General features: G+C 51.0%; 11 protein-coding genes across 22 annotated transcripts in view; 5 read left to right on the top strand and 6 right to left on the bottom strand.

Moving 5' to 3' along the window:
- LOC114017074 (collagen alpha-1(I) chain-like) overlaps positions 1-4059 on the bottom strand; it is an 8728-nt gene extending 4669 nt beyond the window's left edge. Inside the window, exons 1-6 of one of the 2 annotated variants that reach the window (XM_055710509.1) lie at positions 3795-4059; positions 2861-2980; positions 771-2717; positions 522-634; positions 385-443; positions 102-259 (exon numbers count right to left, since the gene is read on the bottom strand). In XM_055710509.1, coding sequence (XP_055566484.1) covers positions 102-259; positions 385-443; positions 522-634; positions 771-2717; positions 2861-2980; positions 3795-4011 — 2614 coding nt within the window. In that variant the 5' untranslated portion in view covers positions 4012-4059. The remainder of the gene's footprint in view (positions 1-101; positions 260-384; positions 444-521; positions 635-770; positions 2718-2860; positions 2981-3794) is intronic. The other variant, XM_055710511.1, reaches the window with a different exon arrangement.
- A 1323-nt stretch (positions 4060-5382) lies between these two features.
- On the bottom strand, positions 5383-8184 carry NDUFAB1 (NADH:ubiquinone oxidoreductase subunit AB1). The gene is made up of 5 exons (XM_055707098.1): positions 8011-8184; positions 7791-7913; positions 7599-7686; positions 6263-6380; positions 5383-5559 (listed from the first exon to the last, which is right to left on the bottom strand). Exons 1-4 carry the CDS (start codon positions 8137-8139, stop codon positions 6289-6291), a joined length of 432 nt encoding a protein of 143 aa, XP_055563073.1. The 5' UTR covers positions 8140-8184; the 3' UTR covers positions 5383-5559; positions 6263-6288.
- Positions 8185-8288: 104 nt separating this feature from the next.
- PALB2 (partner and localizer of BRCA2) lies at positions 8289-18699 on the bottom strand. The gene is made up of 13 exons (XM_055707090.1): positions 18549-18699; positions 18402-18461; positions 18235-18316; positions 15909-17828; positions 14419-15215; positions 13689-13772; positions 12373-12534; positions 11811-11896; positions 11372-11533; positions 11084-11200; positions 10656-10743; positions 9472-9620; positions 8289-8642 (listed from the first exon to the last, which is right to left on the bottom strand). Exons 1-13 carry the CDS (start codon positions 18654-18656, stop codon positions 8411-8413), a joined length of 4047 nt encoding a protein of 1348 aa, XP_055563065.1. The 5' UTR covers positions 18657-18699; the 3' UTR covers positions 8289-8410.
- Positions 18677-24890, top strand: DCTN5 (dynactin subunit 5). Its single transcript, XM_055707097.1, has 7 exons — positions 18677-18790; positions 18964-19032; positions 19524-19642; positions 20099-20210; positions 20848-20950; positions 21671-21762; positions 24525-24890. Exons 1-7 carry the CDS (start codon positions 18743-18745, stop codon positions 24543-24545), a joined length of 564 nt encoding a protein of 187 aa, XP_055563072.1. The 5' UTR covers positions 18677-18742; the 3' UTR covers positions 24546-24890.
- A 1465-nt stretch (positions 24891-26355) lies between these two features.
- PLK1 (polo like kinase 1) lies at positions 26356-31964 on the top strand. Its single transcript, XM_055707096.1, has 10 exons — positions 26356-26885; positions 26963-27131; positions 27233-27377; positions 27832-27925; positions 28507-28726; positions 29049-29207; positions 29432-29509; positions 30001-30155; positions 30591-30773; positions 31207-31964. The coding sequence occupies exons 1-10, from the start codon at positions 26505-26507 to the stop codon at positions 31411-31413; spliced, it is 1791 nt and encodes a 596-aa protein (XP_055563071.1). The 5' UTR covers positions 26356-26504; the 3' UTR covers positions 31414-31964.
- ERN2 (endoplasmic reticulum to nucleus signaling 2) lies at positions 31802-45251 on the bottom strand. Of its 5 annotated transcripts, XM_055707092.1 has the most exons (22): positions 45090-45251; positions 42677-42794; positions 42311-42344; positions 41632-41704; positions 41208-41280; positions 40939-41061; positions 40751-40852; positions 40214-40475; positions 40038-40116; positions 39798-39948; positions 39074-39195; positions 38708-38884; positions 38171-38420; positions 37810-37900; positions 36983-37172; positions 36119-36218; positions 35796-35995; positions 34919-35066; positions 34683-34810; positions 34315-34438; positions 33941-34008; positions 31802-33855 (listed from the first exon to the last, which is right to left on the bottom strand). In XM_055707092.1, the coding sequence occupies exons 1-22, from the start codon at positions 45162-45164 to the stop codon at positions 33664-33666; spliced, it is 2880 nt and encodes a 959-aa protein (XP_055563067.1). In that variant the 5' UTR covers positions 45165-45251; the 3' UTR covers positions 31802-33663. The 5 variants fall into 5 exon arrangements, 4 of the variants coding, with proteins under 4 accessions (XP_055563067.1, XP_055563068.1, XP_055563069.1 ...); XM_055707093.1 differs by lacking the exon at positions 45090-45251 and having other exon boundaries at positions 41833-42794; XM_055707094.1 differs by lacking the exon at positions 45090-45251 and having other exon boundaries at positions 42234-42794.
- Positions 45252-46120: 869 nt separating this feature from the next.
- UBFD1 (ubiquitin family domain containing 1) lies at positions 46121-57101 on the bottom strand. Of its 2 annotated transcripts, none has more exons than XM_055709057.1 (7): positions 56980-57101; positions 56544-56810; positions 56259-56467; positions 55003-55068; positions 54689-54794; positions 52183-52265; positions 46121-50923 (listed from the first exon to the last, which is right to left on the bottom strand). In XM_055709057.1, the coding sequence occupies exons 1-7, from the start codon at positions 57008-57010 to the stop codon at positions 50813-50815; spliced, it is 873 nt and encodes a 290-aa protein (XP_055565032.1). In that variant the 5' UTR covers positions 57011-57101; the 3' UTR covers positions 46121-50812. The 2 variants fall into 2 exon arrangements, with proteins under 2 accessions (XP_055565032.1, XP_055565031.1); XM_055709056.1 differs by lacking the exon at positions 46121-50923 and adding an exon at positions 50933-51236.
- Positions 57009-66322, top strand: EARS2 (glutamyl-tRNA synthetase 2, mitochondrial). Of its 4 annotated transcripts, none has more exons than XM_055709052.1 (9): positions 57009-57454; positions 57869-58024; positions 59025-59135; positions 59424-59896; positions 60736-60844; positions 61998-62151; positions 63373-63503; positions 64866-64997; positions 65564-66322. In XM_055709052.1, the coding sequence occupies exons 1-9, from the start codon at positions 57009-57011 to the stop codon at positions 65586-65588; spliced, it is 1737 nt and encodes a 578-aa protein (XP_055565027.1). In that variant the 3' UTR covers positions 65589-66322. The 4 variants fall into 4 exon arrangements, with proteins under 4 accessions (XP_055565027.1, XP_055565026.1, XP_055565028.1 ...); XM_055709051.1 differs by having other exon boundaries at positions 64866-65001; XM_055709053.1 differs by having other exon boundaries at positions 57329-57454; positions 58946-59135; positions 64866-65001.
- Positions 66323-66387: 65 nt separating this feature from the next.
- Positions 66388-80887, top strand: GGA2 (golgi associated, gamma adaptin ear containing, ARF binding protein 2). Of its 3 annotated transcripts, none has more exons than XM_055709048.1 (17): positions 66398-66585; positions 67256-67340; positions 68199-68274; positions 68795-68893; positions 70692-70815; positions 72045-72148; positions 72618-72698; positions 73521-73658; positions 74789-74870; positions 75822-75941; positions 76197-76361; positions 76613-76668; positions 76956-77107; positions 77925-78094; positions 78537-78706; positions 79129-79239; positions 79853-80886. In XM_055709048.1, the coding sequence occupies exons 1-17, from the start codon at positions 66552-66554 to the stop codon at positions 79961-79963; spliced, it is 1878 nt and encodes a 625-aa protein (XP_055565023.1). In that variant the 5' UTR covers positions 66398-66551; the 3' UTR covers positions 79964-80886. The 3 variants fall into 3 exon arrangements, with proteins under 3 accessions (XP_055565025.1, XP_055565023.1, XP_055565024.1); XM_055709049.1 differs by having other exon boundaries at positions 66554-66585; positions 68123-68274; positions 79853-80885; XM_055709050.1 differs by lacking the exons at positions 67256-67340; positions 68199-68274; positions 68795-68893 and having other exon boundaries at positions 66388-66585; positions 79853-80887.
- Positions 80888-81672: 785 nt separating this feature from the next.
- On the top strand, positions 81673-102621 carry COG7 (component of oligomeric golgi complex 7). Its single transcript, XM_055709047.1, has 17 exons — positions 81673-81936; positions 82495-82643; positions 83160-83276; positions 83463-83631; positions 85528-85610; positions 86390-86512; positions 88386-88584; positions 90545-90672; positions 91253-91407; positions 92564-92680; positions 93209-93274; positions 94018-94204; positions 95188-95328; positions 95786-95869; positions 97818-97932; positions 100209-100352; positions 101814-102621. The coding sequence occupies exons 1-17, from the start codon at positions 81771-81773 to the stop codon at positions 101978-101980; spliced, it is 2310 nt and encodes a 769-aa protein (XP_055565022.1). The 5' UTR covers positions 81673-81770; the 3' UTR covers positions 101981-102621.
- Positions 102622-107085: 4464 nt separating this feature from the next.
- On the bottom strand, positions 107086-125160 carry SCNN1B (sodium channel epithelial 1 subunit beta). The gene is made up of 14 exons (XM_055710147.1): positions 125105-125160; positions 122557-122789; positions 119264-119582; positions 118005-118389; positions 116565-116758; positions 115617-115720; positions 114974-115137; positions 114407-114514; positions 110633-110750; positions 110032-110107; positions 109800-109857; positions 109001-109062; positions 108057-108132; positions 107086-107632 (listed from the first exon to the last, which is right to left on the bottom strand). Exons 3-14 carry the CDS (start codon positions 119572-119574, stop codon positions 107267-107269), a joined length of 2022 nt encoding a protein of 673 aa, XP_055566122.1. The 5' UTR covers positions 119575-119582; positions 122557-122789; positions 125105-125160; the 3' UTR covers positions 107086-107266.
- Between the last annotated feature and the right edge of the window lie 8775 nt (positions 125161-133935).

Below are 133935 nucleotides of genomic sequence, written 5' to 3'. Positions count from 1 at the left end.
GGCGCGTGCCCACACCACAACCAGCCCCTGGCCAGGCACCAGAGCCCGGGGGGCACAGGAGGGCTTGTGACGGCGCAGCCCCATGCATGCCCCACACTCACCCAGAGCCACGTTGCGCAGGACGGGGGCAGCCCCCACCACCAGCCCTGGCCGGGCACTGCTGGAGCCCAGCACGGCGTTGAGGAGCGCGCCCAGCCCCGGCGCCTGCACCCGCTCCGCCGCAAACAGCGCGTCGTACTGCAGCACCACGCTGCCCTCCCTGCGGGGACACCCCACGGCAAGTCCAGCCGGGCCCGGCCCCACGCGCCCAGCACCGCAGCCCGGCAGTGCCACGGCCGCGCAGCGTGGGACACTGCCCAGGGCAGGAGCGGTGCGAGCACCCACCTGATCCCCGTCACCTCCAGCCGCAGGAACCCGGGCAGCGACATGAAGAGGGGCGAGACCTGTGCGGGAGGAGGCTGAGCGCAATGCAGGGCGGCCCCCAGCCGCAGTCCCCCGGTTCAGCCCCGTCCTGCACTCACCGTCCGGTTGAAGCTGTGCAGCAGACCCCGGTGCTCGCGGGATGTGGGGTCCTGCAGGGCGGGGACGAACCCCATGTCCAGCACCAGCTCGCAGGGGATGCGGAGGAGCGATGCTGCAGGGGAGACGGGGATCAGCACAGCAGGGACCTGCAATGCCCGCCCGCGGGGGCCACCACCACCGCCCCCCCATGCTGACGGCTCCTGAGGCCTCTCCTCCTCCAGCCGTGCCCAACCCCCCCCCAGACCCACCTCTCAGGAGGGGTGGCTGATCCTCCACGATGAACACGCGCGGGGCCCTGCCTGCCGCAGCCGGTGTCACCAGGGGGGTGTCAGCATCCGGCTGCTCTCTGGGGCTGCTCGGCAGCCGGACCAGGCCTGTGTCACCAGCAGCTGGGGGGGACCCGGGGCTCCCACGATGGCCCAGGGTGCCGGGGGGGTCGGTGGGCTGCTGGGGGGACCCTGACATCACAGTGGGCAGAGGAGTTGGGGGCCCCCCCGTCAGCCCCGTCACATCCCTCTGCAGTACAGTGGCACCAGGCTCCGGTGTGACTGTTCCCACATCCCTGAGCAGTGCTGGGCTGGTGGTGGTGGCTGTGATGGTGGTGGCAGTGGTGACAGCAGTGGCAGCTGTGATGGTGGTGGCGGCAGTGACAGCGATGCCAAAAGCAGTGGTCAGCCCCGGGGAAGACGCAGGCTGGGACGCAGCTGGCTGCTGGGGGGGCCCAGGGGCTGAGGGGGGGTCCAGGCTGCCTGGCTGCCAGCTCGGCGGGGCAGTGGCTGCCAAGGGCCCAGCATTGCTCACCCCCATGGGGGTCCCCCCCAGGATCTGGGGGCTCTCAGCAGCATCCCCCCCAGAGCCAGCGTGGGGCAGCCCAGTCCCTGGGGATGGGCCTGCTGGGGGGGCGCCCGCAGTGGGGCTGAGCCCCAGCACAACCCACCTGGTCCCTGGGGAGGGCCGTGGGGTTGGCAGCGTAGGCACTGCAGGGGTGGGGGATGCGGGAGAACCCCGGGGGGACCCCTGACTGGTGTACGACCCCCAGCTCTGTGTCACAGCGGTGCTGCCTGGGGCCATGGTGGTGGGGGGCTGCCCCGGCACAGCTGGTGGATGCCAGGTCTGCTCCAGGGGGACGTGGCTGTGTTCAGGGGGACCCTCCATGTTGGGTGGCCCCAAGATCCCTGTGGCTGGGTCCAGGGCTCCCCCCACGCCAGGGGATGTCATCCCTGGGGCACCAGCCGTGGTGGTGGGGACAGGCAGACCCGACCCCTTGCCTGCGGCAGGCAGGGAAGTTGGGCCGGTCCCCACAGCTGGCCAGGCTGCGCTGGCCACAGGGCCCCCACGGCCACCAGCTCCAAGGGACAGTGGAGAGGAGCGAGGGGCAGAGTGGGGACCCTGCCAGGCAATGTCCGTCCCATGCCACAGGCGGGAGTCAGAGCCCCGTCCTCCTGCCAGCCCCAGCCCTGGCAGCCCCTGGCGTGTCCCCCCCAGCGTCCCCATAGGAGTCAGCAGCCTCTGCAGCCCCCCACCAAAGGGTGATGTCCCAGTCGCCCCTGGCACTGGGCTGTCTGTGGCCAGTGTGATGCTCGGGGGGGTCCCTGGGCTGCTGTCACCCAGTGGGACAGTGGCACCTGGGCCCTCCCCAGTCCACAGCTCTGAGGACAAGGGGCTGTGCGAGCCCCTCTGGCTCTGCACAAGTGCTGTCCCCATGGGGCTCCATCCCTGCAGGGTACTGAGGGGCCCCCACTGCCCCCCAGCAGAGCCAGGCACCATCACAGAGGACGGTGGATGCAACAGGGTCCCTTGCGGGGTCGTGGCACTTTCTGCCATTGCATTTTCTACAGGGTTAGTCTGGGGGGGGGATCTGGTGGTGGGCGCTGTGTCTGGCTCCGCAGGGGCTGGGGTCCCCACACTGGTCACACCCAGGCTGGCAGGAGATGGCCACTCGCTTCCTGCAGCTGCCTGCTCCGCGATGCCGGCAGGGAGCAGGGGCCCCGGGTGCTCAGTGGCTCTTCCATCCCGCCCTGTGGGCCGCATCCCCTCTCTGCCTGCCCGGGGGCCTCCGGGGGTCCCCTGGGGGCTGGGGGGCTCAGCAGTCCCGGTGGGGGTCTCAGGGAAGAGCAACAGCTCAGCTTCTGTCCGCAGCGGCCCCACGGCCTCCGGTGCTGATGCCCACCCTGTGCCAGCTCCTCGCTCCGGATCTACGAGCAGAGGCAGAAGTGGGGGACAACTGAGGGGGGCTGACCCCTACCAGCCCCCAGCCGCAGCAGCACTGACACACGTGGCCAGCACGCGGTGCCACGGGTGGCAGGTCCTGAGCAGGACGGTGCCAGCCGCACGGTACCTGTCCGGCAGCGCTGCCCTGTCGCTGTCCCCGGGTGGGTGCAGGGGACCGCGGTGGCCGGTGTGGGGCCCGTCCCGCTGCCCAGGCCGGGGCAGAGCCGCGCGCAGCACTCCACGATCACTGGGGAGAGAGCGGAGAGCGGCGGCATCGGGCACCGGGATCACGCACGGGCACCGGGGTCACGCACCGGCACCGGGGAGCTGCCGGCGTGGAGCTCCAGACCTCCCCGCCGGTGCCGGTGCCCGGCGCCGGCCCTGCCGAAGCGAGCGCTCAGGGACCACTCAACCACGGCGGCGGACCCGAGCCGAGCCGAGCCCGGCCGCACGCGGCCCCGGCCGGGAAAAAGCCCGTTTTGCCCCGAACCGAACCATCGCCCGCAACCGCCGGGTGCCAGCGCCGGCACCGCCGGGTCCGCGGCCAGCACCGTGCCAGACCCCGCCACCGCCCTGGGCAGGACTCGGGGTCACCGCTGCGGCAGCGGCTGCTCCACGGAGGGGCCGGGCAGCCCCCAGGCATCGGAGCCGGCGCTCGCCCGTTTGGCGGAGCCGGGGCCACGACGACCCGGGTGGCCGCTCCCCGCCAGCGCCCCGCCGGGCTCCCGCTCCCCCGCCGCACCCGCTGCCTTCGCCGCCCGGGCCGGCGCACGGCACGTGGCCCCGCTCCCGCCGCTGCCGCCCACCCGCCCCGTGCCGGGACCCCGCGGCCGAACCCCCGCGGCGGGTCCCCAGCGCCCCCCGCCCTCGCGCGACCGGGGAGCCCGGAGCCCCCTCCCGCGCCCGCTGCCGGCCCCGCCACCGCCACCGCCCAGCGCCGAGCCCACCGGGCATCCCCCGCCCAGGGACCCGGGACCCTGCCCGGGCCGTGCCCCCCCTGCCCGCCCCCCGCCCGGCCGGACCCCCGTCCCCGGGAGGCGGCGGCGGGCCCCGGCGCTCACCTGCGGCGGCCAGGAGCCGCGGGAGCCGCAGCCGGAGCCGCTCCATGGCGCGGCGGCTCTGCCCAGGCGGCGGCGGCAGGAAGCCCCCGCCCGCCCCCGCTGCGGCGGGGCGGAGGCACCGGGGAGCCGCAGCCCCCGGCCCGGTCCCGCCCCACCGGCTCCGGCCCCGCCGCTCCACCCCGGCGGGACCCCGCCTCTGCCCCGGGGCTGGCGGCATGGTCGGGCCCGCGGGGACCCGCCGGACACCGAGGTTCGGGCTGCGGGACCCGCCCGGGGAGGGGGGGGGGGAATCGCCCCCCCATCAGCCCCCCCATCCGCCGAGGACTTTCCCGCCGGGCCCGCGCCGGGGGGGGGGGGGGGGCCCGGCCGCTCCCCCACCGGCTCCGGGATCTCCCCCCGCAACGGGCGATTCCCGAGAAGCCGCGTCGAGGGCTGCCAGGGCGCTGCCCCCCGGCCGCTCCGGCCCTGCCCGGCTCCGGCTCGGGGCAAAGGCTCCCTGCGGGCACCGGCGGCTGCCTCTGCCCGCGGCTCCTCGCCCAAGGGCTCAGGGCCACCCCCAGTAAGACCAGCAAAACCAGCAGCCGCCCCGGCACGCCCAGCTCGCCGGGGACACCACCACGGGCGCAGCGGCCGCGGCAGCCGGTTCCCACCCCCGTCCTGCCGGGCGCCCGTCCGGAAAACGTGCCCGATGGCGTCTGGGTGAAGCAGCGCCCCGGGGCGGGGGCCGAGCGAAAGGAACCCGGGGCCCGCAGGCAGCGGGTCACCAGCCGGGCCGGGGCTCGGCGCAGGGCGACTTTAGAAGCAAAATGCAGCTTTAGAGGAAGCGCCGAGAACACCCACCTCATGCCTGGGCACCACACAGCGCCGAGACTCGCCGCCCCGATTGCCAGAGGGGATACATAATCGAGCAACGCTTTCTTGGCTCACAGCCTGGCAGTGCCTCTTTGACATATGAAAGTGTTTCTTGGCTGGGAGGAAAAACTGTGTAGTGTCCAGAAATAACTTGTCTCTGTCTTGGGAGAGATTTAAAGCAAGCCTCCTGTGCTGAGATTATTTGGGCTTACAGAAACACTGATGCAACATTATGGCTTTTTTGGAGGCAGGAAAGTCGTTCCTTTATTTTCCATGAGGAAAGCAGAAGCCTTTCAAACAGAAGCAGCTGGCTTTTACCAGCACTGATGAAAGGAACAGCAAAGGCAGCAGGAGGGCGGTTTATTGGGAAGAGCAGACAACACCAGCAGTGAGATCACAGGAAGCGCCATCACACCAGCAGCACAGGGCACGGAGCTTTGTGCACAGCGGCACAAGCCACACAGGCGCTGCTCACGCTTTCACTCACAGAGGGAAGACAAACAGCAAAACACTCTGAACAAGACACACTCAGAGCCCGACCGACCCACAACCCTTCTGCACTTGGCAGATGGCACCCTAGGGGATAGGAGGCCCCAGCTGAGCAAAGGAAAGCCTGGGCTGGAAAAGGGCGTTTCTAGTAAGGTGGGTCACTCGTCCCTCATGTGTCCTTTGCACACCAAGCACTGACACAGTGAGCCACCCACAGTGCCAAATGGAAAAGCCATCCATGCAACAATGGTCTTAGATCTTTATTCCTTTTTTTTTCTTTCTTGTTTTTAAAGGACAACATATTCAGACAGCTTTAAATACAATGTCCAAGTACAACTTTCCAATGAAAGCAGCAACGGTACAGCATGTGCGCTTATATTCATACCCGCTGACACCAGCCCTGTCGTGGTGGTAGAGACATCTCCTGTTAAAAAAACATCCACAAAATCCACATATTTAATGTTTCATCAAGCAAGAACTAGTATTTTAAGGCAGAAAAGAAGTGGGTCAGTGGCTGCCCCCTGACCCAGGAGGGGAGTGTGGGGGGAGGCCAGAAGCCACACAGGAACAAACAAGAAGTAGTGATCTGCTGCACACTGGCCTTGGGCCACCAGCTCATTTCCCCTGCAGCCCCAGCGCACCTCAGGGCAGTCGCTCCCATAACCCTTTCCTGCCTGTTTCCTTCCCTGCTGCAGCCTCTGGCGGCGGCGGGTGAGGAGGAAACACGGCAGTGGGGAGTGGGCTATCACATCCCCCGGGAGGCACCTCCCCACAGCAGCCAAGGAGCACTGCCCAGAGGGACTTCCATGACTAAAGCCAACGTGCCATCTACTTACTTAGAAAGACACGTGGATACTGTGAGCGCATGAAGTGCCAGGCAGGGTGAGATGAAAGGTCACTGAGCCCCACATCCTACCTCCAGCAGCAGATGCCTCAGGGAAACATGCTTTATCCTCCCCGCTCCTCAGAGCGGGCAGCTGCTGCCAGCTCCCTCCCAGACTTGCCAGACTCCTGCCTGCCATTCAGCTGTAAGGTGCTGTCACCTCTGCAGGCACCAAGCACACGCACCGGCACCCTGTGCATGCCATTGTTACCCGAGACACTCCCAGAAGCACGTTTCTACTTACTCAGCTTTGAAGAACTCTTTTTTTTTTTATTCATAAACATCCTTCTTATCTGCAATGTAATCTACAATCTCTTGTGGACACATTAACTTTTCTGCATCTCCATCAGGAATTTCAAATCCTGGAAGAAAGTGCACATAATTAGCCCAAACCAACGGAAACAGGAGCAAGGCTAAAGGAAGTAATTGCTGCTGGCTCAGATGCCTGCAGCTTGGCAGAGGACAAACAGGCAGCGGCTGCTGTGTCAGCCAGAGCCAGCATTTCGGTACTACACCAAGTTTCCAGCTGCATTCTGCCTTACGCGACACAGCTTCCGTGTAAGGGAGAAGGCAGATGCAGGGAGCGGGGCTGCCAAGCCAGCCAGCATGTGTCCCCTGCGCCTCGTTACAGTCACTAACGCCTTCCCTGCCGGTGCGTGACAGAAGGGGGATGTTCATGGTAACTCCAGGCAAGCCAAAGCCTGAAGCCCTTCAGGATCAGAGTCTGCCGCTCAGGGCTTGTACCACCAACAGCTCCTACAGAGCTGGGGGTGGGGAACATGAGGGCTCTCAGCTGTGGAACTGGTCAGAAATACATCCCAGAAAATTCATATTCCTTTTTTCTAGTCCTTACAGACAGACACTAACACTTCACTCACAGTATACAGTAAGTGGATTACATATATAAACTCTTAGTAAATACTCTGAAAGGGAAACATCTGCCTAGGCTTCGAGAACGACCAAACCCCAGGGCCACTTATGACCCAGTGTGACAGATGAGGTGCGTGCTCCAGAATTTATGAGCTTCAAATGAAAGCATGAAAAAGTCCAAAATGAAGTAAAACCCAAAACTTGGAATATAAAGTAATAAGGAAAAGACACCTTTTTTTCTTTTTCCCTAGTAGCATCAAGTATTGAGGATTTAAAAAAATCTGGTAAGGAAAAAATCTGGGATATCTGTGATTTCACAAACAGGAGCCAAGATCAGCTCCAGATGCAGCCTTCGTGGTAAATGTAGTATCTGCCGTCCTCAGTCACACACTGCTGTCCCCCACCCTGCCCCTCCCCAGCAATACCGCAGGGACTGCCCAGGAGGGGCGTGGGGAGAAAAGCTGTCAATGCTCCCAGAGGGACCGACCTCAGGAGCAGACGGACAGACACCTTCTCCTGACTCCCACCGGTGCCACCAGAGCATGTTCTCACTGACTGAGAACTACATAATTTTCTTTGAATTACATCAGAGAAAAGTCAACGTCACTGTCCACAGAAAAGAACTAATTCCTGTTTGCTACAGCTGTGCTTAAGGATTAACCAGAAAACAAAGGCAGCGATGAACCCGAGCACACACAGCTATGAATTACCAAATTCATCTTCCATGGCCATGATGATTTCCACTTGGTCCAAACTGTCCAAACCCAGGTCCTTCATGAAGTGGGACTCGGCTGTGAGCTGCGGGAAGAGAGCCAGAAGGTCAGGTGGCCGCGGCCATTTCAGCGGGCCGCAGCACGACCCCCGGGGCCCCGCCGCACCCCCCCCGGCCCGGCCCCGCTCGCCTTCTCCGGGTCGATCTTGTCGTACAGCTTGAGGACGTAGAGGACGCGCTCCTTGATGTCGGCCAGGGTGAGGGGCGGCAGCTCGGAGAAGCGGCGGCAGGCCGGCCAGGCCACCCGCGGCACCTGCAACACACCGGGCAGCAGCGGGCAGCGCCGGGCCGGCCGCCTCGCCCCCCCCCCCCCCCCCCCGCCCCCTGCCCCCGCCCACCGTGGCCCTTACCTGTACCAGCGGCAGCGCCCGCGGCGGGGCCGGCAGGCGGCAGAGGGTGCCGAGCGCGGCGGGCCGCGGGGCGGGCGGCGGGCGCGGCAGCAGCCGGCGGACGCAGGCCGAGAGGACACGGGCCGCCATGGTGACCTGCTCCCAGCGGGCACCGCGCCACTCCCGGCAGTCCCCGCGCGGCGTAGGGCCGGCAGGCGCGGCGATGAGCGCGCCCCCTGGCGGCCGGCGGCCGCGCCCCGCCCCACCCCGCCCCGGCGCGGCAGCAGGCACGGACGGAGTCGTTCCCAAGGCGACAGGTTTAATGGCATCTCACACACGCGGCCGCGCCCCGCACCCCGTCACCGGCGGCCCCGGCCCCGTCAGGTTCCGCTGCTGGTGGCGGTCCCCGCCCCCCTGCCCCTCAGGCCGCTCCTGTCTGGGGCTGCCGGTACCGGTACAGGCAGACGGTCCCGTCCCACTGCCCGGCCAGCAGGCAGGCACCGGCGGTGGCCCAGCGAGCCAGCGCCCAGCTCCCCGCCGGGTCCGGGGGCAGCAGGGCCGTGCACTGCCCCAGGAGCAGGTCCCACACCGCGATGGCTCCCGACGTCAGCACGGCGGCAGCCGAGGCACCATTCACATCACCCTCCAGGTACCTACGGCCAAGCACAGACGGGTCACAATGCTGCAGTTCAGTGGGGGAAAATGCTACCGCGGCATTTTTCACGTACAAAACTGATAAGCCAATTGAAGCCAACCATAGGAAGCCAGGCTACATTACATGCCATACCCCCTGTGCACCTGAGAACGAAGGACGTCAAGACAATGCTCCCTCAGCCTCAGAATATACTAGAAAACCATTCAGTAAGCCAAGATCTCAATCTGCTTATATTCGTGCACATCCATCGTAACATTTCCTACGTAAGTGCGCTGCCAGACTGAGTCTTAAACAGCTTGCTCTTCAAAACACAAGACAGCGGAAGGAAAAGGTCATCTGACTGCAAAGAGCTGCCTAACACAAATTAACTGAGCCAAGTGCTCTTTAGCGGCACAAGGGCTCTGACCGCCTCATTTGCGGACGTTTTCTCAGGGGGTGTTGCCTGGGGAAATCACCTGATGAACCTGGTTACAGCATTTCCACAGTCAGCGTGGGGGAAGAACGACAAAAGTGTGAGCAGGCAGGAGATGGGCGCTGCCGTTTGCCCGCAGCACTCCAGCGAGCGAGCCCCTCGCACAGTGCCGCCAGGAGCTGGGAGGTCAGCACACAGACTGGCGCAGGAAGCGGGCAGGAAATGGCCCACACCCTCACCCCATTCCAGCCTCCACATGGGACAAACGGCAGCAACGGATGCAGCCTCCTTATCACTGGCAAGATGGCAAAAGGATCCCTGCCAGCAGTGCCGCTCAGCTCGTTAAGCAGTTCTCCCCCCAAAATCACCCCAAAGGAGTTGTGAAGCCAGCAGGCAGAGTCCCCGAGGTACTTGCCTTCCAGTGTGCCCGGGTGGGAGAGAGGAGAACATCACTCCTGTGCTCCTGGATGTTTTGGGGTTGAAGGCTATCACGCGGAATGCGGGGTTTCCACAGGACTCACTCTCTTTGGCATGTGGATGACTTAAAACAACAAACAGAAGGCCCTGATGGACAGAGGGAAAATACATCACTAAAAACAACAGCAAGAGGGGAAAAACCTCACAGAATTTTCCAAAAATTAATTGCTACATGCTCTCTATAATCAAAGCCCCATGGACAGTGATGCATTATTTTTACTGAATAAAACAGACATGGTTTACTTTCCTTATCAAATTAGATAAAAACCAAAGCAGTGGCTGACTGATAAGGGCTGATGCAATACAGCAGAATGACAGCTCAGTGACCCAATGGATTTATGCATTTATCTTTCTGCCTGAAAAAGCTGAACTTGCTGTAGGATGAAGTGATATTTAAAGTAAAATTTCTGGGCCTCATTTTAAACCCTAGGAGCTTAAAATTTAATAAGAATTCCACACAAACCTGCACAGCTGAAAACAGCAGCTCTCAGAACAGCCACAGGCCAGCATAAAACACCTCGGGGATAGAAATTCTGAGGATGCCTCCAAAGAGCCTAACTCAAGCCATCATTATCAGACAAGACATTCTTGTCCCAAAAGGTTAAATGCTCACTGAAAACAATCAGACCCTCGACAAACCACAAAAATCCATCAGGAATCACAGCACAGGTGGAAGCAAGTGGGAAAGAATCATTAGTACTAATCTTGGTTTTAAATAGCTCATACCCTTGGGGGTACCTGTAAATAATAACAACTTCACATCCGTTTTCCGACAGTGGCAGTGTGCCATCACCACGCTGGCAGCTACCCACTTGTGCAATGGAGGAGACTTACCAAGCACCAGTACTGCACAACAGTACTGCTTCCCACATGCAAGATGCTGCTGCTCTGGAATACACTTTGATGCATCACTCTCATTTTATTAGTACATTGCAGGAAGCCAAGAACTGAAAGTAGCCAGTGTGGCTTATTTCTCCTGTATTTGCCTTTGAAATATCTTCAGTATATCTAAATAGAACTGTTATCTCAATCCACTCTAGAAACTCTAATCCTTTAAGTCCCCCCGCCCCGTGAGTCTGTGCAGCCCACACATAAGCTGTATGCCATATCTCGTGTACGTACAGAGTCGGAATATACTCGATGGCAGATGGAAGCTGGGTAGGAATAACCAACGTGCATCTTCTTCAGAAGCTGGCCTGTTTTCAAATTCCTGCAGTTGGTGAAAACACAAATTATGACTTTTTTCCATCCTCTACCTGTTATTTTCTAATCATAGTTACACCACTATGCAAGATGGACACAGTCTTGGTTGTACATAAATGAAACTAAGACAAGAGGCCACAGGAAGAGATGGCAATGAGTATGATGCAAAAGCAAGTGGAATTACAGCAGCATAGCTCATTCACTATCTACCTGACTGTATAGAAATTCAAGTGCCAGGGTATAGGCCCTCTGACAATTTTCATTTCACAGGCAAACCAGCAGATAGCTGTTACAGCCACCACATACACCCACAAACTAAAGCATTTAATTGCAAAAGGAACACTGACCAAACAACAATGCTGTTCACTGCAGTGGTGCCAACCAAGGCATCTCTCATTCCTTCCACTTCAGCAAAAGCTAAAACACTTTCTTCAGGGGGCATCAAAGTCTGTCCGTCCTTGCTCCTGAACAGCAGATTAGCAAGTGAGGAAAAGGAGTCAACATAGTAAGTATGTGTTCTGTACTCAGCACACCTCCAGAAAGAAGAGGAACCCAACACTTTTCCACCCTTGAGATGTTTCCTAACTTTTCTTCCACCTGCCACCCCGAGACCACCCCAAAACCAGCAGACTCACCTTCCTGTTTCCGAAAGTGATACTATTTCCACCTGCTGCTCTTGTAGAGTCCTGCTGCTGCTGACCAGCCTCCTATCCTTTAGCCCAAGAACAGCTTTTATATTTCCAGTTTTTACTAGAGATTGCTTGAATGAGTCATTCTCAGAAGAATAAAGCAAGAGCCTAAATTAAGAGAAAAGTACGCCTAATGACAGAAGGAAGCATAACTCAAACATGCCTTGGCATATAAAATAAGCACAGGTTTAAACAGTCTACCACCTCTAGAGGCGAATAAGCAAGTCTTTATACTTGATTTTTTAGAAATCCCTTCCATATTTTCTAACTGTTAAAGCAACAAAGAAAGTGACATATTAGTAAGAGATAATTTCAACTGTTACACAGGAGAGTTAATCTGCAGGTATTCAGGGTGCAAAGTGCTAGTAAGAAATAAATGTAAAACCTTATTTCTCCAATCTCCAAATCTCCCAATGCTATACACACGAGATTACAGGTGTCCGGCAGAGGAACGAGCTGTATTACAGGAATCTAGGACAGCAAAACAAGAATTCAGTGTCACCCACAGCGTCCCTTTGACTTTATTCTCATTTTTGTAAATTGATACAGGAGAGAATTAATTCTCAGATCCCTCTGAAGAAGCACACTTAGATTAACAGCTGAACTCTCTGCTGTATGCCTAATTAAACAATTCCTGTTGATACAAGAGACAAAAAGTGTCTCCAGAGAGCATAAGAGGAAAGTGCATAAGCCAGTGGCTGAAGCGCAGCCACATTCAGTACATGAGGTATCATGTTGCCACAGATAACAATCCACCATACAAGCTACTGGCCTTCTCCATCAGCACTGCGAATCATTCTCCTCTGTTGCCTGAGGATAATAAAAAAATCTATGCCACCTAAAGAATTCGCCTTGCACCCAAGATCACAAGCTCCTTACATCTTGGGAACTAACACATGGGACAAGACAGTTGCCCTAAATGTTGGAAATAAGGATTGCGTTCACACCTCTCTGAGCTGCCAAGTATAGACCTTTCCCCAGCGGTCAGACGCCAGAGGTTTCCACAGGGAGACAGAACTCTCACAGGCGGTCACCACACACAGCTCTCTGCAGCCAGCTGCCTCCCACCACACCGTACTCACATCCACGGCGCAGGAAGTTGAAGAATCCTGTCCAAAACAAAACAGCGCTGGTTTTCCTCTGATAGACGTGGTTATCTAATCTGGAGGTTCAGCCTTAGAAAAATGCTTGACATTCAGTGTGATGAGAATTTGATGCTAAAACTTAACGCTTACGATGTTTAATTTTGAGTAAAGTGCCAGTAAGGCACTAAGGAAAACAGGCCTGGTGGGTTTCACCCTCAGAGCAGCAAGTATATTGGCTCACTTCACAAAAATCACTTGTCATTTGAAATGACGGGGACACAGCAGAGCCCAGAGCTGGACAGGACTGTGGGCATCATGGCACAGCCACAACAAAGCCTGTGTGCCACGCTTGGTTCCCTCATTGCACAAACAGGAGACAGGACTTGCAATAGCACAGACCAAGTTTAAATCTGAACAAAGTAATGGCCTTTTCTTCTCCCTTGTAAAACAATTTTCAGCTTCAGCCATATTATTGTTGGCTGGTTACACTAACTCCCCAGGCTCGCTTCCTTGAGCAAAACTTTGCACTTTGATTTGGAAAAGTTAGAAGTGACACAGACCCTAGCAATTTCAATGCGCCTTCCCACAGATGGTGCTTCCATGCCTGCCAGACCTTCTCTACCCACTAAGGGATAGTGGATAGTGAAAGGACATCGCTGCAGGAAGGAGAGCCCATGGCTCAGCTGCACAGACAGTCCTGGGCAAGGTTTGCCTCGGCCTTGGCATGTGCAATCAAGGCTCCGTTCTAGATGGGTGTGAACATCAACACTTTCTGACAGTGCTGTAGTCCCCCACAAAATCTGCTCCTTACTGGGTTAGTTAGCACCTGAAATGGTGACAGGAGGCCACAGAAGCCACAGGGCAGGCAACAAGGGTACAAAGGCTGAGATCATTTTATCTGGGGCTGAATCAAAATGCAGCAGTTCTGATTGTTAAGACATTTGCACATGTTCATAGACATTCATTATTCAGAAACAAACACTGAAATCGCCAGTCAAAAGGAGACAGACAGCAATCTAACCTTTCAGCATGCTCTACCACAAGTGAAGACAGAATCGATCCAATTAGACAGCAATCTATTGTCTTCAACTAGCCATTTGCATTTTTTAATTGCATTTTTGTTAAACTTGGTATTAAAGAGCTGCTACTGACTCAGTAAACATCCAATGTTATCCCACCTTTAGCTTTGATACAAGCTGCAAGTTCTCTTCTGTCAGGCCATCAAGCAGTAGTGGAGTCAACTGTACTGCTACATCTACTTTCTGCAAAAACAGGTAAAAAATGAAGATAATTTGACTTTGAAATGACATTCAGCACCTGTAAGAGTGAGGCAGGAGTGTGAATTCACTCTGCATGCTGTTGCTGGAGAGCTATGGTAGGAGCACCTCTCTTCATACTTGCATGTCTTCGAAAAATGGAAATCCCAGACAGGTTATTCCTGGTTTCACCTGAAAATTGTCTTTTACCACCACTTTGCATCTCTCAGCCTTCAGAGACAAGTCACTCTGTCAGTACTTATCCTGCATGCGAGGCATTTAATCTCCATTACCAAATCCTAGCTGAAAATTTTCCTTAAAGTAGACCAACACTATGTGGGTACTAGAAACTTTGTGTTCATATACATATGTGCATATATATACACACACACTTCAAACACACATCCTGTAATAAGCATTGAAACCCACATCTCCAGTTTCATCAAGCAGGATTTTAAAGAATTTCCTCTTGAGGTCAAAAGACCTTAGGCAACAGATGAAAACCAAACATTTACCAAGTCAGCTTAAAGACAGCATGCAGGGCTAGGATGTAATGAGGTCTTTCTCCTGACATCAGGTGAGACTCTGGAAAAGGGGATTTGCCCACAAAACCACTGGCTTGGTACCCCTGGCAAAGAGGTCAGCTTGTTACCTGTTCAGAAGTTCTCTGCTCTTTGCTTTCTGACTGCTGATGCTTCTCCAAGGTCACAGCATCATCAGATTTATTACCAGCACCTCTTTCAGCTTCTAAAGGAAATGCTGTACCTTCTTCCTCCTTTCTAGCAGATCCTGCACCACAGCTGTGCAAATGCAGTGGGACAGCAGAGTCTTTGCATTCCCCATCATCCACGACCTGGGCAGGTGCTCCTTTGGAGGAATGCAAGCTCGTTTGTGAAGGAGGTACAGAAGGTGCGCTGGGGAAGACCTTATCGAGTACTGGTGGTAAAACAGCTGGGGTTGCACCCACAACAGGGAAAACAGATGAGGAAATCTGAGACTCAGGCTGAGTGGGAGCACCAGCTAGGACAGCCCCCATGGGAGTAAGTAACAATTCATGGGTGGAAATAGCCTTCTTAGAATCTGGCCTTTCTATGTGAGGTAACTCGGGCAATCCATTTTTGAATGTCAAAATCAAATTACTTTTGAGACATTTTCCTTCTGGATTCGTCTGTGCATCTTGTGTGTCCTCTGAAGCCACACCATCTCCAAACACACTAGGAACAAAAACTTCCAAGTCGTTCATAGGGGAAGATTCTAATTTCTCAAGTTTTAGTAGCCCAAATTCCTCATCTGGTAAGTCAAAGTCTCTGACACCCAGCTGAGGGGCCAGCCACTGGAGACTGCGGAAGGAGAAGAGAGAGCCGCAAGTGTCGGAGTCTGTAGCAGGCAAGCCAAGAGAAGCAGGACTCTCAGAACCTGTTGGATACCTACGTCCTCTTTTGTTCGCATCTAGACAAACACAAGAGTACAAGAGAGAACATCACATCATAAAATAATCAGCAACTAGACTTTTCAGAATGTCTCATACAGTTTCACTCTATTACAAAAAAAAACCAACCAAACACTTTCCTGTAAAGACATTACACTCTGCAATTGCTCTGCATCAAGCCTTCAGCTAAAATACCATTGCCAGAGTGTCAGAACTGACTGAGTCTTTAGTCTGTTTTGTTTGGTTTTCTCCCAGCACTTTCTCTGTCCACAACATTCACAGACCCTCAGACTGCAATGCTACTCTTTGGGTTTCACGCTTGTCAGCACTGAAAAAAAAAGTCATTAATATGCAGACTTAGTTGGAGAAACAGGTTTGCATCCATTTGCTGGAAAATTGGGTCCACTGTGCACAACATTTGCTCCAACAGCTTAAAAAGTTCTCAGCCCTGCTCCTCACCCGTGCACTTCTGTTCACCCCCCCTCACTGTGCTGAAGCAGAAGTTTTGGAATTGTTCAAGGCACATGGGCACCACAATGAACTAAGTTTAAAAAAAAAAAATATCTCTTACTTAAAAAAAGTAATAGTTAACCCGTATCAGATTTTCCTGAAATATGGCAGGGTGTGAACAGCAGTGCATGTGTTCACCAGGATGTTTCCCTGCCTCACTCTCAGGCTGTAGTTTTAGGGCGTGTTTACATTTCATGAAGTACCTTTTGAGACTTGACTGGTGCTCTGTCCGGCAGAGGAACGCAGGCAGCGGCACGGAGGGACATTAATCGCTAGGAGCTGCTCAGCCTTGCAGGCTCCTTGCATGTGCGGATTCTTAACATGCTCCAGTGCCTGTCTGTCAGCCTGACACACAGTTAAATTGACTTCCACATCTCCTATACGGCTGGCAAACGTTTCAATCCCTGGGTTCAGAGAATCACTGTTCTGAAGCGGATTTTGAACCTGTTCCAACAGAGCCTTACGGCATTTGCCAAGCACTTGGCTTCCTGCAGGAGGAGGATCGGCACTCGTTGGCTGTATAGCAGCACTCGCTTCTGGCTCTCCCAACGCCAGAGCTGCAGCAGCAGACAACCTTCCCTCGTCTGACGATTTTTCAAGATTAGCATCAGAGTTTATGTTTTCACTCTGACACTCATTTGATAGCAGACAACCTTCCTTCGTTGTTACAAGATCCAAACTCTCTGTAAGTTCCTGTGACACGTGATGGACAAGGGGTTTGCAGGTAGACTTTCTTCTTCCCTTTTTCTCTTTTTCTTTCCTCTGTGTTTGTCTCTGATCTTGCTTTGTGCTGGTGATACTGCTTTGAGAAATTGATCCAAGTGAAGTGCTGCTACCACTGGACGCAGGAAGAGATTTCTGAGGACTACTTGAATTTGCTGAATCATTTTCTGCACCAAGAAAAGGGAACAGCATGATCCCCGACTCCAAATGATTTTCAGCTCTTTCTTGGGAGGACTGACCGGAATTTGCATCTTTCTGCTTGCACTTCCTTCGCTGACCCTTCTTGCTTCTGCCCAGCTGGCTGAGAATTACAGCATCAAGGTCCACTTTCCTCTGGCAATTAGACATGCGTCGAGTTGTCCTGACATAGTATTCAACCGGAAAGAGAAGCCCTTCAACCACTGTGCACGAGTTCAGTGCACTTTCAGGAGCTGTCACCTTTTCTAGATGAGAAAGTCTTGACTGAATTTCAACCTGTTGATTCTCCAACAATTCTTCAACATTGCTCAGAGTAAGATCTGTAGGAAAGGGATTTAAACTATTTGCATGACTTTGATTTCCTTCACAGCTTTTGCTGTCATTAGTTATACTATTATTTCCATCAGCAGGCAATACTTCATTTTCTGACATTAAATCCAAGAGCCTATGTAATTCTCCCTGGTCTTCACACATACTTGCACTGTCCGTTTGTTTCATTATACTGGAGGATTCTTTTCCTCCATCACCACTAGTGTCAAGTGAAAAAGAGTCACTGTTCTCTGAACATAGCCGTGCAGGCTCATGGTTGTCAGATGTGGCCACAGCACACAGGGACTCAGGCTGCCAGACATTGCTGCTGTCCCTCAGTGCACAAGGGAACAGCTCAGGTTCTCCTGGAGGGACACCGTCTTCAAGCATGTCTTGTACAACTCCAAACACTGCATTGGGAGGAGTGAAACTGCTTTCTTCTCCCTGTGCTGGCCTGGATGCTCTTTGATCGTTTTCCTCAGTGTTTGAGAGACTGCTTCGCCTGAAGACAGGTGACCGGAGCTCCTCTGGACTGGCAATTTGATTTTTTGCTGTTTCATCAGCATTGCTGAGATGCACGTCACGCACCGATTCCCTTTCCTCTGATACCGGAGCCTTCGTCCGTCTCCTCAGCTTCATCAAGTGTCTGGAGGTTTGGGTTTTTTTCTCCTCAGGGGCAGTCCTAATGATTCCACAACACAGGTTTTCCTGGCTAGCCCGTATGCTTTCTGCCTGCAAGCTGTCCTGCTGGCTAACCTCATTGTTGGAGAACTCTGGAACATGTTTAGATGTGACAGATGTTTTCTCCTCTGTGACAAGATCAAAGCAGGCATTAGTCTGTAACTGGGGGGTTTCATGTTCGTCAGCACTAGGAGATACCTTATCTCTAGAACCTGTGAAGAAAAAATGTCAGATGTGTGAAGTACTCCCAGCAAAGTCCCACCCAAGAAAAACATCGTATAGTAAAACTAAGGAGACTTTGTTAAGAGTGGAAGACGAGCATTTTAGTCAGGATCAGAGAGCATGCAGACCTGCTGAGGAGGGAAGGAGCGGAGGTGTTACCGTAGGTCGGTTTAGCAGGCCCCGGAAGGCCGCCCGCGGGTACAAGGCCGCACGTGGGTGCGGGGACATAGCGCCAGCATCCAGGCAGTCAGCAGAGAAGGGCGGGAGCGGGTGGGCAGGGCTGGCCCTCCGCCCCCGCCGCCCCGGTAGACCGAGGGGCAGCACACGGCAGCCACGGGGCCCTGCGGCCGCTCCCGCCGCCCCGCCCCGGCCCGGAGGCCGCCCGCCGGTTCCTACCTGCAGGGCTCCGCTCCCGCCGGCCTCCTTCCTCCTCCGCGCCCCGGCCGCCACTCCTGGCTCGCTCGGCTCGCCGCGCCCGCTGCGGACACAACACCGGCAGGGGGCTGGGACCGGCCTCCCGGCCCCCGCCACCGCCCCCGGCCGGCCCGAGCCCCGCCGCTCACCCGCAGCCGGCGGACGGTCTCGCTGTACTCCCGCCTCAGCAGCGCCAGCTTCTCCCGCAGCTGCAAGACACAAGGCACCGGGTTAGCACCACCGCGCCCGCCCGCCCGCCCCGGGCCGGGCCCAGCTCGGCGCCCCCGACCCCGCACCTTCTCCTTCTCGGCGGCGCTGAGGGCGCCCCCGGCCACCGCCGGCCCCTCCATGGCGGCCTCCCGCGGGCGGCGGGCGCTGCGTGCCCATAGCAACCGGGCCGCCATAGGCCACGCCCGCAGCAGAAGCGCTGCCTGGCGGGAGGAAGTGACGTACCGGAAGTCGGGCGTGTCTGTGCGGAAGTGGAGCCGTGATGGAGCTGAGCGAGATGCTTTACAACAAGTCCGAGTACATCGAGACGGTGCGCGGCGGCCGATCCGGGTTCGCTGGGCTGTTGCAGCGGCGTCGGGGCCCGGGGAAGGCAGGGCGAGGCGTCGGGGCCCGGGGGAGGCAGAGCGAGGCGTCGGGGCCCGGGCGAGGGGAGGCGGCCGCAGGCTCCGAGCCGCCGCAGTGACCCGCCCTTTCTCCCCACAGGCGTCCGGCAATAAGGTGAGCCGGCAGTCGGTGCTGTGCGGCAGCCAGAACATCGTTCTCAACGGCAAGGTAGGCGACAGGGAGGGGGCTGTGGTATCCCCGCGGCCTGGTGCCTCTCTCAGCCCAGCAGCCCGGCTGGGTGGGAGGGGAGTGTGGTCAAGCCGCGGGGTCCCTCTCACCACTGCAGCAGAACCCGCGCTGCTCTGCTGTCTGCTGCCAGCTGCTATTGGCCCCATCATGCCGAAGCTCTGCTCTCGGAGAACACGGAGCTTCCTCTGCCCATGAGCAGATCATGATGCTTTTATCTATGGAACAACATATTTCTGTTTGTGCTTAAGCCTCGCTTCGTGTATTGGCTCACTTTGTGCAGCTAACTGGCATGACGGGAGCACAACTGGTGGTTCCAGGCTCCTGTGTATTTGTATTGTTCTCTCTTTTGACTGAAAAACTCATCTGTAAGGTAACGTAATTTTGGTGGAGTGGCCTGACCTCTGCACGAGTCTGTATAATAACTGGCAGTATGGGTAGAAATTGCAGCTCGTTTCTCTTTTCTTCTCCAGACAATAGTTATGAATGACTGCATCATCCGCGGTGACCTGGCAAACGTACGGGTTGGACGACACTGCGTGGTGAAAAGCCGCAGTGTCATTAGGCCACCCTTCAAGAAGTTTAGTAAAGGGTAAGAAGCCCCCTTCCTGTAGGGAGATTAAAGTTAAAATCTGTATGCGTAAAAAAATACATTGGCTTGGCTACAATCTGTATTCAGGGGGCTGTGTAGCAATTTGCAGCAATACATCCCTCTAAACCTGCCTTTTTCTCAAACTTTCAACTTTGCTTTGAGGGTTAGTGATCCCTTCAGCCTGTAATGTGGGAAGGCTGGGATATATTGAAGTGGCAAAATGAAGAACTGTTTCACTTGTTCCTGGTTTATTCACAACGTCTTCCTGTTGCTCATTTGGGCCATCCTGTAGAAAGAGATGAGAAAGCCCAGTTACTGTTCCGTCTTCCTTAGCATCAAATCCACCTCGGGTAGTCCAGCTGCAGATCAGCGACTCCACAGTGGGATTTTGAGTCTAACAGTGTCATGGCTCAGTCTGTCTGTTGTACACCTGAACAAATAACTCTCCTGTCACAGGGTGGCTTTTTTCCCTCTCCACATTGGTGATCATGTCTTCATAGAAGAGGACTGTGTTGTCAATGCAGCCCAAATTGGCTCCTATGTCCACATAGGCAAGAACTGTGTCATTGTAAGTGCTGTTTCTCAGTCTTTTCTTTAAACTCTTGAGTACTGTTGAGGCTTTGTAACAACAACAGGGAGGTATCTGTACCAGCTGGCTAGAGCACATGTACTTAGTCTGTGCTGTTCCTTCCACCTTCTCTGCAGGAAGTGGTGCTTCCAGGTTTGCTTTTCTGAGGATAGCAGGTTCAGCTGACGGCTGTTTGGAAAATCCATCCCAACAGTACTGTCTCTGAGGCTAATGGGACTGTCCGGGGAAGGCAGCCTTTCCACAGAGTACAAGTGGAATTGCGTTACTGTGCAAATAATACAAAATAGCCAAGGTAGCTGTCTGCTGAGTTAGAGAAGGCCTTGCTGTATTACTGCATGACTCGGGTTTTGGGCTCAAATTTGAACCCTGCTGTGTGTTAATATGCAGCTGCCGGTGCGTGTGTTCATTGAGAGCAAACAGATGTTTTTCCTCAGAAAAGAAAAAAAGTTAATTCTGTTGGGAAGAGCATTCAGTCAGGGTAAAGATATGTTTCTGTCATCCCTTATACAGAGTGTGTTTTGAGCAGTTAAACTTGTTGAAGTTTAGGTTAACTTACTAGTAACAAGCAGAAACGTATAGTATTTTAAGTATAAACTTTTCCTATTGTCTGTTTTAGGGTCGTAGATGCGTTTTAAAAGACTGCTGCAAAATCTTAGACAACACAGTACTACCTCCTGAAACAGTAGTCCCACCTTTCACAGTCTTCTCAGGCTGCCCAGGTATGCTCCCTCTTAACTTCTCTTGCACAGAGGTATAGATAATGTGGATATTCTTATTTTAAAATGAGATTGCTGTGACAAAATTGCCTGTTAGCCTTTAGTGTCTAAAAAGAAAGGTATAAGGCACTTAGTGAACTGAAAAGTAACAATTTTAACTTGTGAAACTCATTGCTTCAGTGTATGTTAGGTAAGTGGCACGCGTTTACACAGAACAGTATTACTAGAATGCCAGCTGCGGCCATCCTGTACACAGTAACACATTTTTTAAGGCACGTAGAACCCAACAGGCATTAGGTTTTGGCCGAGGGAACACTCCTTCTCCTTATGTGGTTTCTGGTTTTGCAGGTATTTCAGTGGTTCAAATGGCAAGAAGTCCACTTGCTCAGTATTCACCTGTTAATAGGGAGGGAGTTACATTAAAATGAGGTGTATGGATGTTTAGTTGCTCCCTGTTGGCCTGGCTGTGCTGGAGATCTTGTACAAATTGCACACTCTGTCATTTATCTTCTGATGGTGTTTTGTGGGGAACAGTGGAAGCTGTTGCAGGACCCAGCTGCAACTCAGGGGGTACGATGGGAACCATCCTACTGTATTGCTCAATGCGAGACGAGCCCTTTCCTGTTCTGTCAATCAAAGTCACTGCTTTGAATATTGAATTTAAGCGTAGTTCTGCTTTCTCCTGCAAGAACACTGATGGTCACATTCTTGTTCTTCTTCCAGGGCTCTTCTCTGGGGAACTCCCAGAATGTACCCAGGAACTCATGATCGATGTTACGAAGAGCTATTACCAGAAGTTCTTGCCACTCACTCAGGTCTAGTAGCCCATTTACCATGCTTCAGAGCAGTAAAGGCAGGCAGGAGTATTCTGGGGGCAGGGAGAGGGATGTTCAGTGAGACCAGGGAACGGCCCTCCGCTGTTCCGAGCACTTCTGTGTGTGCTCCTCAACACTAATGATCTGGCCAGACAGTCCCTCGTGAAAGCTGCTGTGTCATGTTGTTTAAACTTTGTATGCTCATTTTAATGTAATTCATTACATGTTGTCTGAATTGTGCCATTAAATGTTACGGAGCTAGGAAAGCTGATACAATTCCCTTTAGGGCAGCATCTCCCCATTGCAACTGAGGAACAAGGCAGAGTTGACAGCATGTACCCTGCAGCCTAAGCCTTTCTTGTCAGTTCTTGGAAAAATATTTGGCACTCTGTAAGCCTGTGTGTTGAGGTGGATGGCCTCTTCCTTTTCTCCCTGTGGACTGAGATTCTATCCTGTAGGGACAGGATATTGTTCATCATCCTGGGATTGGCTTTAGGACTTGTGGCTGACATTGAAACCTGTCTTTCTATGCCTTGCCTGACAGGACACTTCTTAGTTTTTAGCTCTTAAAGTACATCAGTCCTGTGCTCTCAGCCATCAGGCAGGGTTAGCATTCTCGTGGCCAGTGCATGTTCTGCTTCCTGAACATCACGGCCCTTAAAGAGCCAAAGGGGTTTGAAAGAGGATTGCCATGTCACTCACAGAATTCAGTGCAGCAGAAAGTGGGTAATGAAAAGCAGAAACCGGAGGTGGGTGAGAGAATGCTGCAATTGTCCCCATTTATCACCCAGTACTTATATTTGCAGAAAGCTCTTTGATGCTTTTCTGCATTATAAAACTTAAGAAGGAGGTTCAGACTTCTTGGAAAGAGCAAACATTTCATTTTGGACATGTAATAGAGCAGGAATAATTCTTGCTGGGAGCAGCTCTGTGAAAATTGGAGACAGCTGACTAGTGTGTACCTGACCCAGTGCCAGATGACTAGCTAAAAATTAATCTGCCTGCTTTGGTTGTGTTATATTAAAGCTTAGCATTGTCCTTCTCTAGGTTTTAAAACTGGGGCTCCTGCATATTGTAATGTAGCAGCTGGCGGCCAAGATGCATAGTAGTTCTGTAGTAGGTGTGGCTGTGAGATCAGCAGCCCTGGAGCCTTCAGCTGTTCTGTGTAATGCAAAGAACTGATACACCTTAAATAGCAAACAGCTGTGCAAGTACTAAAGTGTGTAGTAATTACTGTTAATCAAATGTAAAACCACTGACCGGTTTGTATTTACTGTACATAAATTAAAGCCTTTTCAGTTGTTCAAGTGACTCAAAGTTGCTACTTTTCAAATCAAACTTGAGACCAGACTGAGGTTTCTGGTGTGCCTGGGCATGTGAGCCGCAGTTTCTTGTTCTGTGATTATTACAGGCTCTTACTATTACAGTGTCAGTGCATTAAAAAAGTGAAATACAGCGTGAAGCAGCTGCTCCTTTCTGCCTCTGAGCTGGTGACTTTCACCCACAAGTGATTCCAGCATTGTTGTTTTATAACAGCTCTGACAGACAATGTCTTTGCTTCTGTTCTTTGTGCTGAAGTGAGAATCCTAAAGCTGACAGGGTGACTGAAATCCTCCCTTCCACACTGAAATGTCAGGTACATTTATTTGGAACAGTAGTAGCTCTGATAGTGTTGCTTCAGGTGTTTGGAAATGGCCCACTTGTTGGGTCTAGCCATCCCAGATGGCATGACTCCTTTCACATCTGTGTGTTAAAAAAAAAAAAAAAAAAAAAAAAACAAACAAAAAAAAACAGGGCAGGGAGAACAGCTGGGACAAGAAGATGGATGAGATTCTGTGTCGAAGCTGTGACAACCTGGCTGATGCTGAGCTGTCCGATGCAGCGGATCAGTTAGGTCATGTCTGTCTGGTTTCAACAGCAGTATTTTACTAGAAGCCCAGATTCAGTGGGACCATTGTACCGCCTAGTCCTGCACTGGCTCGAAATGCCTGTTCAGTGTCAGCTGTGTCCCTTGGGTCCTCCTGAAGCAGCAGTGGAAGCAGTCTTCTTCCTGTGATCTTGTATGCGTTCAGGGGGGTGTCTGTGTGAGAGGCCCAGGCTTGCCACTTTCTCTACCAACGTGAAAAAGTATGGAGTATTCCTTGTGTTTGTACTGCAGGCAGCTTCCTAACTGACTTCAGTTTCCAAAAATGTTTAGTTCCCGCTGTCCCAAATCTTGAGTAGCCCTTGCAGGTGCCATTTGCAGTGAGAGGCTACAGGAGGCCTGCCCCGTCACAAGACTGGGCAGGTTTGGGGATTCTTGCAAGATTTCCTGCAAGTCAGCTGTGTGGGGAGTTATGCTGCCACTTAGAAGCACTACTTCGCCCTGTTGCCTTGTCATCAGCTGTCTGTTGGAGTGTGGGAAGCCACTGTATTTGGTCAGAAGAAGGCTGTGTGTGCTGTGTTGCCATGGTGTCACTTCAAAGTTTCAACACTGCATAGTGCGTTTCACCAGGATCGCTTGATTAACAGCCACGGCAGCATGGGAGAGGGGCGGGAGGAGGTGGCTGCCAAACAAAGGGATCTGAGGTTGAGAGTGGGAATGGGATGGCAGCTGGAAAAGTCCAAGTGATGCACTTCCATGATCACTTGAACAGCACAGCTGTAGTGCACGGAGGGATACATCATTGCACAGTTAGGTGTTTCTTGGCCTACTCTTCCTTCTAGCAGGCTGAGCTGACCTATCTGCCTTAATTAAAACCTCTTTTATTGTCTCTGTTAAGGTGGCCTCTGCCAGGGTATAAAACCAAGTCGCCACTGAAGATCTCAAACATCCAGCACTGCTAACATTCCTTAGATTTGGTCATTTTATCCTCCCATCCTCTGAAGCATCCCTCTGACCTGGGGTCACCTCTCCACCTCTGCCAGCTCTGGAAAGATGGAGTGTCAGTAGGTTGCAGCGTGCTACTACAGCCCTGGGGAATCGCAACGTTCCAATGGCAACGTGGTGCCTAGAATGTGACTTCCAAGGGAGGGCTTTGCTGCGTAGCCAAAGAGGAGCTGCAGGTGCATGGGGAAGCGTGCCCCTCAGGGAGGGAAATTCCTGCTTTCAGGAATCTTGTACAAACAGTGATCACTTCAACCACTAAGTTGCTGTATTGCTTCATTGATCCCATGTGCTTTACTGCTGTTTGCTCTGACCAAGACCAGCAGCCCGTGCTGCTTTTATTTCAGGGCATTCTCGGGAGCGCATGCCCTGTCTTCTGCCCTGCTGTGGGCTGCGAGAGGTGCTGGCCTGGCTGCTCTTTAGACCTGCAGCTGCCCAGGGTGAGGAGGGGCGAAGAGCCATGTGGGGCTGTGTGGGAAGGGTGCAAAGTCACCGACTGAGCGGAGCCTGTGTCCGCTTTGCATGGGGCGGAATTTCCCGGGATGGATGATTGGCTCCACCAGGAGAATAATGGTTTAAGTGTTGGCTGCTGGCTGCGGTGAGTGCCGGGCTGATGTCCTGGTCCAGCGTCCTGGGCTCTCCAAGCCACCCTGAAGCAATCAGTGGCTTGTGTCAACAGCTGAAGGCTGGCTGGGTGCCATGGGCAGCACCCACAGGCCCAGTGTGTGGCAAAAGCTCAAAACTCACTGGCTGAGAACATCTATTTGATAGCCAGGGCTGGAATGGCTTCTGCTGATCGGGAAGGGAAGCCATGGGAGGTGAAATTGCTGTTCTTACCCTGGCATAGCTGGGTGGATGGAGTGCCTGGAGGGGGGAGGCAGCTCGTGGGCTGCAGTGCCGTGGCTGGGTTTTGTGCTGTTCTGGGTTATTTGTTCAGCCCCAGCCAGCAGCGAGACCGGGTTAAGGGACCAGGACATCCCGGGTGGTTACTGAGTGAGGGGTGCCAGGCTGCAGGAGCGGCTCGACAGGACCTGGGGCTGGCGTCCGTCGGGGAGTGGGAAGGAGAGAGCGAAAAAAATCATTGACGGGGTGCCTACGCTCGACTGCCCGACCGTCCCCCGGGGCGGGCGCAGGGGGCTCCGCAGAGCACAGGCCGGCGGGAGAGCCGGGCTCCGGTCAGCGCGGGCGCTATACGTGACGCCGGGAAGCGGGCAGCCGGGTGCCGTTTCTTTCCCAGAAAAACAAACTCCGCGTCGGGTACCGGCTCCGACACAAACTTCCTTACACAAAGCGCTCTGAGCCCCGCGCTTGGGAACCCCGGGAGCGGCCGGGGGCACCTGTGCCGGGAGACCCCCCGTGGGCACAGAGCGGCCGGGGGGCGCGGGGCTGGGCCTTGCCCTGCAGTCACTGCGGGAGCGGTGACCGCGGCGCCCCACGTGTGCCCCGTGGCCGCTCCCCGCCAGTCCACGGCCACTGGAACACGCGCCGTGCGCTGCCCCGCCTCATCCGCCCCGCGTGGGGGCGTGGCCAGCGCGCTCGCCCCGCCCCGCACGGTGCCTGGCTCTTTAAGAGCGCTGGGCCGGGCGCTCCCATGGTGCCCTGCGGCGGGCGGCGTGGATTTTAAATCCTCTCAGCCAATAGGGAGCGGCCGCGGGTGCGTAACGCTCCGGGCTCGCGTTTGAATCGGGCAGCGCCTGTACCGGGCAGCGCCTGTTCCTGCTTGCGGCCCGTTCCTGCCTGAGGCCTGATCCCTGTTCCCGGCCTCTGCCTGGGGTCTGGCCCGGCCTGCGCTGCCTGCCTCTGCCTCTGCTCCTGCTCCCGGCCACTGCCTGCGGCCCGGCGCAACCCCCGCAGCTCCGCAGCAGCCCGGTGCGTGATGAACGCGGCAGGCGGGAAGGCGGCGCGGCCGGCGGCCCTGGCGGAGCCGGAGCCGGCGTCGGCGCGGCCGGTGGTGGGCGGGAAGGAGGTGCCGAAGGTGCTGGTGGACCCGCGGACCCGGCGGAGCTTCGTCCGCGGGCGGTTCCTGGGGAAGGGCGGCTTCGCGCGGTGCTACGAGCTGGCGGAGGCGGAGAGCCGGGAGGTGTTCGCGGGCAAGGTGGTGCCCAAGTCGCTGCTGGTGAAGCCGCACCAGAAGGAGAAGATGTCCATGGAGATCGCTATCCACCGCAGCTTGGCCCACCGCCACGTCGTCGGTTTCCAGGGCTTCTTCGAGGACGCGGACTTCGTCTATGTCGTGCTGGAGCTCTGCCGCCGCAGGGTGAGGAGCGGGGGGGCGGGGGGGGGGGCGCCGGGGGGCACGAGCGGGAGCACCCGGTACTGAGTGTCGCCCCGCAGTCGCTGCTGGAGCTGCACAAGCGGCGGAAGGCGCTGAGCGAGCCCGAGGTGCGGTACTACCTGCGCCAGACCATCCTGGGCTGCCAGTACCTGCACAGCCACCGCGTCATCCACCGCGACCTCAAGCTGGGCAACCTCTTCCTCAGCGACGACATGGAGGTGAAGATCGGTATGTGCCCGTGACATGCCACCCTGCCAGCCCCCGGTGGGCTCCCCAGCCCCGGAGACCAGCTGTCCTGGGTGGCTCCAGTCACACCCCATCTCTCGCAGGTGACTTTGGCCTGGCCACCAAAGTGGAGTACGATGGCGAGCGCAAGAAGACCCTGTGTGGAACCCCCAACTACATTGCTCCAGAGGTCCTGGGCAAGAAGGGGCACAGCTTTGAGGTGGACATCTGGTCCATTGGCTGCATCATGTGAGTCAAAATGCCTCTTGCGTGGCCGTGGGGCTGGTGGTCCCAGCGGTCCCGGTCTTGTTGGCCCCTCTGTGTTGCTTTGGGGAGGGCGTTCTCTGGAGCACCTGCCCTGGCTGACCCTGCTGCCAGCCAGCATGCAACCTGTGCTGTGCCCGGCACACACAGGGATGTGTGCAGGATGATCTGCTATGCTGTTTGGCTCTCCTGAGGTATTTTCCAAAAGCCCACACTTCTGAATTGGGAATTTCCCCAGAGGGTATGAAATTCCGTCTTCCCTTTTCAGGGGCAGGAACCAGGCGCAGTACACACAGCTGTCTGCGCTGCTGCACGTCCAGTGCCAAGTGTTCCCTCTGCCAGTAAAGTCCCAGGGTGTGCTTAGCCCAGGGCCACTTCTGCACACAGGTCTTGGAGTCCCTTTTGTAAAACTGACACCCTTTTGTCTGTAAACGTGCAGGTACACTCTGCTGGTTGGGAAACCACCTTTTGAAACTTCTTGTCTAAAAGAAACCTACCTCCGAATCAAGAAGAATGACTATACTATTCCCAAGGTATGGTGCTTCCCACGGGTGGATCCATTCACCTTGCAGCGCTTCTCTGTCAGCCTTCTGCTGTGCCATCCTGCTTCTGGCACTTAACAGGCTCTCACATAATGGTGAAATGGCTCTTATCATGGTGTGTGAGGGCTAATGGTTGGACTTATCCAACCTAAATGATTCTGTGAAGGGGATGTTTCAGTCTATGGTGGAGTAAACCTGTACGGCCAGCTTCTTGGGGAGCCAGCAGCTCCCCACCCTGTAGTCCAGCAAAAATCCAAGCTGAGCACTTGGCACATGATGTTAAACGGACATGCTCAAATCTGTGAGGTCTGGGCCAGGTCCCCAGCTCATCCCACTGCTGTTGATTTTTGTCTTGCTGAAGTCAGTTGATTTTAGGCCTTGCATGCTGTTAGGAGACAGTTCTCCATGCCTGCCCAATTCTGTTTCCTCAGCTTGCATCCTGTTTGCCTGAGGCAGCACGGGAGCTCTGCTCCAAGCAGAACTTCCCCTGCAGGTTGTGTATCCAATGCATTTGCCACTAGTACATGTTGTCCCCTGACCCTTGTTTCTCAACTCTGCCTGTCGCCTCTTAGCACATCAACCCCGTAGCTGCTAACCTCATCCAGAAGATGCTGAGGTCTGACCCTGCCACGCGCCCAACTATTGACGAGTTGCTGAGTGACGAGTTCTTCACATCGGGATACATCCCCAGCCGCTTGCCCACCAGCTGCCTCACCATTGCACCTAGATTTTCAATTGCTCCCAGTGGACTTGAACTGAACGGGCGAAAGCCGCTGACTGCACTTAACAAAGGTAAGTGCAAGTGTCCAGAGGTGAGACTGGGCTGCGGTGCTGGATGAGAGCCTGCCTGGCTTCCCACACCATCCAGAGCCATCAACGGGGAATGTGGTGCTCCCTTGCCTCCTCTTGTTGTTATGAGCACCTGGGACATTTTGTGAGTGAGAGGGGTCTCCTCACTCTTTGCCCAGAACCAAAGCAGGGAGAAAGTGCCAGCGCTAGCTTTAGCTATATGGTATGTAATGTGTTTCCTATAGCCAGGGTACAATGTAAACCTGATGCCTTTAGAAGCCTACTCCCTCATCACGCCTCAACAGTATTCTCTTTCCTGGCCCAGGACCAGACAGTCCTGCACCAGAGAACTTGCCTGAAAAAGAAGATGCAGCTAGACTGCGGGAGCCGGGAGATGCTATTGACTGTCACTTAGCTGACATGTTGCAGCAACTGACTGCGGTCAACTCATCCAAGCCCTCTGATAGACTGGCAGTGAGACAAGGTGAGCCTGAGGACAGTCCCACAGGCGCTGGCCCTCCTGGATAACTTGCTGCTTTGTCATTCTGATGCTGTCGTCTGAGGTGAGGGACCAGCATGCCTCTGTTTCAAACTGGAAGGCTGAGAAGTGATGTAGTAGCTACTTACCTTTCATATGGTATCGCTTGCTTGCTGAGGTGTGCAGGGTGGTGTGAAATGTCTTCTGACAAATTCCTTTTCTCTTTGCAGAAGAAGCTGAAGACCCAGCCTGCATTCCCATCTTCTGGGTTAGCAAATGGGTGGACTACTCGGATAAATATGGTCTAGGTAAATAATAGGGGAGCAATACTTCAGCCTTTTCTAGTTTTTGAAGAGGCTGGGGGAAGCTTGGGTTTGGGCATTGTGTAGGTCTTGGTTCTTTAGTCACAGTATTCCAGTGCATGTGTGTCCAAGGCTCTGTCAGGAACGTTGCCAAATACCCAGGGAATCAGAGTAGTGGTCACTGAACATCAGCCCTGGCCACTTTAATGTGGAAGATGGCTACCTGCTGCAGAGATGGCTGGCCTCGCTCCCCAGTGAGCGTGTGTACCCACTGTGGCAGTTGCAAGTTGCTTCTGCAGCAGGTGATGCAATAAGGGAGGATGACGGATCCAGAGGAGGAAAAGTGCCACCCGGACCTCCACAAAGAAGACTCTTCAGACCTGGCAGGGACTTGGTGGGATGGTTGTCAGGGAACCCCTAGATGATACAGCATTCTACCTTTGTGTTTCACATAACCAGTGGTATCTGAAGGCCTAATGGGCTCCCTTTCAAACTAGGCTACCAGCTGTGTGACAACAGTGTGGGAGTTCTCTTCAATGACTCCACTCGTCTTATTATGTACAATGATGGTGACAGCTTGCAGTACATTGAGCAAAACAGCAATGAGTCCTACTTCACTGTGAGATCCTACCCCTCTGCCTTGAACAAGAAGGTCAGTCCTGGGGCAGGAGCTGTTGCTGGAGGGTGGCTACTCCTGGTGAGAGACTTGCCAGCCTTGTTGGACTGCTTGGGCACGGGTGGGTTCCAGGGAGAAACATCTGTAACTTGGGGGCACTGGCATTCTGCAGGCTTCCTCTTGGCTGGTAAAATGGGGCCATGAGGGCAGACACTGGCAGCTCTGTTTATTTCTAGTTGCTATCTGAGGCTCATTTATTAGCAGTTTAGCAGAAATAAGTGCTCACAAGACTTTTATGTACTGTTCAACAAAGCAAGTCTGAAGTATCACAAACCCAGTTAACTTTGAGCATGAGAATTCGCACCAGTCTGTGCAGTGATGCATCACTCTAGGATGGTGACAGCAGCCCCTGTGCTCCCACATAGCCGGGGTCATTTCAGCCTGTCTGCTCACAGCCTTTCCCATCCGTAGATAACACTATTGAAATACTTCCGGAACTACATGAGCGAGCACTTGCTGAAGGCGGGTGCTAACATCACGCCACGGGAAGGAGACGAGCTGGCCCGTTTACCCTACCTCTGCACTTGGTTCCGGACCCGCAGCGCCATCATCCTGCACCTCAGCAATGGCACCGTGCAGATCAACTTCTTCCAGGTCAGGCTGCTGCTCTTGAGTTTTCCGGGGCTGTAGCTCCAGCTGCTGAACAAGCCCCACTCCACACAGTGCTGCATGCAACGCAGCAGCGGGGTCGAACTTGAGCTGAGACTGCCCAGTGAACCAAGCAGCGGGAGGCTCCTTGCTCCCCTTGCCGGGTACATAAGCCACCCAGACGGTTCTTGCTTGTGAAGGGGCAGTGTCCTTTAGCAGGAGGAGGGCTGCTGCACAGTCTTGGGTTGCAGTGGTCTTGAGCTGGCTGGCCAGATCACTTTATTCCCCTTTGCTGCAATCTATGAACGAATGCTGTGGCATGGTGCTTTGTCAGCATGCTTCTGGGATGCCCCAAGTGCTGCTGAGGTGGTTCATCCTGAGGAAATGCAGTCCCCAAGGAGGAGAGTGTTCAGGGTGACCATGTGTTCTCTCCCCACAGGACCACACAAAGGTCATCTTGTGCCCTCTCATGGCTGCTGTCACATACATAGATGAGAAACGGGACTTCCGCACATACAAGCTGAGCCTCATCGAGGAACACGGATGCTGCAAGGAGCTGGCCAGCCGGCTCCGCTATGCTCGCACCATGGTGGAAAAGCTCCTCAGTTCCAAGTCTGGGTCAGCCTGTGTGAAATCCTCTGCTTAAATCTTGTTTTTAATGGACTCAGTATCTGTGCCAAACTGTTCCAGCTGTGGTGGGGAGGGCTAGTAGCATCCCTGCTCATGCTGTAACCTCAAGTTACGCAGCTGGGCTCCCACTCCTGGGTATGGGCTGGTTGCCATGAGAGAAGCCCCTGATGCTGTGGGAATGGTGTTGTTCACTGACTGGTACCCAAAGGTTTCTTGCTCCCCACTCCTAATAGACTCTATTTTTTAATTGCATACCTACTCTCTTTTTTTTTCTTCCCCACCCCTCAACTTCCCAAAGCCAAAAGCCTGACTCAAAAACTACCCCTCTTGTTTGAGGCTCCTGGGCCTTCTCTTGAGAGAACAAAGTATGGGGAGAGCAGAACTGTCACGTAAGTTATTTGTACGTGTCTGTGCTGGTGCTCTAGTAGAAATTCAGGTAACATATTTAACATGGCTAGGGTGGTGAGACTAAGGAATTGGCCTTTTAATACTGAAATTAATCTACATGAAACATAAGACTTTTGTATATTGCATAACTTGATTAAATGTAACTTGCTGCAGCATCTAGCCTGTCGTGGTTCCCTTTGGCTTGCTGTGCAGGAGGAAGCAGCACCTTGCCTCTGGCTCATGCTCCAAGCAAGAGCTGTTCTCTTCATTCATCAGCTTGTGCTCTCTGCTCGATTGCCTTTAGTAACAGCCTCTGCATGAGCTGAGCCCTGGACTTGCTCCTCACTCAGCTCCAGCTCTTAACACAGAGCAACAGGGCAATGGTGGCGGATCATGATAGGAAGTGGGGAGTCAGAGTTGTTCTGGGAGATGTTTGTTGTAAGCAGAGAAAGGTGGGGTAGCTGTTGTTTGTGCTGATCTCCCCAGCTGGGCTGCAGATGAGGAGACCCTGAGGCTATTACAGATGTACTGTACAGGGGTGTATATCGCTGTATGCTGTACTAGCTATACTGGTACCTGTAGGTTAATGACCCATCTTCCCACTTCCTAGTTAATTGGCTCTACTTACTATCAGGAAGATGCCTGCAAATATGACTATAGAATTAGCAAGTCAGCTACTGTAACAGACTTTTGCAGGAGCCCAGTAACTTACCTTGGGTTTCCCCCACCATTGCTGGCTGCCAGCAAGCACCTCCTGGTGCTCTCAGGCCAGTTTATTTTTAAGGAGGACAAGCTTTCTAGTTTGTTTAGTTGGGTTTTTTATAATATTATGTATAAAATGCTTTAGGCCATACAGGATTCTGAGAAGAAACTGGATACCAACCCAATGTTACCTGTGTAACAAAATCCCACACCTCAGCACCCAGAGGAATCTGACCGTACAAAATCATTGCTGTTCAAAAACGAAGCCTTGCTGAGGGGCTCCAGCTGCCACGCTGGCTCCCAGGCTGCTCACGGCCCCTGTGCCAGCAGGAAAGGCCACGGGCAGGAGGGGTTTCCCTGCCTTTGTGTCCTGCAACAACTGCTGAGCAAACTGCTCAGGGCTCCTGGGCGTGGGACTAATGGGGGGGCTCTGGCCTGGCATAATTACAAGCTGCTGCTGACCAAAAGGGAGAAAACCTTTTTCGCAGCCCAGCTGAGATTAAAAACTTCATTCTCAGGGTTGTGCTGGAGGCCCCAACCACGCTGCCTTGCCCTCAGCAGCCCTGATGCAAATAGCAGGTCCAGGCCCTGGGGTGGCTGCAAGAAGCTGACCAGTGCATCAGCCCTGGCCACAGCCATGCTGGACACCTGCTCCAAGAGCTGCTTTACCAGGCATGTGGCACGGGAGAACGCGCAGGATGAAGCTCACCCATCCATGGTGAGCACCCCAGCCCAGCTGCATCACCCTGCCCGTGCTTTGCTATGCCAGCTGCCCTCAAGAAAATGCAAAATGCATTTTCTTTTTGTCAAAGCGCCACATCCACTGCAGAGATATTTTGTTCTCTGATACAAATGCCTTCGGGGCGCTGAGTCTGTGAGTGCTGGCAAAGGCGGGTGCCCCCAGGATCCCTCTTGGGCTCGGGAGACCAGAGGCAAGAGCACAGTGCCACCCTGTGCTCACCTCTCCTGGACCATGCTGCTTGTAACCCACATGTATGCTGGGCAGCCATCATATTGCTGAGGCCCCCACCTCACCCTGGGGAGGGGGAGAAGGATGCTGAGTGCCCCGGGGGCTGCTCCTGCCTGCTGCAAGACAGAGCTGCAGGTACAGGCAGGGTAGGCAGGAGTGGCCACAGCAGCCCCGCACCGTGGGTGCCATCCCGGTGTGCATCCCTGCTCACTTGCTGTCGCCTCCTGGTCCCTGGTGGTAGTAGGAGTGGAAAAGTCGCTCGTGGGCACAGACCCTCATGGCCCTGTGCGTGTGCAACAGCAGCCGAGGGAAGCGGGAGGTGAAATACTGCACAAAGCCATCCGGGACAGAACCCAGGGCTGCCCGGACATCAGCTGGCAGCTCGTGGTAGTGATGCTTCTGCAGGAGAGAGGATGAGGTGAGCCGGGGCAGGCAGTGGGGAAGGGGGGGTGGGGGGCTGTGCAGGGAGCTGGGGTGGCCATACCTTGTTCCTCATGGCCCGCAGGAGATCACGGACCGAGCCCCCTTTGTAGGTGCGGAACTTCCTCAGGTCTGGGGAGAGCAGGGGAGACACTGAGCAAGGGGGGATACACGCGGGGCAAGGGGCTGCCACAGCCCCCTGCAATGCCAGCACTGCCCTGAGCCCCCGCACCCCGGGTGTGCACAGTGAGCGCTGCAGCCTGTGGCAAACCCTCCCCAGGAATGGCTGGCATGTTCGCCCACCCTGGGTTTTGGCCTCGGGGCACAAGCAAGTGTCTCCTGCCCATTAAAAAGCACCAGACACAGGAGCCTCATTCCCTGCCTGCTTTTGCGTGAAAGGCGTCAGCAGGTTCAGTGCCTGGCCCCCGCTGTGCCCACCTGTCTGTAGCGGCAGGGAGATGTGCATCCTCCAGTTGGTCCTCACCACTGACCGCCCCCCCGCCTCCAGGGCCGAGACGATGTGCCCCTCAGCAGGTTCCTTCTCTATGCGGTCGCTGATGTCCTGTGTGCCCAAGAGCAGGGACGGGGTGGGTATGGCACTGCCCTCACCCCACACCAGTGCCAGGGAACAGGGCTGGTGCCGAGGTGGGACGGGCATGGTTTGGCCCTGGCCCCAAACCCAGAGACCCTCCACCCCTTCCAAAAGTAGCTCAAAATGAGCCCGTTGACCTGTTTGGCAGCTGTTTCCAGCACTTGGGGTTTCAGAGCACACCTGTTTGCTGCCTGGTGGGACAGCATGCACTCACCTGGAAGAACTGCAGCTGCTTCTCCAGACTCCAGAAAAAGGGATGCACAAGGACCACAGGCGCTGAGGGTCGGCACTGGGGCTTGGGGCTGATCATTGCCACAATCAGCTCCCTCGCAACAAGCTTGTCTGGTAGGTGAAACAATGCAATGGAGAACTAGCCCCGCCGAGGACACAGCGCTGCGCCCCTCGGATCAGGGCTGCCCCCGGAGATGCGCCTGTGGGGAAGGGTCTCACCATGAGCTTCTTCCTGCAGGCAGCTCAGCTGGTAAGAGCCTGACAAGATGTTGGCCTGTCGCCGCAAGCTGTCCCCAAACGGGTGCTGTCCTCCTGACACCACGTAGTAGAAGATGCAGCCAGCTGAGAAGATATCCACGGCGCACGTCTGTGGAACACAAAGCGGGAGGTGGGCCCCTCGCAGCAAAGGGCAAGGAAAGCCTTCACCTCCTCACCTCCCCATTCTTCTGCATGAATGCTTCATTGCTGGCTGCAGAGCTCTGGAAAATGCATCGCACCAGGGCTCCTGCCGGCCCCGCTCCTGGGGGTCAGTGACGCACCCGTCACGTCGGGTCTGTATCAGGGAAGGTGTTTTCCAGAGGCACAGCCAGAAGCCAGGACTGGGCAGCCAGACGGACACGCCAGGGCTGCTGCAGTCTCACCCAGCTGTGCAAGCTGACCCCAGTACGAGGTTATGGGAGCGTGCTGCCAGCACCAGTACGTGCCCTGCCAGGGATCAATACAGCTACCAGCTGCCAGCAGGAACAGGATTCCCTGCGCCAAATCGATGAGCAGCAACGTAACCTTCACAGCAAGCCACAGCCCCTCCAGCCTCCCCACCCTGAATTTCTAAGGGCTGTAGCCAGCTGAGATGCCCCGTGCTGAGCACAGCCAGGCACCGTCCCCACAAGGGTGGGAGCATAGGGGCAGTGCTACCCAGGGTGGTCCTGGCGAGGAGCACCGGTGCTCTGCAGTGGGCTGGCTTGGGCTCTCGGAGCTTTTGTCTTAATTGTGCATTTCAGTAGCACCGTGAGGCTGCTGCCAGCACAGGGGACTCCCACAACAGGCTCAAGGACCACCCGGGGCCGGGAGGGGGGGGCATCCACGGCTCACTGACAGGGTTCTCCTTCAGCGTCTCCTGCAGCACCTCGGGCGCAATCCAGCCCTCGGTGCCAGGGATGCCGGAGCGGAGGCTGAAGCTCTGTCGTCCCCCCTGAAGCTTCTTGCAGAGGCCAAAGTCGGATATGACTGCTCGGATCTGCCCGTGGTGATTCGGGACAGAGATGAGGATGTTACATGGCTTCAAGTCACGGTGGACTGGAAGAGAGAGCGTGCAGTATCACCTGCCATTGCGGCGGCAAGGCTCTACTGGCCCAGACAGCTGCTGCCTGAGCCCTGCAGCTGAGGACGGGGCCAAGACGGGACCCACTGCCCTCTCACCAATGCTGAGGGAGTGGAGGTGGGCCAGCCCGGACATGGTCTGGTGCAGGAGGGACACTGGATCCAGGCTGCGACGGTCAAAGCTGGGGCTTTCCACATACTGGAAGCACAGCGAGGTAGAGAGAGATGAAGCGAGGCCTGATTTACTGGGGCAAAGGTGTCAAGGCTTGTTGGGAGAGGGATTTCTCAGTAGGTTGACAGAGGTGGAAGGAGACAAGCCCATGCAGAGGCCATTTGTGCCTAAGGCTCGCCACTTCCAGGTGCACCAGTCGGCATCTATTCCCTCTGCAGCAAACTGCCCTCACTTGCGTTTGCTTTGCGTTTGCGTTTGTTTGTGGGGGACCCCCACAGCTCCAGCAACACTCCCGCTTTACGGGGCGGTAAAAGGATGCTTCTCTTCCCCCGTGCTCCGTCTCTTCCCAACACATGCCCAACTGCCCTGACTGATGCTGGGGCTCAGAGCTGCCCTGTCCCTCCCGAGAGGGTAAATGGGCAGAACAGGGGTAGGGGCTTGACTGACACAGGAGCAGTGCTGCTGCTGGCTGCCCTGCCTCTCCAAAGCACCTCACAGCCTGGCCATGCCCCTGTTCTGAGCCCTGTTCCCTCTGACCGCTGGGAAGCAGGTCCGGAGCTGAGCCGTGCACCCGTGCCCAGGCAGGAGCCCCAAAGAGGGCTGGGAGCTGCTGGCTGCCAAGCCTTCCCTGGGCATGCACAGCACCCTGCTCCTGCAGGAGCACTGCCAGGACATCCCTAACAGCACAAAGGCCCTGGGGACTGACCTGCAAACACAGGTATGGGGGCACCCGGGACTGATCAACAGCCCTGTACCCCCAGGACCGGGCAGGGAGAGGGCTGCAGGCTCACCTCCTGCAGCGTGGCGGAGCAGAGCTCGATGGCGATGTAATGGAACTGCTTGTCCTTCTCTGTGCAGAAGTAGCGGACGACGTGGGGGTGCTCATCTGACTCCCGGAGCAGCTGGACCTCGCGGTCAACGAGATGGAAACACTCGGGCAGGAGGCGCTTCACAGCCACGTTCCGGCCATCAAACTGTCCCCTGTGCAGAGAGTCGGTGGCAGTGTCCGTGCATGGCCCCCCCAGCTGGAGCAGAGCCCAGCACTGCAGATGTGCAGCCCGGCCAGGCTGCAGCTGATGCTGGGGACTTGCCCCTTGGGGTCCTCGGTGTGGGTCACCTTGGAGTGACTCCCAAAGACTTGTCACAGCCGTTGACAGGCAGAAATCTCTGCAGCAAGCTGGGAACTGAGGGCTCAGATTCCCCTTTTTGTAGGAAAATAACGTCCCTTGCTTTTTGCTGTGTTTAGTGCTGGGGAAAGGGGCTCAGCCCGAGCCAGGGGAACCTTGCAAGGGGCCAGTCCTGCTGGTGCTGAGCACTGCCTGCAGCGGGCACAGCCCAGCTGCCTGACAGCCGGGCACAGGCTGGAGGGGAAGGGGAGCACAGGGCAGTGGTGTGAGGGGGGACCTGCCCTGTGTACCCAGCACCTGGCTATTGAAGACCATGAGCCCAGCTCCCCAGGTGGGTTTGCTGGGGACCATGAGACAGGGAAGGTGGCAACCCATTCCCAAAAGCCCCTGACCCAGCGGCTGCCGTCCAGGGAAGGAGCTGCCTTGGTGCTATCCTCATGGTGCCCAGGGAGAATGAGCAGTGAGGGCAGGCACCTTGGGCTGCCACCCACCTGAAGACAAAGGTTCCTCCAGCTCCGTGGCCCAGAACATCCTTGGGGTCAAAAGAAATTTTCCCGACTACAATCACATCTGGTTCTGCATCTACAGAGGAAGAGGAAGCAGCCATCCTTCAACCTGTAAGCATTAGCACTGTATAAATGACATCCAGTTCTTTAACCATCTGGCCATTTCTGGGGCCCTGCTCTCGCAACTGCTTCTGTAGCCCACGCTGATCCAGCAGCCAGTGCTGTGTCTCCTCCCATCCCAGCTGGGCTCAGCCTTCTCATCTGCAGGGCATCTCGGCTCCTGCTTCGGGAGACACCTACAGACAGCAAGCCCCCTCACACCCTGCCTGTTCCCACCTGCACACACCTTCAGCAGCCACTGGGACAGCTGGATCAGGGCTGACCATCCCATTAGCACAGTCCTTCAGGCAGGCCGAGGGGCTGGAGCTCTGTGAGAGCTGTGACATGGTTCCCTGGCTCGGCCCCCGCTCCACGGGCCCCACAGGGACACCCTCGCTGGAGCCCCGACCTGGGAGCAGCATCTCCTGCTGCTGCTGCAGTTGCTGAATCTGCTTCTCCAGCTGCTGCTGCTGCACCTCATGCTGCTTCTGCAGTTTCTGGAACACAAACCACGTAAGTGCTGAACTCCTGTGCCCGTAACAGAGCTGGGGCTCAGCACTGGCAGCATGTGCACCGTCTGTCCCTTGCCCAGCCAGCGACAAGCCGCACACTGCCTTGGCTCATTATCACGAGTCTGCAAGGGACAGCGTGGGTGCTGCGCAGCTCATCGCAGTCATAGCACTGCTGCTTGTGCCATGAGTACAAGAAGAGAGGGGGGTGCCCAGGCCTTCAGAAGCAGTGTTTCTGCAGCAGGTGGGGGGGTCTTCCACCAGCCACCACTCACCGTGAGCAGGAGGAACAGGACTCCCCCGGCCAGCAGAGCTGTGCCAACACCAGCCATCACCAGGTCCCAGATGCCAGCCTCGGGGTAGACCTCCACCTGCTCCCTCGGCACGGGGTCCGGCTGGAACTGCCCCTCGCTGCGCACAGCTGGCTGCTCCAGGCCACCTGGGGCCAGAAACTGCAACACACGCCCAGGGCTGGGTGACACCAGAGGGACAGACCGCTGGGCACTCAGGTTTGGGATGCCCTCCCTGTGCTACCCCGTGTTGGGGACCCACCAGCCACCCCCAGACAGCCCAGACCCCCCAGCGACCCAGCACTGCCCAAGGTTTCCCCAGGTGAGATGCAGCAGAGCTTCCCGACTCACATCATCAAACATGGTCCTGGCAGGAGGAGCTCTGGGGATGATGGTTTCTGTTGTCTTCCTCAGGTTCTCCGGGAAGGCTCGCAGCATGGTTGTGTGGACCACGGGAGGCAGCTCATGGTGCCCTGCAGTGAGAGGAGAACAGAGACAACCATCACCTGGTCTCTGGCCCCAGCATCAGTCCTTCATCTCCGTCAGTGCTGACATGGGCTCGCCAGACAGCTCTGGCTCTCCTGGAGAAGGGGTGTTGCTTCTGATGGGAGGCACAAAAAACATCACAGCTACAACCTGCTGGCTCTGTCCCCAGGGAGGGGGACCCAGTGCAGCTGCAGCCATCGGAGGAAGGCAGAGGGCAATGTCCCCCACCCTCAGCAGGCAGCAGGGGGCCTGACCCCACTCTGATTTCCAAACACAGCAATTCAGCCATCACACCTGTGACAGCAATCACAGAGCAGGCTAATTACCCCAGCACCCGCATGGGCTTGGTGCATAAGGGCATACCCACCAGTACAGGTAATGGTGAGCCCTGCTTCAAAGGGTCCCTGCCCACCCCCTAGGTGGGGGTGTCTGGCAATCCCTCCTGGGGTGGGGACAGGGACAGGCTGAAATGAGGCAAGCCACAGCCCCACTGTGCAGAGCAGGTCAGGTTTTGCCACCCCAAAACACACCGGGGCACCCTCCAGGAGCGAGGACGCAAGGAGAGCCCGTGCCCATTGTGGGTCCGCACCTATTAGGAGCCACTGGTTGTGGAGAGAGGTGATGCTGCCCTGCGGGTACTTGACATCGGTGCTGGGTGTGATCTCACACTCCCCTGACTCGCTCATGGTCACATCATCCGTGGTGGGGCCATCAATCCTGGCCAGTGTGATGCCCTGCGGCTGGGGGTCCGACAGCTCATGGACCACCGTGCAGCCAGGACATGTGCCTGCTGCGGCTCGCCCCGAACGGGGCCAGCAGAGAGACTCACCACCAGTGCCACACTGCCATGGACCAGGGAGGTCAAGGCATAGAAGCTGGTCGCGTACTTCCCCACATAGAGCGCTGGCCTGCAAAGCGGGGACAAGCATCAGCCTTCCGTCCATCACAGATCAGGGCACAGGCAACGCGAATGCCACCAGCTGCCGCAGCACGGGAACCACATACAGTAGCTGGGTCTTGGTAGCAGCAAAGTTCTTCACGGACTGGTAGCTCCACTTGAGGACGTGGATGTCCTGCGAGTGGAAGGTCAGGTAGCGCAGGGTCTCCATGGCCAGGTTGAGGTGGGGGACGCGGCGGAGGCTGTCCTGGTGCCACAGGTAGATGCCAACCACAGGAGAGCCATAGTTCTGTGCCCACAGGACCTCCCCGCTCTCTTTGTCCAGTGTCACCACCAGCCCGTCCCCACTTGAGGCGAAGTGTGCCATTTCTAGGCAGAGCCAGAGGGAGGGGATGATGAGCAGTGCTGGCCGTGGGGCTCTGTCCCCCTCTGACCCCCCTGTCCTGCCACCAGCCATGGGCTGTTGCTGCTCTGCTCTCACAAGAGCTGTGACCAACACAGCAGCCGCTTTCCCCAGCAATGGGCACGGCCAAGACCTGCGGGCCATGGCAGCATCACCCAGGGTGCCCCCAGCGAGGGTCCCGCTGCGAGCGGGGTGCTGGGGGAGCTGGTTCCCATGGCCCCTGTGAGTGGCAGCCACTCACTGTAGTGGTAGGACTCCTCACAGAGCGGTGCCGAGTAGTCGGAGAAGGTGGCGTTCCAGCGCAGCTCCCGCGACTTGGTGTCGTACATGGTGATGACGTACTCTGGTGACATAAGTAGGGCATGAGGCCACTGCCTGGCACCCCATTCCTGGAACCAGGTGGACACACGGGGAGCAGGACTGGCTTACGGGTACGGCCGATGTAGAGCAGGGGACTTGACGGGCACACACCATCCCAAGCCTCTGTTGAGAGAGTGGTCTGCTTCTCTCCTGACTTGGGGTCCACGATGAACCAAGTGTCCTGCTTCTTCCCTGAGAATGAAAATACTTTTCCGTAAGTCTCCACAGCCCTGATGTCCATCCCTGAGAGCTGCCCACCAGGCTTCCTCCTGTCTCCCCTCCCCAGCACGTTCCCAGGAGGTCCCCACTCAGCCCCTCCTCCAGGTCCCTCTGCGTACCAGTGTAGAGCACACCGTCCGAACTGCGGCATGGTGAGGACTGAACCAGCTCCGGGATGGTGAACGGGAGCTTCTGCAACACAGACAGCAGAGTGGATGCGGGGCCAGAGGAACACGTTCCTGAGCAGCAGCCTTCCCACCTTCAGGAGCAAGGTGGGATGGAGAGGTCCCCTGGAATGGCCCTCTCCTCCCCGCCTGCCTTCACTGCTCACCCCAAAGCAGGACAGGGTGGCGGGGAAGGAAAGGGTCCCAGCTCTATGTGCCCCACACCCACTTGGCTGACATCTTCCAGGTGCCAGGGACAAGCTGGAGCCACCAATGGCCCCAGGCTCGCCCCTCCCACAGGCCTGCCCAGTCTCCCCCGCCTGGTGACACCCCAGGGCGCGGGTGGGTGGGAGGCATGCAGCCCCACAGCCCCACTCACCATCAGGCCTTCTTTGTTCTTTCCTCCCAGGATATACAGGCTGCCATCGTTGGGGTCTGGAAGGAACGCTGGTCTGGAAAGGAGAGAGGATGAAACGTGAGCCGCCCCCTGCACTGGGCACACGCCAAGGACTACAGAGGAGCTGCACTAAAGAAACCCCTTCAGCAGTTTGTGCCGGGATGATTCACTACAGGGCTTGACCTTTCCTGGAAACCTCCGGCATTGGATTTGGTAGGAGATGAACCCCCGCTCCGGGTCAGCACTGTAACTCCATACGGCTGCCCTGCGCCTACCAGCCGTGCTGGCTTGGTGCCCTGCGCGCCCCAGGGGAGCTCTCTGCTCTCCTGCCTTCCCCCTGCACTTTCAGGTGGCTTTTCCTCAATTTCTCTCCTATGCTTTTGTGTGTGGCGGTGCTGAGAGCCTCTTGTCTGTCTGTAGAAAGGCTAAAATTCAGCAGCAGAGAGCAGCTATTTCTCATCATCACGCACGAAGCACTAGCACAAAGGGTAGGTTTAAGGCGATGGCACGGGCTGGCAGGTTCATTTCTCTGAGGTTCCCCTTTCTTGCTGTGAATCTGCTGGTTCATTGCAGTGGTCGTGCACCTCCGAAAGGCTCCTGCACAGCCCGCAGGCTGCCTGCCCTGCAAAGGGCGCCCTGCCCGTAGGGGGATGACACTCACTCTGCCACATAAACCGGCACCTGCAGAATAGGATCTGAAAAAAAGAGCGAAACACAGACGTCAGCAGCCTCTCCCTGCGAGTGGAGACAACGTGGCATTGTTTGCCAAGCGCAGCCGTTTTGGCCATGCCCAGGTCCCCAGCCTATTTGCATTTCAGACCCAGAATAGCCATGGCCTGCAGCAGGGGTCTCCGCACACAGCTGTGCCTGGGGCTGGCTGGAGCCACCAGTGTCCCCAGGGCTAGAGGAACTGCCAGCCCAAAGCCCGTCCAGCGGCAGCCAGGCTGGGGGTTGCATTCTCAATCCCTGGCCAGTGACAAGCCCAGGGAGCCAGGCTGTGAGCGAGCACCCCTGCGTTCTTACTCACCATCCTTCAGGGTCCATTTGATGTCACCTGTGCTCTTACTCACTGCGTGAAGGTTTCCGTCCAGAGTGGATATGAAGAGCAGTGTTTCTGGGACAGTCACAGCACCGCTTTTGAGGCACTATGGACAGAAACACTGTCCTTGGAAAGGAGAGCCAGACCTGGGGACAAGCCCCCATGGCCTGAGCCACGCGACGCAGCTCAGCAGCCCCCTGGCACCCAGCACCCCGCAGCAGCAGCCTGCGGGGAAGAGTGCCGAGGTCCCCTTTCGTCCCCAGCGAGGCAGGACTAGGAGGGAAAATAATCTATTTCATTGCACCAGCATAATAAATCTGCTTGTTCCTCCAGCCCCACCCGCAGAGGACACCTGCAGGATCATGCCTGCTAATGGCTGTTCAGAGGTGCTGTGGTGTATAAATCCGTGGCAAGAAGCCCCGGCACTAAGGTAGCTGTGCTCGCAGTGAGCAGCATCACCGGCAGCGTGCGGAACCCACCGTCCCTGGCACCTGCAGCACTGGTCACGTCCCACCAATGCAGCCACGGGGCTGGTGCAGCCTTTGCCCTTCTCTGCCCCGCAGCCAGCCTACCTGCCAGTGGGGATGGGCTGCAGCTCGGCTGTTCTCAGCCACAACTCCCAGGTGTCTTTCTAAAGGTGACACAAACAGCCCAACTACCGGCTCCTTCCAGAAACAAACAAGTTGGGTGACTTTTCATGCCAGAAATGCAATTTATGCTCACCCAGGCCTTCAAAGCTATAGATTTCAGCTAGCCTGACATTGAGGGAGTAACTGCACATTCATGCTGGGAGGAGCAGCTGCTGCTTCCAGGTACGGTGTCGGTGTCCGTACAGCAAGTGCCAGCTCAGCCAGTGGCACACACACCAGCCTCGCCCCATCAGCAAACAGGGATCAGCAAACAGCACGGGGACCCAAATGGTGTCAGGCAGAGGCAGGGCTGGCGTGGCCGTCCCCAGTCCCTGATGCCAGGGAACGAGAGCAGCGCCTGGGCTCCAGCGATGCAGAAGCAGGTCAAGCAATCTGCTGCCCTGGTCACTTGTGTAGGGTGGCCCACAGACATCCCTCGGGGCTGGCACGCCCCACCCCCTTGCAGCCCCCTTGCCATCCCTCACTTGTTCTGTACCAGCTCCTGCAGCCAGAGCCGGCAGAGCCCACCCTGGGGACCTGGCCAGACTAAAGAGCGGGGACGGGCTGACAGTCTGCGCCAGGACGGTGCCCTACGTGCGAGTGCGAGCCCATCTGCAGAGCAGAACCAGACCAGGCACGGCACGGTGGGGCCAGGAGACATGCTCTTCTGGAATTCCTCCAGATGGGCGCCAGGGCACCAGTTGTCCAGCTGTACCTCCTGCCAGGAGCACACACACACTCCCTCATGTCGAACCCTCTGCCTCGAGCCCAACTCTATTCTTTGCCCTTCTTGCTTATTTTTTAAGTGATGTCAGATCGAGTCTCCTAGCTCTCGCCTGGTCCAGAGGATGCGGTGGGGCAGGTGGAGAAGGGCACCCGCTCCCCACCACTGCTCCGCCAGCACCGCATGGCCACACAGGCAGGCTCGCTGCTGGCCACGGAGGGACCGGCTGCGACAGGCCAGGCTGGCAGGCACGGAGCTCTCGCAGTGTGGCCACCTGCACGAGGGAAAGGGAACGGAGCCCTGCCAGGTGCCGTGCCGGAGCCACCGTGGGTGCCACGCTGCAGGCTCTGCTTCTGCCTCCCCCGGCTGCTCTGCGGTTGTTGCCTCTTCTGCAGCTACAGCTTTTTTGGTGACGGGGCACTCGAAGATGGGTCAGGGCCCCCACACCAGCGTGAGCAGGACTGGGAGCCCTGGGCGCCCAGGCACTGCCAGCCCCATCTCCGCTCACAGCCCCTGCCCAGAAGCGCGGCTGCTGTCCCCATGGGGTGTCCCCGGGACCCAGGCTCGCCCGGGGCTCCCGCCGCTCCGCCCCGCAGCGGTGCCGCTGGGCCGGGGCTCCACTCGCTCCGCAGTGCGGGAGCGGGGCAGCGGGCACAGGCGCCATCGCCCGCGGCCGCCTCCGCCGGGGTGGCGGGGACGAGGAGCGTCAAAGCCCCCCGGGCTCGGGGCGGGGGATGCGCTCCTGAGCGGGGACCCCGACCCCACCGGGGCGAGCAGCGCGGGTCTCCATCACGCACCGTCCCCGGGCCCCCGCCCGCCGCCGCCCCCACCCCGCCGCCATCCCAGCTCCTTCGCCCCGCCAACGCGCACCCTGCTGGGTGCCAGACCCCCGGCCCCCCCCCGGGTGCCCAAGCCCCGCGTAACCCGCTGCCCCGGGCGCCGGCACCCGCACCCACGGGTGTCACACCGCGGCGGGCCGGGCCGGGCACACGCGCTCACGCCCAGGGGACTCGCACTCGCTCGTGCCGGACCCCCCCGCGGGCCGTACCTGTGCCGGGGGCAGGAGCGGCAGCAGCAGCAGCGGCAGCAGGAGCGGCAGCCGCAGCGCCCACGTCCCGCACATGGCGGGCCGCGGCTGCAGGGCCGGGCCGGGCCGCGCTTATCGCCGCGCCCTGACTCAGCGGGGCCGGGGCGGGCCCAGGACGCGGCTTCCTGCCCCCTCGCCCGCCGCCCCCGGCAGCACGAGCCCTCCCGGGCCCGTGTTTAGCATCCCCCTCCCCCTCCCCCCCCCCCGGTACCGCGGGCCAAAGCGCACGGGCATCCCGCACCCCCGCCGACCCCCCGGGCTCTTCCCCTCCGCCTTAATTAACCGTCAGCTCCGTTCCCAGACGGAGCAGGAAGCTGCAGGAAAAGCTGCTCTTCCCCGAGAGGCACCCTGGCGTTGAGCGAGCTTCAGAGACACACGTATACACCCCCTCACCCCCCGCCCCGATTATTACCTTGCCCCTCACAGCTAGCACCCAGCTACACGCTGAACTGAAAGGGAACGCGTTAAGTGGACTATGTATCAGGGATTTAAAACTTTATTTCGGTGATAACACCATGGAGCTCTCTCTAGCCTTGGGTGTTTTTTCAATGGATGGTGGAAACTTCCTAAAGCTAGCAGCAACCGCAAGCAGCTGTGCAGCATCACAGCGCCCAGCCCGCTGCCACCCCCAGCTCCTGACACGACTCAGAGCAACAAGCTGCTTCCACGTGTAACTCCGAGCTGAGCATGCTCAGCATGACATGTACAGTTCAGAACAAGATTAAACCCTGGTTTTGGACAGGTTGCTCAAGAATCGTCCTGTAGTTCACAGCCTTTTTGCATCAAGTGGCATATAGCAGCAGGACACCCCAATCCCACCCTGGGAGAAAGGCACCGATGGCATCAGGCATGACGAGGAGCATGGATTCCCATGCATTTCTGCCTGCATCTGTCTTTTGACAAAGAAACTAACTGCAAACCATTTGCTAGCGTTGTTTATGCAGCAGGAGGTATCTTACAAGGTACAGAATGTTGAAACAAAACACAGAAATATTATCAAACTTTAATTCATAAGACTAATCTTACAGAATAAAACAATAGGATAACCAGTCAAGGTTACACTTAAAAAATCCAGCAGTGCAAATCTAAGACTAGATATTTGTCATCTCCCCCTCCCCTGAAATAGGCAATAGGTTATTTAAAAATACCATAATACATGGTACTTACATATTCCATTTAAAATAAACCTGCAGTGGACACAAATATCTAAGACTTTTTTCTTTTTTTAATATAAAACCAAAGTGAGTTGCTTAGAATATGGATTAGACATAGTGAACTTCCATGACCCACAGAAAGCGAATCCTTGGCTAGAAGGTAAAATGGCCATACGCTTCATACAAGACTTGTTACAGCTCTCCTGGTCCCCCTCCTCCCTCCCCCCAGCGACGAGGACATTAATTGACAAAACAAGATGCTAACAACCTAATCCTAACAGGCAGCAAAAGGCTGGAGTACAAAACTTAGAATGAAAACAGTTCCACTGGAAAAAAAAAAATAAATCACGTTACAGAGGAAGAAAAAAGTAAACAAAAGAAGGAAAGTCTGGAAACAAACCTTGCTGCACGGAGCCAGCACAGCGAGCGACCGGAGCAGGGAGTGCACGCTGCACCTGTGCCTGCCAGCTGCATCCCCAGGGCTGTACGGCAACACCATGATCGGGAAGGGAGCGCACGGAACAGACCGCCACAGTATGGCGCCTCGACAGCGTCACTGCAAGGGAATTGTTTCTCTTTGGCCCTTAAAGTATGAAGAAGCAACTAATGGTGTCAAGTACAAAATCGAGCAGTTGTGTGCGTGTGTTACCAGGTATGACGTATTGCCTGTTAACAGTTTCTTATCTAGTTCTTTGAATTTAGACCATTTCTTCTCTTCCATCGTAACATTTGTTATTTTAGTTACGCATTTCTCAAACACTGTCATTAATGGAAAGTAATGATTTAAACTTGATACAAAAACCTTGCGGGTAGTACAAGATTTTCATGGAAGATACAGTCTCTGTTCAAACCCAAACAAAGTTTAGTGATGTACTTTTGCATTCCTAATGCAATGCTAATCCAGGAACTGTTTATGCTTGGGATGCACAGCAAAGGAAGAAATACTGAACTCAGGACAAGGAGAGAAGACACCCCCAGTGCTGGGCATGGAGAAGGGAAAGGGATGGCAGGTGAAGCTGCAACATTCAATGCCACTGAACGGCACAGGGAGAGCCCGGGGACAGCAGCAGGACCCCTTCCCTGGCAGGACGGCAGCAAGGAGGGAGACTGCCTGGGCGCTGGGCACAGCCACCAGCACCGTGTGGGAAACAGTGGCTTTGCTCTGGGGAAATCCAGATTTGCTTTACAGATGCTTTAATCCCTCATTAAACCCAGCAAAGCACTTAATACATCTTTGTAAAGAATCATACCCCAAGATGCTCATGGGGAATTATGCATATATACAACAGGGAGCTGATCTGCATTGAACAGACATTGTTAAACTGTAATTTAACCAAAATAAACTTCCGCGCAAGAATCGCCATATATTACCATACACTTCCTACAGAAGATTACACGTTGGATTTCAAATAATCTTTACAGCCAACTCAAAATACTGATTATATTTGCACTTTACTCACAACCCTTGTGTCTTACAGAGGACTACCTGCCAAATTCCTCCACAGCACCATTTGTTACGCTGAATCTGCCCTGGAGACGATCACAGTAATCAGAGAGTAAAATCCAAAAGTCAAGAGAGGCTAGCAAACAGCTCCCCAGTTAAGCAAGCTATGACACTATCCAACTAAAGAGATTTTTTTCTCTTAGCTGTTAATGTCAATAATTGCCTTGTAAAAATCAGTAGGTACCAGAAGACACAAAGCTCCACGTCACTCCAGAAGAGAAAGGATCTTGAGAGTGGTGCTGCTAAAGTTCAATTGGAATATACATTTCAAAGAACTCCCAAGAAACCTACTACATTTAGCCAACAAACACCACTTAAAGCATTTTAAGTAAGTATCATTTTCCTGTATTTTAAATTCAAACGTTGCACATAGAACAAAGAAGTGAAACAATTTCTTATTTCAAATCAAAACCAACTTGAAAAGAAGCACCTAAGTAGGATCACATTTTCTTATAGTATTTCATTCTCCATGTTCAAAATTGCTTTGTAACCAACGGTTTTTATATTCAGTTTCTTTTGAGATGATCGATTGTACCTGGCACAGGATGCAGAGTAATCGTGCCTTCAGGAAAGGAGCCAGACAGGAATGTTAAACACCGCCCTGCACCCCACGCCCAAGGTGCCCTTCTTGCCTCAGCAGCGGCAGATGCAGCATCAGCCCTCTCGCAGCACCAGCAGCAGAGCGTACTCACCCGCGTCACTGCATCGAGCACAGAAGCCACAGGAACACTGGGGAGGAGCTGGAACTAAGACATGTGCCCTCTCAAGGAGCAAGCAGATGAAAGAATAGCAAAAGAAAACTGAATATGAACAGATGTACGGACAGGTCCAAGCAAGTCAAGTAGCAAGTGGGAGCTGATAATCACAGAACCAACAAGATAGCGAGTGCAAAGCTGACCCCAAGTGATAGAAAAAAAAGCTATTGTCACTTATTTTCTTTATACTGTAGCATGTGTGCTCTCCACCAGGTACCGAATTTTAAATTTAACCCTTAACATCAGGACTGGCAATTAGAAATGAAGAAGTGCGATAGCTGCATTTAATTTGTAATGTTATCTCCGATTAACTCACACCAACTCTGCTACCTGCACTCGCTCACGTCGAGCGTTGGAAGGGGGCTGTTCGAGGGAGCTGGCGCAGCACTGCCGCACAGAGCTCCTCTCTCAATGCATTTATGTCAAGACACACTGCTGTTGGCTTGTATACAGAAAGAAAATATCTCAAGCTACAAGAGTAACAAGCACATCACTAGTTTATATGTAGGATATGAAACACCTTTAAAATTCATATTGCATGAATGTTCTAACTGAAAATACAAAACAAAAGCTGCTTACGCTGCTATCAGGAGTCTACAGGTAAAGAAGTAATCTTAACACATACCATAAAGTGAATGCTTTTCCCAGTCTCTCAAAACAAAATAGAAATAAAATAAATACTCATTTGGGAATTTGCACCTGCTGAGTTTCAACCGGGCTGTTTCAAGGAGAGTGAAAAATGGACATGGAGTGTATTAAGATCAGCTGTTCCTAAAAGGCTGTTTCTCCATGAGTTTTACAAAATGTTGAGCTACTTGCATTGAGCAACATCAAGCCTGCAGTGTTAAAAAAAGAACAGCGATCTGTTAGATGCAGGTTTAACACAGAGCAAGACTGATTCAGTCTGACTGCACAATACAATCTGTTAAGGGTGTGCACCTTTTCAGGACTGCAAGGTCCATTCAGAAACCTGAGATAAATGGCACGTAAATTGCTGAGATGACACACAGAACGCCACAAACCAAAGGCAAGGAGCATTATTTCAGACAGGACAAGATGCAAGAACTTCCTGTAAACTTGAGCAAGAGAAAAGCTGAAAGGTGATATAAATTTCAAAAGGTCAGTTGCTGGATATTCTAAATTTGGTAAGAGTCACTGAATAAGATCACTATAAATTTTCAAATCCAGGTCCCAAGAGACTACTGCGGTTATTCAGGATCCAAACCAGCATCTGAGCTTCTCTCTTTCCCGCTCCCCCCACCCCCAAGCAAGGCAGGAAGGTCTCTTTGGTTCACTCCCTTTGCGAGATCTGTGTCACTGCTTTACCCCACTCATGCCAGACAGCATTATGCAGCGCACTCAAGAGTTGGGGTTTTTTCAGTCAAACAGGTAAGTGTCATTGCAACAGCTGCAAAACGATTCTGGACTGCAACATGCATGATCAAGAAAATGCTCCTAAAATGTAGCACTCCAGGGCAGGAGGCAGAACAGGAGCAGAGAGGTATGCAGGTGGGAGGAAAACAACTAAGTTGGCATGAAAGGGGACAATAAGCAGCACTGGGCCCATTGCCATTACAAAACATCCACAGTGGTATTCATCTGCTCCAAACATGCTACACAGAGTACCAACCCAGAGTTGCTAGTACTGGGAAAAAAAAAGCAAAGAAAAAAAAGAAGCGCAGGGCATCTTTGGGTTAAAAAAAAAAAAAAAAATAAAAAAATTACTTTTGCTACCAAAGAATCAAACCTGAAATAAAAAGGGCCAGCAGAATATGGCTTACTAAACATCAATTTTGCATACTGTTTAAAGTTTATTTTTAAAAAACTGTTTCTGAAATTCTCAGTCACAACCAAGTAACTAAATTAAGTCTAACGCTTGTAACTGAAAGATTATGAAAATATTTTTGTTCAAACCATGTAAAAAATCCTCAATAATACATTGTAATATTTTTCTTTTAAAACTAAATTGGAAGATCAACTCTCAGCAGATTTAACTGTATTACACACAATAATTTGTGAATTAAGATTTATTGATTTCCATCGTATTTGCTTTAAATATGGTTGAAGCTGACTGCAGAAAAGGGATGGTGAAATTTTTAAGTTAAAAGTAAACTAATGGTGAAAGAACATCACCTCTGGCTTCCATCAATGCCTCGTTTATCATATTTTATTAATAAGTTCCAGGACTATCACATCCAGGGATGTTGGAGGCCTCTCCCAGCAGTGTCCTTAGCTTTGTGTCATTTTCCTGTGCCAGAGGTGAGCGTGCTTTCAAAAATACTGCCACTTTCCCAGCACCGTGTCTTTGATTGCATCAACGTATTGAGTTGGTACCCAATAGACCCAGTAGTAAGATGCTTCTGTTGGGCCCAGCTGAAATGCCTGCAAAGTCAAAAATGACAACATTTACAAATGGGAAACAGAACAGCTTATAGCAGTGGACAGACAGCTTATCCACTACAAAAATCAGGCAAGTCTGTTACACCTACTGCCTCCTGCAAACACTTGGTGCACACTAGTTATTTGATAAGCAATTAAAAAAGCATTCCTTAGAGGAACAAGAACTGCAAAGTACCAATTAAAATGATGAGCTCTTTCCTTTTATGGTATGATAGCAGCAACGAAAACTCTTGGTCAGTTTCAAGAAGATGAGGAAATTATTCTGGAAGACAGAATCTGAAGCATAACTCAGTCTCTAAAGAAATGACCAGAAGGCACAGAGTTGAGAAGCCAGACAGGAACTAAATGAGACAATGACCATGTTTTTCATAGTCATAAAATTTCACAGAATTTTATATTTAGACACCATGTCTTATTCTCAGCTTGTCAATATACATGGGAGAGGAGCACCATGGCATGTCAATGACCTCAACCCTTGCTTTAGGATAAGAGTTTATTGTAGCATATTCTGAAGAGGACACTTTCTTACTGGATTTTTGATCACCCATGTATTTGAGCTAAGATTAGATCAGCACCTTCCTGCAGACAATTTTAAGGTATAAAGTTTCCCCTTTCCTCCCCTAAAGAAGGAAACAGATTTATGTAAGGAACTTACTTCAACATTAGAAGTTTGTTACTATACTTTGGGAAGTGCAACCTCAAAAAACCCCGTCAATTAAAAAACAGCCCAAAGTTCAGTAGAATTAGTACAGCTCTCTTCTTAAATGTGTTACTTTTCTAGACCAAATACCAGTTTTTCAGAAAATCAAAGAGGGGAAAAAAAAAGTTACAGCATCAAATCACAATGTTTTTTTAACCTCCAGCAAGGCCTGTTGTTTATATAAATACAGAAGAAACTAGAAATCAAACTAGATACAGGAAAACACCACTAACATTAAGAAATCATGAGCTGTATTGAGTTTTTACTGTGTTAACACTGTTGCAAGACAAGATAAAAAAGAATGCTTAAGCACTTCATGTTTGTGTGAAAACAGCCCAGATTTCCACACAGTAGCAGATACTCATTAGGCTACCTAAAATATTTACACTGTGACAGCAGACTATGTCCACATTCCAATCTTCCACAACATTACGCTGGTATTACTGCTTGTCTCCAACTTGCTCCATTTTAAAAGCCTTACTTTTGTATATTTGCATGAAGTAATTACACTAGATATTATTAAAGTAGAGATGTTACTTACCATCATGTGATAATCCTCATGTCCTTCAATAGGTTCACTCACCACATTTTTAATGGACCCCATGGGTAACTTTTCTGTTCTCTCTACGTTAAAATTGATCAAAGCATTATTTCTGATACACGAGGAAGCAATATTTCATATTAATTTCAAATACCACCTCCATTACTTTCAAAAGCCCCTCATGTCAGCAGTCTCTGCTTTGGGTGAACTTTGGATACCTGCTACCAAGAAGCGCGTCTTCCACGTTACCACATTCCACAGCACCTGATTCAGGCCTAAATGGAGGGATGGAAAAACCCTGGCTTTATCTGATGTTTCCCCATGAGAAACTCCAGTTGGACCAGCAGGATTACTCACCATAGTGAAAGCTGGTCCAGACGTAAGAATATTCAGGACTGACTACCAATGGTTATACTAAGTTCTACAGAAATGACAAGGCTGAAAGCTGAATGAAGACAGGCTAACTAACTCTTTGAAAGCCTAGTCCTGGTTTTACCCTGAGGCAGTGTTCAACTGTTACTATAAAAGCACAGGGAAGGAAATAATGAGTAAATAGGGAAAGAAACAAAAAGAGAAACCAAAACAAAAGGAGATGACTACAATTACATGACAGAGTAACATCAGCCAGCCAGAGGTAACCAACAAGAATGACAAAATATATGGTTCACGGCAGACTTTTCCTGTCTCAGTTCTGTCCTCACTTCTTTCTGAAGACTTAACTCCAAGATCCTTCCTTTCAGTTCCAGCTTTCAGTGTCAGCCTAAAATTATCTTCTTGGATGTAAGACAGAGAGAACCATAAACATTCAATAAAGCAAAAACATCTAACGAACTCATAGTTCAGTGTCTAACTAATCTGTGTTACCTAAAAAAAAAACCAAAACAAAGCACCTACCTAAAAAAGGCACACAGGGAGAAAAACTTAGCGATGCCAAGACAAATAATCTTTACCTCAGTGCTGTAACTAAGCTGACTCCTATCCACACCACTCAGACTCACAACACTCATTCATTGAGTAAAATCTTACTTTGCACTCAGTTAGTATCCTGCAAATCAATTACTCTTCACAGTACCTCAGCAACAGACAAATTCATATTACCAATGCCTCTACGAAAACAACACAGAGCAGCTGAGAAACATCTACCTATACCAAACCTTAGGCTACCAAATGTACAAAGCGATCTGTGAAACACAGGGAGGCTGTGTGAAGGAAAGTGTGAAGTTTCAACTTTCCAGGACCAGTAAGTGAAAAACTCTGTTAATGCCCAGTTGGTTCTGTTCTGGCCCTTACGTGCTGGCATCTGCCATGAATTTCTCAGAGCAGGAATGAGTTTTTCCTCAACAACAGCCAGCAATTACAACCATTCCCCAGAGGAAGCACGCTGCTGCTAATTCTGGCAAGTAGGAAAACAGGTTACACGAAAGGCCGATTCTTCTTGTAGTCATCTAATTTCACAGCTTAAGAAACACTAATCTAGAACACTTCAGAAATACTATGCTTGAAACTCATCTAGAAGGTGAAGGAATAAGATTAATTACCTGAATACTAAGCATGTATTTAGAACACATTACCAGTAGCAAAAAGATCTGCCTGCCCAACCTATAGTGGGAAAAAATCCCAATGTCTTGTTCCATCACTTAGCCCAGGAGAAAAATCACTGCAACTGGTACCAACAGAGGTTTTAAAGCCAGAAAAGTCTTTGCAGTCAAGTCTGTCCTACAAAGGAAAAGTCAAAAACCTCTGAGATTTCTGCTTACTTTGGAAATAACGTGGCAGCTGGAGGTGCCATCCAAAGCTACTATTGCCACCCAATTAGGTTACTCTACTGGGACAGGGAGCAAGCACTTCTATTACTCTTGCTCATCACTGTAATGTTGCCCCATCCTAGTCAAACCAAAGGAGCACAGCTTCCTTTGGAGGCAGGGGGTTATACGAGATGTCCTCAGCAATGCACGTTATCACCACAGCACTTTCAGCTCCTCCTGGCACCACTCAAGACCGTAAACTGATTCCTCTGCACAGCAACACATGCCATAGTTTCTGCAGTTGTACATCACTGAAACAGGACACCCAACTAATTTTGGTTGGAAGGACAGACAAAGACAGAGATGCCAGCACTCCTAGTTTTAATCCCAGTTCGAACACTCCCTTTCGAGTCTCAGCCAAGTCATTGAGCCGCCTCAATGCAATGCTGGCATCAAATCAATGTTTATAAAGTGCTTTTGAGATATGCTAGAAATGCCAAACATTGTAATTTACATTTGGAGCTATGAATAGCAGTTCAGAACACAGTCTTCTGGCACAACTGAACTCAAGTTTTTCAGGAACAGAAGTAAAACATCAAGTAATATTCAATGATTTGGGAGAACGGCATTTGAAAAGAGGAAGCAAGACTTAGTTTTGAAGTATTGCAATACCAACATTATTCCCTACACACAATTTAGTCAATCCATTCACTTACAGCCCAGTTACCAATGATTCACCTCAGAGTTTTAGAGTTGCTCACCTTTTGTACCAATCCATAGCTGGTCTTGCTCAAGTTTAAAGGTCAATCGTACTTTCCCGCCTGACTTGTTGTACATGCCAGATAACGGCACTGTCGGTAGGCGCTCCTACAAAGAGGCAACACAGTAAGTCACACTGAAGGACTTTAACAGGAAAAGCTATATTCTCTTAACTTTTTAAGTACAGGGACGATCCATTTTTCCGGTTTTCTGCTAAGACAGCAAAGAACGATTGAACCAGCAAAGAAAGGTCTCAAACCACAAACAACTCCCTCTTTTCTGGTTATGACAATGTCTCACGTACTTATTTACTTACTTGAACACCTTTAACAGAAGGCATCACATCATCAGGTTTTCCTTTATCCAATACTTTTCTGTGTTGCTACAATATAAAACCAGAAATTAGAATTTACAGGAACACAACAGAGCTTTTAAATTTACTTGCAGCTCCATCCTTGAACATACCTCGATAGCACTAAGAGACAGTTAAGGACTGTTCAGTCATTTATCACACAGAAAACAGTTAATTTTCAAAGTTATCCAAACGCTTTCTATAACAGTCATAAGAAATTATATAAATGAATAAAACTGTGATATAACACAAAGGCAACATCCCTTCCAGAGTATACATAAACATGTATCTATTAAAAAAAAGAAGGAATCCCGAGTCCCAGTTTAATATTGTACATGCTGAATTCCATAGTTGGCATTCAGCAAGACAGTTTTAACAGTGAAATGTTACATCCAGTGAATGGCAGAAAACCGTCCACATTTGACAGCACAACGTATCACAACACAGCAACAAACCAGAATAGATTAGAGCAGTAGTAACTAAGAAAACCATGATCACAGCTTGTAAGTTGCCGAGTACCTTTAAGCAATGACGGAACTTACAGTGAACATGAGCTATGATAAATTATAGCAAAACAAAAGCATGTTTCATAAAGTTTGCAGTTCAACAAGGCACGAATATTTTAATCATATTTATTTCAAGGAAGGTACGGGGCTGGTTATACCTTGAGCTGACAATCATTTATCAGCCCCACAACACTGCAGCACTGCCACCAAATAAAGACTCACTGCAGTGTACTTCACTTCCTATTCGGAGGCAGCACTTCAAGATGCGAGAGGAATATTCAACATCCACGTTCCCATCAGCACTGGGACAGCTGAAGGAACTGCTCTCTTAGTGTTTGTTTCTAAGGCAGTTTTTAGAGATCAAATGCTTTCATGCCAATAAAAGTTATTTTTTATACAGGATTAATCTAGACAGTGTTTGAGCTGACAACTGCAAAATCTTTCTACTAGTTACTATTTCTCATCTGAAATGCCAGGCTGTGCCTGGCACCAGCACAAGTGGTGTCTCACAAAGCCTCAGCCTCCACTAAGCAAAACATTTTCCTGCTGCTAGAACTCCCCTGCACAGAGCCCTTCTATCGCTCAGCCGTGAGAAATGAAACCCCAGCCCGCTTCGAGAAGGAACAGGACCCAAAGGGGGCTGCGGGGCATTACAAGGGAATGCGCAGATCCGACAGCTCCCCCTGCGCCAGGAATTATCTAGGTATTTGTAACCTTTTGTCTGCAGAGCGGTTCCTTCTTATTTTCCTCTGCTTTGACCTCCTGTTGAGCAGCTTCTTTGGGTGTATTTACCGCTAAAACATCGTTGATGGTAGAGCCAACAACCATTATTTTCGCTCCGTTCGTTACTTTAATTTCCCGCAACGTTTTCTCCTCAGGTAGAAGTCCCTTGAACATAACTTTCTGCATGGCCGGCGGGAGGCCTAGGGGGCAAGAAGAAGGGTTAGGCTCCGGGGGGGCCACGGCAGGGCGGGCCGAGGCGGCGGCAGCCCCACACACCTGTCAGCGAGTGGATCTTCTGCTTCAGCTCGGCCCCCGTGCTGTCCAGGCAACACCTCACGTCGTACTTGTTCTTGTTCCAGATCACCTTCAGCTCCACCAGCTCCTTCCCGCCCTCCGCCTCGCCGCCGTTGCTGACGGACGCCCGCGGGGGCTCCCGGCGCTCCTCGCCCTCCGGAGGCCGCCCCGCCGCCGCCGCACCGCCCTCTCCGCCGCAGCCCAGCGGCAGCTCCTGCGGCTCCGCCGCCATGCCCGGCTCCTCGGCACCTGCGGGCGAGCACACAGGTACAGCCCAGCCGGCGGGGCCCGGGCCCAGCCCCAGCCCCGGCCCCGGCCCCGGCCCGCCCCGCCCCGGCCCCGCAGCGCCGCCCCGCCGCCCGGGGCCTCCTCCCCGCCCCCCCCACCGCCCCCCGCCGCCGGCACCGCGGGCTCCTACCATCAGCAGCGGCGGAGGCGGCGGCGGCCATGATGATTGTGTACAATCTGCCGCGGGGCACGCCGGGAAACGCCCGCCGCCTCCTGATGAGCCGCGCCGGCTCCCGTAGCCCCGCCCCTCGCGCGGCCCGCTGGGCGGTGCGGGCCCCGCAGGCCGCGCCCCCTCAGCCTGCACCGCCCGGGGCTGCGGGCAGGGGCGTCCGGGCCCTCCTCCGGGCCCGCCTCCAGGCCCGCCTCCCGGCTCTCCGTGCGCTGCGGCCCCGCGCGGCCGGCGCCCGTGGCGGCGGCCAGCCCCGCCTGGCGGGAGGAGCAGAGGGCGGGGCCTGCGCTCCACCCCGCCCCCCGCCCGCTGCGTGCGAGGTGATTGGCTGGCGCGGCGCGGCGAAGCGGAAGCGGCGCGATGGCGCGGGCGCTGCGGGCGCTGCGGGGCGTGGTGGGCCCGGGGCCGCGGGTGCGGTTCGGCCCCAGCCCCACAGGTAACCCCCGCACCCCCGGCCCGGGCCCCGCCACAGGGTGGGAGCGGCACTTTGGGGTGGAAAACGTGAATTCAGACACTTGAGGAGCGTGTGCCTGGGGGGGCGGGGAGCGGGGCGCCTGAGGCCTGTCCCGGTGAAGGGGCCGCGGTGAAAGTGGCGCTGCCCAGCGCCTGCCGGTTCACAGGGACTGCCGGGTCCCTTCCGGGAATAACGTTCTGGGAAGGCAGCCACCGGTAATTCATTCCGTAGCAGGGGCCCACACACCGGTACGTGCCAGCCCCGCACGTCCCCGCCCCTGGGCAGCGTCTCATAGCCAGCTGCCGTTACGGGCAGCGTTGCCCTGCCAGCTCGTATTTAAAAATCTCTATTAGGCCTTAATAACGATGATCTCCTCCGATTTTCCCCCGAGAACAGGTTTTCTGCACTTGGGCGGCCTTCGGACCGCTTTGTACAATTATATTTTTGCCAAAAAACACCAAGGGACCTTTATTTTGAGGGTGGAGGATACAGATCAAAGTCGAGTGGTGCCTGGAGCTGCAGAAGGAATAGAGGATATGCTGGAATGGGCAGGTATTTACAAACATCTTTCGTTTGTTACTTACTGAAAAATTCTTTTTAGAGATTAACAAACACTCAAAGTGAGTACCTTGTGTGATAGCAAGCTGTGCGCTGTTTCAGATGACAAATTAGTTGAAATGTAGTTATTTTTACAGCTAGGTGCCAGGAAGATCCTATTGAAAGCATGTCGTATAGCAGAAATAACGGTTTGTCTGCCACAGAATAAGATCTAAATTTGTGAAAGTGGCAGAAAGTGCAGTTGTAACAAAGGTTGTGCACAAGAGACGTGATGGAGAGGTTGGAAGTTGGAGCTCACAGATATTGCTGTAAATTTATAAATTGTTTGTATACAGGGCTGTCAGTTTTCATTTTGAATCCTCTGTGTCTTTTTGAGCTTAAGAACTAGAAGCAAGGGTGATTTTCAAATACAGAATTGTTATAAGCTTAGAACAAGATCCCACAGATGCTTCCGTTAATGGGTAGGTAAGCTGTAAGGGGCTAGGACTTTGTTGTCGAGTAATAAATTTGGAGTAGGTAAAATAATTGGCAAAGAACTCAACTGTATTTTTGTGGTATTAGTGTTCTTTGCTATAAAAAGGGTGGATGCTACTTTATATGTGTGTGCCTGACTGTGTTTTGCTTTGAGTAGTGTATCAGAGCTGCTCAACTGCTTGTTGTCTTCCGGTGGGTTTTTCTGCTGGTTGCTTTATACACAATACTCTAAATTCTGTTGATGTTAGCTGCTATTTATCTTCTAGTCCAGGGGAATCTGACTCCTGTGCTATACAGATGCCATTAGCTGGCTGCCCTGGAGCAGCATCTTTGGATGCTCTCTAGAACCTTGCTGTTTCATCTTAATTTAATGGGCTCCACGGTGGGGTTCACTCGGCCTTTTTTACAGGTTTTTTAAGTCCCATCATACTCGTATTTCAGGTATTCCCCCTGATGAGAGTCCTCGCCGCGGTGGTTCCTTTGGACCCTACCAGCAATCACAGAGACTTGACCTTTACAGGAGAGCCAGTGAAGTGCTTTTGGAGAGAGGTGTGGCGTACCGCTGCTTTTGCACCCCTCAGCGCCTGGAGCTGCTGAAGAAGGAGGCTTTGCGGAGCCAGCAGACCCCACGGTATGGATTCCTTGTCTGCTGGGTAGTTCCCTCTGTGCTGCGTGCTTGCAACAAAAACTTACAACCACGTGCACAGTGATAGGATTGTAATCTCACTGCCTGTAGAGAGAGAAGCCAGCGTGACCCAGGCTTAGGGGCGTGACCTCCAGAGGTGAGGTGGTTTGACTGGACACATAGCGGGCAGGTTACAGCTAAAATTCAGCGATCAGTTTAGAGGTTTGGGAATGTAAAAATAGCTGATGGGGTTGGCCTATATAGAACTGAGACTTTCTCTCTCCTTTCTCAAAGATACGACAACCGGTGCCGGCACCTGACGCCCACTGAAGTGGCTGAGAAGCTGTCACAGGGCCTTGAGTGGGTGGTCCGCTTCCGACTGGAGAAGGGGGTTGAACCCTTTCAAGACCTGGTCTATGGCTGGAACAAGCATGAAGTGGCTGAGGTGGAAGGTGACCCAGTGATTCTCAAGGGGGATGGCTTCCCCACCTACCACCTGGCAAATGTGGTGGATGACCATTACATGGGCATCAGCCACGTTCTGCGTGGAACTGAGTGGCTGACTTCAACGTCCAAGCACCTCCTTCTCTACAGAGCCTTTGGCTGGGATCCCCCTCAGTTTTGTCACCTCCCGCTGCTTCTGAACAAAGACGGTGGCAAGCTGTCAAAAAGGCAGGGGGACATCTTTCTGGAGCGCTTTGCTCAGGACGGCTACTTGCCAGAGGCTCTGCTGGACATCATAACCAACTGTGGCTCTGGATTTGCAGGTAATGACCACAGGCTTGCGACTTGCTAGGATGCTTCGTGGTGCGGACTTTGGGGAGTGGGTTAGGTTTATTTTAATAGCAAAGATCTTTGACAGCGTTTGAAGGGGTCAGGAAATGGGGGTCAGGTGAAATGCCACCAAGGCTTCTGCAGAGCTCCTGTGAAAGACTGGGCGGTGTGTTGGAACAGTGGGAATCTTTCTGCCTCTCTGCAGCCCTTTAAATTGAGTCTGATGCTTAATGGGTTCCCACTTGGGACAGCATTCATTTCAAGGTGAAGAAACTGTCTGTGAACTCTTGGGAAAACTTGTATTCTGTGGTTAATAATTGCAGTGTTGTGTATGACATCTGTCACACTTCTCGTTTAACCTGAAAGACCATGAGAAGTTGAGTCAGTGTCTCCTTTTGTTGCTCTTACCTTGTGGGGATCACAAATCAACTTGTGTTTCAGGAACTGTACTTGGGAATAAAATCTTTCTTGGGCAGTGAAGCCTTCTGGCTGAGTGTTACTTCTTTTTGGCTGACTGATGCAAAGGGTGTTCCACTGAGGAAGGCAACAGAGCCAAGGAGAATGCCCTAGTTCCCAGTTCCTCACCAGTAGTTAGCAGAGCCTGCTCTTGGGGAGAGGGCAGCTTCCCGTGTGCGCCTGCTGCTAGTTCCATCCTGTTTGTCGGGATACATCCCTGCTTGCTGCACTGCGAAAAGTGGCTCTCCTGTGTCACTTCTTCCTTGGGTGTGCTGCTGCTCCAGCCCTGCGCCCAAGGCTTGCGAGGAAAAGCAGTGAGGCTAGTTCTCTGCAGGGGTGTGGTTTTGTATCATTCTCTTGTTGGGTTATTTTGCAGAGAAACAGATGGGGAGGACTTTGGAGGAGCTGATCTCACAGTTTGAAGTAGGCAGAATTACACCCCATTCTGCCTTCCTGGATCTTGAAAAACTCCCAGAATTCAACAGGTATAAGTATCTGTGGTAACTTTAAAGCATAATAATCAGTACGTCAGTGAGAAGTTATTCCTAGCACTTGGTTTTGTCTGGAGATTTTTTTTCTGGATCAAGCATGGTCCCAGCGCAGCAGCTTTTCAACTGTGCTACAGCAAAGTATGTTTCTGCCATTCCTACCTCCTACCTCCTCTCCTATCCTGTGCTTGGCCACTGTGCCAGGGACACTGTAAAAGCCTAGGCAGATGGTAGGTGTAGCTAGGAGGATGCAAGGTCCTAAGTTTAGTTCCAAAATGACATCTAAAAAGAGGCGACACTTCCAGAAGGTACTTCTGCAAGTACACTGGTAGGCTACTGGGATGTTGTGCTGCTAGGAGTTACCACGTCTTTAGTTCACTGTGGCACATTAGAGCTAAATGCTTTGTTGTGGAATGTCTGTCTGTGGCTTAATGTTACTTTTGTACAATTTTAATTGGTAAATGCTTGTTGTGGTTTAACCCTAGCCGGCACCTAAGTACCATGCAGCTGCTTGCTAACTCCACCCCATCCACCGCAGTGGGATCAGGGGCAGAATCAGGAAAAATGTAAAACCTGTGGGTTAAGATAAGAACAACTGAATAATTGGAATAAAATACAATAATAACAATTGTAATGAAAAGGAGAGAGAAAGTGAGATAGGAATAAAACCCAAAGAGGGGTAAAACCCCCCCCAAAACAAGTGATGCACAATACAGTTGCTCACCCCCTGCTGACTGATGCCCAGCCAGTGCCTGAGCAGCAACTGGCAGCCCCTGGTCAGCTCCCCCCAGTTTCTGTACTCAGCGTGATGTTCTGTGGTAGGGAATACCCCTTTGGCTAGTGCGGGTCAGCTGTCCTGGCTCTGCCCCCTCCCAGCTTGTGATGCACCTGCTCACTGGCAGAGCATGGAAAACTTGGAAAGTCCTTGATTTAGAGTAAGCACGACTTAGCAACAGCTGAAACATCAGTGTGTTACCAGTGTTATTTTCATTCTAAATCCAAAACACAGCACTGTACCAGCTACTAGGAGGAAAATTAACTCCCAGCTGAAAGTATTCCCAGATGAAACCAGGACAGTGTTGTGAGGTTGGGATGAGGAGGTTCAATCCAACCCAAAGCAGTCCAAAAGCATTTTTCTTCTTTGTTACAGGATTCACCTCACCCATCATATTGAGAATGAAGGGCTGCGACAGAAGCTAATTAGAGAGTTGCAGTTGTTGGTGGAGCATGTCTATGGGGATCAACAAGTGGATCAAGATGTTCTAGAAAAGGAATATATGGAGCGAGTCCTCCTGATGAGAAAAGTATGAGCAGTGGTAGCACTGCGTCACCACTTTTGGGAGCTGAGGTTTTGTGGGATTCCTGAATGAAGACTCAGCTGAGTCTTGGGCACTGCTTTGATCTGAGCTCTGAAGCTGCACACCCTGCAAATGGCTGTCACTGCTCACTCAAGTGGTCATGTGCATGCTGACTGCCAAAATCTGGTGATACAGTTAGCTGACTTGTAGGAATGGGCATGGTGAATATCTTGGTGGTCATTGCAGAGTTGTAAGCTCACCCCTCATACTTCACCAAGCCAGCAGAGCTCCCGCAGTAAAGGGACAATGTGTCTCTGCTGTGAAAGTGAATCATGGGATTGTAGGATGTTTCTTGGAAGACTTTCTGGTTCCTGATGAGAGCTGGACCTCAGCAGTGCTGGGTCAGGTCAGCTGTGGCTTTGTTTAGATGAGTGGTGAGAGCCTCCAGGCTGTGCTTCTCCTCCTATAGCCCGGGATGTGGCTGGCTTGTAGTGGTGAGGTCCAGCACCCAGGGTCCCTCGTGCCAGGAGACTGCTCACCGCTAGGTTTTGCTGACTGGGCAGTGTAAGGCACTTCTGCTTTGCTGCTGCTCCGTGCTTTGGAAGCAAAGTCAAAGCAACCTCTTTGCCGAGATGGATGAAGCTCATGGTTCAACTGGTGGGGTTTGTGCATCGGGAGCCCTGGTCTCAGTTAAGTGGCACAGTGCTGGCTGTAAAGGGGACAGAAGATACTGTGGCTCTTCCCAGTGCCAGAAGGAGGGTGAGCCCAGCTGTTTCCCAGTCTGCCCCAGGATGCTGCTGTAGTATCTAGGGGATTCCTTGTGAAGAATAAAGCCACCTTTGTAGGGGCAGGCAGGGACCCAAGTGTTCCAGCATGAAGGCTTCACTATGGCAGCAGTATGGGTGACTCATGTGACTTCCCACTGTCTGTTGAAAGTCAGCAGATGAACGTGGCAAGCCACTTCCCTGGGCTAACTCTGAGTCAGCCTGCATGCGGCTCAGCAGCATGGGTACAGCTGCGGCCCTTTGGGCTTCTGTCTCCCTGCTCACACCAGGTGGTTATGGGTGTGAAAAACTCAGCTGCCTGAAAGTCAGCAATTCATATTTCCTCCAACGAGTATGAAGTACAAGGCAGTCATGTGTTTGGACCCTCTTTAATTGTTCATGAAGTCCAGACTGAATGAATTTGCTTCCCCTCAGCCTTGACAGATTTGCTTTCTTTCTCCAGGGTCACATAAGCTTCCTGAAGAACCTGGTGTCGTGTGATTATTCTTACCTATGGGTTAGGCCCTTGGTGTCCCGAAAGCAACTACAAACTATTTCGGCAGAAGTAGATGAAATAGGAAAACTAGTCTTAGGGTAAGTGTCTCTTCCCAGCACTGTACGCAGTCTCCTGCCCGCCCTAGAGCATTGCTGTTGCCTGCTTATTGACGTTGGACATGCTCATAGTTTTTATTTAATTCCCTCTACTTTAGAATGTGATGTAGATAATAACTGGTGAGAAATTCTTGTGTTTTTACTTGAAAGGCAGCTTGCCAGTGGGAAAACTCATATCAGTGGTCTCAAGCAAGAATTGTCATGTCCGGATTTTGTAAAGCACCAAGCACAGTGGAGTTTGCATGCCAACATCATGCTAATGAACAGCAGTGTTAGCAGGGTGTTCCCATGCCACCTGATCTCCTGTGCTTTTTGTCTGCTGTAGCATCAGACTGGGGAAATGCAAGGTGCTTTTGGTCAATGTGTATTCAAATTATGTAAGGAGACTTTTGGGTCTCTGGAATGAACTCAGTTTGTATCCAGTGAGAATCACTGTCACTTCTGAAAAGCCCAGCCCTGGTGGGCTTTTTCTGCTTCCATTTCTGTTTCTGGCTAGCAGTCTGCCATTCTGGCTGCTCAGAAACATTGCTGAGGTGGCAGACGGTCCTTCTGAGCCGGTGAGTTCTGTGCGGTTTTGCCAATGTGTTTCACTGCTGCCTCGTGTCCCTCTGCTACTCCACGCCTTGCAGCTAGGCAGGGTGGTATGTCAGTTGCCTTTCCAGTTCAGATCTCACATCTGGACCAAAATGAGTTCTGAAAACCAGTTTTGGGAGTAGTTAAAGTGGCAGTATCTGCAAACCGAGCTGTTATTTCCAGCTGACTGTAAGGTTGGTTGTCCTTGGTCATTTGTTGCAGCAGAGTGGTAATTGAATCCAAGTGACAGTAATTTAAGTGTCAGAATACTCGCTGTCCTGGAGGGATAATAGCATTGCTAACCTACAGCTGAGTAGTATCAATGATGGATCCTGCATCTCTGAAAATCATATTAGTAACAAAGAAATCAGCATTACTGCTTTTCCTGTGGTTTTCCAGGTCCTTGGCATAATTTTGTGATTTAAACTTGATGCTTGCTTTTCTGAACAAACTCTGCTTCTGGTACTGTTGAAGCAGATTAAAGGCATGGTTTCGCAAAGTGGAGTCTTCAGCAGCAGTATGGAGGTAGAGCAGTCCCTCCTGCTGCCCAGAAGGGTACCCGTGTACATGACCAACGCTGCAGTGAGCAGAGAGAGTGCCCTGCCTGGCACAGATGGGCAGGGAAGCTTACCTTGAACTGCTGCTGTTGCTGGAAGATTTTGCAAAACCTGTCTGAAGAAGCTGGCAGTCATCGAAGTCATTAGTCATTTCTGTGTAGGAATCCTGTGGGTTTTATGTCCCTGGATTGTAAGGACATCTTCTTTCCTGAAGGCTCATGACAAGGCAGGCAGCTGTTTTGACTGTGGAGGAGTTGAACAAAGACCTGAAAAGCCTCCATAACCAAACCAAAGAGACTAAGTACAGCAGCATGATGCAGCTCCTTCGCTTGGCTCTCAGTGGGAAGCAGGTAAAAAAGTTCTGAGACTGGGGCTTTTTTTTTTCCTTCTCTCTTATAGCAAGATACTGATATTTGCACATCCTGCAAGAACTGACGTCAGTTTCTGTTATGAGTTAATGTACTGATATACAGCACTTCTGGAAGAAATTGCTGTTCTAAAAGTTTCAGAAAGGCTGAAATTGTCAAAACATAAATATGCTGGTCACAAATCTGAAGTCAGAAAAGCCTCTGTAGGGAGTGTTGGCATGGTTGTAGGCTTTAGCCAAAACCAGGATTTTATGTGCAATCTGCTTTTACAAAGTTCAAAAACAAGATTTACAAAAGTTCTGCAAAGCCTAATCCTGGGTTACGCTCTGGCATCAGTCCTGGGTCAGTTTGACTGTTCTTAGCATTTTACTTCAGGAGGAAAGAAACCCAAACCCTTGTTTTGAGATTGCTAATAAAACCCCTACCCTTGGTCTAACAGTGATCTGATAGCTAATCACACTATCATTTCCGTCATGATGATGCATAAACACGTGCTGAAAAGTGTAAGTTTCCATTTGTACAATCACTTCTTATGTGTTTTCAGCATGGACCGAGCATTGCCGAGATGATGGTGACTTTGGGACCTAAAGAAGTGTGTGGACGAATATGCAAAGCACTATCTAGCTAATATGGGACAGAAATGACACTGACAGCCAGCCCATGGACTCAGATGGTGTAGGCAGCATGCATCATTGTCCCAGACCTGTATTTTTTGATCTCAGCATGATGCCTTTGATCAGATGAGCTGGGCTTTAGACCAGGCAGGAGTCACCATAATGTTTCCAGGTCTGTATGTATCTGCACTAAGCATAAACCACTTTGGGGGAGAAACCAAACACAGATTTAGGTCTGTCCTTCTGCTTTCATCTGTGCAAAGAGCCTGGTTTTCAGGTTGGGAGAAAGAGACATTTATCAGGGTTTAAATTCAGACCAGGTGGACAGAAAGTGGTGCTATTTCTGGTATCAGCATAGTTCATGTCAAGTGATCTGTCTCTTTTTGGAGAGGTCCTAGTAATCAGGGTACCTACAGCTACGACTACACAGGCCCACAACAAATACCATGGGAAGGGTATTTTTATACGTATAACTATATGTGCATATATATAATATGTATATTATAGCCCTCTTAGCTGCCTTGGTGTCCTTCTGGGCTGAGTGAGCTGCTTGGAGAGGGACACTCTTCTCCCCGTGTACAGTCACGTGCGTGGTTCTGCTAAAAATATCCCTGACCAGGAGATTGGGGTGTTTTTTCCTCTTTTGGATGATGACCTTTTAAGTATTAAATTAATGTGGTGACTTCTGATTCTGTTCTCGCAAGTGTGTGCTCGCTCTGCACGCCAGTGAGGGGAGGAGCAGCCAGAGGGGCGGTGGCGGGGAGGGATGTTTTACCAAGCCAGCCCACACCCACAGCGTACACTTCCACACCACAAACACTCGTGTGGGCTTCCTGCGGGGCGAGTGGAGGCACACGAGGAGCTACAGCGGGTGGATCTGCTTCCTGCGAGCGGCGGGGTGGAGCAGAGCAGGAGTCCATGGCTGGCGCTGGGGAGCTGGAGCGGTGGCTCAGTGAGTGGGGCTGGGAGCTGGGGCTGGCCCCCAGCCCTGTCTGGGTGGGCACTGGAGCAGCTTCAGCACTGTGGGGAAGGGCCCATTTACTCCACAGACCCCCTTTAGGGTGATGTTCATAGGTGCTGTCTTAGCCTGCTGCATCTCTCCTGTCCATCCTCAGCCCCAGTCCTGCCAAAGCTGTTTGAACACTGGACTGGGGAATGAATCAAGCCAAAAAAGACTGGTTTCCTCAATTCAGCCGTGCAGGCAGAGCTTTGGGATGGGCCCTTGTGCAGCCCTGTTGCAGAAGGGTAAACCGTGCCTGTATTCCAGCACGGCAAGGTTTGCAGTCCAGTCCTGGGGGAGCTGTCTGTAAATGCTCTTTAACAGTTTCTTGTGCTCTATGCTAAAAGCGATATCGTGCTGTTGCTGCCTTCAACACCTCAGTTTGTGCCTGACTTTGACTCTCTAAGAGTGTGTGCTCAAGGACTGTATTTTTAGGCAGATTCTAGTAACAGCTGTTTCCTGCTCATCCTGCGTCTTCTATTTCTGCCTGTTTACAAAAAGCCCTAAAGCAGTTGGTAGCAGTGCAAGGTCTGAGCTGCTTCCTGCCCTGTGCCACTCGCTTGCATGCCTCTCACACTGTGGCTGTTTATTCTTTCTTCATTATTTTTTTTTCCTGTGTAAGATAAAGCCACCGACCCAAGTGTCCCCGAGGAAAACTGGGAATGCATCCAGCAGTTCTGTGACCAGGTGAACGCCAACATAGAAGGGTAAGGCAGACAGACAGCTCTTTGTGCTCGCTCTGGGCTGTGAGTCTGGCTCTGAGCTGCTCCCATGGCTGCAGGGGGAATGGGACCTGTGAACTGCAGTGTGGGGAGCCTGGAGAGAGCTGGGAGTGTTCTATGGGCTCTACTGCTACTGATAGTGTAAATAAGTTGCAGAGAGGTGTATGCCAGCGTCATGGAGGCTGATGTCTAGGAATGGGCTCTAACATCCATTGCTGCAACCCACGAGGCAGCAAGTCCTGCCTGCTGTGCCCTCTTGGGAGTCTGGCCAAGGATACCCTGCTGCGGGGTGCTGCAGGGAAGCTCTTGAGTGAGCTCAGCCTCGGCTTTTCCTTTCAGAGGTGGGAGATCTCTGCTGGGACTTCCCCACCTTCCAGCTGACAGTCTCGGCTTTATGGGAAGGAGCAGGAAATAATCAAGCAAATGACCTGTCAAAGCTTACTGATCATCTCTTTAGAGCAGACGCCTGTGTGTTCAGAGCTTGTAGTCTGGCACCCATCTGCCCCAGCAGCATGTGTGCACAGGCAGGCTGGCTGGGGCTTGCATCAAAGCTCCTGCGAATCCAGAGAGCCTGCTCTCATGACACTGGCGCAGGGAGAGTCCCCAGCCTCTGGACACAGCTGGAGGACAGCACTGGGGTCACACAAGCTGCTTCGATTCACCTCTCGCCCCTTGTGCATGTGTGTGTGTCCCAGGCCAGTGCTCTGCTGAAGGAAGGGTGCCTGTCATGTACAGGTTGTGAATCCAGCAGTTGCTCTTCTCTGCAGGGCATAATCAGCAGCATTTGTTTTTCATGGGAGCTTGCGCGTTGTCTGACTTGCACTTGCTTCTGCTACTCCCCAGCCCATCACTTGCACCGAGGCTGCTGGCACATAAGATACAGTCACCTCAGGAGATGGAAGCTCTTCATGCTCTCACAGTAAGTGCTTTCATCTGCATGCAAAGAGAGGCAGCAGTAGCTTGGAAATAGAGTTTGAGGGATAGAGACAGTCTGTCTTTTCTTTTTCTCTTAGATGTCCCTCCCTTTCTTTTTCTCTTAGATGTCTCTCCCTTTTAACTTCCCGTTGCACAAGGAATACAGAAGCCAGGGTATAACGGAAAGAGTAACGGCTGTTGTTCCTTCCCAGATCACTCTGCTGACGTGTTTCAGTGGTCTGCAGCTTGTGCTGTTTGACCTGTGGTCCAAAAGTTACTAGTGGTGGGTAGGATAGAGCAGACAGTCTTTAAACATGCTGCTTAAGAAGGTTGGATGAAAGAAAAGTACATGTTCTTACTGCCCAACTTTCTCAGTATCTTGCATTTCTGAGTGCAGTGCCAGAAATTTCTTAAATTTAGTGTTAATTTTTTAAAATTTTTAATTTTTAAAATGTTAAAGTTTTTAAAAATTCCCCAAGACTTGTGTGCACTGTTTCTGTTTGGTACCATTTTGTTTTCTGCAGGTGCTAGAGACCTGTGTGAATAACTGCGGTGAAAGATTTCACAATGAAATAGCAAAATTCAGATTTCTGAATGAGCTGATTAAAGTGCTTTCCCCAAAGGTAGGTAGTCATGGTTACACTGGATATCGCAGGTGGGACACATTGTTTATTTTGCGGTGGATATGAAAACAGAATTAATCTCACACAGAAGCAGAGCAGGATTTGTTCTGTGCCTCCAAGCATAAGGAGTGGATGTGAATCCCCTGTAAACAATGTAAGGCAGGGGCTCTTTCTGTGAATTTCCTTGTGGTTTCTCCCAGCTCTGCTGGGACAGTCAGGGACTCTAGAGGAGCTTGAAGTTGTTTCTGTGACCACTCAGCCTGTGGCCCTTTTGCCTCTCAGGAATTTACAGAACTTCGATCGGGGAAGTGGCAGAGGACGGAGCTGCCAGGAGCTGCCTAGAGCCTCTCCCATGTTTCCTTATGCTCTGTCCTCAAACTCTTTGTGCTCGGGCTGCTCTCCTTGCTTCCTCCTGCCAGAAGTTAGCCTGGGCTTGGGTCCTGCTCGTGGGGCAGCATCAGCTTAGGTAGCAGCAGCCAGGGACTGGCCTTCAGCGGCCCTTGTGCCGCACTTGCTCTGCCATCGCCTGACGGTCGTGCATTCATGCAGCTGCTTTGGGGTCCCACTGAAGGTCTCCTGAAAGCTGGGCAGAGGGCTCCCAGTCCCTGGGCAGTGACAGCCCTGAGTCAGGGGGAGGCTGGGAGGGATCAGCTGTAGCTAACATGGAAGCTGCAAAGTCCCTTCCTGCAGCTCTGCTTCCCTGGCTCACAATATATTCCTTCAATATATTCGATATATTCCTGCTCCCTGCTGTGGAGCACTTTGCTTCTGAGTGCAATCACTGCCTCCTGAGAAGAGAAGCAGCAATCAGAAATTAGAAGTTTAGTTTGAGAAGCTAAGTGAGCTGTGGATGCATTGGGTCCCCTGGCAGTGCCTCTCGTGATGAAAAATGGAGACCTGTTCTATCAGAGACGCTGTGATCTCCCTGCCGTGCTCCTCTCTGCATCAAATAACGGGCCTGGGACTCTCTTCACTGCTCTTCTCAGCAGCTCAGTAATCAATTTCCCTTTTTAGTGGGTCCTGTGCACATTTACCGTTTGTACAGGCTTCGTTTTCCGTTACATCATCTCGATGGCAGAGGTGCAAAAAGCTGATTTCAGAGAAATGTTTAACCAAACAGCAAAACCTCTTCTCTCAGTCCTGGGCTTGGTAAAGGTATTTCAGTGAAACAACAAACTTTAAAGAATGTATCACTACAGAGAGTTTTGTTTGCTGTTTTGACAGAACAGATATCATTGAACGAGTTTAAAATGCCTAGTAGAGGTTTGTGTGTGGCTATTACCCTTCTTCCCGATGTTTTTATAATACACCAAAGTGAATGCTTATAGGCAATAATGAGAAAAATCTAAGAAAACATCCAGATGCTGAAAAAAGAGAGTAACTTTTTCTTGTTTTGTTCAGTTTTCATTTGTGTGAGTCTGGCTGAGGCCAGCGGCACTATTTGCATTGCAGGTGGTTAAGGGAAGTATTTAAAGTCAAGCATAGAACTGTTTTCACTAAAATAAAAGAGCATAGTTTTGGTTTTGGATTCAATAACTGATCAGGGAAATTCTGAAATGCTTTCATTTTATTTATGTAATTATCATATGCTTAATAGCATTCCTTGTATTTAAAGCGATACACACTATTTCCTATACCACAAAATACACAGTTGGCAACACTGTGAATAAAGTGTTAGGAATCCATTTGCCACTTGGTCTCTGCACACAGAAAACTTGAGGCTAGAACCATGTGCCATATCTGGCACTAATTCTTGGGTTTAATCTCTTTTTGTCTTTAATTTTTTGTTTGTTTTCAGTACTATGGAACCTGGTCTTCAGAAAAAGTCAAGTCAAGAGTCACAGAAGTAATATTCAGTTGGACGGTCTGGTTTCCTCAGGAAGTTAAAATCCGGGATGCTTATCAGATGCTGAAGAAACAAGGTTTAGTTCTGTTATTTCAGTTTCCTTTTTAGTCTTCCAAGTCACGTGGTTTCAGACTACAGATATCTGTCCTTTTCAATTTCTGACTAAGCTTTTTTTATAAAATGTTGTGTGTGAGGGGTAAAAGAACAAAGGCCATGCTTAGAAGGCTGTTTGGGTATTTAATGATGCGTGTCACTGTTTAAAGAGATTTACCAGAGAACAGCCTTATTGAGTCAAAGCTCAGGCTAACCTTGTGGCCTCTGTTCACACAGTGCTGACCACTGTTGCGCAGGGGAAAGGTACAGGGCAAACTCAGAGTGATCTTTACCCTGGAATATTCTCCCAGAATTATGGGGGGTCATTCAGAGAGATGCTGAGCTGGATTTTTCATCCATTGCATCATATTCAATAGTCCTTAATGGTATTGTAATCTAGAAATTTGTCCAATCCCATCTTGTTATCCTAAGTAATAAATTTCAGAGTTTAACTAGGGAAGTACCGTAATACTTTCTGTGGAAATTTGGGGGAATTAGGGCGTTTGTTTAGATGTTTCCCACCGGTTTGCTTCCTGCATCTTTGAGGATCAAATGGCTTTGCAAGCCTTCCCCCAAGTCCTGCTGTGGAAAGCTTCCTTGCCATCCCTGCCTTTCTTGTGCACAGCAGCTGCTGCAGGCTGGGCTGTTGCTGCAGCACTGGCACTGGTGAAGTACTGAGCAGGGGTGCAGGGGTGCTGTGTGCCCTCCTGCCAGGCAGCTCTTGGGGACCCTGCCCATCCAATGCCTACACCGTTGCTGCTGCTCTAAGTGCTGGCTAGGGAGGCAGGAGGAGAGGAGATGCCCATGGAATCGCTGTGGGTGTTAAGGGCTCCTTTGGCACTCGGCTGCGTGTGTTTGGTGCCCAATGTTTTATGGCCATCCGGACTGTGGCGATCCCATGTGCTTGGAGGTCAGCGCTGGTGTGCTCCCGGCACTCTTACTATGGGGGAATTTTAGCAGTTCACCCAGAAGAGCTCAGCACATCTGAATTTTATTTTCTGCTCTGAAAATCTCATTTGGCCTGTGCTTAATTCAAGGGAGAAAGGGAAGTCTTTTGCCTGGGTTTTTGCTAAGGCAAGTCCTTGCTTCTCATCTCACTCTGTAAAGTTATGGGGAGGGATGAATGAAATGGGTGCAAAATCCAATCCTCTGTTGAGCATTGGTGTTTTAACAGCTCAGGCATCACTGAACAAATATTCTTACCCATTCCAGGGATTGTAAAAGAAGACCCCAAACTGCCAGAAGACAGAATTTTACCTCCCCCTTCTCCAAGACCTCAGAATTCTATTTTTGACACAGACGAAGAGAAATCCAAGGTAAACCTGGATTTGTACTGATGAGAAGACAGGCTCAGTCATATTTTGGGAGCTTTTGCTGTTTCAGACAGAGTATCCTCAGAATAATGCTAATACTTCTTGCTGTACAACAGCTAGAGAATTCTTTGATGCTTTGTCATAAATTTGTGCTTAGTAAAAAGTGGGGTGTTTTTTTCAGAAAAACATCAGTTTCTATTAAACTTTCCCAAGGGAGGATTTCTCCAGGTCTTACAGAAATTCTGTAGGGCCAGAGAGTTCCTTTCCAAACAGCCAATGTGTGCAGGTAGCTGTAGGAGGCAGCAGTATAATCTGCATTAGATTATGGGACATGAGCCCACATACTTCCAGGATTATAGAAACTTTTATGCCAGTGGGTGTCTCTCAGTATCTGGTCTTATGTGATGTGTGCCTGTAGTAAGAATGCCTGGAGACTGCTGCTCACTGGTGCCCAACGCTCTCCCCTCAACAGCTCTTAGCAAGGCTTTTAAAAAGTAGCCACTCTGAAGACCTGCAGGCTGCCAACCGTCTGATCAAGAGCATGATTAAAGAGGTAGGGAGCTCCTTGGGTCAGAAGCTGTGTTTGCAGATGGGGAAGGTGGGAGGGGACTTGGCAATTCAGTTTCTGACAGGGGGCCTCTGTACCTGATCATGATGCTGCCCCAGAGGAGGGACTATTTTCAGTATGTCTTATTCCAAAGTTACAGTGTGGAACTGTGATGTTTTGTTTCCTTTGCCATTGCCAGGAAGAGGGAATGTATAGATCCAGGAGCCTGTACGGCAGGACACTTCCATGTTAGTGGGATCCTGGCAGTAGTACCACACAAGTGATAGAAAGTTTCCAAAACCAAACTGTTCCCAGGTGGAAAAAAGCCACCTCTGTACAGAACTGTCTCTTTTCTGCAGGGAGTATGTGTGTGCATGTCTGGGATGTCTGTTTTCATTTTCCATCTGAAAGAGCACCCCACTTCTCTGCATAAATAGGAGATTTGGTCTCGTTTAATGAAATCCCTGCACTAATTTTGAGAGTGTTCTGCACGGCAGAAGCCACCAACTCCCGACTCCTAATTTTCAAGTCTTACTCATGCCTGTCGTGAAATGAATTCTGTATGCACCAGCACAGTGGCCAGGGTGCCCTGAGAAGGGCAGGAGGATTCTGTCCTCACCCTTGGCAGGGAGGTGCTGTGCAGCACTGATACTGGAATTGTTTTGTGGTGTGTCCTTACCTGCACTGCTTTGTGCTTCTTCTACCTGCAGCGAGATATTAATAGGAAGCAACTCCTCAACAAGTGTGATCCAGAGTGCCCCAGCCAAGCATGGGCACTGGTTGTATTAGCCAAATCATCATCTACTTATATCTAATTTTTCATCAAAGGAACAAGAAAAGTCAGATAAGGTGTCCAGAAGAGTGACCACCATCAGTGAGGTTTCTGAGAATATTAAATATATGGACGAGTTACTGGAAAACTACAAGAGACAAGAATTATCCCAATCTGACCAGGAGACCCTACAAGTAAATGCTCTTTTTCCTACGTAAGACCTTCTTTTGTCTGGCTATGCCTGGGAGGGCCCAGGGCAACAGGATTCAAAGGCCAGGATGGTGCACTCAGCTTCTGCCCAGGAAACAGCATTACCATGGCAGAAAATGTTTCTGACATGTTTGACGAATAGCAGTCCCTCCCATCAGTGTAATGGAAGTTGGAACAGAACTCTCTCCTGCTGTGCCAGTTTGAGTTTCTGTCCAGGTTAGCTGCTTTTCTTGGGATATCTTATGGGGAAGTGGTTCTTCCTCCAACAGTGGTGTAACGCGTAGGAATCCCCTTCAGCCCAGGCATGGTTAGGTGGGTGTGATGAGATCTGACCAGAGAAGCTCAAAGCTGTGGGCTCTTCAGCTTGTGCTATGGTTTCTGTGATTTCCCCTTTTTCTGCCCAGAGTTCACTGGTCTGCTGCTGCTCATGAGTATCAGTGAATTGAGGAAATGTTTGGTGTCACTAATAGGGCTGTCAGAATAGCTTTACAGCCTCCAAAGACCTGAAACTCTACTAGGATGCCTACCACCTCAAATGAAAAAAAATCAGACAACTGAGTTTTTGTAGGTAAGAACTTCTCCTGTGGCTATGTGTGACGGCCGAGTTTGGAGCTAGCTGCTGGTGGGAGGGCTGCTGCTGTAGATGGAAGAGACCCTACTTTCAGACTGGAAAAGTAGCTGCCTCCACGCCTGCTCACTTCCTAAAACACCAAGAAGAGCCGTAAGTGGCTTTGTGTTGTCTGACAGTAGTTACAACGGATGGCCATAATACTTTCTTCTGAGTACTGTGATCAATCTGTTCATGCCTGGATACTTTTTCTTTTAAATTGAATACTTTTACACTGATCTATTTTACATCTGTATGCATAGAGAGGATGGGATTGCTGAGGAGATACCAACAAAGCCTCCTTGTTCCAGTGGCTGTACTTGCAGGCCACTGTGAATTTTTAAGAGTGCAGCAACATGCAGCATTGATACCCTTTGTCTGGACCTGGGCAGAAAGTGCATCTTCCTTTTCTAGAGGTAGCATCACTTACAAGTGATGACAGAGACAGAAAAGTGTGGGAGTGTCTGGGATCTCCTGAGCAATGATGCGAAACATTTCCTTCCATAGACTCTGTTTCAACGCTGTGAGAAGCTCAGGCCGCTGCTCTTTCGCCTTGCCAGTGAGACAGTTGATGACGATGAGGCTCTAGGTAAGAGCCAACACTGTCTTTGGATTTCTCTGCAGTTAAGTTTGTCTGCCTTCAATTTGACAAGTGGGGTATGCCCTTCTTCTGAGAAGGGGAATGCTTAGGCACTTGCTACTCTGCTGCAAAGCTTTCCACTTCCACCTTTAAAGCATGCCAATGGGAAGCGGCATAAGTCTCCTCCCACTCCTCTCCAAGGCAGCTATTAATAATTTGCACTCGGAGCCCAAAGATAAAGAGTGAATCCAGTTTCTTCTAGCCAGCTTGGTTTTCAGAGTTTTTGGAGTTCTGATGTTCAGAGAACTGAAGGGGTTTGAGGTCTTTTCTCCACAGAGATCGAAGTTCTCTCTGTCTATAAACACAGAAGGGATATTTTTTTAATTTCGTAAGTATAATACCAAGGAGGGTCATATGAGCAGAATCTTTGAATTCCACAGTTATGAAATGTAGCCCTTCCCAGGGGATTGCATTTCACAGTCTTGTCCATATGCCTTGAAAACCTGACTGAAGTGATGTTTTGCTGAACAGACATCTTAAACATCAAGAGCTCAGTAAGAGCTCAGCTGTGCCTCAAACATTTCTTTCATATCCATGTTAGGGTTCTTCAACTGTGGATTGCTGGATTATAGACTCAAGCACACTCGGAAAACTTGCGGAGAACAACAAAGTACATAAGAGATGGCAGGAACTAGAAGTACTTTAGAGACAGGATCAGATTTCAAAGTGATCTTGGTAAACGGGAGAGAGGCATGAAATCAGCATATGGGTGTGCAAAGTGCTGCCTTTCAGAAAGTGGAATGAAAAACTAGTCAGGAGCTTAGGGCAGATTGCCCCGCTAGGCTTTGCTCCAGGCAAGTCCTTAGATGCATGTCCCTTTCTCATGAGCCTTTTGGAGAGTGCTGTGGAAATGACCCTCGTGTTAAACATTAATATTTTGTTTCTTCTCTTGTTTTCCAGCTGAGATACTGCAGGCCAATGACAAGCTCACCCAGGCGCTTGGACACTACAGGCAGGTTGTAGCCAGCCATGAAAATGGTGGTGGAGGAGGTTCAGCCACCAGCTCTGCTGATGCACCAGGTAAAGAGCATCCCGCGGCATTCCACAACAGCTCTGCTTCCGTCTGTCCTGTGGGAGTGGAGTTTGGAAGTGCTTCTTGGAGAATAAATCCTCTAACACAGGAAAACATTATGTAACCATCATTTTCTTCTATGTGTAGTTGATAGAAAATGTTCCTGAAGTTCTTCGCTTCTGAGTCCTTTCAGGCATGCCTGTACCCATAAATACAGTTCCTTTCAGAAAGTTTCTCTTTAACTCTTTCTGCTATTTCCAAAGCATGCCGGCCAACCCCAAGACGCATGAAGAGCTACACACTGATTGACTTCTCTGAACTGGAGGCCACATCCCAGTCTCCTACAGACCACTCTGCAAACATACCCGCTACCTCCCACCATGGCAGCACCTCTACTTGTCTGCTTGATGAGGAGTTTAAGTCGTTAGGTTTGTATATGCAATTCAGTACAGTGCTGTCCTTGTTACTAGGGTTTGTGGTGTTTAATAAAGATAGGAGAACTTTGATTTTAACGTTGGTCCTAAGAGAAGGTAGACTCTTTTCATCAAGTTTTCAAGAATGTAGTTTTCTTTAATGATGTTAGACTGTAGTCAAACTGCTGTTAAGACAACAAAGGAGGAACCTGTGGAAAACTCTTGTTTTCTGTAATTGACCTGTGGTATTTTGACACCTTTCTTAGGTCTCAGCAACTCTCCTGTTGGACAGGAACCACTGCCCGATTTTGGCTTAGCAGAGGTGAGTGGTCCTCAGACACTTCAGTCTATAAGGTACAAAGGACAAAAATCAGACGTGATTCTTGATGTGGCTTTCTCTGGCAACCTTTTTTTACACCACTCTATTCTGAAGGGGAAACTGGAATCCTCCTGCTCTGCAATGGATTTCTCAGTTGCAGTCTGCAACCAGATCACTCATATTTATTTCTATTTAAAGTAGTGTTATTAAAAACAAGGTTCTTTTCAATGCAACAGGTCTGATTTTTCCTGTTGTTCTATAGCATGAACCAGAAGTGCCTTATTTTTCAGACTGCTGTACACAATGGATATGGTGAAATCGTAAGTGCTGTTCAAACATGGGGACTGCAGGAGAGCTCTGAAGACAGCTGTTCAGAGAAGAATGAATTTCAGGGCCTGGTTGATCAGCACTCTCTACCATCCAGGACCAAGACATTATCTTTGTAAGAAAACTGCATAATGCAGTCTGACTTTGGAGATGAGGAATACTGTTTTACAGCAATGAGGATTAGGGAAACTTTTCAACTACAACTGGTTAGTGATGGCAAGCTACCCATCCACCCATTGGCTCTTATGCAGCAGTTATGCCTCTGTTAATTGCACTTTGTGTAATTGCACACTGGGACCTTCCAAAGGTCAGAAATTTTGAGAGACAAATCCTGTGGCTTGGTAACAAGGTGATCTTGAGCAAAAGGAACAAAAACCTTACAGTCAGCTCTTTTTATAATAACCTGTGACTCAAAAATTACTTTCCCTAGCTTTCTTCTGGCTGTGACACAGGCATTCAGCAGAAGCCTGACAGTTCATAAGCCAAATTAATTATCCACAGACCTTCAGAGTGGGTGACCATTACGATGTACTTATCCAGTCTGCCATAATACAAACCAGGAAATTTTACTGGAGATTCACAGCTTCTTGCATTGTCTTTGATACGGAATTTACTTTAATCTCACTGACTAGAGCTCCTGAGAGTCTGTGCATAGGGAGAGTAGACTTCCAAAGCCCTGAAACAAAGTTTCACTTTGTTTCACTTTTTAACTAAAATCAAAGTCTGCCTTAATGGATGCTCAAACAGCACCTTCTTCCATGTAAGATAGGGACAGTTTTCCAATTTCTCAAGAACTCAGAGAGTGTAAGCTTGTGCTTTCTTTATACCTAAAAGGGATAAGGGATTTGGAATACAAATTGACACAGCAGAAGGTGTATATACCGTGTAGTCACCCCAGTTGATATAAGCTTTCTACATGCTTTTCTTTCCAGGGATTTATCGCCAATGAAATTGCCCTTTCCAGATCTTCCAAATAGCTCAATGGCAGATACTTCATTCTCCAGTTTAGGCTACGAGCTGAAGCCTGCTGCCTCTTTGCATCCAGCTTCTTATGATGCTTCTCTAGAAAACCTTTTTGTCCCTTTAATTTCAATTACACCGAGTAAGTGCAATGATTTCTGTGCCCCAGCTCTGCTTACCTAAGGCTCGCTAGAACTCTTCTGTGATTTTTGCAGGGGAGCAAGCCAAAGTAGCTTCATGCTTTGTGGGTCAGCTGGAGAAAAGTAGTGACTGTTCTACAAAGGACTTAATGTATCTGAGAATTTGAGCAAGTGCTAGGGATCGTACCATGGAAATGTCCTTGTCCTCCCTACTAAGCTGCTAAATCTCCAATTTAGACATTCAGATTCCTTTCTCCGCCTTAGAGGCGAAGTGTAGATCACAGGCAGGTGCTGTATGCTGCTTGGTCTGTGAGTTTGCTGAAGGAAGTAAAAGTTTGTATGGGTGTTTCCCTTTTGCTGTTCTTGATCCTGTCTTTGCTGTTCTGCCCTCAGAAGGGAGGGGAATCCAGGCGTTGTTTCTGATTCTCCTTTTGTCTCCGGCAGGCAGCATCTGTCCGCTTACTGTGTATGACAGGAATGGTTTCAAAGCTATGCTCCACTTCTCCAGAGACCCGGCTCCTGGCCGACCAGATGTGCTGGTGCTGGTTCTTTCCATGCTGAGCACATCAGCTCAACCAGTTAAGGACATAGTGTTCCAGGCTGCAGTCCCAAAGGTGAGAAGCCTGTGACGAGTAACAGAGAGTGGGACTACTCGGAAATGTCCTGAGGAGAAGGTTCACCATTACTTGCTTAGGATTTGCCTTGCTCATTGGAAATTGCATGGCTCACTTTCTCTGAACGGTGAACCTGGTTGTGTGGTGGTGCCAGTGCCTGTTTCACAGAGTATATCCCTGGTCTTGCAACAACTAGACAGGGCTCCAGACGTGCTGCGTTAGCCTTCTGGGTGGGAGACTTGTTCTGCCTGTTTCTGTTTATTTAGGAATATCTGCCTTTAGATGCGGGCTGTGGAAAGGCACGCTTTTCATCAAATGACAAAATCTGGCTGACATATCTTTAACCAGCTCTGTAGCTTGGTAATACTCCCAGCCCTTTTTCAGCATGGACCAGAAATTATTCCTTTTGTTTTCTCTTTCAGACCATGAAAATAAAGTTACAGCCAGCGTCCGGTTCTGAGCTGCCTGCCTTCAGCCCCCTTCTCCCCCCTGCGGTGGTATCTCAGGTCCTGCTGCTCGCCAATCCGCACAAGGTGTGTGTGGCGACAGACTCTGCTGGATGAGCACTCGGAATATCACTGTAGTGGGTGGGGTGTTTGTATGAAAGATGGGGAGAGTATTGTTAGTGGGGAGGTGCAGGGGAGAGACAGAGCAGTCTGGGCTGTGCTGGGAAGACATTTTTCCCACGAAACAGGTTTCCAGAGCTATAATCTGAAGGATTGAATGGGAGGTTATTGCAGGGGCCTGCACAGTTCTGCTTCAGTCTACCTGCAGGGATGGCCTGTTTGTGAGCACACACACCTGTGCAGATGTTTGCAGGTGGTGGAACGCAAGGCCACCCAAGCCATGAGCAACAGGAGGCAGTTCTGTTGCACTGGTGAATAATGATGACACCGAAGACTGAGAAGGTTGGCTGGGCCTGGATTGCCAAGTGTGCCCTTGGGTGGCTTGCACAGGTCTCCCAGTCATTCCCTATGTATCTTATAAAGATCCAGGTCTTGTTCTGTGCAGAGCTTCTGCGTGGCTGAAGTGTTACGCTCCCCTTTCAGAGGGTCATTCACTGCACCAAGGCTGTGAGGGGTGAGGCTGAAGGAGCCCAGGAACCTGCAACTGTGACAGGCCTCTCTCTGTTCCTTTCTCTCACAGGATCCCATCCGACTGAGATACAAACTAGCATTCGTGCAAGGTGTGCAGCCCTTCGCTGAGGTGGGAGAGGTGACAGGCTTCCCAGAAGCAGAGCTCTGGGGCAGGAGCTGAAGTTCAGCAGGCTTGGACATTGCCATGTTGCCTTAGCTGTGCCGGGGGGGGATGACTGTGTGCCAGCAATGCCGGCCTGGACTCCGTTAACAGCTCCCTTCCTTGGGATCTGCCATCTCCTTCCTTTTGGTTTCTGAGCAGGTGTCTGGCAGGAGGAATGTAAACTGGCTGCTTCTGCCACAGCCTTTCTCTGTAGCTGAGCCTGCTTTGCAGGAGGCTGCTGTAGAGCCCTGCTGCCTGGAAGGCTTGGTGCTTGTTCTATACACCTCTTTCTGCTTTCTGGGCCACTTTTCTCTCTTCCCCATTACTTTTTCTTTTTGAATTAAAAAAAAAAAAAAAAAAAAAGAAAGCAAGCAAGCGAATCTGTAACAACCATCAGCCCTTGTGGCAGACTGCTTGGAGGCAGTCTGTTCCAGGAACCTACCGACCCTGTTTTTGCTGATGCCTGTGTGCCAATGGGCAGGCAGAAATGTGAGGAATGGTGAGAGCTGGGCTCATCTGGTAGATGTGGTTTATAGGAAAAGGTACAAAACAGAGTGAAGGCAGTAAATAGCAGGCATGCCTGGGGACCAGTCTGGGAGAAAAAACCGCCGAGTGTCACCAGCTTATCCATCCCCAGGCCCCACAGCTTGTCTTGCACCGGTTGTTCTTTCCATCAGGCTCTGCAGCACTCTGGGCATGTCTGCTGCCCCCCACACACAGCCGCCTCTTGCATGCGAGCTGAACACCTTCCGTGACTGCGGGAGCCCAGAGCTGCTTCTGGACCTCGCTGGCTGTGGGGCTTTGTGAAACACGCTGCATTTCTGTTAGTGAAAACTGTCCAAACCAAATGATAATTTAGAGAGCCAACAGTGGTTTCTTGCAGCACTGCATACATGGGGGATCTTTCCTCCTAGCACGCACACCAGGTTACTCCAGGGTACACGTTACATAGAGTACTTGCATATTCAGAGTACAGCACATACTCATTTTTGTTCACACACAGGACTGGTTACAGGTTTCTCGTGTCTAATGCAAATAAGTGTGCATGCCAAAATAGCACTTTTGTGTGTTGTACCAGTGACACGGTGCCCCCCAAGTGGGGGTTTGCCCTCTCTCGGGGGCGCTAGATGAGTTGGAGGTGGTGATCTCCCACTACTACAGTTACCATTGTCCTACTTTTCACTAATTTTCTGTGGGTTGCAACACCTTATCAGCTTGCCTCCTTTTGCGGTCATAACTTTCTCTCTTGGAGGCTCCTTTCTGCATAGTTTAGATAACGGTGTTCTTACCGTTATCTGTTCTTTGTCTCCGAGGGCTGGCTCCCCTGGTCAGCAGTCCTTCCATGCCTCAGTTCAGACGACTTGCGAGGCTGGGTCAGCTTGACCTGAGCTTTGTGCGCACACCCGCTGCACGCAGGGTTACGGGGCAGTTCTGGGCAGGAGGCGCGCTGGCGGCGCAGCCCTGCCCAGCCCCCCGCCTGCCGGTGCTCTCTGCCGGGCCGCCCTGCCGTAGCGGGCCCGGGGGGCCGCCCCCCACTCCGGCCCCGGCGCTTGGCCCGGTGCGGGGCTGCCTCATGGGGCCCGCCCGCGCGTTCCCCTCCGCAGTCCCGCCGAGCCTCGCGTTCCCGGCCTCGGCGCCGGTGCCGCCGGGGGAGTCCGCGGCCTCGGGCCCGCCACCGCCGCCAGGGCGCGCCACCACCGCCAGGGCGCGCCACCGCCGCCAGGGCCCGCCCCGCGGTACGGCGGCCGGCAGGGGCCCGGCGGTGCGGTTCCCGGTGCGCGGCGCGGCCGGCCTGTCCCCCGGGCCCTGAGGCGAGACGGCAGCCATGGATTTCTCCAGGTTCCTGTCGGATGACTTTGAGGTGAAGAGCTGGGTGAACGCGGCCTTCCGGGCCGTGCAGCAGGAAGCCCCCGGCAAGGTGGACGCGCACGCCGCCACCCTGGTGATGAAGTTGCAGCTCTTCATCCAGGAGGTCAACAACGCCGTGGAAGGTGGGGCGGGCGGGGGGGGCTGTGCTGGCTGGTAAACGTGCGGGGCTGGGCCCGGTGTGGGGCCTGGGGCTCCCCGCTGCCGCTGCGGTGCTGGGCGCCCGCCCGCGCCTGGAGCCGCCGCGGCCTGGCAGGCTGCCCGGGTGCTGAGGAGCCGCTGCTCCTGCCGGGGGAGGTTGAGATGGGATATTGGGAGAAATTCCTTCCCCGCAAGGGTTGTGCAGCCCTGGAACAGGCTGCCCAGGGGGTGCTGGAGTCACCGTCCCTGGGGTGTTCAAACAACAAGCAGGTGTGGCGCTTAGGGACATGGTTAGTGGTGGCTTGGCAGCGCTGGGTTAAGGATTGGACTTGATCTTGAAGGTCTTTTCCAACCGAAACGATTCTATGAAAGAGTGCATATTTAAACTTTAAAGATACATCTCAAGTTTTCCTGATTGTTTTGCTTCGTTTGTGGGTTTTTTCCCCCCAAGTATTGAAGATCATACAAGACTATTGAAAAAAAACCTTTTTCCTGTGAGGGCTCTCGGGCCCTCCTCATTGTGCTGCTTGGTGTTTCTGCAGAAACAAGCCATCAGGCTCTCCAGAACATGCCCAGAGTCCTCCGGGAAGTGGAGGTCTTGAAACAGGAGGCAACATTCCTGAAGGAGCAAATGATCCTTGTTAAAGAAGATATAAAGAAATTTGAAGAAGATACAGCTCAGTCAATGCAGGTGGGTTCTTGTCTGCCATAGTGTTTATCTGCAACTTGTGAAATTCTGAAGTTCCCAGAGTTGTTCATATTAAACAACCTTGTGAACTCTAAGATAGACAAGACCACTTGTTTTAACACTGAAAGTAGAAAAGTGGATGTCATAACAGAGCAGTGCAGTCTGCATTTCCTGAGGAACAGCTGATCCTGTTTCAGTTCAGACAGAGCTGCTGTTACCTGACTGAGGACACTGGTTTCTGCCAAGATTTCTGCCTTTTGTTAGCTGGGATGCATAGCATTTTTCAGACAAAGCGGGTATTGGAAGTGCATATCCAGAAGTGAAACTAACTTTTTGTTGTCTGACTTTGGAAGTTGATTTAACATCTCTAGCTCTTTCAGCCAGCTCATTCCTCCTTGTAACAGCATGATCTTTTCACACATTTTTTTAAACCCAAGCTAAAAATAACTCCTTAATGTAAGTATGTACAGCAGTCATCTTTTCTTTCAATGGGTAACATTATTTTTTTTTTTTCTTCAGGTCCTGGTAGAGATTGACCGAGTGAAGTCTAGAATGCAGTTGGCTGCCGAGTCTCTTCAGGAAGCAGACAAATGGAGCACATTAAGTGCAGATATTGAAGAGACTCTTAAAACACAGGTACATACCACATTATTCTTTGTGATTGGTCTTTCTGCCTTCAGCTTTCCAGGGAAACTGCATTTAAATGTAGGTTTTTGAAGTGACTCTAAAACATGTACCTGTTTGTAAAATGTCTTTATGAAACTGGTATTAATGCTTTTTAAGGTCATGTTTGGTAATGGGGTTGCCTTTCCCTGGTGACAGGATGTGTCTGTGATTTCGGCCAAACTAACAAGTATGCAGAGCAGCCTGGCTATGCTTGTGGACACACCAGATTACTCAGAGAAGTGCGTGCATCTTGAGGCCCTGAAGAACCGACTAGAGGCCATGGCTAGCCCTCAGATTGTTGCTGCTTTTAACTCCCAGTCTGTAGGTCAGTAACTCATTTATTGTCGTTGCAGAGTTTATTGTCTTTTTAAAAGTAAAATGTTTTTTGGTGGGCAGTTGATGTCCAGAAAGCTTCTAGCACTGGGCTGTGTGCTTTTTCTGGAGGAGCCAGATGCTGTGAAATGTTAGGTGCTCTGCAGATGCCTGCAATCCAGTGCATCTTCAATTTTGTTGCAGTTTGGTGTACCTGTGGCCACTGTGGGAATTAAGGAGAATATGAGCTGCTCTTCTAGGCCATGTAGATGGGTGAAATGGAGATGCTGAGGCAGGGCTGCCCTGCTTGTCATAGTTAAGTTATGCCACAGATGCTCTCCAAGTGGGAAGTGCTATTCTAGTAAGCAAAAGGCCTCTAGTTTTGCGTTACCACAGTGCTGCCGGGCATTTCTGTTACAGCTTGGTGTTGTAATCAAAAAAAAAGATTTGTTTGGAAACATTGTGAAGCCTTACTGCCTTGTAAAGGCTGTTTTATAAACTCTTCTTTAGAAAACTCGACTTTTTGGACTGTTCTTTGTGTTCTTCCTTCCCTCTCCTACTGTCACAGCACTTCTGAGAAATACTTGTTCTGGTTGTTGTCTTTCATCTGTGTGCACCCAGAGGTCCCAGTGAGGATCTGGGCTGTGGTGCTTTTGCTGCAGAGCGCTCTGGAGTTCTTGTCTATGTAAAGGCAAAGCATAGCAATGCATGGCTGCAGACAGCCAGAGGGAACGGAGGAGGGAGGAAACTCTGTGTGCTGTGCTTCTAACAAATGTGCTTAATCCCATGTGCAGATCTCGCTGTTCTATCTCCTGTTCTTCTGGCTTTCCTTCTCTGCACAGCTTCCTGTCTTTCTTGGTCTGTGCTCATCACCTTCACAGTAGGTCCCATGCCTTTTTTCTGCTGTTGCAGTGCATTGCCCTTTACAGAGAAATTCAAGGCAAGACAGAGGATGATGTTCTGGAATATTTTCTCTGCTTAGGATGAAAGTAAATTGAATATTTATATCCTCTTTCTCTTCTCCACCAAAGAAAACATATGGGTGCAAGAAAGCTGCTGGTGGCAGGTCTGCTGGTATAAGGTCCTTTATTTGGGCATACTGTTCGGAAGGAATCACTTCAAGCACTGTTGCATTCCCTTCCAAAATCTGATCTGGGCGTGTGGAGACACAAGCTTTTTTTCCTGTTGAAGAGGGTTTTCTGTTTTCTGTGGAGTCATGGTTTTTTTTCCTGAAGTCTAGCTCCTACAACTGTAATACAAGTCTGTAAACATATCCCCAGACAGCCTGTATTCAGTGACCTCCACAGATGAAGAGTACTTCAGGTTACTTAGTGTTCTAGTTTCTCTGTGTTCCAGGTCCTGTTTGAAAAACCAGGTCTCATTACTAATTTCTCTGACCCCAGATATATTTGTGGACAGAACTGTAGTCATCTGCCTTACAGTACACAACAGGCTTTTGAGGAGCTTGGATTTCAAAGCTTTGTGTAAGAGCTAACTGTGCCATTAGTCAGTCTCAAGGCAGCTAGCTTAGGTATCAGTTCGAGCAGTGGTGAAAGCAAAGCTGAGGACTTTGTGACATATGTTCTAGTTTTGTAGGCAGTGGCTTGTTTCTGGGAAAATAATGATTTCCTTCTAGGAGATGCTTTGATTTTGTCTGTAATACTAGATACATTTGCTGATTAAGAAGTTAAACTTAAGTTAAATTAATTCCTCATGTCTGCTACCTGTTCTTGTTTTAGCATGTGTTTTAGGCAGTTCCGCTCTTACTTGAGTAGGCAAGCAAACAAAAGGTGTAATTGTGTCTTTCTGTACAGGCTGTTGCGCGTACTCCTTGGAAGAAGCGTTCTCTTGGTCAGCTCTGAGAGCTTTGAGACTGACTGTTAACTGCCTGTTACTTTGTTTTGTTTAGATCAGGCAAAAACGTTTGTTAAAGTCTTCACTGAAATTGATCGGATGCCCCAGCTTCTTGCTTATTATTATAAGTGTCACAAGGTAAGTATCTCGATATTTTAATATGGAGGAATAAAATGCAAATTTACATTCTTGCTTGTCTTGGGCTGCAGGGGGAGCTGCTACTTCACGTATTGTACCTTCCTGTTTGAAGGAGGATGGAACGTGTTCTTTTCCATGTTTCATTCTCTTGACTTCTCAGCTGGCTCTTAACAGCTTTGGTTACTCCCCATGTTTCAAGAGTAATTCTCCATTCAGCGCTTTGTGTGCCTTCCTATGGTAGACATAGGATATGTGGTTCTGCTTGATTTCTCTGTGCCTTATAGTTTTGGTTTGCTTTGCTTGGATGTGCTATGTCATTAATAACTTTATTGCTGCAACTTGCCAGCTGCAGACTTCTGTAAACTCTTTTCAGGTAAGATTAAAAGTTGGAATTCCAGACAGTTCTGTAGCCATAACCTGATCCTCAAATTTCTTTCAGGACTGTGACTTTTGAGGATTAAGTTCAAGGCTGGGGCTTGCCAAGTATTTCAACTATTATGTGGGGGTATCAGTTACAGTCTCATTTTATGAGTAAAATACCAATGTTAATTAAATCTTTGAATCAACTAAGAAGCCTCTAGCTTCATGCTGAAAATCTTTTCCTTCAGTGGTGCTGAATTATAGCAAAATGTTATGCTGAAATCTGGAGAGAGGAGCAAGGGTGGGCATTGCAGTTTAGCAAAGGTGCTTTCCATGGGAAGTTCTTGGTTTGAAATAACAAAAGCTAGATCTGTGGGCTGTCAGTTCACCTCTTAGAATGGTTCTCATTACTCCTGCAGGTGCAGCTGGTGGCAGTGTGGCAGGATCTCTGCCAAAGTGACTTAAGCTTAAATCGCCAGTTGACTGAACTGTATGACACACTTCTTGGGACCTGGCACTCACAACTTCAGTGGGCAACACAGGTGCAGTAGCTGTTTAATATTGGTGCAGTTATGGGAGAGGATGAGATTGAGCGTGTGCTCTTAAGTCTTATAAACCACAGAATAGTTCATCGGTGCTCACTCTTTGAGTTATACGCTGTGCCTTAATGCAAGACAGGAGTTGGAACATACTTTCTGCTTGTTGTCCAGCTCTTGCAGAGAAGATTTGATTTCTGGTGTTCTACCAACAGCAAGGTTGCTATGTTATTGACATTAAAGCTGCTCTATCACTTTCATCTGTATCTTAAGTTAAAACTAATTTGTTGGTGTTGCAAATTTGTTCTGTTGCAAGACATTTGAAATGCCTGAATTACTTTGTCACTTGGCCTGGAGGAAGCCCTCAAGGTCATGTTGGACTGATTCATGTCACTCTGTGCAAGAAATCTGAGGGCTTCTGCTATCATCTTTTGGGTCTGTGTACTTGCTTTTCCTGCCAAGAATAATGTAGGATCCAAAGTTATTGTCCTGTAGTGAAATGAAGAAATGAGTTTACATTGTTGAGGCTGGAAGAGTTTTTCATCCATGAAGGGTAAAAGATTCTTATCTTCCTGTTACGAAGGCTGGTGCAAGTGCTAGGCCTGTACTGTAAAGGAGCTCAATGTTTTCTTGAATTGTATTTTTTCTGCCTAATGGTTCGATGTGAATTACAGGTCAGATGTCAGCTTACATTTTGGCAGATGTTCTTTGAACTGGGGATTATGAGAGACAAATGGCACATGGGGCAAAGCTCGTGTCACTCAATCTCTTGTGTTGCTTCTGCTTTCTGAAGAACCCTTCGACCTTTTTTTGTGGTGATCCCAGTTCTCAAAGCAAATGAGTGAGAACAGCTGAAAAGTCACACTAAAAGGCTGTAATGCATTTTATGCTAGTGGAATTGAGGGTGGTGCGTGTAAATAAAACTTCTCAGCTGATTACAGTTGTTCTAGCCTTTCCAGTACTGATTTCTGCCTATCTGACTAGTAATTTGGCTCATGATATAGTACTGTTTCTTGATATTTTACTGATATGTGTTTTTTCCCAACACACCTGTGTAAACTGAGTGCTCTGTTTTCAAATGCCCTTCAAATGCCAAGTGGTTTTTCAAAATACTGTAGTGCCTGTGTTCTGCTGAATTCTGGTTTTGACCTATACCTGTCTTCTCATTTCTTGGTTGCTTTATTCAAAGTACAGTTTCAGTGGTAAATATGTATTGACTCAGACTTTTGTAATGAGGCTGTCCCGTGTGCTAGGTTGGTGAGGTTCTTGCAGTCTTAGCAGACCTCTTTTGGTTTTTTTACCCCTTGTGAGGTTTTTCAAATTTGCTTTTGTTCCCTTTTGCTTGGGAGCTCATGTCATCTGAGGACTCTGTGATCTGTTAGTGCACAAAATGTCATCTTCTTGATCTGTGTATTACTGTCTTTCACCAATAGGTAATTGAGTGTGAAAAAGTCCAGGCCAGGCTGCTGCTGCTTTCTCTCCCAACTATTTATTCCCTGGTTATGGCAGCCTGCCTCTCTGCTGACAGCATTTGCAAACCTGTCTGTTCTGCCTTTTTTCCCCTCTGTTTCAGGAGCCGCAGGTCTCTGTGGCCGGGGCATAAGGGAGACTACAGTGGGCATGATTGCTCCTGGGAAGCGGTGCCGCTTGCATGAAGGCTGCTGCTGCCAGCCAAGCAGCAGCACTTGTTCAGGAGGGCTGAAGAAGGTATCAGCCCCTGGACAGACAGGTCCTGCTCAGTTTGGAGTGGGACAGTCTGTGATTGTCCCTAATGAGACAGTGACATGTGGTTTGTACCTTGTGGGGCTCACTGAAAGCTGTCTGCTGCTCTGCTCTCTGAAATAATGTGCTTTAGCTAGTAGTTTTTCTGCTGCTACAGGTTTTCAAGAACCCCCATGAAATTGTGACTGTATTGTTGATTCAAACTCTGGGAGCGTTGGTGCCTTCCATCCCTGTCTGCCTCAACACTGCCATGGAGAGAACAGGCCAAGAACCCAAGCTGAATAAGCTGCTGGAGCTCTATGATGCCACCATCCACTTCGCGAAAGGGCTGGAAGCAGCAATGCTGCCAAACCTGAGTAAGGCTCTTGCCCTGAATATTGTCATTCTGTTCTGTCAACTCCTTTGTAAAGTTCTATGGTTGGATTTTGTTTAGTTTTACATGGAGGGAGGGCTTACCTCTTCTACAGTGTTGACCAGGTATGTGGCATTTGTACCTTGGTGTGTGTATATATGTATATATCTTACACCAAAGATATGGTACGATCCTGGATGACTTTACTGAAGCAGACCTGTTCTGAGCATGCTTGCTGTCTAAGATAAATAGTATTTAGTACTTACCCTTTTACAGGCATTACTATTTCTTCTGTCTAAGAGGGATTAAATTTTATTTTGTAGTTTTTCTGTTGCTACTGCCTTATGTTTTAATTAAGTGAAACTGCAGGGCCAGATATAATCTCTGAACCGTTGGTAGTTTATTGCCTAGCAGCATCCTTGGTGTTTGATTCAAAGTCTAACCCATGCTTTCCTTATTCTGTGATGTTTGTTTTCTCATTTTGGTCATGACTTGGATAATTCCCACAAACCACAAAGCAGTGAGGTGCTGTGTTTACACAGGTTTGTGCCTGGCTTGAACTGTTGGCTATTTATAGTTCTTTACTAATCTGGCAGGGCCCCTTCAAAGACGGGGTATGGGAAAATCCTAAAATAAGCTAATGGAGCATTCCTAATGCTGTGTTTCCTGTGTTTGATTCCTTGTAACATTGTCTTGAGCTATTTAAACCCAGATTTTTACTTGATCATGTAAATTATGATTACCGGGCAATTTCAGGGAGTATGACTGTCACTGTGTCTGGTTTCGTTGTCTTTGTGATTGTGTACTCGTCAGTCATTTTCTGTCCTTGGCTTAGCTTAATTTGTGGTTTGTAATGGGAAATTATTAAAAAGGACTTGGAAAATCATGTCAAATTCTAGAAGATAATGGAATAGGAAGACAGATGCTGAACTGTTACCTGAGCGAGTTTAAAAAAAAAAAAACAAACAACTTTATTTCCATCTCTTTTGCTGGGGGGTAAGATGCTTGGGAAGAGAAATATCTCAAGAATGGAAAAGTCAGGTGACTTAGCAGAGCAGAGTCAAACCAGTTCCTACATATTTGTATGTGAGGGGAGGGTTCAGTTATGATTCATAGGATAATTCAGGTTGGAAGGGACCTTGGGTGATGATCTAGTCCAACTTTCTGCTCCAAGCAACATCCGCTATGAGGTCAGACCGTGTTACTTGGAGTATTGTCCAGTGCGATCTTGAAAACGTCCGAGCATGGAGGCTTTGGACAACCTGCTCTATTGCTTGTCTGTCCTTAGGGCGTAGAAGTTTTTTTCTTGTATCCAGGACTCAAGGTAATTATGGTTTACTGCTAGTGTGAGTTTGGCAAAGTACCACGGTAACAGCTGGTGTCCATTTCTGATGCAAGAAATAATCATTTGGACCTGGTTTTTGTTTGGGTTTGCAGCTCCCTGCTCAACAGAAGGCACTGAAATGCTAAGTTCATGGTTCATGTTCAGCTCTGGTTGTTGAACACCATGAAGCAGTATGTTCAGCAATGCTGAGTGAATTGAGTTAGTGTTAATTATTTTAAGTATGAACCAGGCTTTCTGATAAATGAGGATTGCCTGTGTTTTAAGTTGTGGGAGTAATGTGTTTCACTTCTCAAATCATTTCAATACTTTCCTTCTACTGTAGGTTGGAGTGATTAATAGATTTTTGTCACCAGGCTGTTCTGGAGCAGTGAGTGATAATTTTCTTGACACATTTGTTGAGGCAGAACATCTTGGTTTTAGGAAGCAGGTAGAGATAATAACCTCATTTTAAAATAAAAATAAAATAAAATCTGTGCAGTTGAAACTTAAAGTTGTTGGGTAACATTCCAAGCCTGTGTAGGCAGCATGCTCTAATTGAAGAGCTCCTGCACATTGCTTGAAACAAGGTTTTTAGTAGCATGTTTGTCTATTTATAGACTAAACATCTGATTCTTTGTAGAGGAGCAGAACCTGGTAAAAGTGATGGAACTGGTGGAAACAGTGTATGGTCCATACAAGCCCTATCAACTTGAGTATGGAGACCTGGAAGAAGAAAACCTTCTCATTCAGATCAGTGCAGTGCCCTTGGTAATGTAGCAGTCTTTGTTCAACTATGCAGGGAGGGGCTTGAAGCTTCTAGTAAATACAAGGGTCTTCGTCATAATTATTGCTGTCTTTCCCACCCTAATTTTTTGGTAGTGTTTCCTGTTTGCAGTATATTTTTTAATGTTAAGTAAATTTTGTTTAAGAAATAAAGTTAATTTCAGCAGCACTGTCAGGTTGGAGGTAACTGTTTTGTTCTCCTTCACGCAGTAACCGGCACTGCGTGGATCTGCTAGAGAAAGACTTTACCAAAATATTACTATTAACCAAGACCCTCCTTCAGGTTCAATAGAATTTATTAAGAACAGAATCTGGGGGAGGAAAGTCCTTTTTGTAGAAAATTCTGTTGTTGGCATAACTGTTTTTCCTTGAAGACCTGGTAAATGTGGGATTTGGTAGCCTGACTTTTATTAACAGTCACTGTAGGAGGGTGGAAGCAACCGGTGTTCTCCCTTCAGTGTTTCACGAGACTGGAGGATACTGAGAGAACGGTATGTTACCCAAGATGTCTTCAGTGCCTGGACACTCTGAAAGAAGTGTCAAGCTCAATTCTGTTGCTTTTTAGGAGCATTGGGAAGTAATTGACTGTGTCCAGGAACTGAACCATTCAGTCAGCAAACTCTTCATGCTGGCTTCTGGAGCCATCGACAACTGCATCAAACTCACTGATGGACTGGGAGTGTGTGGGCTCCTTAAGGCCCTGAAAGCTCTCTTTGCAAAGTAAGGTGCTTTTAGTTACACTGCTGCATTTATTCCAAGGGTGTAGCAAGGATTCAGTTTGTGGCCGAGGACTTTGTAGTTTATGAAAAATGGCTGAGAGCGGAAAGTATCCATGATAGTAATGTGAATCATCTGATATCCCCTCCTACCACTTCATTCAGGCAGTGACTGTTTCTTAGGGGAAAAATACAGGCTTTTTGTGGCTAAATTGAAGACTTTTCTCAGCTGTTTTCTATTCTGATTGGGCTGAATTTTCATTTTTAATAAATATTTTTGGAGGGGAAAACGTTTCCCAAAACAGAATAAATCAAAGGCAAATTAGGCTGGTGAAAGTAGGTCTCAGTGGGGCAAGTGACCTCACGTTCACGATCTGCCTGTAAGTGTGAGATACTCTAGTGAGTGAGGTTCACTGTAAGTTCTTGTCTTAAAATATCACTAACAGCCCACTTAGATAGTATTCCAGTACTGATTACTTCAGTGTTTTTTCCTGATACTGAAAAAGCTGCTCACAGTGTATAAATCAAGCTGTTACCTTGCTGCCCTGTGGGGAAGAGGAAAGCACACTTCTCTGATCTCACCTTCTTTATAGGCAATTACATAGCAGTGTGCATGCCTCCAGCTTATGGGCTTTCTTTTTTTTAAAAAATGGGGTGTGTGGAAAACAAAATGTTCTCCTTTTTATCCATGTTCTCATCTGGGGAGTAGCTGAGAAAACAAATTCATGAGATTGTTGTCATTGTGTTCCTGGACTAAGGGCCAAGTGATGTTGGAGTAGCAGTAGCCTTATAAACTTTTTCTGGTCTTTCCTAGGAAATGTGATTAGTGTAGTGGTAACACAAATGCCTTACACCCTCTCATATGAGTGGAGAGTTCTTGGTAACCCATATGCAGCAAACTGAAGTAGCCGCACAGTATCTGTTACCCTGAGTTTCTCTCTGTCTTCTAATGTGCCTTGACTGGGCTGTGGCTGATCAGTTCTTCACGTTCATGTGTTTGGACTGGACAACAGTGTCTCTTCTGAACTCCTTTTAATATTTCTGGTTCTTACTTGGCCCTTGTAGAGGACTGAATGAGCAAGTGCAGGCCATGCAGTTATTTTGCTCTCCAGCCTATTCTCTTATGCTGGTGCTGATCTCTCCTCTGTTTCTTATTACAGGTATACATCTGACTTCACAAATACATTGCAGTCTATACGAAAGAAATGTAAACTGGATGATGTTTTATCAGATTCCCTTTTCCAGGAGGACTGGACTGCGTTCCAAAACTCTGTTCGGTAAAAGGGGTTTGTTTTGGTTATTTTTTGCCAGGCTCAGAACTGATTTTTGTATCAAAGTTGAAAGGGAATTACTTGGGGTCAGTTTACACAAGTTCTTAGTGCAGAATGCAGGCCTATGCTCACATAGCTGCAGTGCTATGCAGTGAACGTTAGTGTTAGTGACTGGGTTTCAGGTTGCTGCTGGCACAGTAAGTGCTGTGAGGCTCCCCACCCTGTCTGGAGCAAGGCTGCATGTCGTATCACTTGAAATATCAGCAGCTCTTAGAATTTTTCCCAGTGACACTGAGCTGGCCTTAGCCATGACACCAAGAAGTAGCATATGGATGAGGCTGTTGGGCAAAGATGCAGTATGTCATCAAATGGATGCAGAGTTAATAGCCAAAATAACTTTTGACAGATGTGTGTCCTGTTTGGTTACTGCATTTTATAATTATTTGACATGTGTTTGCAGTGGGTTGTCTAGGGGGGTGTCTGGCATTACCTGCCTCAAATCTCACAACGTGTTTTTGTCTTGTCCTTTTCCAGGATAATTACTACTTGTGGTGAGCTCCTTCATCAGTGTGGAGACTTTGAGCAGCAACTGGCCAACAGGTAAGCATTGCTGAACTTAAGTCATGAGCTGTCAGCATAGGTATGAAGTTGAAAGAAAACAACCTCCAAGGTGCTTTCCTTGTGTAGACCAAGGACGAAAAGCAGAGCCACTGTGATTTCCCCCACTTCCCCTCCCCATCTTTTGAAATGTCAGAGATGGGTCACAGACTTCCACTCGGTTGTGTGGCCTGAGACAGTCACAAAAATCCTTTTTCTTGGATACCTAGCTGGCCATCAAAGGAACTGCCAGACTGGGGTCTTTTCCACCAGATCAAACTGGCAAGATTCTCACCCCCCTTGTGAGATGCGGCATGAATCATTTGCTGAAGTGAATCTCGATGTGCCTTAACTGATCAATTCCTTGTAATCTGAGGAGTGTCAAGCCCAGGCAGCACATGGATCATTTGTTGCTTGTAGGCAGCGCATTGTTTAGCCTCTTGTACGTTAGTCTGACTCGAGTGCCTGTGCTTTGTATAGGACCCAGTGGCCTGCAGTGCACCAGAGACTGGGCGTCTTCCATTTGCTAGACATTCTGAGAGTGCAGTCCTCTCTGTTTCAGTTCAATATTTTTGCAGGTTTTGAGTTGCGCAGTAGATGTGAGAGTTGGCTGTAACTAGTGTCTGCCACCAACAAATACTCTTCTTTGAAGTAGTGAAAGGTAGTGTTGGTCGTTGGACCAACATGAGAACAACAGTGCTGATTTCAGAGGATTTTGCTGGTGACTTCTGTGTACTTGTTTTCAGGATTTTCTCAACTGCTGGGAAGTATCTCTCGGACTCCTACAGCCCTTGTAGTTTTTCTGGCTTTCAGGATACCAGTTCTGCAGAAAAGAAGAGCTCCTTAAAGAATCCCTGGCAGGAATATAATTATCTTTTGAAGGAGAATCCATCTGAGTATGCCAGCCTTATGGAAACGCTTTACACTCTAAAGGTAGCTTTGGTGCCTGGAAGAGCCTGCTTGTATCACAGGACGCTGTTGGGCCCGCATTTGGTAGATGAGAGCTGGATTCCCCCTACAGCCTGATTACTTTTCATCCTGAGCTGCAGCCTTCTAATGGGCTGTGTTCCAAGTCTTCCACAGAGACACCGATCTGTAGGGAGGTGAAATGTCCAACCCGAGGAAGTCTGGACTCATTCTATCTCTCCCCAGATCTGGCTGTGTTTTGTGAATGTGCCCTTATCAGTTCAGGTGAGGGAGAATTTGTCACAGAAAGCATTGGGAAGGTTGTATTGGAGCCACCTCAAATGCTGGAGCCCGCGTACTGGCTTCTCAAGACTTTCTTTGCCACTTATGCTCTGCTGCCATATCCATTCCAAAATATAATTCTGCAAGTTCATTCATGCATGTGTCTGTGAACAGTGTAGAATGACTAGTTATCTTCTCGTTTATCAAAGTTATGTTTGCCATCGTTGGTCACATGTAGCAGTGAAGTCAAGGTTATGAGTCTTTTACTTCCTCAAAATGTTTTGATTTCTTTTGCACTTAATTTACTTGCAAATTGGGCAGCTCTGCCTTCAGTGTTCTATGTTTGACTTTAAAACCTTAGCTGAATAGTCAAGTTCCATAGGTACTCTTCATGTAAAACTTTTGCTTGATTCCATGCAGGGAATCGGTTGATTGACCCCTTTGCATAAAAGGCAGTTTGCCATCTCTGCAAGTGTCTCAGTATCTAGCCTACACTGGTGCCTGGCATGGCTGGAATGTGATGCTATTCTTTGTTCCACATTTCGGGGAGTAGTGTGCAGTTTCTGTCTTGAATAAATGGTTAGAATAAGGAAACAAGCTGTGCCATTGCAGAGGAAAGCTCTTGATTGCCTAATAAAGACTTCTTTAAGAGTGTTAACACAGCTTCTCTGTGGTCAGTTTCATGACTTCTGTATGTAAACATTTTTCCATCTCTGTGTGTGTGTTAGGAAAAAGGTACAAGTAACCACAACCTGTTGTCTTCATCGCGATCTGCCTTAAGCCGCCTCAACCAGCTGGCGCACCACTTGGCTTTTGATTCTGTTTTTCTTCGCATCAAACAACAACTTTTACTTGTTTCGAAGATGGAGGTGAGTAATAGGTACTTTGATCTGATCTGAACTGCAACGTTTACCTGTGGGATACCTTAGGGTGGAGCACCGCTCCATGTTGCTTACCTTTCTCCTTTTCAGGATGTTTCCCTCTGGTATCATGTTTCTTCCATGAGCTACAGTCAGTAGAAAAGTTTACCTCCTTTCATCCACAGCATTCACAAGAGGCAGCTGTGTTTGCAAGCTCTGGTGTTTGAGATGCTGCTTTTCTAACCTGTGTGAGCATGTATTTCCCACAGGAAGCTGTGTGGAAAGGGTGTGTATGTTTTGGGCCTGAGGGAGGACGAGGGAAGCAGTTGCCGCACCATCTGTGTTCTGCTTTCTGGAAGTCTGTGGGTAGTCACAGTTCATGTTGCTGAGTGACCCCTTCCTAGAGTACCGATAGACTTCATGCTCCAGAAAGTCATAGATTCATTCTGCACTTTTTGTCTTACAGAGCTGGAATTCTGGTGGCATTGGTGAGACCCTGACAGATGACCTGCCAAACTTCAGCTTGACTCCTCTGGAATATATCAGCAATGTAAGAGCTTGCAGGGATAGTTACTGAAAGCCCAGTGCTGGGGCAATCTCTGAGTTTCCCCAATTTCTTGTAAAATCATAGTATTAGTTAAAATTTTATAGGATGGTGATCGATGCTCTTGCTGGTTCAGCCATTATCATATGAGTTGTGCCATTCTTTGTAGCTTTTATATAAAATCCTTGTCAAGGTCTGGAACAGCAAAAGAACATTGGGAGCACAAGGAATGGTTCTTCTCTGCTGAACTGCCCTGTGTACAGTGTTAACTCCTGCAGTGGGGCGGGGAATGCCAGTTGGGGAATACTGAATGTATATTCATAACGCAGCTCATGTAGCAGAGGAGTTCCTGCAATGTGTATTGGAGTGATTTAATCATACTACGAAGTCAGATTGAGCTTTTACCCTTCTAATCCCCATGTGACTCCCTGGTTTCTCTTTCTGATGGAATAACAATGAAACCTTTCTGGCAGTGGGGTGTCTGAGTGGAAAAGGAAAGTGAGCTGTTCATTCCTTCTGACTAGGCACTCCTCAGTTCGGTGCTGCTGAACAGTGTTCACATTGCTTTCCCATTCTCCTGGTTGGCGTTTCAAGCCACTGCCAAATTTGCAGTTCAGATATTAATGTTAGCGGCTATTATTATCTGAATACAAAGTATAATTTGATAAGCAAGTTTTTTTATGTTACTGTCATTCTGTGCATCACACAGGGAACAGATTTTTCAAGGACAGGCTGCAACCAAAAGCTTTTGCTATTGTATTTTCTTCTGGCTTATGGCCTACAAACTGTTATACTGTGCTTCTGAAAAAAAAAAGAAATGTATAGAAATGGATAGTCAGTCAACTTGTGGGACAGTTTTATTATGGGTAGTTTGAATTTAGCTATCTGAGAGGCTTTTATGATGTTTAGAAAGCTCACGGGCGGTGTATAAGGTAAAAATTCAAGGGAAGGTTTCTACTGAATTCTAAGTAGCTTTCTGATTAACACAGTTCACTAAGGAAGACATGCATGGTTGGTAAGAGGCTGTATCTGCTCACCTGCCACTTTAACTGAAAGTTAAAACTGAGATGTATATGGTTGTTACTTGATGCTGTAAGGAATCAAAGGGATTTTCTGCATGTCCAAAGGCAAAGAGGAACTTCATAAAATTTCAGATACAAAGCATTTGGCTTTTGACATCTTTTCAGATCTACCCTTTATCCTGCTGTTGAGTGATAGGTGGGCCAAGACTGAACCAAGGCTTTCTCTTGGGTAGTCTTCAAATAACACTGCTGCATTGTGCAGTAAAATTGAAAACTAAAAAAGCTAAAGTAGAGTTTAGAAACAAACTGATGTGGCATATGCTGTGTAGAAGAAAAGGCACGTGATGTGAGCTCAGGAAAAAGCTAGTAACAAGCATGCCTCATAACGGGGAGGCAGGGTACTCTGAACTGTATCTGTGCCTAGGACTAGTCTCTGTAGCGCAGATAATAATTTATAAACAAAGTAGTATTTGTTGTATGCCTGAAGTTACGTAGCTTATGTGTGTGTGAATTTGGGAGTGTGGTCCCTTTTTGGGAGAGAGATGTTTCTGTAGTTCATTATTATATTGTCACTTGAATATGTGTTTCTTCTTCAGTGGTTTTGCTTGGTTCAGTCTCTTAGATTCTGTTCTAGAAAACAAATTGCCAGGAACATTCCAGAGATCAAAGATTTGCTTTGTAGCAAATTCTCTGTGCAGGTTTTTCTTACCATGATTGTTTCAATGACTGGTTCTCTGACCTTGTGAAAAATCATTTCTTGTACTAAGTGTAATGATGAGCAAGAGCTAATTTGTTTCTGAGCTAATGTGGGTTGCTGTCAAGCTCAGCTTTCTGCTTTCGGGTGTGGATTACTGTAGTTGACTCTTTTTTCTCTAGTGAAGTACTTGCTTCACATTTGTTCAGTGACTCAGCTCTTTGTGCTTTTATTCTAGATTGGGCAATATATTATGTCGCTTCCTCTCCACCTTGAGCCATTTGTTGCTCAAGAGGATTCTGCATTGGAACTGGCATTACATGCTGGAAAACTGCCTTACCCCCCAGAACAAGGTAGGATAAAACCAAAGACTTGAGAGTGTCTGGGGGAAAGCTGTCACATTTTGACACATGGCTGTGATGTGTTACGGTAACAAAGCTGTTTGAGATCCATTTCCTATTGACTACTCATGCTGTTTCTTCCAAGAATCTCTTAGTAATACCAGGAGTGAGTAAAACTCTTTGGGGTTTGTTCAAACCAGAGGCTGGGTCTATTTAAGTTTAACGTTCATTGAAACTGTGGTTTGGGGTGCAGGGTCTGAAGTATTACTGTTTCTGAGTTGGAGCAGTATTAAGTATCTTAGGTGCAGGGAGTGAGCAGGAAGTACCTGGGTCAGTTCCCAGACTTTGAAGGGAACTGTTGAACCAGCCTGAAAGACTTCTTAAGTTAGCTTTTGTGACTTCTGCTCTTTGTCAGCGTGTCCATTGGAGTGCAGTTTATGGAGTGGCTTGGGCTCTCAAACAGCTCGCTTAAGGGGCATCTTGCTCCAGCTTTGCACTCCCGCACTCTCCTTTGTGCTGGTTCCACAGTATGGCTGTTTCTATTCATTAATCCCACAGAAAAATATTCACTTTTTCTGGCCTAGTTTCTCTCAAAAATGGGTCAAAGTGATTTAAATCAACTTCCTAAGAGGTCTGCTATGCAACAGAGCCAGCAGGAGCGCACAGCAAGGAACAGGCAAAGAGGAGGCTTGTGACCATGTTTAGAAGTGATGAGTTGTTAGGTTGGCTGACCCCCTCATGTAATGTCCCCGTCTACTGAAGAAAATGACTGTGCATCAGTGATCATACAGTGTATTCTAATCCCCAGATGGTTCTAAACTGGGATTCGTGAAACAACTGCGGCCTGGAACTAACCTAGTATGAAGTTTTCCAGCTTCAGACCCTAGTGAAATCTGGAGAGTATGTCCTGTAAACTTAATTTTACACTAATCACTTGTGGTGTAAAATATGCAGTCCTCCATGGCCTTGCTGAGAACCATAGCCCCTTAATTTGTTGCTAGGAAAAGAGTAGCCCCTGAGCTCCTTTCTTCAGGGATAGATTATTTGTTCTCTAAGCATGATAGTAATGCTGTTTACTTGTAAACAACCTTTTCCTCTACCTTTTTTTCACTGTAAATCCAGGAAGAAGTACTGTTACACCCTGTGTGACATGCTGACCTATGCCAATCTGTTACAAAGTTTAGGAGCCCATGGTCAGAAATTAGTCTTCTATCTGTCTTGTTTTGGACAGGTTTTGCATCGTTGGAAATGGTCTTTTCTTAAGGGTTGGACCACGTGTTCCAGTCTCCATAGTCAGGTTCTTTCTCAGTAGGGGCACAATTCTGAAGTGCTGACTGTTTAATTTAAATTTGTTTTTCATCCTGTACTAACACCAGCTGAAATTTAGTAGAGTCCCACCGCTACTACCAGTTCCATTTGGGTCCTTAGTGATTACATACCAGCCACAATGGTTATACCCCCAGTTCTGAAGGAGTTGCAGTGGGTGCTATGGGTGGCTGCTGTCTGGGACAGCTATGGCCCAGGTGCCTCTTCAAAATGTTTTCCACAGAACACATGAAAGAGTTCTTTCTGCATGTTGTTCCTTAATTTCTTGCAGCCAGCTGAGTTTTGGCTAACATTCTTTATTCAGGTGGCTGTCCTTACCTGTTGTGCCATTAATTGTGCTGCAGTTAAAAACAGTAGCTAACGCTTCCCAGCAGGTTGGCAGCGCACCGTGGTTTGCTGTGGTTAATCTCTTCTTGGTGTTTATTTCCACTGACAGTCAAGGAAGCATAGAGCTTGGTATTTATAGTCTTCCTGTACCCTTCTGAGAATACGCTCTTTAGGTTTTTGCATTACTTATTTTGTCATCTTAAAGCATTTACGTGTTCAATAGCTCATTAATTTTCAAAACAGTCATGAACACAGAATGCCTTCAGGGCTTGAAAAAAACCCCTGTGAGTCCTTGTCATTGCAGTAGTTTGTAAACTACTCCTGGAAGATGATCCTATAGAACGTGCCAGGCAGTGCCCCTGATCCCTGTCTGATCGCCCGTCAGCCTGTCAGAAATTACTTACCTGGAGAAGTAATGAGCAAAGTGTTTTGGGTCGTGAGCTAGCTTTCCATGTTGTATAGTATCCGGGAGGCTATGTAACTGCTTTGTTTACTCCAAAACCAGATGATAAACCCTGAATACCTTAATGTCCCATTGAAAAAAAAGTTAACGATTTATGAATTACATTTTGTTACAAAACCAGCAAATGCAGTTGAATGAGACTGCTGACAGCTAACGAGAATTTTCTGTCCAGGAGATGAACTGCCTGAGCTGGACAACATGGCTGACTACTGGCTAGGCTCCATTGCCAGAGCTACGATGCAAACGTACTGTGAAGTCATCCTGCAAATACCGGAGCTCACCATGCATTCAACAAAGCAGCTTGCCACAGACATCGGTAAGCTCGATGCGCACGTCGCCCTAAGAACTGTTGCCATAACACGTGGGCTGCTCTGTCATTACATTAGATTTGAAGAAACTGCAGTGTGCGTTTCTCCTTTAATCATGAGCGCGTTGATCTGATGCCCAGCATGGTGGAGTGGTTCACAGCTTCTTTTTTGCAAAGCTTTCTGTCAGATCCCTCTTCGAGGGAGGGGTGATTTTCCAGTAGGTGCTCCTGCTTCTTCACTGCTCAGTGTTTCTGACTGTGGAAGTCAAAGTCCTTTTCAGCTGAGAAGATTCCCTTGCAAGTGAGTCTTAGCAAGAAAGATCTATATGTAATCTTTCCAAGCATGGCACTGCTCTTTCCCTTCTCATCAGAGTGCCATGTTCTGCCAGTATATGCTGCACAGAGGGTACACGCCATGTGCCAAGCCTGTTGGGGAGCGCACCAGTGGATTACAAAGGGGACAGCTGGTTGATTTCTTCCATCCACTTGATAACTGAGGTAGGGGAGATCAGCTAAGGGACTTCTAAGTAATTGTGGAGCACTTGACCAGCATCCTTTTTCACAAAATCTTTAGGATCAGCTCCCCTGCCATGGCTGACTTACTGTCCTGCTGCTCTGAAGGTGCGAGGTGACTAAAATTACTTTTAATATGGAGCAATTTTCAGCAGCAGAATAGGAGGTAGTTGGCATATGTTCATCTCTGCCTTCTCCCATGCCATTCAGAGTGACTGAGGGAGGTGTTGGGGAAGGCGTTTCTGCAGGATATGAAGGAGATGGATTTTTCTTATCCGAAGCTGATGAAAGTGTTGCCAAGAGACCACTACGGCTATTGTAGACACCAGTTAGTTCTTTTCCTGCTCTAAATTGTGGATCCTTCCCCATGGCCAAGCTAAAAAATAAGGGTAGATGGTGTCTCCTCAGCTCACCAGAAAGTGTGCTTGGATGCCAGTGAACTCAGCCTGGATTTTTTTAATACTTTTTTTTTGGCACTGCTTAAAAACAAACCAGTAGATTAGAGGCTAGTTGCTTGGCATTCCTCCCTGCCATCCTTAATGCCCAACTGACTTCGAATCAGTGAGCTGGAACTCCCTCCTGCTTGACAGCCACTTGCCTCTGCAGAACTTCCCAGCTTTGTTGCAAGCTCTTTGCCTTTGAAAATGTGATTATGATCCTTTGTCTGTGACCTTGGTGACTGACCACCCTGAGGGTGTTGTGTGCAGATACTGAAACGTGGCAGAATGTGTCTGAGTCCTCTGAACAAAACAGACGGTTGTCTGATCTAGTGTACAGGAAGACAAAAATACTAAAAATATACACCTGTCAGTACAGTTCGATTCCAAACACGCTGCTGTGTGGTTTTGAGCTACCGGTGACAGGATTCTAGCTGCCGTGAAGAGCGAAGGATAACTTTCATTTATTTGCACAGTGTCTGTTACCTGTTTAAATACGTGTTTATCTTTAATCTTACAGATTATCTAATAAATGTGATGGATGCCCTTGGCCTTCAGCCATCAAGAACACTGCAAAATATTGTAACTCTGTTGAAAGCAAAGCCAGAGGACTACCGTCAAGCTGCAAAAAGTATGCCCCGCAGAATGGCCAGCAGCATCGCTGCGATGAGGGGCCTGGAGTGTTAGCTGTAATGTCCCTGCTGCTGACACTGTTCAAGGGCTGAACTTTTTGGGTAGTTTTTTATTTCCCTATAAACTTTGAAAGGACAGTGAAAATATTTCTGGGAAACAGGGGAACTTATTTGAGTAACTTTTAATAACAGTCTGTGTCTAGGAAAAGCTTGCTCCATTTTTCCATCCTTAGCAATAAGGAAGGACGTCCTATGGCCAAATTTACCAAAAACTATCTGGATGACCTTGAGTAGGCTGAGCAGTGCTGGCTTCTGACTAGAAATGTTCTGCTGTTTGCTGGAGAGTACATGCTTCACAGCGGTGAGATGACTGGCTTTTTCGGAAAATTTAATCAATTCTGAATCTAAAATTATGGGGTAGGTGCAACAAAGATCAACTGATTGGAAGCTCTTCTACCTGGAGGCAATCATCATTGCTCAAGACTGTCATTATTTACAAAGTCAAGAAGACCTTCTCGTTAGTTAGTAGATTAGGCATGATCAAGCTCAACCCTGAGAATAAAACCAGTTTTGTAGGTTGTTCCTTGTGCGTTTAATGTATTCTACTGAATGCTGCTATGAAGTTTATAAGAAATTAATGAAAGTGTTGCTTTCTTGTAAAATTTATTAAAGCTTTGTATATAGATTTTTTACAAAGCAACTAAGTATTCTTTCTTAGGAGGAAACTGGACAGAAAACAATGGGGTTTCAAAACTGGAGTGCCAGTTGTGTGAGACTGCTGGATAAAACCTCATGCAAACTCTTCTGTTTCAGAGGTGGCAAAACATCTTTCTTCCCCTTATCTGTACCTACTTCCACAGTTTTCTCCTTTTTACCGTCAGATGCCTTGGAGGAATAATTCTTCTCCTGGTGTCCGCGTCTTTGTCTCTTCCTTAACTTGGTTCAGGCTGCCTCTAACCAGCATTTAGCCTGGTCCACAGATCTTTCTGCTCTCTTTGCTTTTTGGCTGGTTTTTGGGTTTGTTTTTTTTTCCCGTGACAGCCTCTGTCTTTTGTACAGGTGTCATTTTTTGTCCCTGTCATGCTGCATTTGCAGCTGTCCTTTTGGGACTCATTAGCCTGATGTGTTCGTCGCTGGGTAACTGTGTGCTTAGCTGCTGGAGCTGCTGGAGCTGCCGCTCTTCTGGGCAGCCCATGTCTGGTTTTGTTACACCAACATCTTTTCTGTGTTTTGTAGCACACATGTAACGTGCCGATAAAGGATATTTTACCAGTGGTATGGGTTTTTGAGTGAAGTTGGATTTCTTTGCTGTTATCAGCTGGACTTTGGTGATGTTTTACTGCCAAAACTGCAGTTTGGGGGAGGGGTGAGGAGAGCAGAGGTGTTTTATAAACAGGTTTTGGTTTTTCTGAATTTTGTTGCCCAAAAAAATTTTCAGAGTAAGGAAGTAAAATGTGTTTTCTGGGTGACTTTTTTTTTTCTTGGTAAGATTTTCAGTTAGATGTTTTCTCTTTTGTTTCAGAGTATGAAAAGTCTATTAGAGAAATCCCCAAATGAATTGGAAATTTGCTGCTGTTTTGTGTTGAGACTTCTCAGGTGTCTTGTTCGGCTGTGATTCATGAAGCCTTTCCCCTGGAGGGCTCTGGGTCCAGCTCTGCGTCTGGGCCTGTGCATTGCTCAGCTGACTCTTCCAGTGGCTGCGCTGCTGCTGCAGCAAGAAAAAAACCCCACTTTGTGCACATAGGCTTATCTGCAATCAGTCCATTTAGGGGAGAGTGCCAAGAGAGCCGAAGTCAAGTACCTGAGGCACTTTCCACTTTTATTAGTTGTCAGACACCCTCTATAAACCAGCAGTAACTGGAATAGTAAACTGTCCATGTCCTGCCAAAGAACACGCTGTTCCTTTGCCCCTGGTGCAGGACAGGTGAATCTCACTGTTTGTGCCTTTTCCATCCTTCTCCTGCCTTGTCAGTCAAAGTTGAGGATTTTTGAGGCTGTTCGTTGCCTGCTGCAGTTGCATTTCACAGGGAAGTGGCCCCAGGCCAGCCCAGCTAGGGTGAAAAGGGGCTGGAAGGTGTAGCCTCCCCTGCCAGCTCTACAGCCTGAGACCTGCTGCCAGCCCGGGGATGGCAGCAGCCCAGGTGCTGCCTTTCGGAGTGTATCTTCATGTTTGAACAGCTATTTGGATTCCCACACAATGGGACTTACTGGTAGTGTGGTTGACAGTGTTGTCTGTTGGTGAGAACGTGAGAATAGATGCCCAGGTTCTTGTTCTCAGGTTTCCTAGTGTTTTAAGCAAATTCTATTGTGTCTTTTGGAGGGAGTGGTGTTTTTTTACTATTGCAAAATTCTTTGGCGGTCTTTGTCAAGTATTGGCTTGTGTGCGTATGCTGAATGCTGAATCAGGAGGGGAGGGTGTCAGGTCCTTGTTTCCAGCTCAGCTGGGATGTGGGTGGAGTGCTGTCAATTTACAAGAGCTCTCTTTTTCTGGTGAAGGAGGCTGTCCTGTGGGTTTGTGGTGCTTGGGAGAGAAGCACCCCTTTAGGGAGAAGGGAAGTGAGGTCTCAGGCAGGAAAAGTCTAGGACAACTTGTAAGAGCTGGATTCCTCTGTCTTTACAAGCATCCTAACCACCTTTTGTCTGCCCTGTCACTGCTCCGGTTGGTTTTATGTGCTTGTGGAGCTCACACCATACCCAGGGTTAGATGATTTTCTTGCAGAGCAGCGTGTTCCTGGGCTTTCGGTCGTTTGCTCTTCTAAATGAGAACCAGCTGATGGATAAGGGGCTGGGGGCAGCATGTGAACTTCATAAGATTGTGCTCCCTATATGTGGATTTTTGTTCCTTATATCTTTTAATTTAGGTATTCTCAGGCTGCAGATGTCTGTAAATTGCCCCTGTTTTTCCACTCCTCATCCCAGCCAAGATCAGAGGTGAGTATGGTCTCACCAGCCCAGGAAGGTGAGGGATGAGGTCTGTGTGCTCAGTCCTTGTTTAGTTGTTCCAACTCATAAGGAATCTGGTGCTGAAGGATGACAGTGTCGGCTCTCTCTTCTCCTAGTGTAGTGTAGCTGTTGTTTGCTTAATGTACGAAAGATGATCATACGTTGTTTCTGAGACAAAACTTGTAGAGGAATCATTCAGATGCTAAAAAAAAGCCTGTAAAGCATTAGCTGGAATGAGCAGCATGTTCTGCAAATGAGAGTGCTCTGCCGAGTGGCATAGCATCAGCTTCTAAATAACCTCCTCATTTTCTCATAATCTCCTGATTTTCAAGCAGTGACAACTAAAACAGCCTCCAGCTCAGGAGGTCCATGAACCATGGCCTGCCAGGAGGGTGATCCCAGGGAAGGGCTGTTCTGCACCTGGTTGCAGGCTCTTCCCGTTGCATCGGTTTCTGGGCACTGTCAGAATCAAAAACCTCAGCCAGCGGGTTGCTGAAGCACTGACCAAGAAGCAACAGTGAAACCTTTGCATGGTTTCTGAACTGCTTCTAATGACTGGCTCTGTAGGATTTGTTGATTTACTCATTTTTGAGCATCATCCTGCACACGTGGAGTGACAGGTTCTGGGACTCCTGTCACTGGGCTGAAACCCAGGAGGATGTGAAGGTGCACATCATGGATATACACCGAACTCCCCTGATACTCACCCCTCTTTCACATCAGCAAAAAACCCAAACAGGTTGAGAATGTGATTTCCAAAGCTGTTTCGTTATCAAAAAACATGAATTTAATTTAAAAAAAGTGGTTAAGCTTCTTGTTGTTATGATCACCAAGAAAAATCGGAAAAAGTCTGTAAAAATTCAGGTATCAGAAGTAATAGAAAAATCAAAACTTTTAACTCGCCGTTACTTCTGGAACTCATCATAAAATTTAAAATATTCATGAATCAAGTCTTCTTAAGACTGCAAATATTCCATGCATTAATTTCTTGTAACTGTACTGCAGCAGTGTTAGACCAGCTATATGCCAGTAATTAAGGGTTTGACTTTTTCAATGAATTTTGAAGACAATTTCCCCCGTGTGGGGCAGCATCGGCTGTGCCGGCGGCATCTCACCTGGCAGATCATCCCCGTGTTCCTCGGTCCTGCTGGCGCTGGTGGTCAGCAACTAGAGCGACCACATCCACCGCTGCTGAAGGGGGATGGAGAGACCCTCAGCACACTCCCCCCCAGCAGCTCTGTGCCAGAGCACCCGGTGCTTGGGGAGCTTCAGGTGAGGGAGCATGGACCCTCCTCACCGCTGCGGCTGCCCCTGCCACCCCGCGTTGGCACCAGGCGCCGTGCCCAGAACATCGTGTTCCCGGTCACATGATTTAACCACACGATCGTGTTTCCTCTTGAAGTTTTGCAAAAGTACTTCAGTAAGGCAGGTCCTGGGGGCTTGTGATGGGCTCCTGGGAAAGCGGGGGCTGGGACCAGCTGGAGGTCAGGTGAGCTCTGCCCAGCTCAGCCCAGCCCTGCGGGGACCACCAAGCCCCCTGGCTGCCTTCTCATCAGGGCGAGCCCAGCACCTCCCCTTCTTGCAAGCCGCTGCCATCAGCCTCTTGCCAGCGCTGAACTGCACCCGCTGCCAACAGGAAACTTTAAAGGCAACTTTTTATTTATTTCCAAGAGTGGTACTGTTAGACAGCCTGGCACTTCCTTCCCACACCTCAGTCTTTATGGTGGCCGGAGTATTTATCTTGGACACACATTAACAGCTGTGCTCATCTGCGGCGCAAGTGTTAAATCCTGAGCAGCAAACAGGGCACCCGTGGCCTCCCAAAGCTAAGGGACAGTTTTCTTTCTCGCTGTTTCCACTGTAGTTGTTTAGGGTTGGAAATACCGCGACCTCAGATGTCAAAAGTAGCTTGGGTCCCAACCCGAGGGTCCGACCCACGGCGCAGTGCAGCTGTGGCACATGCTGTGCCATGTCTCAGCATCTGCTGCCAGGACATCCCGGTCTCTCCCCAGCACCGCCGCCCTCCCTGCTGCTGCAGCCCTGCCTCAGACTCCAGCTGCAGCCCTCGCAGCTGCCTCCACCTGCTCTTCTCACTAGGAAGCACTTCCCACCCATGCGTTAAAAAGAAACACTGACTTAATGATTCTATAGCAACGCTGATGTATACAAGCTCTACATGCTAAAGCCAGAGCACGACACCGACTCCATGAGGTTTATTACAGGGTTTATTAGGCAGAGCTTCTTCACAGTGAACAGTCAGGGAGGGGAGGACAGCCAGGGCTTTTTAATTCCTTCCTAATTTTGGTAGAGAGTAAAAGATTGCTCAGCGAGTGATAAATGATGCGTGGCGGCAGCAGCCTGCCATCGGCAGCCCTCGGGAGGTAACGGGGTGCGCGGCTCACTCGGTCTCTGTGTCGCTGTCGGGCCCAAGGACGTCGAGGGGCTGCACGCGCAGCGAGTCGTAGTTGGGCGGGGGGGTGCCAGGCTCGGGGGGCAGCGCCTCATCCCTGGGGAGGGTACCTGTGTCCTCGGGCTGGAAGCCCAGGTTGGTGTGAGCCTCCACCAGCTCTGACACTGTCGGGGGTTTGTCCGGGTACCGCGCCTGCGCCCGCTTCTGCTTCAGGCCTTTGCACCAGCTGATCACGTTAATAACGGTGATCCACAGCGAGTCGATGATGATCTCCCCGAACTCGATGAGGCACAGCACCGAGCCCCCCATCCAGAACCCAAACTGGCCTCCCAGGCTTGACAGCAGCCAAACGATCTGTGGGGAAGAGAGCAGAGTGAGCCGAGGCGGCAAACCCCGGTCCCTGATCAGCCCCTACCGATAGCTGGGTGATGTCCCCACCACTCCTGCCCCCGGGACCTGCCTGCCGAGTCCCTTGCCCGGTGGCTGCTGCCCAGCCAGGGCTGCACTCGCTGGGGCTGCTTATCGGTGACCTGCCCTGCACTGGCGATGGGGACAGGAGGTGGAGGGGAAGAGCAAAGCTGGGGCTGTGAACCAGCCGGTGAAGGCGGCTTTGTCCGCTTCCTCGCAGCAGCACCCAGGGACTCGCAGACTATCCCGGTGAGGGGCATCACCGGCCAGGAGGAGCTGAGCCCTGCCTGTGTGTCCAGCATCACTTGTTTCTGCATCTGTTCTCCAGGCGCTTGTGGCCCTGGGTGGAAGGGCAGGGATGGGCACTCACCGTTGTGGCAGCGGACTCGGAGATGGTGCGGTAGTTGTACTCCTGGAAGTAAATGTTCAGCTTGATGATGCCGTTTCTGTAGGAGACAAAGAGCAGCTCGGCACAGAGCTGGGCTGCAGGCACCCAGCACCTCCACCCCCCCACCTGCCTGCAGGCAGGGCTGCGCAGAGCCCCACCAGAGCCGCTCATGAGGTTCCACCAAAACATCTCTCTGGCACATGGAAGACATTAAAAAGTTCCTCCTGAAGAAGCCCTTGGGCACCTGGAAGCTTCTTTGGGGCTGTTTGCCTTGTTCTTCCCAACTGCTCTGGTTGGTCTAGAGGGGCCATCACCCCTCCTCAGTGCCCTGTACCTCGTGGCCCCGTGTGCGTTGACAGAGTGGCTGCACCATGACCGACCACGTCACAGGGGGCTTAATGTGTATGGATCAGCCAGAATCTGTGGAACTGTTTCCTGCTTCTCTAAATTTTTTTCTTTTCCATTGGGGAGAAACTCCCCTCCCTCTAATTCAGGGTTTAGGTTCTCAAAGGGAAACTCACCAGTTACCCTAATTTTGGCGCATCCCTTCTACTGCTGCTGCTCTTGGCAGGTTCAAAGATGTAAGTATGAAGGGATGAATGTTATGATACAGGAGCTGGACCCTGGCAGTTCACAGCTTCAGAGCTTCCAGGCTCCTACGTGTGACTGATTACAGGTGCTGCTGTCAATGCTGATTTTAATTTAGCTGCACATTTGAGTTTGTCTGAGTTTGTCACTATGGAGAGTAGAGGATATGCATGAAGTGCATTTCAGATTTGCTTTATGTACCTTGCGGGCAAACATGCGCCAAATCTTTTTCTCCCTTTGCATCAGCATATGTGTGCTCTGGCCCATTGCCAAGGTTCATGTTAATCTAATGTTAACAGGCTCAATAGAGAAGATAAAGTGGTTGTTCCTTCACTTACCTGTCCAGAGTCACATTTGTTGACATATCCCTTTCATAAGACAGAATATGGAAAATCCAGTCCTAGGAAAACGAAATTTATTCAGAACCAAGCAGAAGCATCCTCTCTGGGCACCTGCTGGGGCAGGAGCCCAAGGGAGTTGCAGAACCCTGAGCGGTCCTGGTTTGATCCAGCTCTATAAAATTAAAAGCATGGGAAAATGCTGAGTAACACGTTCAGCCAGTGCCGCCCACCCTGCTCGCACTCCATGCTGGGCGGTTACGGCATCTCCCCACGCTGCCTTGACCTGATCTGACTTTGCATCGATGGGTGATGTCAAGTGCCCGGTGGGGCTGCAGGTCCATTTGGCTTTAATGGTGAGTCCCCAAGTCCCTGGTGTGACGTGCTCTGAGCAAGGCAGAGGCAAGCACCAGGAGCCTGGGAGAGGAGACAGCGCCTGCTCGGCTGTCGGCAGCCTGCCACAGACCTGAACCAGGCAGGTTCTGGAACACAGTGAAGGTCGGGGCTCCTGCCCTCTCGTAGGAAGCGCACCCACACCATGCAGGTGCTCGGCCTGGAAGGTGGGTGCTCAGCTTCTCTCCGCATCCTCAGTGCAGGACCCCTGGGGAGGATGAGCTGCTGGGGCGGGGAGGGGGGGGGCCTCTGCACAGGTGCTGCTGCCTGTCTGTATGCTGAAAACATGTAATTTAGCAAAGAGGCGCTTGTGACCTGGGCATTAGCTCTGAAAATACTGAGTGATTCATGTGGCTAAGAACAGGTAATTATTAATGTATGTTTCAAAGCAAGAAACCGGTGTTACCTCTGAAGCCTCAGACGGCCAGTCTGCCATGGAGATGGTCATCTTATACTGCGTGTCGCTGGTGGGAGGAAAGGAGAGTGTTAGCACAGAAGTTTCCCCTTCTCTGAAGTCACTGGAACTTCAGCTCTCATCCAGAAAACCAGCCCCATTTTAGAAAGGTCAGAGTTACGGCAGACGAAACGCAGGATCCCCTCCACCTTTTACAGCTGCCAGAAATGGCTTTGGTACTTACTTGCACGTTTCCTTACAAGAGTCAATACAAATCTGTCTGTGCCTTATACTTGATCTCAGTGATGAATAGCAATATGCTGTTTGGTGAAAACAAAAAACCAAAGCATCTGTTTAGATAAGGACCCCACTTACTAGATTATAATAATTTCATTTAATAAAAGAAATATTTAGGTATGAGCCTGCTGCGCAGGTTTGCTGTCTTCCCCTCTAACCTTCCTTTCCTTGGGAAACTTGGGCAAAGCGATCAGACAATTTAATAATAAATTAAAAATAGATTTTAATTTTCTGCAGACAGGTTCTATACAGTCAGCTTGCCCAATGTCAGTATTTTTGGCACAGCCCTGGCCAGCTGCAGGGTTGGGAAGGTGACTGCCTGCTGGAGCTGCCCACACGGAACCATGCCACCGGCCCTTGCCCGCCCTGGGGAGCACTGGGCCCCCCACCCCCATGCATGGACCCGAATGGCCACGGGGCCACGTTACACAGGCAAAAGCCTTTACCTGTTGCATTTACAACAGCAATAAAACTCGCGTCCGCTCCCACCCCTCCAGCACACTAGGACCCTGGGAAGGCTGTGCAGTTAGTTTTGTTCATGTTCTTACCCCAACCTGGGTTATCTTCATTATTGCAATACTTTACCCCTTCAGGTAAAGGAAACATATAGTGACCACATCCACAGATTTCAATCATGTGATTTTGGAAACAAGAACGCAGGCAAGCCTGGAAAAGGGAAGAGGGAGCTGCTTAGATGCGGGCTGAAGCCCCCTGCCTGCCTCTGCTGCTGGAGGCTGCGCTGGCTAGGAGAATTGCTGGGTCCCAAGGTATTTTCTCTCTTTTGCATGGAACAGATGATTTTGTGGCTGGACACAGAGGAAGCTGAAGCCACGGAGGGAGAAGTACAGCCGGAGCCCATCCCTCCCACGTGCACCGAGCATCACCAGGCGACACAGCAGGCTCTGGAAGTCCGGCACAAGTCACGCTGGCTTTACAACAGTGAGGCGAGGCTGGCAGATCAGCTGCCATGTACAGAGCTTTGCACTTCGGTCCTGGTTTTCTTTGTGATGCATTTTTCCTGCCACTCCTGGAGATTTCAAGGGACGTCCCAGTGGGAGCTGCTGAGGGTAAGTCACCTCGCAGGAGCAGAAGGAAACTCAGTGCCTGCTCCCAGTCGCACAAGAAACTGCTCATTTCTGAACTATTTTAGGGCTTCATGGAAGTAATACCGAGTTTCCAAAAAGGAATAAAAATGTTGTGTTACACCCATAGACACTGTTGTTGTCTCCAGGCTTTATATGATATACTGACAAAGGGCTGGTTTCCACTTTAAAGCCCGACTCTAAAAATGCTTCAACACAGAGAGCAGGTTTTAGAAATCTGAATTATCTTATCTGTGCATCTGCTTCTCTCCTTGAAGGGATTGCAGCTGCAGCTTCGGCAGTGTGCGAGCCAGGCTGCAGCGCTGCCATTAGCTCAGTGAGGCATGAAGTTAATCACCCGAGATTGGAGTGGGATTCTGGATGAAACAGTGCACAAAGCAATAACAAAGTCTATGAAAAGATGATTAAATTTAACAGCTCCAGCTAGGTAGAACAGCCAGAGAATTTCTGTGTGATACGAAATGCTTACAGAGTTCACTGCAATCAGGGAGTGATGGAAAAGCTGGATTTTGCCAAGAGGTCTCTGAAGAGGTCTCTGGATTACGTGGACATAGAACCCCAGCCAGCATTTAGCAGCTTTTAAGTAATAATGCAATCATTTCAAGTATTTGCTTAAACGTTATAAAAGCATCTTAAAAAGCAGGATAAAGTGGTCCTATTGTTATAATTATATAAAGGCAGAAATATAAAAAATGCCTGCTAGACCAAAGGTCTCCTACTTGTCCAAGCATTTGTAAATAACCCCCAAAATGGTTTTGATGTTCTCCTTACAGCCAGATCTCGCCCTCCAGCTTCTCCCTGATGCTATAGCTTGTTACAAATTAACTGGTGCTTAATGTTTACACTATATTTTTCTACAGATTCAAGGTTTACAAACACTCAACTTTCTCATCACAATTTTAAAGCAAAGGTCTGTCTTCATTGCCTATACAAAACAAGCAGGCATTTTCAGTGGAAAAGTGACTTATTTCCCTTAAAGAGAAATCCCCTTAAAGAGAAAGAGTTGGAGGGTTCAGGACAGGAATCCCTCCTGTATATTCCTCTCCTGTTGGGGTAAGTACTACTTGTGTACACAAAATAGGAGCTTTGCTTTGCACATTAGAGCAATGCCCTGGCTAAAACCCAGAACACAACAGTTCCCCAGGCAGCTTTTATCCTCCCAGCACACCCCCAGCAGCAGGAGCCAGCCCAGCTCATGAAAAGCATCACATTAACGCCTCAGCATAAGCTTCCCAGAGCCACAGTGTCCATTCATGCTGCAAGACGGCGCCTGCGGATGGAGCAGCTTTGCTGTCCCGGTTACAGTGTCACACGCTGCTATGGCCATTGCTCAGAACCCCTTGAGTTTAGGGAAGCTCGCCTGTGGACATGGGCAATGACTAGAGTCTACCCCTTGCTGGTTGGTCTGCCTATAATTAAAAGATTTCAGCCAAGCATGGAAATTGTAGGGCAAAACCAAAGATATCTCACAGCTGAAAAAGAAACTAATTGCCTTAATCATAGAATAGAATCATTTAGGTCGGAAAAGACCTTTAAGACCACTGAGTCCAACCCTTAACCCAGCACTGCCAAGGCCACCACTAACCATGTCCCCAAGCGCCACACCTGTGTGTTGTTTGAACGCCCCAGGGACAGTGACTCCAGCACCCCCTGGGCAGCCTGTTCCAGGGCTGCACGACCCTTGCGGGGAAGGAATTTTTCCCAATATCCCATCTCAACCTCCCGTGGTGCAACCTGAGGCTGTTCCTTGTGATCTGGGAGAAGAGACCCCACTCCCCCCTTGCTACAGCCCCCGCTCAGGCAGCTGTAGGGAGCGGTCAGGCCCCCTGAGCCCCCTTTCTCCAGGCTGAACACCCCAGCTCCCCCCGCCGCTCCTCACAGGGCTGGTGCCCCAGCCCCTTCCCCAGCCCCGTGCCCGTCCCTGGGGCGCTCCAGCCCCGCGGTGTCTGTCTGGGAGTGGGGGGCCCAGCACCGAACCCGGGGTCCCCGCTGCGGCCGCACCAGTGCCCAGCACAGGGGGACGGGCACTGCCCTGGGCCTGCTGGCCACACGGTTTGGGACACGAGCCAGGGTGCTGTTGGCCACCTGGGCACACTGCCGGCCCATGCCCAGCCGGCCGTCAGCCAGCCCCCCCAGGCCCTTCCCCCCAGGCAGCTCCCCAGCCGCGCTGCCCCCAGCCTGTCACGCTGCGTGGGGCTGGTGTGACCCGTGTGCAGGACCCGGCAGCGAGCCCTGGTGACCCTCACCCAGCTGCCCTCAGCCCAGTGACACGGCAGGAACAGTTATTCTTTTAAAGGAAACCTGAAAGGAGCAAAACTGCTCCGCAGCCTCCTGCAGCTAACGTGGGAAGCCATCGGGCTAACGTGGTGCAGAGGATGGGGAGCTCTGCGCTCCCAATGGGACACTGGAAGATGCTTTTTCCCACTGTTTCCTATGATGCTAAAGCACTGGCATTAACCCAAGCTGTTGGGAGCCTCACCCTGTTCCAGACACCCTCCCCAGCACTGCGGAGGGGGCTGCCTCCCGGCTCCGGCACCCTGCAGCAGCCCAGGCGCACCCTGCTCTTGCTTCGCCTGGTTTTCAGGACGTGGGGGAACCCTCCGCTTTGGGGACCGGAGCTCTGAGACGGCACAGTACAAGGAAAGGACCAGCATTAAACTGTGCTCATTATGTGCAAGTAAAAATATTTGCTTTTTTGTCTGCAAATTAGGACTTTGCTGGTAGGTCATACACCCATGTAACCACAGAGACCGGGGGGGAGGGTTTGCTGCCATTTGGCTTTTGAGGAAATTACAGAAATGACCATTTTCATCCTCTCAAAATGAGACAAAATTCACACCTGGCCAAGGGAACAATAACTAGTGATGCCCTCTCCTTGCCACACAAACTGTTCTGCTGTGAGAATGACAAACTGAAGATTACACTACACTGTGCTGCCTGCCAGAGCAACGGTCCTTATCTTTTAATGCAAGTTTCAATACCTGCATCGTTAGGACTTGCTCCTGCCATACAGTTATTTCCACTGGGTCCACTGGGATCATTTCCAAACCTGGGTCTAGAGTGCGGATTTATTACCAGAAAAGAAGGTTCCCATGTTTAGGTTATGCTTTCTACTTTATCATTGCTGATCCTCCAGTAATCCTGCATGCTAGTCAAATATTTTAATGGCTTTGATGATTTTTCCTAAATAGTCGTGTTTGATTTAAAAGTGTGTTTTACCTGTATGGAATAGGAGGTATTATATTGGCTGTAGAGATTTTTCACAGGGACATCAGACCCATTCATGGTGCAGTCACTGTAGGGATAGCCCATCCGTTCCAGTTCATCCTGAAAGAAAACCAAAAAAGCAAACTTCAGTAGTTATTGCTGCTCCCCAGGTCCCTGGTGCCAGTTTTCTAGAGACTCTGTAATTCCTTCATTCCCTGCTCTCTTTGAAAAAAATCAAAGGATCGTAGGCAGCAGAGCTGAAGGAGGTGCAGCCCATTCCCCAGGGCGGATCGAGGTAGATGAGGGTGTCCAAAAGCAGCACGTTTTAGCGAGGCACCTTCTGACACGCTAAAGGAAGAGGCAACAATGATCTGAGCTCAATATTTTGGCTTCAATAAAGTACTTTTTGCCAGGACAGTTACATAAAAGTCTCCATAAACTGTTCCAGCCCACAGCTAGCATATACCCTGACTCTTTTGGTTTGAGCCAGTTCAGCCAAGACTTAAAACAAACTTGGTTGCAGTCCCATCAGATAACATTATTCTCAGACAATCTGCTCTAGAGGAATGCCACACATACCACTAACACGCCGATGGAGGTTTCCGTCCCGGCCATTGCATAGATGCCCTGATCCTTAAGGAAGGGGAAGCTCTTCTGCTGGTGCAGCATGAGCCTGGCCCCGGCAGCGGATGACAGGTAGGGGATGTAGTCTTGCTGGCTGATGTCCAGAATTAACTTCAGCCCTGGGACACCAGACAAAACACTCAGAACAGGAATTGCATCAAAATGTGAGTCTTTGGGAAAAAAAAACAACCAACAACCCAGAATCTATTTTCTTCTTGCTGTGCACAGAAACCTCTGTTCTGTGGGGAAGGGTCGGGTCCATGGCAGCCTTACGCATGCCTCAATACATGGGATCGCGAGGGCACCGAGTGGGAAAATTTGAGCGAGCACTCAGACATGGCCTCCACAATTTTGACTCTCCAGATGTTGCACTTTTGCTAGGTTTAACATCTGTAGTCACATTCCTTGTTTCTATGTGGCACAGTCCCCTTCTGGGGGCTTATCCCCTTCTGGAAAACCACGACTCCATGCTGCAGTGCTCCAGAGACAAAGAAATCATCCAGCTGTTGTGTATAACAGAAATGGCCACTGAGAGACAGAATAGCTCCCAGCACTTCTGCTCCTTTAGCTCCTTCCTCCTCAGCAAAGCTGCTCTTACCAAACTCAGCTCCGGGGTTGGAAGAATTCAAAGCCTCTTCGTCCATGCCCCAGTTAAAGATGTAGCAGTTACCATGGTCTGGGTGATAGATTTGGGTGAAATTCCTGGAAGAATCATGCACAAAAACCTGTGACTCTCACGGAAGACTAAAGGGCTATAACATAACGCATCTGGTGAGACCAGAGCTTGGCAGCTACGTCTGGAATTCACTTTAAATTGCTTTGTCTGTTGAATGCCTGTATAGAAATTTCAGCTGATATAACTGCAATCAATCTGCCTTTGAAAAAATAGCAAAGCAAGGTACTGGTGTGTACCGAGACACAGCCACTGGGGATAACGCTCTGTTGGAATGGAAGGGAATAGTCTGTCACACAGAAGAGAGAAATAATTGCTTGATCTGAGCTATGGTAACAGGTTTTGGCTGGTGTTATATCTCATTCTTTGATGACAATTCTCTGTTGCCCTCTTTGCTGCCTCCTTGCAGCCTGGGGTGCTGCTGTGCACTCATGTTTCTCAGAACGGGATATATAAATTTTGTCTCTGTAAGAAACAACAATGGCTAAAACCCATTTCAAGAGCCTTGTGTAAAAAGAGGGGGATGTAACTGAGGGCTGCACCGCTGTGCAGGGGGTACGCTGACTCAGCACCTGGGCTGGCAGCTGGTTATCACTAAATACCCTGGGATGGTCCCACAGATGCTGTTAGTCTTGATACATCATGAGCAAAACAGACCATCCAAAACTAAAACTCAGGCCAGCACTATCCCAAAATAACCCATTTCAGCTAGAATCACATACAGAAACCCTCTGGGAAATGTTGTTAAAGTTAAGGACCAGAGAAATCTCTTTATGAATTGATAAATACCTTAGAAAAAGAAAGAGGCTCCTTTAGCATCCTGTACCTTTCCCGATGTGACAGAAAAGGGCAGGGAGCTCGGTGTGCACCTACTTGTAGTTGCAGGGTTCAGCCCCATAGAGACATGCCAGGATCATGTCTTCTGCCTGGTAGCCCATCCTGATTCTCTCTTGCAGCGGGACTTTGGAGAGGATGCTGGTGGACTGCAGGATGTACCACTCGGTCACCGCCTGCGCCGCGCTGGTGAAGTTCCTGTAGGTGCAGTTGTTGGAGCCCTGATGGCTGCACTGGGGACACACAGCAGGCAGGTCTGAGCCCATCCCGCGGTGGGGACGGCAGGGGGGACGTACGGCGTGTCCTCTCTCCCTGAGCGCACCAGGCATGATGCCAGCCCTGCCTGCTGCTCCTGGGGAAATGAGAGGTACGGCCAGAGGGAGCCGGCTGCCCCACCGCAAGCGTTCACAGGCGGGTCCTGCCCCAAGGAGATTCCCAGCTGGGCAGATCCTCCATCAGTCCCCGTGTTACCTCCACAAGCTTACAGAAAACATCACTTTTTGGCCAATTTTTAAGGCTGGAGTTGCCCCAGCTTCCAAGGTCTGGTCAGGCAGGGTCCATGAAGCCTTTGTCAGAGCAGAGGGTGGGGGGTCACGAGACCCCCACGTGCCTCTGGGCTGAGGACCGCAGCAGGGGCGGCAGCTGCAGCTTCTCCCCGGCATTTTAGGTGCCAGACCCGAGGGAGAGGTGAAGGCGGTGGGGAGCGCGTGGAGCACCTCTGCCCTGCTCTGCCCTGGGCTCAGCCTGCAGCAGGGCTGCGCGGGGGCACCACGGGGGACATGCAGCATGGCCCTCGGCGCTGCTGGCAGACCGCGCCGACCGACACAGCGCACAGCTCGGTTACTGCCCATTGCCGACCAGCGTTACCAGCACCCCCTCCCCAGGGGCTGCCGGGCCTGCTGGCAGGATCCGCTCCGTACCTCTGATGCAGTGCTAGGCTACACGCTGTCAGAGCTTTCTTCCATGAAGAACCTGCTCATCTTACTGTTGTTACGCAGCTACCTAAAGTTCACCACAGACTGACTTTACACAGCTCCTTGCTGGGTTTTCTTTCATATAGGGAAGTTTATTTAGAGTATGATCCTGCTGCAGGCCCCACATGCAGAAATCCAGCAGCTTCAGCTGGGTGTCTGGCTGTGTATTCCTGCAGGGCATCAGACCCCCTCTCTGAAAATTAAAAAAATCTTAAAATATCTCTGTGCTGCCTTCCTCCGAAAACCAAGCAAACAGCTCTGTGGTATTGAAACAACACACCATTAACTTGCAAACTGCCCACGGGCCCTGTGTGCCCTGCACGAGGGTGCTGCCAGTACAGGCAGCCCCCAGCCCCGGCACAGCCAGACCAGAGCCCCGAGGCTGAGTGGCCCTGGGCAGCTGGTGGGGAAGGGACACCCATCTCCATGCTGCATCCCTGCCACTGCGCACCACGCTGCCCACCCCTTGCCCCTTCCCAGCTGCCTCCTGTGGGACCCCTCTCACCAGCTTCACTGCCAGCTTGTACTTCTTCTCTTCTGACGTTGTATTGGCCAGGGCAGGTGGAGCAGCAGTTTGGTTACCCACAGAAGTTTGGTCATCTGCAGAGGTTTGGTTGTCTGCAGAGATCTGGTCACCTGCAGAGGTCTGGTTGCCCGCAGAGGTCTGGTTGCCCGCAGAGGTCTGGCTGGTCTCAAAGATGTCCAGGATGATGGGGTTGTCTTTGTTGTGCTCATCGATGAGGACCAGGGGTATCTGGTGCCAGAGCCCCAGGTCGAGTGGCAAGGAGGTGTTCTCACTGCTGTTCCCTGGCGTGGGCTGCAGGATCCTCTCCAGAGCCACTTCGATGAGCCTGTCCAGCTCTTTCAGCAGATGCTTCACCTCTGAGTATCTGCAGGACAAGGAGCAGTTACCAGGTGGTGTCAAGGTCATGGGGGTGTGTAGCAACTCATCTGAGCTCATCTGCTGCACCGTTGTCTTAGACATTCCTGGGGACCTGAAGATTTACTGGAGGACAGTGGTAGCCTCCATGCAGAGCACGGCCGGCTGGGACATGGGCATCCCAGCAGCCTGCAACCAGGAAGAAAACCAGCAGGAGGATAAAGAGGGAGCGCAGCAGTGGTGAACCTGCCAGCACAGAACCAAACTGGTTGTATTTTAGTAATTCACTAGTTTACACAAAACATCTCTAGCAAGCAGAGAGAAAAAACAATCCCAAAGTAATTCCTGTGTTGGTTGAGAGCATCTTGCCTTGGGCTACATCATTGCACGGACGTAAATTTAAAACAACCCTAACAAAAGTCAGTTACTCCTTTGAAATTACGATCGAGTTATATCACTGCAGCTCCCAGCTGATACTACTGTTTAACCAGCTCTTTATGGCCAGAGTGTAAGCGATAACAGGTATGTTCATGGCGAGGAAGGAGAAAGAAAGGAATTGTGGGGAAAGATCGAGAGACTGATTTTTGTTGTAACAAGCGAGTTGAACTTCGAGTTTTCCCTGAGCCAGGGAAAGTTTGCAGGGAGGCAATAACCATCATTAGATCAACTGATACAGTAAGGAAACGCAGACAAACTCGCAGGCACAGGAACCCTCCCCGCGCCTCATATCAGTCTCCTCTCTTCAGTTTTTAGTGCCACTTAGTGAGTCCATTGATGCTCCTAGTGCGCTGTCTGAGACAGGAGCAGGTCACAGTACCTTACACTGGCGGTATAACCGAGGGTGTTAAAGCACGCTGGAGTAAATTAAGCAAGGAAAAACTTACTTGAAAGGGTTGGCATTGCAGACCGTGACTGCTGGGAACTTCATGGTCTTAAAGCCAATAGAGAGAGACGAAGTGACGTTATAGGAGAGGTAGGTGTTGATGAGGATACCCCACTGCCAGAAGACCAGAGATGCAAAGAGCAAAGTTAGGAAGAACCAGATTAATTTCTTCTTCGGCCCCTCTTTGATGATGCGCTTCGGGCCGTGGGTGTTGGTGTTGTCGCAGTACCAGACCAGCAGCTCCTTGTAGGTGTAGCCAGGCCCCTTCTGCAGGCGGTGCAGCGCCCGGATGAAGTACCTCCTCAGGTTCATGCTGCGCCCTGCAAGTGGGAGAAAAGACACCAAACCAGCTGTGCTGAGAGGCAGGGTTTGCACTACGCCAGGCACACCTGTCAGCAAAGCAGAAGCAGAATAGTTACATGATGGCATGACTGTAGTTTTACAACCCAGGAGAAATCTGGAGCAGATGTCCTGCAGGGTCACGCTGTGGCAGCGACACGGCCCCTCACCTCCTGAGAGGGTACCGGAGGGAGGTTTATGCTTTGCTGTTCCAACAGTGGTGAAGGTTTTTGTCATCTCCGTTCTGGCCCCAGGAGAGTGAAGTGACTTGGACCTGCTGGACGCGGCTGTGCCCACGTGACTTACCAAGCGCTGGCCCCCGGCCCCGCACAGGTTGCAGTCAGGACCCAGGTAACTTTTTCAGAAGTCGGTATTTTGTGTGCAAACTGGTATGTCTGCAGCATCGACCGAAACCTCTGCCAACGCTAGATGGACCAAGCAGTACACTCATGAGCTGCTTTCAGGTAGAATTCAGGCTAGCAGCGTTTACTAAACGCAGGACTTAAGACAACTCTTCTTAAAAGCATTACAGTGCACCAGGCTGTCAGAGGGGGCAGGAGAAGAGGACCAGGACCCAGCAGCACCTTTCCCAGGACCAGGAATGCTGCTCAGTGCCGCTGCCTGCCACAGGAAGGACAACAGATTGGTTTTTTCCACCAAATTCCTTTGTTTTTCAGATACTATCGGTATGCTTCCACTGCTCATGTGAGGGATGCTGCATATTTTACATTCATATTGTGAGTAAACAGAATGTTTTGTGCTACTAGTTTAAGGTGAGAATTTGTGTTACTAAATCTTAATATCCTGAGGCAGGATTTCAAAACAAACCACAGTCAGCTGCTTAGAACATTTTTCAGATTTAAACTGTAGGAGAACAGAATTAAATATTAATGCTGCATATAACTCGGCACCCCAGAAGAAAGAGTGCTGAAATAATACAGCAATATTTCAATAATGATCAGTACTCAGCAACACAGAAACTAGATTAATGCAGTTACTCACAGACAGACTACCCCAGGAAGCTGAAGGGTACGTACAGGCATCCCGGGGAGTGGGACAATCCCTGTCCTTACTTTTCCAGGGGGAAAAAAAAAAAAAGGGTACTACGGATTATTGATTTTTTGGCCAGATCTGCGACATCTCCTGAGTAGCATATACAGAGCTTGATAAAAATATAAACCTAATAGATTTTATGGTGTCTCACTCCATGATGCAAAGAGAGGTTATATTTTCGTTGCATACCCTGTCACATGTGATGCTAGACATAGCCTGACACCACGAGGTCTTGACAGGAGAATGCCTTGGAAAGAAGAAGCTCTAGCTACTTTCTCTGAGATTTGAGGGCAGGCTCTACCCTCATGTGAAAGCATTCTGTTCTCCAAAGAACACTTGGACCTCCCGCACCCCCCAGACCCGCAGCCCACCAGCGCATCAGCAGCTCGTCCTCCGTGGACTCGTGCCACAGAGGTTCCCACCCACAGCTGCCTGCAGAAGGGTTTATGCACAGAAGGAGCTTACATTGCATCAGATGCTCGCTGGCTTTTGGGCAGGAATATAATGAAAATAGGAGCAACAACTTTAACTCAGTTACCCGTGGCTGAAGGGACAACGTGAAACACGCATGGCCGTTCTGCCTGAGCCCTCTGCTGCCGTGTGTGAGCACAAACCGTCCCAAGGCACGGCCTCAGGATTGGTCTCTGCTTTATAAAACGGTACCATCAAAACACATTTAAATCCAGAGAGACTAGCAAGGCAAACTAGTAAATATTTTCTGCCTTTTAAGAAATCCAATAAAAGGTTTAGATCAGACTAAAATTTAAAACACACCTACACCGCACTAGGCAAAACCCAGCCCGGCTGGACCTGACCGGCCGCATGCCCTGCAGCCTCTGTTTGCTCTGCTCCTTATGGACCGTGCTGGCCAGGCACCGAGCGTGGGCTTCTGCCATCCAGGGACCCCAGGGTGTCATACAGACCTTTGTGGGTTGCTCATCAACCCAACTTTGCTGGGCAAAGTTATTATTTCTTTTTATATTGTTTCCTGAGGCTGAATTCTTTTTTTTTCCTGATGGCAATGTTGAGACACATACTTATGGCCTGAGGAGCACACACGGAGTAAAAGCTCTACTTTCATAACATAGTAAGGCTAAAGATACTGAACAGCTAATTTTGATGCTGCTTTATCTTTGTTCACGGCTTTGCAGAAGTCATCGATACACACTTGTTCTCCACCTTGAATTTATTTCCATTTAGCCATCGAACCTGAGAGTGCTCTTTGCAAAGTCACGGTATGCTGGCTAGCGATAGCAAGGGGAAGGCACTGTGCTAGGCAAGGAACACCAGCTCCAAATCAGTTTTAAGCAAAGATTGAAGTGCCTTCTATCTCACTTTATCTCTTCAGTTCACCCACCGTAAAAACACTGTGCTGAAGGGCATCATTTTCACATTTTTGAGTTAGATTCAGGCCACACTGTGGAAAATAAGATTAAACTAGTTTTTGGATATGTTTTAAATTGATTCAGACTTTTTTTCCCTGCTGTCAAAGCTATGGGATCTGTTCTTTGCAAGTGCTGCTCCATCCCACAGGGCACCTGCCAGTCGGAGCACAGGGATGGGGACGGGGACAGGGACGGGGATAGGGTCAGCTGGAAGAGCATCCTCAGGCAGGATGCCTGCAGTGTCTGTGCCCCACCATGAAAACACATGGATCCCAACATTAAAAATCCAAGTTAACAAGGTGTGCTGGCCACACAGCCAAGCAGACAGTCACAGGTTTTTCACGGCACATCTTAACATGGCAGCAGAGTGAAGGACTCAGGTTTCCTCTTCCTTTAGGCATGAGCTGTGTTTCTAAACAGGTCATTCAATAAAAGAAACGGCATTAAGCGAAAGCTAAGCTTGACCATACTTCTTTTTTTCCAATCTTTTTTCTCACCTTAATAGTTTTCTTCTTACCTTTATTTCCAGAATGTTTCTAGAAAGACTTTGTGTTTCTTTCTCACTGGTAAAAGCCGCTCTGCACGAGGTGCCTTGCCCGATGGGAAGCCAAAGCCCCTGTGACAGGGCGGGGGGTCCTGCCCTGGGCACAGTCTCAGTGCTCGGATGCTGTAGCTGTTTGGAGGGGGTTTGGTACCGGTCTTGGTGCCAGCCTGGAGCCTGTCCTGCTTTCCTCCATCAGTGGGCTGCACCTGGAACGGAACAGAGAAGTGACAAATGAGGGGCAACAAGACCCACCCTCTGTCAGCACACAGATAACCGTCGCCCCTTCCCAAACCCAACCCCCCACCCCCACCCCGGAGACAGGCAATGGAGGCTGCAAGGGGACAGGAGCCGAGGGGGACATCAGGGCTGTCCCCCTTGATGGACACTTGGCCTGGCTCCTGCAGGCAAGTGGCACGCAGGGTTACAAACACCGGCCCCACAGCCGCCCTCAAACCCCTGTTATTCGTTATTTATTATTCGTTATTCACACACACAGCGTGTGAAGCTCAGGGCCCGGACACGCGGCTGCTCTCAGCTGCCACTCACTGGTTCTATTTCTCGTATGGCTGCTTCACTTCCAAGGCCCCGGTCAGGGAAGGGGAACACGCATCCATTAGTCTCCCCAACTCCTTCTCCCTTGCACTTTGATTGTCACACTGCTCTGTTTGCAGGACTGGTCTCTATCGTGCAGATAATGTCTCTCACTGTCTCCTTTGCCGGTGGGGCAGCTCCACTGCTGCCCTCAGCACCTCTGCCCTGCTGTGCTCTGGGCTGCCCCTTCCCAGCACTCTGCCACCACCTGAAATGCCCGTCAGGAGTTGACCCTGTGGAGCACAGGGTGCCACGTGCCCCTCTCCCAGCAGCACCCCCATACCTGCGATGACCAAAGCCATCCTAAAAGCAATCTGCTCCCGGCTCTAATGTGGTTTGCTTTGTGCTGGGAAGGAGGTGTCCTCACCTTCCCCCAGCAGCCCTGAGTCCAGCCCTGCATCATCCCAGCACCATCCCAGGTGAAACTCCTCCACCTTACAGGTGAGATCAGACTCCCACGTTACGAAATGATTGTGTTGACTGCGTTGAGTCTCCTCTGGGATTTTCCTAGGGCAATTGCCACTTAAAGACATAAGCAAAACTCAGCACACTCCTGGAAGCTCCAGGGTGGTACCTCGGCTGCAAAACCACTCCGACACCATGAGGACTGATACTGCAATTATTCAGTACTTTGCTGGGGCACAAACCAGCCGTTCCTCTTTGATCACCAGCTGCTCATCTGCCGTCTTCTCCAGAGCCTGATGAAAAGACCTTGTTTTCCTAGAGGAGACATCTATGCTATCCAGTGGTATTTTTGCAAATTAGAGGAATTTTTTTCTATTACATCACAAGTTTACAGGCTAGCAGTTGTAAAGTGGAGCAGGAATGTGGCAGTGAGCAATGAAAGCCCTTTCTGAACCCAAGGTCACAGAGTACCCAGCAGATGCTTTGCCTCGCTGTTGTGTGTGAGGAAAGCATCTGCTGCACGTGGCTGCCAGCTCAGGCACCCACGGCTGCCCCAATCTGTGCAGGCATTTGCGGGCCTCTGGTCCCACGGGCATGTGCACAGCACTTGAAGAGTATTTACAGTCTGGAAGTTTAGATAGCATTTGCCTGACTCCCTGTACCGTACGTTAGACACTCTGCCCCTTCTTGGTGGTGAGGCACTGGCACAGTTGCCCATCCACAGGATGCCCCATCCCTGGCGGTGTCCAAGGCCAGGCTGGTTGGGGCTTGGAGCTACCTGGTCTGGTGGAAGGTGTCCCTGCCCGTGGCAGGGGCTTGGAACTAGATCTTTAAGGTCCCTTCCAATCTAAACCATTCCGTGATTCTATGATACTTCCCCTGCCAGCCTAACGCTGCGTTTCCCGTGATGTCCCTGTCTCCTAGCACGATGACAAGCCTTGCTCCTCACGTGCCAGTAAGGTCACATTGCTGAGAGCCAACTCTGCTGCTTGTGCAATGCACGACGTGAATCCTGGAATGTAAGAGGCGCGATCCCCCCAGCAGCTCCCTCCCCAGCCCCAGATTATTCTGCAGCAAGGCCGGTGTCCCGGAGAGGAACCATCCCCTGCCCTCCCCGCGGGGCAGCAGCCCGGGGTGGGTGGCACATGTCCCACTGCAGAGGGAGACGGCAGTGACATCCTGGGAAGCTGCGGTTTGCTCCCACACCGGCGAGATTCGGGAAAGCCCCGTGTGAACGGAGGGGGCGGCAGCAGCGCACAGCTGGCTGCGCTGGCACAGCTGGCACGGACACCGCAGCGCTGCTGCACGAGCAGCCGAAGGTGGGGGGCTCCGCGCCTGCCCCTGCGCACGAACCCACCGTTTCCATTCCGTACCCCCGAAAGCACAGCGGAGGGCTCCCCCCATTCCTCGCCCTCTGGAGGCAACATTACGCCTTAAACCCGCGTCCCCTCCGCACGACGCAGCTGCCCCACGCGTGTCCAGCCCCCCGCGGCCCCCCCACCCCCGACCCCCCGGCCCCCCGTACCTGCCGCCCCGCCGCTCCGGCCCCGCTCCCCGCCGGCAGCGCCCGCGGCCCCCGCCCGCCCCCCGTACCTGCCCCCGCCCGCCGCGGGCCCGCCCCCCGTTCCTGCCCCGCCCGCCCCGCCGCCCTCCGCCCCCTCCCCGGGAGCCGCCTGCAAACCTCGCTGTAGTTTTCCCCGACGCCCCCCGCAGGGACCGGCAGCCGCTTCTGCTGCTGCTGCCCCAGCCCCGCCGGCACCCACGGGCACGGGCAGCGCGGGGGCGGGCACCGACCCGCCGTGATGGGGGAGCTGCCCGGGAAGTTGTGCCCGTCCCGCGGCTCCCAGATGGGCACCCGCCCCCGGGCTTTACCAAAAAGAAGGAAAATCCTGTCGGGGCGGCCGGCCTAGGGCATGGTGGGATGCGGGGGGCGCTTGGCAGGCGCGGGGGAGCCGGGGCGGCGGGCCGGGGCCGGGGGGCGCTGCCCTGACCCCTGCGTGGCAGCCGCCGCCAGGGTGGCTCCCGCCCGGTTGGTGGCGTCTCGGGTGCCAGGACATCACCGTGCCAGTGCTGGGCCACCGCCCGTGCCGGGCCACCACCCGCGCCGGTGCCGGGACATCACCTGCGCCGGTGCCGGGCCACCACCCGTGCCGGTGCTGGGCCACCACCGCCCCGGTGCCAGCAGGTGCCGGGCCACCACCCGTGCCGGTGCTGGGCCACCACCGCCCCGGTGCCAGCAGGTGCCGGGACACCACCCGTGCCGGTGCTGGGCCATCACTGCGCCACTTCGGCTTTGCTCACACCGGCCTTTGGGGCAGCTGGAATAACTGCGGGTGAACCACACGGGTGCTCCGCCACAGGCTCAGAGTCCTTTCTGTAAAAGACCTTATAATCCTTTTTTTAAAGGTCTTATTTATTTTTTTAAAAAGAAGCGTAAGATCTTATAATATATATACTCTTTTCTCAAAAAAGCCTCCGCAGGCAGCTGTGTTTACTGTCAAGACTGATGCGGGGCGGCTCTCCCGGGAGTGCTCTGTGCCCCTCACCTTGCCGGCTGCCGGAGGTGTTGATGCTTCAACAGAAAGGGCCGAGCTGTGGCACCGGCAGGCCCAAGGGTGAGGATCCTTTGCCCAGAGAAACGAGCTCTGCTTCCACGAAATGACAATGAAATTAAGACGAAGGAGCTTTTCTGTTTGACCTGAGGGTGGAACACGGGCGGCCGGGGTCAGGTGCCCCCACGAGCCCTCCCAGCCCGCTTATGTGCCATTTTCACAGTGTCCAGTGTGCACTTGGGATTTTATGACTTAATCTCAATCTTAGGTGTCTTGCACACTGATTCGTGTTGATCGCTTAATTAATCCCTCTGGGGGTTTGGAGAGACACGTACCCCTCCCCCTCCCCCCCCCCCCCCCCCCCCCCCCCGTTATTCCGTTATTTTCCTTATTTGCCTACACTGGGGCCGGCAGATTGCATGCAGTGAGGTGGGATCCCTGCACCCAACGCTGCTATACAAACCCAGTTCAGAGGTAAAACCCTGAACATCTTGAGTGATCGTGGAGACATTAAGTCTTCACAACAGAACAGTAAATGTGTATAAACCTCCTTGGCCCTGTAAATCACTGCAGAGCGGCAAAACATAGTGAAAGGTAACGATTGCCTCTTGCTAGGAAAAGTAATCACAGGTTCTTGTTCAATCAGGACTCGGTTAGACTTTCCCAAATGTCCCCGTGTTCTGTGGTTCGGGAACAAAAGGGATTTTTATTTTTAAATTGCACAAGTGTACCTCCTACCATTATGTCAGAAGTGGAATGCAGGACTGTGTTTAAACAGTATTTCCAAGTGAAGCTAGAACGAACAGGTTTGATGGTGAGTACCAGGACTTACCCAGTTTCTAACCTCTGTCCTGTCAAAATAATTGCCCTTCTATCGCTGCTTATTTCCCCAGAGAACAATGTCTGTTGCCAGCACTGGCAGCTCTAACACTGGAAATAGAGCAAGCTGCATTTGTTCAGTGGTTTGAAACATCAGCTGTGAAGCCAAATGACCTTGAATTTGGCTTGATTTTCTGTTGTCTCTCTCACTCGCTTCATGAGAAAGTTTATTTCATAAGCAAAAACCGCCTGCTAAAAATACAGCTGAAAAACACTGTGGAAAGCTCTTCTGCACCCCAGGCATTGTGTCCCAAGCTGGGGCATTGTGCTGGCGTGATGCACCGCTGACAGCAGCTAAATACAGCTGAGGAACTGGATACACGGGGCGAATCAGCGCCCAAGACGGCACCCTTGGTCTAGTCTGTGGCGTTTCGAAAATATCAACTGGTCCTAAATGTATCTGGTAAAGGGAAAATGTTTCAGTGGTGACTGGGGTGGAGACAAAGGTTTCTGGGATAGTTTTTAGGCCTGTATGTAGAGATGAAGAAGAGCGGTGCCAGAGCCCAGTGCAGAGCCCAGAGGACAGCTCTGCAGGGGGGAAACTACCCCAAAATCACAACCCTGCCGGCAGCGCTCGGATCAGGTCATTGGGAAACACACACGACTTGTTCATAGCTGGTTCTGTGTAAATCCGCATTGCTTTTGGCCAAATTGCACCCTTCAGCAAGGCAGGGGGGGTCCCGGTGGGGGCCCCAGCCTGGCACAGCTGTGGTGGCAGCCCTCAGAGCTGAGGTCACTCCCTGGTGCTCAGGGAATCCATGAGGATCTGGAAAGGCCCTTTGGGCTCCAAAATTGGGAGCAGTGCCATGACTTTGCTGCCCTGCATTACCTGCTTGGCCTCTGCCGGCATCCCCTCCTGGGGACTCCCTCTCCCAGCCTAGGTGCCGACACAGCGTGGCCGGCCACCCTGCCCATGGCTGACGATAGGCACCGCCAGTGCACCCGCACCTGCTAATTAATTGCCATTTAGCAGGAGCTGCGAGATGTACGTGCTAAATATTAGTCACGTCTGCAGCCTGGCTTCCCGTCGGACGGCTCCGGGGTGTGCAGGCAGGCGCGGGAGGAGCACACCGCTGCCCATCGCTCACCGTGCCTTTGTGGTGGGGCTGCAGCCCCAGCGGGGGGGGGGTGCTGCTCCAGCTCCACGCTGCAGAGGGAAGCAGGGCATCCATCACCCATTCCCACACAGGGTGCAAGTAGGCTCATTCAGCACTTTAATTGCTCGGTTTATCGTGTACGCTTCCAGAGACACGCTGTCACTAAACAAAATAGAGTAATTTAGTTGTGACCAGTAAAATCACAGTCAAATGATAGCGAGCATCTCACCAGCCAACCTACACCGGTAACTGCTGCGTATAAAACCTTTTTAACTGACCTCTGTTTGCGTTACAAAGATCAGGCAGTAAACCTGAGACTGGTTTTGTTTTACAAGCAGCAGAAAAGGGGAGGGAAGCGGCCCCCCCCCGCCCCCGGCCCGGCTCCTGCACGCCTGGCACAGCATGGTCAGCCGGTGGCCACAGCCCGGCTGTGCGCTGGGGGGCTCAGTCTGTGCCACGGACATGGGTCCCACCGCTCCATGCCATCCTGCGAGCCAAGCTCTCAGCTCCGGAACGGGAGGGATAGGGCAAAACCCGGCTCATGCCACAGCTCCCTTCACCCTGAGCGTTAATAACCTTGATAATTAAATCTCGACTCACCCCACCAAGGCTGTACTCCTCTGGGTGGGTGAAACTGAGCAGGCAGCAGTTCGTCACAGGTGGGGGTTTCCCCAGACTTGTGCTGTAACTAATTGGCGTGATGGGGAATTAGTTGTGCTCATTTGCCTTTTCTGCTGTAGAAGTTTACTGGAAAAAATGACCAGCGTGTCATGACTCCAGTGTCTAAAGATGCAGTAGTTGCGGGTGGGCTCCCACCCCAGGGATGCCACGCTGTCCTGGCACAGGGCAGGGAGAGCCAGCGCAGTGCCAGCTGGGATGGAGCACTGTAAAGATCCCCATGTACCCGTGCTTTATGGTCCTCTCCCACGTTCCAGCGGAAATGTGAAATATTTTGTGACGATGACTTTTTATAACAAGAACAAGAGTGGGGATGATTACCCTTTGTGATTATCCAGGGGAACAGTTTGTACCTCTCAGGATTCATTATGTAAACTTGGGTGAGAAGGTCTTAAAACCCAAGGGAGGAAGGTACCACAGCAAAAGCTGCCGTGAAAACAAACATGATTCACCGTGGCTCTGGCCAGCACCTGCACCTAGCCACACTTCATGGTGATCACAGCTCCACTGGGACTGCGGCATGTTTTAAACTGCAGGTGAATAAATCTAGTGAACGCACCCGTTTTTCCATCTCTAGAAACATATTTGTACAAAATGCATGAGTGGAAGGAGACGAGTGATCCCATAGCTTCTTCATGGGCTTCTTCAGCTGCCTGGAGTTTGCTCTCAGGTGGGCAGGAGGCAGGCAGGTTGGGGATGACACTGGTTTGTGTCACTTGGCCTGGCAGAGGCTTTGCTGGTGAGTGTCCCCCTCTTGTGCTTCATGTCCTGCTGCTTTTGGGAACAGCACCTGATGGCAAGGCTGCTAGGATGAAAATGACATCAGGGGTGGCGTGGGGCATGGTGCTGGGGGGAGCATGCGTGGGAAGCTGTTCAGGGCTGGCAGCCTGCCTGCATGTCCAGCAGCGCAGGGATGTGGCTCCCACCCAGCTCCCTCTGGAAGGGAAACTGAGGCAGGAGCATAAGACAGGGAAAGATGAGGCAGTGCAGGAGTGTTACAGGAACGTGCCAGAGCATGGGTGATGATACAAGGAGGACAAAACACCAGGAACACATTGTCTGCGGCCTCGAGGGTGGGTGTGTTTCCCTGTTTATACCTCAGGCTGTGTTGCAACCGTGCTGGGGAGCAGGCATGGCTGCCGGGGTCAGCGCCCCAAGCCCGCGGCTGCTCCTGCCTTGGCCGAAGGGAAGAGCCTGGGTGCAGCGTGGCCATGGCCGGCTGCTGCAGGAACCCGCCGCACGGCATTCCGCCCTGAGCAGCGGGGGCCGCCGGCAGAGCCCCTGCCCACCGCCCCCACCGCCCCCCAGTCTCCGGGGCTGGGGCACCCTGAGCCCCCACTGTACTGCAGAAGGATCAGTGGGATGAATGGAGTGCCCTCTCATGTGCTTTGGAGTAGAATGAGGGGATGATTGGGATGATTGGGATGTGGGAGAAGAGCCTTTGCATTTTGGAAGAAGGGGGACAGATGGGGAAAGAGATTTCATACAAAACTCCAAGGGATCGGGTTGCCCTTGCTGCCAGAAAGCAATCATTCCCAAGGGAAAAGCTGCTCTGGAGCAATGCGGCTGGGTAATTGTGCTGTTGTTTCAGAAAGCATCGAACCCCCTGTGCATGCGGTGCTGAGAGCTGCAGAGCAGTGCTCATTTTGGGAGCGATGGTGCGGCCGCGGGCCGGCCAGCACAGCCGCGCACCTGGCAGCCCCTGCCTGGCGAGTGACCGGCACATCCTGGTGTGGGGCTGGTGGGGTCGGGCGGGCGAGTGGGCAGAGCTGGGTGGGCGCTCGTGGGTGTCTGGCAGAGGAGAGGGCTGGTGCTGGTGCTGCCCTTGGAGCAGCGTGGCACTGAGTTGCTGGCACGGTGTGGGGTACCAGGAGACATGGCAAGCAGTGGGGACCGCCAGGACCAGCGCTGCCCCACAACCATAGTGGCAGCTCCAGGTTCCCCCTGCACACAGGGAAGTCTGGTTTCTTGAACAGGATTGCCCAGCCTGGCCTGGGATTTCTTCTCTCCTTCCCCTCCTCAGCCATCGGTCACACTCACCCTGACTCTCACTCTTCCCAGGGTTCATCAGCCGCGACCAGTGCCACTTGCCCAGCCCTGCTGACAGTATTACCCACATGTGCAGGCAGAGGCGTGGGGAACTGGCGATGACTCCGCACCTCCCGGTCCATCCAGTTCACAGGGAGATGCTGGCGTCGGGATTAGTGCCGGAGCTGTGCCATGGCATGTCACTGCAGAGGGCAGCTTCTGCAGTTGTGGGTCTGCCTCTGACTCACGCTTGCCTGAAACCACTCGGGCACTGCCATGGCTTGGGCCTGTGCTGGGGATGCTCTGGCTCCTGGCAGCCCTCCTGGGGCTGAGGCTGCTTGAAAACGCTTCTGCAAAGGCACAGACTGGGCTGGTGGGGATGGCTCAGACCTGGCATCTGCTGTGGGGCACTGCCCCAGCTCCAGCCACGTGGTGCTCACCGCTGTGGTGTCACCCCGGATGGGCAGTGGGATTTCCAAGCCAAGGCATCGATTTTGTACAATAAAGTACCCACCTGCTGGCACCTTCTGTATCACACACCCGGCCCGCCGCAGCCCCCCGAGCCGGTTTGAGCCCCAGGAGCAGTGCTGCGCGGAGGCTCTGCCCACAGCTCCAAGCAGAGGGAAGACCCCGCTGCGTGTCGAGAACGCCTGGTGCTTTAGTGTGTCACTGGTGGGCCATGGGGTCTGGTGGCAGCTGCGGCTGCTGCTGGTGGGCTAGCACCTATTTCCTGGCCCATGGGGCTTCGGGTGAGTGGGAGGCACGGGTGGGCTCTCGCAAGGCAGAGCCCCTCACTTGGGTGTTTCCCGGGAGGTCTGACGGGAGAGCACAGCAGCAGCAGAGCTGCCGTAGCCCTGCGAGCTCCTTCATGGGTGTCTCAGGAGAAGTCTCTGGATAGTTACAGAGCTGGCTCACCCTGCCCTGAAGGTAAAAGGGTAAAATTAAGACATCCACAGTCTCCAGTCCTGCCCCTGCTGCCCCAGAGCTGCGCCTTATTGCAGGGCACAAGGGAGGCTGCGAGCCTGGAATGGTTTTCCATAGGCATGTGCTGGAGATGCCTTTTCCCAGCTCAGCCCCATTTACATTAATGAGGCATTTAACTCCCAAACCTGTTTGTGGACCACTGCAAAGTCATCCTGCCCGGGCAGGGGCTGGGCAGCCTTTAACCCCGTGGGTGCTGCCCTGCTGCATCTGCTGGGAGCAGCTTTGGGCAGCCATCCCTTCGCGCCGAGGGTGGCTGGAGTCACCCTCCTGGCTGCCATCCCCAGGGCTGCTGTCCCCATGGGGCTGCCCTGGCCTGCTGGGGTTGGGATGGTGTCGGGCTGGGTCTCAGATGTGGACTTATTGTTCATTGTCACATCCTGGACAGGTTTTTCATCCCAGTTGACTGGGAGGTTTGATGCTCCCATTTTTTTCTGGATTAGGAGGTGAAATTCTGTCTGACAGGGAAACCACAAATCCTCCCTGTGTTTGGCCTCCCTGTCCTTGAGTCACTTTTGTGCTGCCTGTTCATGCCAAGCAGTGAAACAAGCAGAGTCAGGGTGAGAGTCTTGCTTTCCACCCAGGAAAAGCCTTTGCCCAGCAGTTTTCATTCTCAAAAGTACTTAAGCAGCAAGTCCCACTACTGCAACCGGAGTTTGCAGAGCTGCCCCTCTCTTCACGATTTTCACAGCAGGTGTGTGCACCCGTGTGCCAAAGCAGCTGGGAGCACTGGGAAAGCCACCAGCAGGCGAGGCCAGCAGCAGGACTGGTGTGTGCTCTGTGCTTCCACCAAAGCTTGGACAAACAAGTCTCCAAACTGCTTGAAGGGGCAGGACAACCTGTGCAGCCTTTGCAGTGCTCCCCTGGGGGGTGGCAGTGGGTCAGGGCAGAAACCACAGAAATCAGATGCTCACAGGCAAAACAGCTGAGCTGTTTGCCTTAGGGTGGGCTGGACAGATTTTTTGGAAAAAAAACCCCAAATTTGGTCCATGCTCCAAAGGCTGTTATGCGGTAATTGTGTATTAAGTGAAGCAAAGCTGGTGCTGGGCATGGCCAGCAGACTCCATGCCACGATGCACAGAGGTGCCCGTTCCCAGCAGGACGGAGAAGGACTGGCAGGCTCCCTGTGTTTGCAAACCCCATTTCTGTCTGGGCATCACCCACTGGGAGAGGCACCTTCTCTGTGCAGCTGGATTTTCCTCCTCCTCAGCAGCCTCCCCCTGCTCGGCAGCTCCTCCATCACCCCACACTTTTCCTGTCCTGGCAGTGGCTACTGCTGGGAGCTGCAGAAGAGCTGAGCGAGGTTCTCCCGCTGCACCTCCTCTCCTCCAAAGGGCTGGTCCTGGCATGCACCTTTCCCAGTGAGTCACTGGCACCTGCCTGCTGCAGGTTTGTTTCAACACCCCTCCCCAGCCTGGCTTTCGCCCTGGTGCAGAGGCAGCACAGTGCCTGCGATGCTGCCTGCACCTTCACCATGTTTTTGGGTACCCTGCAGTGCCATGAAGCCAAAGCTGTGGGTTTGTGGGGCTGGGGGCATCGTCATCCCCACCTGAGAGGCTGCACGCTGTGGCCACGGCCAGGTCTGGTAGGGAGAGGCAGGTCTATCCCAGGGCTGGGGGGTGAGTGGGGGGGCTGCTTGCCTCTGCTCTGCCTGGGGCTGGTCGGGCTCCCATGGGTCTCCTGGGAACGCTGTCCCCATGGGAAGAGAGCAGGCTTCCCACCTGACCCTCGGAGCACCAGCTGGAGGGGTTGGCCGAGGGGGTGCTGCCGAACCACACATTTTGCTGCCTGGTGTTCCCATAAATGCCAAGCTGAGTTTCTCAGACACTTTGAGCTCATGATATTTAGCATGTGTCAGACCTGATTCTCATACTATTCCAGGTAGTTTTCTGTGTTTAAGATGACTCAAGAGTTCAGTAGAGTTCCGTGTTTAATTCACGATGAAGTAATCCATTTCTGTAGCTACTCCATGGCTTTCTGCCTCCTGAGGATTATTCATACAAGCAAAAAAGGTGCTGCGCCTTCCCTGAGAAGGAAATGCAAAAAGCACCTACATAAACCTGTGCTTTTCCAGAGTTTAAAGTGAATGTTCCTGCCAAAAAGCGCCTGTTAGGACACGCGCCCTGGGTTACTGACCAGAG

Source organism: Falco cherrug, chromosome 4, assembly GCF_023634085.1.
Source record: "Falco cherrug isolate bFalChe1 chromosome 4, bFalChe1.pri, whole genome shotgun sequence".
Taxonomy (NCBI): domain Eukaryota; kingdom Metazoa; phylum Chordata; class Aves; order Falconiformes; family Falconidae; genus Falco; species Falco cherrug.
Note: the sequence above shows the minus strand (reverse complement) of the source record. Positions and strands in the feature narration are given on the sequence as shown.

Excerpts from the sequence above, each read along its gene's own strand:
- COG7 (XM_055709047.1), top strand. The coding sequence starts at position 81,771 with ATGGATTTCTCCAGGTTCCTGTCGGATGACTTTGAGGTGAAGAGCTGG. Across the intron at positions 86,513-88,385 it reads AACTTCAGTGGGCAACACAG|GTTTTCAAGAACCCCCATGA; the intron begins GTGCAGTAGCTG and ends CTGCTGCTACAG. Across the intron at positions 90,673-91,252 it reads AGATCAGTGCAGTGCCCTTG|GAGCATTGGGAAGTAATTGA; the intron begins GTAATGTAGCAG and ends GTTGCTTTTTAG.
- NDUFAB1 (XM_055707098.1), bottom strand. The coding sequence starts at position 8,139 with ATGGCGGCCCGTGTCCTCTCGGCCTGCGTCCGCCGGCTGCTGCCGCGC. Across the intron at positions 7,914-8,010 it reads GGGCGCTGCCGCTGGTACAG|GTGCCGCGGGTGGCCTGGCC; the intron begins GTAAGGGCCACG and ends GGTGTGTTGCAG. Across the intron at positions 6,381-7,598 it reads GGCCATGGAAGATGAATTTG|GATTTGAAATTCCTGATGGA; the intron begins GTAATTCATAGC and ends ACTTTCTTCCAG.
- PALB2 (XM_055707090.1), bottom strand. The coding sequence starts at position 18,656 with ATGGCGGCCCGGTTGCTATGGGCACGCAGCGCCCGCCGCCCGCGGGAG. Across the intron at positions 18,317-18,401 it reads AGACCGTCCGCCGGCTGCGG|CGGGCGCGGCGAGCCGAGCG; the intron begins GTGAGCGGCGGG and ends TTGTGTCCGCAG. Across the intron at positions 17,829-18,234 it reads GCGGGAGCGGAGCCCTGCAG|GTTCTAGAGATAAGGTATCT; the intron begins GTAGGAACCGGC and ends TTTTCTTCACAG.
- UBFD1 (XM_055709056.1), bottom strand. The coding sequence starts at position 57,010 with ATGGCCGCCGCCGCCTCCGCCGCTGCTGATG. Across the intron at positions 52,266-54,688 it reads GCTATGGATTGGTACAAAAG|AGAGAACAGAAAAGTTACCC; the intron begins GTGAGCAACTCT and ends ATTTTAACGTAG. Across the intron at positions 51,237-52,182 it reads ATGAGGATTATCACATGATG|AGACTGAGTTATGCTTCAGA; the intron begins GTAAGTAACATC and ends TCATTTCTTTAG.
- PLK1 (XM_055707096.1), top strand. The coding sequence starts at position 26,505 with ATGAACGCGGCAGGCGGGAAGGCGGCGCGGCCGGCGGCCCTGGCGGAG. Across the intron at positions 30,156-30,590 it reads CCTCTGCCTTGAACAAGAAG|ATAACACTATTGAAATACTT; the intron begins GTCAGTCCTGGG and ends TCCCATCCGTAG. Across the intron at positions 30,774-31,206 it reads TGCAGATCAACTTCTTCCAG|GACCACACAAAGGTCATCTT; the intron begins GTCAGGCTGCTG and ends CTCTCCCCACAG.
- EARS2 (XM_055709051.1), top strand. The coding sequence starts at position 57,009 with ATGATGATTGTGTACAATCTGCCGCGGGGCACGCCGGGAAACGCCCGC. Across the intron at positions 57,455-57,868 it reads GTTCGGCCCCAGCCCCACAG|GTTTTCTGCACTTGGGCGGC; the intron begins GTAACCCCCGCA and ends CCCCGAGAACAG. Across the intron at positions 65,002-65,563 it reads TGGCTCTCAGTGGGAAGCAG|CATGGACCGAGCATTGCCGA; the intron begins GTAAAAAAGTTC and ends ATGTGTTTTCAG.
- GGA2 (XM_055709048.1), top strand. The coding sequence starts at position 66,552 with ATGGCTGGCGCTGGGGAGCTGGAGCGGTGGCTCA. Across the intron at positions 72,149-72,617 it reads CAGACGAAGAGAAATCCAAG|CTCTTAGCAAGGCTTTTAAA; the intron begins GTAAACCTGGAT and ends TCCCCTCAACAG. Across the intron at positions 75,942-76,196 it reads CAGCTCTGCTGATGCACCAG|CATGCCGGCCAACCCCAAGA; the intron begins GTAAAGAGCATC and ends CTATTTCCAAAG.
- SCNN1B (XM_055710147.1), bottom strand. The coding sequence starts at position 119,574 with ATGAACCTGAGGAGGTACTTCATCCGGGCGCTGCACCGCCTGCAGAAG. Across the intron at positions 110,108-110,632 it reads TGAAGATAACCCAGGTTGGG|CATATTGCTATTCATCACTG; the intron begins GTAAGAACATGA and ends TTCACCAAACAG. Across the intron at positions 109,063-109,799 it reads GGCCGTCTGAGGCTTCAGAG|GACTGGATTTTCCATATTCT; the intron begins GTAACACCGGTT and ends TCGTTTTCCTAG.
- ERN2 (XM_055707091.1), bottom strand. The coding sequence starts at position 42,606 with ATGCAACCCCCAGCCTGGCTGCCGCTGGACGGGCTTTGGGCTGGCAGT. Across the intron at positions 35,996-36,118 it reads CCTCCACTCCCTCAGCATTG|TCCACCGTGACTTGAAGCCA; the intron begins GTGAGAGGGCAG and ends TCTCTCTTCCAG. Across the intron at positions 35,067-35,795 it reads AGACGCTGAAGGAGAACCCT|ACGTGCGCCGTGGATATCTT; the intron begins GTCAGTGAGCCG and ends TGTGTTCCACAG.
- DCTN5 (XM_055707097.1), top strand. The coding sequence starts at position 18,743 with ATGGAGCTGAGCGAGATGCTTTACAACAAGTCCGAGTACATCGAGACG. Across the intron at positions 18,791-18,963 it reads AGTCCGAGTACATCGAGACG|GCGTCCGGCAATAAGGTGAG; the intron begins GTGCGCGGCGGC and ends TTCTCCCCACAG. Across the intron at positions 19,643-20,098 it reads TTCAAGAAGTTTAGTAAAGG|GGTGGCTTTTTTCCCTCTCC; the intron begins GTAAGAAGCCCC and ends CTCCTGTCACAG.